We start from the raw sequence: 144179 nt of genomic DNA, 5'->3' as shown, positions 1-144179 counted from the left end.
ATTGCATTGTATTTATCCACACAGAAAAACAAAAGCTTTTATGAATAGCTAGTGATTATAAGAAATAGCACTCTACAGGTTTTGTTCTGTGTAATGCAAGGGATTTGCTTGTTTAAGCTTTTTTATCTACATCTAAACACTATTACTTAGTTGCTCTTAAAGTGACATAATTTCTTTCCTGGCAAGAAAGGGTAATAAATTTAGGAGTAACTTATGTAAGTGTTGAGGTGAGATAACTAGTCCTAGAAACTGGAAAATATTAGTTCTGCTTTATGCTGTACATGAGATAATTGTGTGTATGTGTTTGTGTGGCATACATGAAATTATACACCCATTATTTTTTAACTCAAACATTACAAGATAAAATAAAAACTATTGCTGTGTAGATCAGTGGGGTCCTCTGAGGAGAAGATGCTGAAACAGAATTAGCAGTTCAAGAGATTTAATTTGGGGTGGGTGTAGAGTGGGAGAATGTGAGAGATAAAGGGAGGAACCTGGTTTGAGACCTGCAAAAGCAAAGGGGAGTGGGGCAGGGGAGCCTCAGACTGTGATGCAGATGTGACGAAGTATTGGCCAAACCAACAGGAAGCTCTAGCTCTAAGACACCCGGTAGAGGAGTCTGAGGTTAGGTAGAAACCACCGGGCCCAGTTACCTGCACCATGTTCAACATTGGCTGTGGGCCACTGGGGAAGAGAGACCTCTGCTCAAAAGTCGTGGTGGATCCTGAAGGCACGAACAGCTGGGAGCCGCCAGTAACTGCGCTCCTTGCAGATGAATGGCAAGTTCTTTCTTGTAGATCCAAGTTGCGTGTCTCCATGGCTGCCACTGTGTGTGTGTGTGTGCACGCACACACACGCACGTGCACATGTGCATGTGTGTGTGCGTCTACACTACTATGGTAAGATTAGAGTGGACACAAAAAAGTCCTCTATCATTTAGAGTTTACTGCTTTGTAAGATGTTTTGATGTTACAACTCATATAAATTGGTTTTATAAGTTTACCTGTCTTTTCTTGGAAAAACTATATGTAGTTGGCTTGATTTGGGCCAATTTAAAGAGATTTACTTTACTGAAATGCCCCATACTTATGACTAATGGCCACAATTCTTACTGTGAGGACTATGTAGACTGGAAAACCAGGAGAGGGCTGGGAATAGCAGCCTGGAATCAAATGCCACTCCACACAGCAAGTACAGTCATGTTTCCACACTCATTTTCTTCCTTGTATTTGGGATAGATGATATGAATAAGGGAAAAGGAGACAGTTAGCAAAAGGTACTCTGGAGAAGATAGTTCATTTGTGTTCAGAGGAAAATTAAAAGTAAGTCTCTGAAATAAGAACTGGATTGTGATCTTTATTTCCCTGATCATTGACTTACACCAGGTGTTTCTAACACGTTAAAAACCCTAGATAATCAGCCCTAGAAAAAACATTGTTAGGATATATTACACCTTATTTATTAATTCTTAAATTATTTATTTTTATTATTTTATGAGAAATTTAATATATTAAAGACTCTGCTGTACTAAAAATAGTGTGAAAAATGGGTCAGTATAACAAAAAGGCAGAAATCTAGCTGGTGGTGAATTTTATAGGTAAGAAAATATTTTTAACTGATTTTCGCACACTTCTGCTGATTTGTTTTTTTCCCGTGGAAATAAACAGGAAAAACACGTAACACATTTTTATACAAGCCACATAAATATATTGGATTTATAGATATTTTTCCTTCAGAAAATTTTTCATCTGTACGTACTTGTTCTCAACAAAGCGATATTGGTGTCATTTCATGCATTATCTTTCAAATGCATAGTTAGTGAACAGTTAGATATTTCACATGATCCTAAATGCTTCATGGACCACTGACGTTCAGAACATCTCAATTAATTAACAGATATTTGTTTGGTACCTACTATATTACTCAAAATTTGGAATGGCATTGTGTAGCATACACAGGACAAACAAGGTACAGTCTTTAACCAGGCAGTTGCAAAGAGCACACTTAACAGGGCTCCTTATCATACAGGTGGATGGTAGTCTGGCCTGGCTCTCTCCACCTGACCCCTGTTGTTGGTGCCAGACCTTGCTTGGTAGGTTCCAGTTGTAACTTCACTCCTCTCCCTGGAGATTTCAGGTCTTATCTTGGCATCTCATTCCAGGTTCCATAGATGTCCTTCATGTTCCTATGCCATTGAATTCTCTTTCCTCCTGAGTCAGGTTTATTCTCATTTAGTCTTGCCTGAGTAGAAAAGTCAGACTCATCCTCTAGTATTTTTCAACCTATTTTTATTGCATGAACTTTGTGCTCTGCTTCTTTCTGGGCCTTCTTATCGGATTCTCAGGGGTCATTTCTTCCCGCGATAATCTTGGTTTCTAGATATCAAAAACATTGTTCTTTTTGTTTTTGTTTTTGATATGGGTTCAAGAGCTTATTTTGAGTTAAATAAATAATGAGAACAAAAATTAAACACTGGCAGTTTCTTTTAATATTTACTCCTTCACAATTCTAATGTCATTTAGGCAAAACAGATGCATCTGATTGGGGAATCACACATAAAGAAGTAAGACAAACAGAGTCATATTTCAAGCTATTATCTCACTACATAATAATGGTAGTTAACATTGACTGGGCACTTAGTCTGTGCCAGAACCTGGGACAATATTTTTGGATTATCTCATTTAGATTAAATGATGATTTGATTAATCAATCAGTACAGGTTTAAGGGCTGTGCACCATTACATATTTTACTAGTAAAGATGGTAGAACTCTGAGAGGTTAAATAGCTTGCCAAGCTTATAGAACTAGTGAAGCTCAGAATCAAACAAAGGAATTCTCTTCCAGAGCTTGTACTCTTACTTCTGTGTTCACAAAATGTTTTCTTTATTGAGAGTTAAACATAATTACAAAAGTGTTTTTGGAGGATTAGTCTGGCATCTGCGTAAGAGCTTAGAGAGAGGATTATTAGTTTGGAGGTTGTTTTAGTCTTTCCATATGTCAAATGCCACAGGTGTAAACTAAAATGGAGGTCCTAGACATTTAGCCTGGTGGACTAGCATAATGTGAGCAATTAAAAGAGGCAGAGGAATATGAGATAAGCAATTTAAGAAACTAATTAGAAAATATACAGTATACTCTAGAAGTGTTTTCCAAACTTCCTTCACCACAAAGTCACCTGGGACACACATAAAAAATATAAAATCCTGAGTCCCACCTAACCACTCTTTCAGAGGCAGATTTTCCAAGAGAATCTTCTTTTTAAAATGAGGATGTGAGATCATTTTTTTGATCAGATAAATTGGAGAGCACATTCTAGAATATGCCTTTTAAGAAGATTTATAGAAGATTTTCATTGTGTGCATATAGTGGCTTTTACTGATACGGTTTACTTTTTCACAACGAGTCTTAGTGTACAGAGCCATTAACTAGTTAGGCCAGGACTGTTGTTCAACTGGTAAATCATCCAGGTAATTTAAAGTCTTATTGTCATTGCATCATTGTTCATATCAATGCACTGTACTGATTTTGAACCATCAGACAGATAGCATGAAGCCATGTGCTATATAATTCAGCCCTTTAATACTGGCAAACAGGAAAATGAAATGTGAACTTTTGACACAGATGTGTTTCCATGATCCCGTTTGATCAGTCAAGTCAGCCAGTTTTAAAATAGGGTTGGGCATAATCTCCTTACCTCCTTATGTGGATGACCAACCAAAGTTCTCAACTTGATGGGCTAAAGTTTTAGAGTAAAGTTTTAGAAATTAATTTTTATGTTGTGTGCAGATTTGAAAAAATATACAAATTTTGGGCTGAAAATTATCTTCAGTGTTTTGTATGGCTTTAATAACAAGTTTGACAGTAAATAATAGCAGAATATGTAATTTTTTTTACATACGAATTACCTCATTGATTTTATGTATAAAAGTTACTAAGCCTTTGAGAGCAGAGATTTCTAGTTCAGAATTCATCAAGTGAAATATTAGGTGTACTCAGACAGCTACTGAAGATGAGAAGTCCTTTTTCCTTATACACATATAAACCGAGAGAGTTACTGTCCTTTGTTTACTTCTCGAGTATTTCTATTATTATTAAACATCTCTTAGAGGTCTAAAAGAATATAAATACTAAGTTCATCACCGAAAATAGCACACATTACCCCTTGAAAGACCAATAGTATATCTAGTGCAACTCTTATTTTGAACCAATAATATCTAATTTCATGAACTTTTCGGTTGAAGAATTTTCTGGCCTTACTGGAAGTGTCTATATTGCTTATTATTCTCTCAGAATTCCCATAGTATAGTTACCATTTCAGTTCCTAAACAGAGCCTAGTTTTCTCCTTCTTGAATTAAATTACTCACTGATCTTTTTTTCCCTACAAGACAAATTAATGTGCCAAAATGGACCCTGGATGATATCAGAGACAATCCTGAAACCAGACATTAGTTTGCTGAGGTAATGAGTGCCTTTTTAGTTTGTGGATAATAGCCATTAAGCTTTCATACTACAGACCCAAAACCAATCATTAGGGGACACCCAGTGATCTGTCTGTGACAAAATGTTCCTATACAATTGTCAAATGATACCCATACATTTTGACATTATTCATCCATAATGAATTGGGACCAGTTTGTGATTTTGTAGTATCAAGATCATTAGGTAGATCTAAAGCAAAAAAAAAAAAAAAAAAAGTAATATATCTTCTTTGTAGGATCTATCAAAGTGGGACAGTTTCCAAATATATGCTACCTATTTCCTGATCCCTTTCCAAGTCCTATTTCCATGAAAATTCCATTATAAACCTTGCTCTCAGAAAAAGTCTTCAAATACTGTTTCAGTGAAGGCAGGGACCTCCTTTTCTAGATATGAAATGGTAGGTTTTAGATTTCTGGCTTCCTGGACTGTTTTGGTGTTTTCCATGTAAAGAGTCACCCAATGGTTGCATTTAGATACCCAGAAGCCAATTTATTTATTACAAAGAATTGGAACCAAAGGAAGCTGGGTAAATTTCAAAGAGAAACATATACAAGCCCCGTGGTCAATCTTATGGTATACTGTATAGCTAGTTGGTGGCAAAGTTATAAACTGATTTTATCAACTGAAATAGAAGTTTTTAATGCTTATAATTGAATAATAATACCTATTAGAATGTATAAAATAAAAACCTGACCACCAGAGTATTGGCAAGGATATGGAGGAACTGGGTGCCTCATATATTTAAAATGATGCAACTACTTTGGAAAACAGCTTGGTACTTAAAAAGTTAAATGGTAGTACATACTTGAAAGAAAGTACATACTTTTGAGGACAGCAGTATCTAATAGACAATTTAATAATTTTTATTAAGTGAGACCTCCTGTTGACCCCTATATATTTATTGAAGTCTGTTTCATATACAGATGTGATTGTGCAAGGTTTTTTTTTTCCATCTTGTATGAATATATGTGTGTGCCTCTGTATACATAGTTGTGCATACTTCTTGGCGTGTGTGTGTGTGTGTGTGTGTGTGTGTGTGTGTGTGATTGAGAGAGAGAAAGAGAGGGAGGGAGGGGAAGAAAGGAGGAAAGGAGAGAGATCTTAGTAAAGATGAACATTCATAATTAGGTAGGCTCTTTGAGGACTAAAGATGTCAAAAACATAACCATGAGAGCTTGCATCCCAGAAATGTATATGTATTTTTTGGTGAGATATGACTTCCTTGGGATGTCCATCATATTTATTATAGATTTTATAAGGATAATCAGTCTCAGCTGACATCTAGGTTATTGCAACATCAGCATCTTTCAAGGAGACACAATTAGAAGTCTCTATTCATCATTTAAAAATATTTATTGATCTCTGTTTTCTAGCACTGCGATAACCATTGAAGATATAATAGGGAACAAAATGCATGTCTGTTATTTATTACTTTGTAACATAACATCCAACACTTAATGGTTTAACAAACAGCCATTTTGTTTGCTTGTGATCCTTGGGTCAGCAGTTTGGACTTGGGAGCTCAGCTTAACAGAGGGATTCTTCGGTTGGCTGTGTTATCCATGCAGCTGCAGTCAGCAGGTGGCTGACCTGGGAACTGGTCAATCTAAGGGGCCTCAGGTGAGATAACGTGTCTCTTTTCTACATGGTCTCACTGTCAAAGAGGCTAGTATGGCTTCTCATGGTACCAGAAGGAATCCAAACAAAGAGCAAGACAGGCCAAGCTTGAGAAGGCACAAGCTCTTTTAAGGCCTCTGCTTGTGTTACATTTGCCGATGTCTCATCCGTCAAAGCATATCACATTCAATGACCAAGCTCAGAGGTTATGTGGAGGAACCCACACAAGAATGGATACAGGGAGGTGTGACTCATCAAAGAATGTTACTGTAATAGTTTACCATAATGAACATGCTCTTTTCCCCTCATTAAATGTATAGACTTCAATCCTATTATTCAACTGTTTAACTTTTTTCCTTTAAAATTATTCTTTCCCTTTTTTCCATTCGCTATACCTCTGCCTTATTTCATATTACTAGTTCAGAGTTTTACTTTCCTGGACTCTTTCAAATACCTCCTGACAGGTCTCTTTACCTTTATAATTTTCTCTTTCTGAGCCCACCTTTGTACTACTACTGGCATTATTTACTTAAAACTATTCTAGCACATGGAAGGTGTGTGCTTTGGACTCTGAGCATAATAAGAATCCCTTCTTGGTCACTTCACTGCTTGACTTTGTACAAATCATTTAAACAAATTCCCTGTTTTTTTAAGATAGGTATATAATCAGTAATAATAAATAATAAAATAATGAAATAACATATGAAATATCTTGGTAGAGTAGCTTCTGTGTAACAGTTAAGATATTAATTTAGAAAAGTTATAGGGTCAGTCTAGTGAAATTATACTAGGGCTGAATTCTTCTTTCAATTCAACTAGTTCCTATCTCTGTCTCTTATTGAAAATGTAAGACATGTAGTATAGAATAGGAGGGTCAGGAGAGAAGGAACAATTGGTATTGGCATTGTATTGATTCAACATGCATTGAGTTAACAAACTGGTTTACAAGAATCATGAAATAATATAGTCATCTTATATATAGATGAATTTTCTGGCCTGACTTAACTATGTCTTATTTATGCATATTGACAGAAAAAACTTAAACAAATGTAATATAGGACCAACTCATAAATAAAATATGTCTACAATATACCTTATATTCATTAATTTGGTGTAACAAAAGTTTCAGCTTTTTAAAAGAACAAAACAAATGCAAAACAAACAAACCAAAATTCTCAGTCCTTTAAATGCAAGAACATTTTAAAATAGATAACCATCTTGTATGTGGTATTTCAGAATCCTGTTTCTGTTGGATTTATAAATAGAAATATGTTGATGTCAATCCTTTAAGACACTGAATATATCTTGGCAATGACCTTAGTTGCTCTTCAACTATGTATCTTACTAATGTCAGAAGAAATAGTGAATATATTCTTTTAGTCTATCCCTTTGTGGGGAGTTGGAGATGGAAGTCATTTTGTCATCTTATTTTATACTATCTCTGAACATTATTGCACAGTTACCTATTAAAAAATAGCCTTTAGCCTTGTCCTTAACATTTCCTTAGTGCATCAGCTAGAAATGTGCTCCAGGACTTCATAACCATTATACACTAATATAAGTTTAAATTGATGTGGTTTTTATTTCCTTAAGATTTAGCATTTAAGATATTAATTTATTATGGTTATGACTTCAAAATCTGTTAAATGGTAATCTACAAAGAGGTAATATATATTTATTGTATTAGACTGGGTACTGAGAGATGACTATATTCTAATCTCATCTGATTTGTAGTCTATGCTCAAATATTCCTGTTTGTCCCTAAAATGTATTTTATATTCACTTATTTGAGCCAGAACCCAATCAAAGATCACATATTGTATTGGATTGTTATAGACTTCAGATTTCTGTTCACTTAAAACATTTTTACAGTCTCCTTTTTTAAAAAAAAAAATAATAATGAATTTTTGAAGTGATCAAGCCAGTTTTCTTACATAATTTCTTGTATCTGAATTTGTCTGATTATCATCAAAATTACTTTTTAGTTAATGTTGTATGAACAATTTGTAAAGTTGTAAATTTATAATTGAAAAGAATTCAGTAAGTGTTGTTTGGACAATATGATATTAAAATTCTAGTTTGTACTACACATGAAATTATTTTAATGGAGAGCAATGATTTAAGTGAAAGGTAATGGGTGGATGCCAGTTGGAGAGAGAGGTTCTTTAAAGTGAGACACCGTGTGGAGAGGGAAGGACCGTAGAGAACTGAGGCACCATTGAATACAGTCAGCACCAAGGTCCTGTTGATTGATTGAGGCCACCTTGAATCTTCCAACCCAGCCTGGCTAGCAGCGACATGGATCAGACAGCTATCGCCTGAGAACCCTGCTAGAATTCCACACCCACAGCACCACAGGCAATAAACACGTATTTTAAAGTAAAAGGCAAAACTATAGAAGACAAAATAGAAAAATATTCTCATTGATACAGGAATTGAATAACAAGACACAAAAAGTGCAAATCATAAAGAAAAAGTTGGTGTGTTTAACTGTAATATAACTAAGAACATTTGTTCATAAAAACATACTGTAAAGAAAGTGACAAAACAAGCTGAAAATTGGAAGAAAGATTTGCATTTAGTATAACTGACAAGGTATTAGTGTTCTAGAATACATGAGGCACTCCTAAATGAAAAAAATTTTAAAGACAAAAAACCCTTAGAGGAAAAAAAAGGCTTAAAGAGGTAGTTCAAAAAAAGGAAAATAGCTAAGAAACATATTTTAGGATACTTAACTTCGGCAATAATCATAAAATGCAAATTAAAAATTAAAACCACAGTGAGATACTATTTCATGCTCACAATATTGGCAACAATTAGGCCTTCCTGTTCAAATGTTGTTAAGTATGAAAAGAACATTTATGCATTGCTGGTAGGAAGGTAAATTGATAGAATTTGAAAAATAATTTAGTGTTTTCTAGTAAAATTGAAGATTACATATAATGTAATCCAGAAATTCATTTTTTTACATGCATATCATAAGGAGACTCCCATTTGTACTAGTACAAAAGCGCACTGTTAAAAAACGAATACACACACAAAAAAGTGTACATAACTCAATGTCCATGACAGTAGAATAGGGGAATATGTTGAGGTATATTTGTACAATAAGATACAAAAAAAACCCCATTTAATATATTGCAGTTTTATTCAATAATATAGGGAGCATAAGAGCAAATTGCAGAAAATTATATACTATAATTTCATGGATGGATGGATGGATGGACAGATAAGGGGGATGCAAACATGTGATAAAGCCATGAGGATATGCAGGGGATTGGAAAACATACATTTTCAAGAAGAGAAAGTGTAGGAAATGGATTGAGAAGGGACATAGAGACTTTAAAAATGATAGTAATGTTTTTGATACTGAGTTGTGAATATGCTGGTAATCACTCTATCTTCTTTTAAAGACAGTACATATGTTTTACAAAAATTCTTTTGTAGTTACATAATATGTAATAAAAATATACTTTAAAATGAAAGAAAAAATAATGCTAGGGTATTTTTTGTTTTTGTATAAAGAATAAATTTGCTAGCTTGCTACAGATGTAAAGTGATAATTCCACTTTTAAATTGTAAAAATTCAAACGAAAACGTGTCAAAGCACCTTTAACATTTAATTGATGATAAAATGACTTTTCTATTTCCAACTGAGTACTTGTCTACCAAGAAACAATTAAGGGAGATTAGAAATATGTTTCAGAATTTATATATCTGTCTAACATACATCTATCTGTCTATCTATCTATATCTATCTATCTATCTATCTATCTATCTATCTATCTATCTATCATCTATCATCTATCTATTTGTCATATTTTGGAATACTTTCTTAAAAATAAGAAATATACATTAAATAATGTGCTCCTTATGTATCAAATCTGCAAATTGAATAGATACAAAATTATCTCACCTATGCTGTACATCTAACTTAATGATTTCAAAATACCAGTTTCAAACTGTTTCTTCTAATATCTAGGACTAATCTAATCGATTCTAAACAGGGATTACAAACTCAGCTGCCCTCAGGTGTCAGCAGGAAAGATTAGAGTCACTCTTGGACTGGGGACTGATTAGATTGAGTTCAGGCCCCATTTGTAGCAGCAAGTACTTGCTGTCTTCTGGGAATGACAATAAGTGAACATCTAATATTAAGTGGTCTGATTTTTTTAAAAAAGACAAAGTGTGGTTTCTTTATTTCTAATTATTAAGTTTCAACTATTTACAATTTATAAAAGTACCTTGTAAGTTAAATTAAACCAATGGGAAGGATAGAGTCAGCTGTCACTTTGCAACTACAGTAAAATGGGACAGCTATAATTATCTTTCTGGTTCAGTACATTCTCTTCTTCCCTTGTCCTGGATTCACTTATTTTTTCAACCACATTTATTGTTTAGGTTTGGGCTTCTGGACTGAGAAGCTCTCTGTGATTTGGCTTCTATATCAGAGTGGCTTCCTTGGCATGGTTTTGGCTCACAATTTTGCTCTGGAAGTTGTGTTTATGAATGCATCATATAGTGCCAAGAGACTGGATTTAGATTTATATAAACCTTTGTTTTTATCTTAGCTCAGTTAAATACCCTTCGTAAGCTTCTAGTGATGTCACTTCACTCCTCTGAATCTTAGAACCCTGACCTGTACAACAGGGTTAGCATCTTGAAGTCTCAATAAAGTACTGTGACAAAATAGCTGGTTTAGTGCTTGACACATAATATGTGTGCAATTAAGTATGCTCCTGCATGCGTAGATCTAAGCTTTCGTGGTTAATTTTCTCATTCACACCCTTTCTTCACCTTAATGTCTTCTCTCTCAAGCTATTCCCTCCTCTCTGAATTCCTGCAGAACTTATTTTCTCCATGGTATTTTTGCCCTCTTGAACAATTGTGTAACTTCTGTGTCAACTTTTCACATACCTGTCATCACTCTAAATACAATATAAGTTCTGAAGACAGAGACAACAATAAACAATTTTGAATTTCTTGAAACAACTCAATCTTGGAACAGAACAATCAATACACTCTCAATACCCAGATAGATGCCAGCCAATTTCTCTAAATCTTAGAACTTCAAATTGTAAGGTAGAGAGAAATTTTAGAGATTATTACCTTAATTCATCATTTCATAGATGAGGAAACTAAATTCTCCTTTAAGAGATTTACCATAGATGGTATAGGGCAGGAGGTAAGCATTAAACTATTTCAATTTGTTCACTCTTAGAATACTCTTAGTGTAATGATTCTTAGTGCTGGCTCTGGAGTGAAATATTCTTGTCTCGCTTCTCCCCTTACCACAGTATGTGAACTTAAGTAGGTTATATAATATTCATCAGCCTTAGTTTCTTAATCTCTCAAAAGGGGTTACTAAAACCAAAGTGTATTTTGAGCATAAATGAGATAAAATATGTAAGACTTTGAGCACAGCTGACATATACCACACATTCAGCATATTCTACAATGATGTGAAAACCGAATGCCAGTTCTGATGATATATTTATGCTTGCTGACTGTCATTTAAAGAATTAAATAATGATTATTTTCATCCTTTATTTGAAGACACTGAATACTTTAATGCTTAATAAATTATTTTTCAACCTTTGGTCCTTTAGGTTGTAAATTTTCAGCTCACATAATCTTTCCCAAGATATTGGATTTCCAAACCTGTAATATTTTTATAGCTCTCTTATAAACTTTCTGCACATTTTTTCAATCTTCTAGCTTTAAGTCTACAATTTTTTCATTGTTTAGTGTGAAGTTCATGATAATTTAAAATAAAGCAATTATTGTACTCATTGTTCATATGTCCTAATTCATTGTTTATAATGTTTTAACTATTTATGAATCTGAGTTGTTGATTTATAATTATTTTGTGATTGTATTATAACATCTTGATAAAGAGGGATTATGTAACCATTAGTCTATATTCCCATTTAAAGTGTTACTGGTCTAAACTTATCTCAGTGCTCTGGAATATTCTAGCTGCTTTCAGACAAACAAATAAGTTTTCAGAAAGCTAGAGTCTGACCTCTGCTAGAAAACACACTGGGTCATTCAGAATAGAGATTCACTTAGTTCAGAAGTATCTTTTATTGTCACATAAATATTATGAAGCAAACAATTCATGAATAGCCTCAAACATGTACTTTTGTGAAAAAGACAGACTCCTGGAGGTTCAGAGGAATAGGTTAGATTTCTCAACCTCTTCCTTTCCTGTATGGTTCCCATTAACTTTTTCCCCCTACTCTTCCCATTAATAATCCATTGTACCTAGCACTGGTTAGTAAAGTACTCAATAAATATTTTTTTGAATTAGTGAATCAATTAATCAATGGATATATGATATCTTCCTAACAAATTCTTTACTTCTCTCTAAACTCCGTCATTCCCATTGTAGACATAGAGGATATTTAACCACATTACTAAGTGCTATAGTTTTCTGTTAAATGAACACATGCTCTAATTCTTAGGTCTACTGAGATACTTGAAAAGTGTGCTCAGAGTGTACTTAGAGTGTGCTAAGAGTGAAGAAATGCTACAAATCCCTGAAGCACAACCGAAGTACTGCCACTAATTTGTAATTTGCTGGCAGAGGAAAGAAGAGGAGACAGCAGCATGGCATACAGAAAATAAACATGGAGTGGACTGCTCTGAGCAGAAAAATCTAGAAGAGTCTGGAAATCAAAGGACCAATTGGATAGACTTAGAGTGTAATGTAAAAGCACAAGCTTTGGAATTGGAATACCTGAATTTGTTCTTCCTTTATTATTTGTTAGCAATGCACAGGCTATGGGCAAACTTCCCTGGTTTAATTTCTTGATTAATATGGTAGAATTAACTGCATCTACCTCTTGGGTTGTTGTGAGGATTAAAAAGGCACTTTAAAAAGGACATAATAGAGTATCTGGCACATACTAAGTATAATATCGTTATTGTTACAGAAACTGAAATCAGAGGATTCTCATGTTGAATGAGATTTGTAAGTCTTTTCTGGTAAATTCACGTATATAGAGCAAGATCATTGGAAGAATCTTTGCATATAATTTTGTGAACTGAATATATTTTTGATTATAGTTTCTAAGATCATATAGCTATCAAACCTTAACTAAGTTATTTTTACATTCTTTCCTTTCTCTTCTTCTCCCTCTTTCTTTACTCCCTCCTCCTTTCTTCCTTCCTCCTTCCGGCCCTCTCTCCTGTCCTTTTCTTCCTTCCTTCTTTCCTTCCTTTCTCCTTGCTAGTATTCACTACTTAACAAATATGTTCCAGACTATCCTATCATCTATGTCTGTCTGTCTGTCTGTCTGTATGTATGTATGTATGTAACACCTATCATCATTTATCATCTATCTATATATCATCTATTTATTATTTATCTAAATATATTTATGAAAAGGGAGTGGTTAATTCTAACCGAGTCATTAAAAGGCTTCATAAAGGAAATAATGTTTAAACTAAAACTTGATTTTGTGTTCTCCAGTTGGTTAGGTAGAGTGGGGAGTCAAAATGGGGAAAGAGGAAAATGATAGAAGGTGTAGAAATACAAAAGGACATAAACAAGAAATAACTTGATGGTATAAGTAGTATCATTAGAAAAAAACAGCTTCCCTGAGGATTTTGGACATTATCATGATGATCATGGTGTCTTTAGTGGGGAGCGACATGATCAGGTTCACCTTTTGGCAACAGTTTAGAAGGTGGATCAGAAGTGGCAGGAAGATTTTAGGAGATTACTGTGACAGTTCCAATGAAATACTTTCTGGGCAGAAGTAATCTGGATGAAGAGAGTAAACAGGTACTAAAAAGGAGAATAGGAAGAATTCAATAACCAATTAAATCCACAATAATTATATATCATTTTAAAGACTAAGTTTGCCCATGGGAAGCCAAAGGCTGATGCCCAAGGGCATAGGCTCGACTTCCCCTGATTTGGGGGTGATTCTCTGGTTTTGTCTGCACCTGGTGCTGAATATCTTCCTCCCCATGCTGGGGTTCTAATTAGTATCACTAGCATTGCTGGGGCCTCATTTCTGGCTTCAGCTGCTCTTGTTCCTTCCACTAGTCTCATTTTTTTTTTTTTTTTGTGGCTATTTCTGTAGGTTCTAGTCCAACACTACTGCCAATGTTGCTGCTTTTGCTGGCTTCACTGCCACCATGGCCATAAACAGTCCCATGATTTTTTCCAGGGCTGCTGTCTTTTTCATATTTTAAGGAACTTGCTCATTTGCAATGGCTATTGTAGCTGGTCTTGATCTTGTTTTACAGTGATGATAGAATATAGGAAATATGATAGCCTTTTCAACCAATAAAATTGAGATTTCGTTAATTGCCATTTACATTAATTTTGTGACACTTTGAGTAAGTTACTCAAACTCTGAGTTTTAGCTTCTTTATCCTAAAATTAAGATACTATCACCTACCATATAAGGCTGTTCTGAGGATTGAATGACTTCATATAATTAAAATGTCTAACACAGTGTTTTCATACAGTGTGGCATATGGTAAATACCTTTTATTACTATCTTAATCTTTATCATGAGCCTCCTTGAGCTCCATTGGCTCTTTTACTCTGTTCGACCTACCAAAGCTGACTATAATCTTGCTTGCCCAAAGTTCTTCTTGTAGATACAGATTAAAGAGATCATTGACATAACTCCAGCTAGAACAATGTCTGTGACATATGGTTACTTGATACATATTAATTTCTCTCGCATCCCTGTTGCTACATAAGCTCATTGGGTTGTTTTTTCCTTAGGACCATTTTCCACAGATTTCATTCTTTGGTGCTGTAATTCATCTATTTGTGTTACCTTGTAGAAGTCTGAATTCTAATGTATAAATCTACTCTGTCATGTAATTCAAATGACCAAATAGGCCAGAGGGGAGTGGAGTAGCAGCTAGACTAAGTAGAACTGTGGTTGGAGAAATTAAATGGGCTATACCAGTGAACCTTGAGGCAGTTGAAGGGTTATAATACACTATACAAAGAATGGTGAGTCAACTGTAGTCTGGACATTTGTTCTAAGCAAGAGGGTTAATATGCTGATTCTAGATATAAGAAAAATGCAGTCATATCTGATGCCACAAATCAAGTAGACCATAGCAGTGAAGTTTTGAGCTAATATTGTATTTACAGGAGAACACTAACCTGTTATAGCTAGCATAATTCCTACTGCATACAGGATATCCCTCTCCATCATAGATGAGTGACAGCTGTCAAGAGGAAACATGGCCTCAGACACCAAATAAGTAAGAGTTCAAGCAAGAGGTCATTCCTAGTGAGGGATAGTGTAGTGGTTAGGAGAATGGTCCCTGGAGCCAGACGACTGGGGTCTACATCTCAGTTATACTACTTACTATGCCATTTCAGGCAACTTATTCAATCTCTCTGTGCCTTAATATCCTCATTTATGAGAAAGGGATGGCAATGATATCTACTTCATAGGGTTGTTTTGAGAATTTAAGAAGTTAATGAATGTTAAGTGCTATAAAAACTGCCCAGCATATAGGTGACATTCAACAAATATTAGCTAAATAATTACTTCTACTAGGTAAGAAAATTAACACAAAACAGAGACTCAAAGATGGATTCAATAGATTTCTAAGGTGGAGAGAGAAGAAAATTCAGGGGAAAATTGCAGCTGAAACAATTGGAGACTCATGTCTGGTATAATGACAATCCCATTAGGTTGGTGTGCTGAGGTTGTTATTGTACTTTTATTCCTGAGTCAACACTGGCTGAGGGATAGAGAAATCTGGTCCAGCTGTCATATTTTCAGTGATACTCCCCGGAAAGGCTGGAGAAGGCAGGACTTTATACCCTGCAGAATTCTTGCTGCCTTCCTGCAGGGGACTGAGGGAATATTTACATGCACATTCTGCTGTGGCTCCAAATCTTGAAGTTGATCTGGAGGATTAATCAGCTCTTTTGAATTATTTTCAGCTTAAATTTAAATGAAGAGTAACATTTCTCTCAGATGGATTCATAGTACTTTGCTGTTTAAGAGGATCTTCCGACTGAGCAACAAGTAAATTTTTTGTTCTACATAAAATGATAATGATAAATGATCTAAATTAGGTAATACTAAGTAAACAGCTTTAGTACAGTCTCAATACAGAGATAATAGTAAATTCCAATTTTTTTTTTATTGTTATGAATCCATTTGAGCTTTTAGTGTTTCTGAACTACCAATGATGATGTCATTAAGGTACAGAATTGCTTTCTTGGGTGATTTGACTATTAAAGTGTTTAAGTTAGATTGTAATTAGCAAATATTATCATACACATTGTTGAAAATGTTTAATATTTTTAAATATCAGAGAGGAAACTGGAACTGTAATATCAAGCATTACACATTTTGAATTTAATTTTGTAGTTCTTCGTAACATTTACCTTGCTAATCTTTGGCATTAATATCCATTTTTTAAAATTTGATTTGCTCTTGGTAAAACTTAAAAAAATCCTCCTTTTTTGAAATGTAAAATTTATATTTTGTCTTTGAAACACAGAAATTCTACCTGGGTTTCCCTACTGTATGTGTCAGAACACTGTGCCTTGCTATCCAGCTTTCCCTCGATCACTTTCTTTTACTGAGAAACATATGGGGGACCAGGAAGAGTCAGTTAGGGTCCAAAAGGGGATGTTAACTTTATAAACATGTCTAGTCATTTCCATCCCAAGGAAGAACATTTAATTAGAGAGAGAGTTGCAATTATGTCTTATCTTGGGGCTCAGGGATAGAAGAACAGAGGGGTGATTTTTCTCACTTTTTTTTTTTTTTTTTAAGAATGTACTGTACCTAATATGCCTAGCTTAAAGGGTATTGACTGGGTTTCACCATGCTGGTGGGCTAAGGGGAGTTAGGCAACTTAGTTTAGAAGTCATTTCAACAGGTACTTGTTTCATAAAGCATGTCCTAATGTGATATACCTTTATCTCAAACATATATTCCCAAACCTACTCATTATTTTCACCCCAACACTATTTCCTTTATTGTTGATTAATATTAGCATTATCCATCTTTCGAGGCCATGAATCTTTGTAATGTTCTTCGATCTCACTCTTTTCCTCACTCCCTACGTCAAAAATCATTAATTCAGTCTACTATGTACCAGACACTGTTCTGGGAACTAAGGGATGCATCAGTGAAAAGAAATCAACAACAGTAACAAAAAGAATATCTGTCTTCATAGCTATTACTTCTAGTGGGGGGAGAGAAATAAGAACATAATTTAATCTAATGGAATATTTTGGTCCGCTATTTTGTTAAATTATGCTTTGTCTCAGATTATTATTGTCATAAAAAATTCTTTAAAAATAAGAGTAAAAAAACTGGAATCAAATTGGTGTGAAAAGTGTCAAAGTACATAGTATTACCAGAATACTTTACAGTGGACTGAAAAGGACCAGAAAAAAAAAATGATTTCATTATTCATAGAAAAAAATACCTTGAGTCTAGGGAAATTTAATTAAACATTTATTAGGAGCCTATTATTAATGTGCTCACAAATATTTCATTTCACAAATATTTCTTGAGAATCTCCTAGGCAAAATTAGTAAACAAAAGTCCCTGTCGTAATGGAATTTATATGCTAGTGGAGGACACAGATAAACAAGCACGCACACTCACACACGCAGGTCTCCCTACCCATTTCCTATCTATGCCCTAGAATGGGGCCCTTTTCAACCATGTATTATTGTATATTAACTGTTCTCAACTCTATCATCCATATTACCACAGTTACCTTTCTGAAATATAGAATTAATCATTGCATTGCCGTGTCTATAAATCTTTTGATTCCCTGTCATCTACTTTATGATTTCATTCACATTCTGGCCCTTATCTAGTTTCCAACTCTATTTGCTACCTCGTAACCTATGTAACATCTTTTAGCTGCCATCTGGCTTTCATTGAGAAGAGAAATAACTACACAGGGATGTTTTCATTTCCTTATCTCCATAGCTGTGATCTTATCTCCATGAGAGAATATGTATCATATTCTTTATTTTCCTTTAAAGCCTATCAATAGCCAATAATTTTGCTTATGCTTCAGATCCTAGCTTCTCTCAATTTTCAAGACCTTTTAGTTAAGTAATTATGTCATAAATTTCTAGAGGATTATTTCTACTTGTATTCAATATGCTCTGATGTCATTCATTTTGAAGATCTAATCCTCGATCCCCCATTCCCCTAAAGATTTTTCATAAAAATGTTGTCTTAACTTTCTCTTTATTCTTCACCTACCATTTACTTACCAACCCATTCCAATCTGGCTTCCACCTCTTCCACTTCTTAGAAACCTCCTTCTTCCCCTTTCTTCCTCCCCCTTTCCTTTATTTACATTGCAGAATTTTTATTATTGTTCTACTTAAAAGTTAATTCAAAAACTCCTTAGTCATCTGTGCAATTATTGAGAACTTAGAACGACACCAGGTTTTTGAGGAAAGGAGCACTTATCATTCCCATTATTTAGAATTACTGGCATACTGCGATAATAAAAAACAGATTATTTTAAATCAGCTTTGTCAATGCTTTTAAATTCTCCAGAGACTGTCCTGCCCTTGTGAAAAGTCTCTGGTAATAATAATATTTAACATTTGTTGAGTACATTGGAGTTAGTGCATGTTTAATCATTGTGGTGAATAAATCAGCTAATAAAGTGGGAATACCCAAAATACTTTTTCTAACATGTTTTATGATGTTTTCTGTCCAAGATTTTCTTTCTGGTCTAAAGGACTTGGGGATGTATGTTCAATTCCTATAAAAATATTAACTCAACAGATTGAGTCGGGATTTTATATAATGGAGATGAAGAAATCAGGGTAAAGGGGGAGACTTTCTGGCTCATTTCTCTATTTAATCATTGCCGGAGCCCGCCGGCAGAGATCGAACAGCACCTAAAAGACCGGGGTGAAGCCTCAGAAAAAAGAAGACAAGAAAGCGCTTCGGAAGGGCATACAGTCACTGCTGCAGCCTAGAGTTTATTTAGCACAGCCTTTATATAAATTTTTGGATACAATAGCAGAGTATGATAGCAAAGCACAGAGTACAATGGCAAAGCACAAAGTACATTACCATAGGAATGCTGATATTTACATAAGTTTCTATATATCCTTCCCTCAGGGTACAACATCCTTTTCTGGGCTGTAAAACATTTCACTATCTTAAAAGGGTTTCTTTATGATTCAAGTTTCCCCACCAGGGTCAGTAATGTTTAAGTTAACATCTTGCTTCCTTGAACCATTGTTAAGCAGTCTCAGCAGCTGCTTCATGGCTATCAGCTATGTGACTTCTTCAGTGTCTCTTAATGGCTCCCGACAAATCATAAGGCCTGCGGCTCCATTTTCACTCTCTTAATAAATGGTTTCCCTCACTATTGGTTGATAACATCAAACTATATAACACTGGTAAAAGTAATTATAGTGTTCTCCTATATTCTGTAAGTTATTATTAAGGAAGTATACTTACAACATACCTTATTTTGTTTACATTAATCATTTGAGAGAATTTGCCTGCTGTGAATAGAATAATAGAATTATTTTGCTTTTCATACAGATTCTAAAAGGAAATTGTTTTAATTTTTCCTTTTCCAATGTTATTTATATTGTGAAAAGAGATGGTATTTAAACTTTTCCCTTTATTTTGTCATTTTATTTTTTGCATATATAACCCTGGTAACCATTTGGTAATCCAACTGTTCCCTGTATCATATTACTCAAAGAAACTCTGCAACAAGTATGCAAGGACACCAATATGAGCCTGTACTTTTCTAGCTTATTAACGTGTCCTCTCTACTCAGCTTTCTCTATCCTATAGGACCCCATCTGTAGTTTTAACAATATTGATAACTAATTCTACAGAGGAAGGTTTAAGCCACAAAGAAGAACCTGGAACTGAACCAGAGAGTGGCCATATGCTCTGAGACATCTCAATAGCACAGAAAGAAATGTTTTCTGAGAACATTTCTATTATCTTGCTGAAAGATAGTGGAGAAGCTCCTGCCCTAAGTGGTTCTGGTGGGCCATAGTAATAAGTTAGATGATTGCAAACTTACAGTAAAAATGACCTGGTTTAGGCCCTCAGAGTGCCTGCATGTTAGATATAAGGAAAGTGAAGTATTTCTCACACTCAAGACAAGAGAACACTCTGCCTTCTAAATAATTTGTTAAATTTTTCATCCAGAACTTTCCATTAAATTTTGCTATAACTATATCACTGTGCATGACAATATACATATGTGGAATGATATCTTAGTGATATACAACAGTACAAAATTTGAAATGGTTATTTCTACTGCTTATGAATCATGTGATCTGGGAAATAGCTTTTTTTTTTTTTTTTTTTTAGAAATTTTAGTTTATTCATTTGTAAAATCCTCATTCTCAGGATGGTTGTGAACAAGGCAATGTGTGTGAAAGTATCTGGCACAAAGTATCAAATCAATATGGAATCAGAAAGGCAATGTTGGGTTTCATGAATTCTCTAAGTATGTAGAACTTAAATATTTACAGCTGCCTGACATATTATCCTTGAATTATTTGGTATTTAGATGTCAAAGGGTGAAACTTACATGTTCGATAAAAAATGTATATTTTAAACTTAAAAAAAATTACTTAAATTAGCTAAGACAAGATAATTATATTTAGGTGTTTCTTAAACAAATATGGACAAAGTTATTTATTTAGTGTTACTTTTATTGAAGACATTTAGACATACTTTGTCTCAGTGACTATTTTTATTGCTAATGAATTTGTAAAAAAATAGGAGAAAAAGAGAGGCTTGATTTGATTATATAGACTAATTAAAAACGGGACATAGTATCAACATCAGTGATTATATTCTCAATTCTGCCCCCCCCCCACCAAAACCAGTCTCTTATTTAAAGAACATTTATTTTACTCTTGGTTTTATTTATGCTCTTTGTCATAGTTTATTAATTATGAAAATAGATAGTAAATATTATTAAAATCTCCCAATGAATTCATGAATATGATTTTCATGTTTTACTTTAAAATATTTGTAAAATTGTAATAGTTACTGGTATATGGTTATAAAATAATAAAATAATTTTAATTCAAAGGGATTAGAAAGTCATTTTATTAGTTTCATATTGAAAAATAAAGAAATTGTTAATACTTTCAAGTTCCTATCATTTAACCATGCTGTTTTGTTTATTGTGCCTTGTAGAGAGTTCTCAATCAATCCCATTGCCTCTGTCATTGTTTGGTCACCTCATTGGTCCTTTACCTTGATAACGTAAATTGTAACTTTACGATCTTCTTTTTATGTAATCTTTTCTGTTTCATTCCCTGCTCTATAGTATAATCAACCATTTTAAAAATGAGATCATAGCAATTCTTCCTTTAATACCATTATATGGCTTCTAATACCTAGAAGAAAAAGTTCAAGCTACCTAGTATGATGTAGAAAAAGCCAGTAGTAATGTCTCCAATTTCACTGCTAATGTGTCTCGAGCACCCAGTACCTAGTGTATTTAAGGTGCTCAGTATGTTTTTGATAAATGAATAATAAACCTCCCATTTTAGCCTCTTTCCACCACCTACCCTCTGTCTCAATCCTGCACTGAAATCTTGCTTTGCTTTGAACGTGCTATGCTTTCCTTCCCCTGTACCAACTGCATTTAAGTCTGCAGAAAAGGCTTAGGTAAAGTAAACTAAAGGGATTTTGTCTGTGAGACTCATAGGAATGAGTTCAGGCCATAATCAAATGCAGATGATGGTTGGCATAGATACGTGTTACAAAACAAGGCACACACATAGGCACTGATGAAAGCATCAGAGTGGTTTATAACTAAAGCTTTATTTTAATCCTGTCCTTATTGTTGATTAATTTTATGATTCTAGATAAGCATGCTCAGTAAATGAAATAATACTGCTTCATAATAATGAAATACAATTATTTCTCTCACAGGAGATATCCTCCAATGTTTTGGAAGAAATTATGTGGGCAGAAGAAAAATGCGAGTATATGGAACAGTTATGAGAGAAAAGAGAGTTTTGAGGGAGAGCTGCAAGAAGAACTGAGTCATTTCATTTTAATTTCTAGAATGAGCTAATCACAAATGAGAACTTGGGGAGAGCAGGTTAACAGGGCAGAGTATGGTTGAAGTGAAGGAGGAACCATCAAGAGTAAAACGGAAAAGGCTTACAACAGCAAGAGGAGAAGAAGGAACAATGAAGAGCATCTGGAACATACCTACTCAGGGCAGTCAACTGAGTGTGGTGCTTCAGTGAGACTTGTTTTATATTCTTGAACAGTATTTAGTCATAGGATTAGAGTAAGTAAATGGAATAAAAGTAAAGGAGAGCTGAAAACAATGATTCCTAAGGTTACTTTGGAATAATATGTTTATATTTACTGGGTGAATTCCTCTTAGAAGTTATTTAGGGAAATTCTAGTTTCCTATTTAATTAGAAAGAAACAGGACCATAAAATAAGTTATAATTTGAAGAAGAGAAACCATAGAAAGCAGAATACACCCATATGTCCATGGTACAAAAATAAAAACAAAAACAACTCTCAAATAGGAAGGAGCATTAAAAATAAAAGAAAGGTAACAAATTTTGTGAATGGAACTTGAAAAGGATAGGGTAAGACAATGGAGAAAGATATACTGGTTATGACTGGTTATGGAGTTGTAATTGCAGGCCAAAATCTTTGTGTAGAGAGAAAGAGGACATTCAAGAATATGCTATATTAAGGGCTTACCACACTAATAAATATCAATAAAGGGCAAAAACCAGGTGCATACATCACTTAGTAGAACAACCAAGGTCTAGTTATCTAAGGAATTTAGAGAAAGCTTAGCCAAAACATGGCAGAGGGATGGATCAGCAACATTCTCTTGGGTAGAGAGAGGTACAGGTGGTTCTAAACCTCACCTGGAGAAGCCTCGGTGCACATGGTATGGTCTGGGCGACTGAGGATACTGTCTGGAAGCATTCATTGCCTTTTTTCTAGGTCCATGAGATGGAATAGTCCTGCATATAACCTAGTCTGATACTTGCCAGAGACCTCCTCATGGTTTACCTTAATGATCATGAAGAATATAGGACACAGTGTATTTATGGAGTAGAGTATATTCAGAAATTAAAAATACCCTCATCTATGATAGACTTTGCAGGCTAGTACACCCTGGTTCCAGGTACATTCCTGAACTCAGTGCTGCAGTCATCTGTTTCCTCCATAAGTCTCTTGGGATCCAGTGCAAAGATCTTGGATCAGCCATGGGCTCTTCTACAATGTTTGATTTTAAAAAAGAACTTGAAGAAATGGCGAGAATTGCAGGCTTAACAGTAGCAGTTATAGAAGGTGTTTATGCAGCACTTATGATGTGCCAGGCACTGTTTGGTGTGATTTGCGTGTGCTTGTTTGCTTAATGCGCCCACAACCGTGTTCTATTACTTTTCTCATTTTCTAGATGGAGAACTGAAATACAGAGTGTTTGAGTTATTTGGACCAAGGTCACGCAGCAAACGAATGATGGAGCTAGGATTTGAACGCAGGCAGACCGGCTCCAGAGACCATCCCTAACCATTTTGCTACACCACTTCTCTATGGCAACTAACTCCTAGCGCTTTATTTTTACCTACTTACTTGTGTGTTTTTCTTTCTTCCTCCCTCCCTTCCTTCCATCTGTCCGTCCGTCCGTCCTTCCTTCCTTCTTTTCTTCCTTCCTTCCTTTCTTCCTTCCTCGTACATACAAAGAGAATAATAGATAAAGGCGTTAAATCCAAAGGCACCTAATAAATTAGGTGTTTTGAACCCAGGTTTTTCAGATTCTGTTGACTATGCTACCTTTCATTCTTATCTTTGAAGTGCAATACATTGCTGGATTTTTCTGCAAGTTGGTATATACCAGGATAGTCAAAGAAAAGGGCACTGTTAGCTTCCTTGTAGCTGACCCAGGCAATGCATATAACCGTATTTTTAAAAAATTGAATCCTTTTGAGGCAAAAACTTCATTTTCTGGAAAATAGTAAATTGTGACATATAAATGGTATATTAATTTTGCATTTGTAAAATTAATAATATAAAATAATGTATGAGTGAATGCTTGTTTTCAGATACCAGTAGTTTATATATGAAAAGTACATAAGGTAAAATGTTTTCTATTTTTTCCACTTCATATTGATATATACCTTTAAAAAGTTTGTCTTTTGTGATAAATACATTTAAATCTACTTTATTATTTATAAAATCTCAATATTATTCCATGTTATATGTACATTAAATTTATTTACTATTCTCTTATTTTTCTTAAATTTTTTAATTTGTAAGGATTAGTGAACACAATATCTACTGACCTTGTAGCATTTATCTTCTATGTGAATTCTCTTAGTAGTTCAAATAATGTTTCGGTTGATTCTTCTAGATTTTTTTAGTTAGAAAATTGTATCGACTGCTAAGAGCGATGGTAATATTGTCTTTTTTAAGCTATATATCCCTGATCTCTGCAGTACAGAAAGAGTAAAGAGCAAGACTCTAGAGGTAGTCTCCCTGGGTGGGACTCTCATTTCTGCCATTTAGTAGGTGTGTGACCTTAAACAAATTACTCAACTTATTCATGCCTCATACTCTTCATACATACAGTGGATATAGAAATAGAACACACAGTGTAGGGTTGTTATGAAATGCTAAGACTAGGTTTTTGCTCTAAAGGGGCTACGTATGGTGTATATGAAGGAAAGAAAGACCCATGATACTAGAAAGAATTGAACAAGAAGCAGAGCATAACACATGGGCAGGAGCCAGATTATGTACCTCGTTCCTAAAGACCCATGGTTCTTAGTGGGGTGATTATCACCTCACTACCATCTCCAGGACACTTAAGGCCCTTGTATAAGATGGGGTAGAACAATACAGACATACAGTTTGCACACTGTAGATTTAATTTAGGAAAGCAACTGTTCACATAACTAAATACTCCTCAAGATGTTGGTACTCAGGTCTTCAGTTTTGGCCTGGGAGGGCAGGTAGAAAATTTCTTCTGATGATCTTTTTGATAATCTGATATAATATCATTATGGGAAATTTAGGGTGGAATTTAATATTATCTTTTTTTTTTTTTTTTTTCCGGCTGGGAGAAAGCTAGATGTGCCAATAGCATTTACTGTCAATGGCAAAGAAAGTTGCAGAGTTATTTAATTTGTTGGCTTGCTAACCTAACCATTCTAGCACAGAACACAGCTCTGAACTCATAGTAGGTGCTCCATAAATCACTTCGAATGATTAATTTGATCTTCCTTTAAGGATTTTAACATTTTCCAAATAATTCTCAAATAATTCTAGATTACAAGATCTAAGGAAAGTGCTTTTTCTTATTAATTTATTACAGCATTGTGTATTTTAAACATATCAGACCATTAAAGTATTTATTAACTTAATTAATGAATATGCATTTGAAGACTAAATGACTACTTTTCATGACTTTCCTCACAATGATTCCCACACAATAGATAATTTCAGACTAGGTTAAGCTACTGAAAGGCTTTGATAGAGCTGAGGAGAAATGAATGGTGAAAGAAAACATATGATGTTGCCAAAGACTGGATAAAAAATGCCTGAGTTACCCGTATCTATTCTTCAATGACTCTATTATATATTGCCTTAAATTATCCGTATATCAGGATACCATTTTCTGTTTATTTTCTAAAAAAGAGTTGGACTAGTTGGTTTGGTTCTCTGAACTGCAATTTGACACTCACTTGTCTCCTGACTATGAAAGATTTGTATCTTCTTTTTTTGTCCCTGAGTTTAGTTTGATTTTATTCTGAAGAAAACTTTAAGTAAAGTAGCTGTACCTGTTTTTGTTTCTATCAGATGATGCACCTGTTCAAAAAACATTAGTGAGCGCTATAGAATTGATGGATGTTAAAAGTTATTCTCCAAGACTCATGGACATGGACAGTAGACTAAAGTTTACCAGAAGGGAGCAGGGAGGTAGATGAGTTAAAAAGGGTCAAATATGTGGTGACAGAAAGAAATCTAACTATGGGTAGTGAACACACAATGCAATATATATATGACTTATTGTTGAATCGTACACTTGAAATTTATTGGATTTCGTTAATCAATGTCACCATAATAAAAAAAAAGATACTCTCTATTCATGTCATATCCTCTATTGTTAGTTATGAAACTTGGGTGTGTCACTCAGTGATCCTAATTGACTTATTAAAGTACTTCTTCCATTCAGAAACATAGACTTTCTGAGAATTCTGGCTATTCTTTTCCCCATTTTATTTCAAATAATTAAATGTGAAAGCCTTATGTTAGGTATGAAGCAACAATAATTTTATAGGAGACAGACTATTGGATTGTCTAAAGCACCTAGAAAAGGTAAGAAAATCATTTCTCTCCCAGAGCCTTCAAGAAGGAATATCGCCTCACCAATGGTACATACATCTTGAGTTTAGCCTGTTGACTCCTATTTTTTAATTCTTATTTCTAGAAATCTAAGGTAATGAACCTGTGTTCTTTTAAGCCACTAAGTTTGTCCTAATTTATTATAACAACGATAAGAAACTAGTACACTTGCCTACAAGCCTGCTTGATTCCTGATTGAACATCATAAATTATTTATATCTGAAGCCCTGGTATAAATTTATATTTTCAGAGTCTATACACCTGGTATTTCTGCTTTCTGCACTAATATAAAACACTGCTTGTATTAGAGAAACTCTCACACTCTGCCCCATTAATATTTTTTTAGAAGTGTATTTTACTTTCTTTTCAATTCCTTTGTATTTTAATACCTAGTACTCAGGAGAGCTTATATTTTTTCTTTCAGCCCTGAACAGAAAGCCTCGTATTTGAATTGTTCTTTATTCCATCTCCCCTTCATGTCTCCATTTCTACTTAGCAAAGTTTTGGCCATAATAACAAAATCCAACTAATATATACTGCTTCCCTTTAAAAAATTTTTAATTGTGGTAAAGTATACAATACACAAAATTACCATTTTAGCTGTTTTAAGTGTGCAGTTTATAGTGCTAACTGTATTCATGTTGTGCAACCTCTCTCCAGAAGACTTTTCATCTTGCCAAACTGAAACCGTACCCATTAACCAATTCCTCTTTCCTTTCCCTTCAATGCCTAGCGACCACTGTTGGATAGAACTGCCTCCTGTTGAAAATATTTCTGATTACTCCAAATGGAAGAGCTTTTTCCCGCTGTGCAATTCTAGCAGTGTGCTTCATTTCACTGGGTTCCCATATACTGCCACATAACAGTGTTATGTTGACATACTTCGTGTTGGTTTTCATCTCTTCTCTGCAATCTCCCTTTGCCATCCTCTTGTGTGTCCTAGGCAGCTAGCTTGTATGGGCTGCTTCTGTGGACTCTCTGGCACTCTGGCCTAATGGAGGTATGAGAAGGAGATTAGAAGAAGAGGGGAGAGTGAGTGAGATCTTGGGTTGAACACCCCCTGTTTGACCACAGTGGGCTGGCTGCCTCTGTCCACCACGGAAGCTACCTATAGGCCTTCTGTGGGGCCACCTGCTACGTTGTTCTCTTCTCTGCTCTCTCCTTTGCCTCTTGGGACTGAGGGTGGTAATAGCTCTCTGCTGTTACCATTCCTGGAGGTACTGCACCACCTCTTCTGATTTCCCTACACACTGGACAAACCTTTGTACATGGTTCCTTATTACCCAGCTACAATAAGCAGTCTGCTTCCTGCTGGGACCATGACTTTTCAAGTTTTCAGATAATGTCTTTATCATATTTGTTTTGCTGTAGCTCTGCTCCTCTCCCTGGTCCAACTGGCCCTGTTTCTCATCAGGAAGACTTTCCAGAAAGGAAAAGAAAAGTTATTGAAAAAGGCCAGAAAATAGACATTTCTTGGGTAAAATACCAAATTCAAAAGATAAATAGCTCACAGACAGGATTAAGCTGTAGGTAAAGGACTTATATTTTACTCCTCAAGGTCTTTAGAAGAATTGAGAAAATTCTATAAGAAGATGTACAACTCTTTATGTTCTTATTTTTAAAACAACCTATCATATATAGCCCACATTTTTTAAAATAAAATATGATTTTTGTCTTCCAGCTATTTTTCTCAGACAGTTCTTCGTTCGTGTTTCAGAAAAGACATCAGTATGTAATTTTTTGTTTTCTTAGGAGTTACAGTTCTTAGAAAATGACATTGTTAAGGATAACACATTCACAAAATTTAATAAAATTTCATTTAGGTAAGAATTACTCCCTGACAACTTTTCTAAGAATGTTGTGACTCTTGCTTCAAACATTTCTTATTTTCTGAAAGATAGAAAATTTTTCAACAATCTGGTCTATTTTCCTACCTCAGTATTCCTCTTCTGCTCTCGGATTTGCTGATGTGGCTCAGAGGAGCTTCCATGGTGCTGCGAAGAACTTGAAGGCTCTGAGCCTAGAGATGCTGTTGTTACTTTAATCACTGGGACGTTCCTGAAACACTTAGGATATTGGACAGCTTGGTTCAGAATCTTCTGGTTTCTCATCACAACTTTCTTTGTAATTAATCTTTATCCTCTGGATGAACTTTCAGTTCCCTTTGTCCTTGAACTCTTCCTATGTTCTTCTACTTCTTCATTTGGTAATGGAGTCCACTGAGACTTACTTTTATGTTACCCACATGGCTGATAAGAGGACTGTAGGTGTATTTGTAAACTGCCATTGTCAGCTTTCACCCTAAGTAGCCACTTAATCAAACACATAGCATCTCTATTAAAAAATTTACACTCATTCTCATTTTTAGACAATATTGAAATGACAAGGTATAAAATGAACCCAGAAGAAAAAGGTCTTCTAAGGTGATATATAAAACAATACTTGCCTAGAGCAAAAAACTCATTTTATGAACCGCTTTTCAATTACTTTAACAAAAACATCTTCCATCCTAATTACTTAGAAAGAAAACCAGAAACCTGAAGCTTCTATTATAAGATATGGTAGGTTGGGAAAGTTGCTATGTCTCCCTGAAAGTACATGCAAATCCTCAGTCTTGTGAGATAAGCTTACATATTAGTTGTTAATTACATTTGCTAATTTGACATGACAACTCTTATTTTTTATTTGTCCTGGCACTACTATTTTTTAAATTTATTTTATTTTTAATAAAAGCTTAGATCAGTACATATTTGTCAGTACTAGTTGCAAAATTCCTTGGAGCCACTACTGGACTAATGATGAGTTGGTAATTTAGTGGGTTTAAAATTTTTAATTGAGATACAGATATGTAGAATAAAATGAACATATATTTGTGTAAAGTTCAGTTTTATTTCTTAAAAGATATAAAGTGTATATATCCTAAGAATACAGTTCAGTAAATTAAAAAAATATGTATATAAAATGTAGTCCCTAACCAGATAAGGATATGAGAGATTTCTGGCACCTCAAAGTCTTCCTCATGCCACTGTCGAATCAGACTACCATCTCAAGGAAACCACATTTTTTTTTTCACTTCATTACCAACCTTGAACTTTAAATATGTGGAATTATACCATATAAACTCTTTTGTCTGGCTTCATTCACTATACATTACGTCTATGAGATTTATTCATGTCATTGCATGTAGTGATACATCCATAACTTTTACTGCTGTGTATGTATAAATATACCATAATTTATAGTATATTCTTTTGGTGTCATGTCCAGGACATCATTGCCAAGGCCAGCGTGAAGAAGCTTTTCCTCTACGTTTTCTTCCAAAAGTTTTACAATCTCAGGACTTACATTTAAGCATTCCATTTTCGAGTTGATTTTTGTGTATGGTATTAGATGAGGGTCCAATTTCATTCTTTTGTATGTGGATATCCAGTTTCCTCAGTCTGATTTGTTGAAAAGGTTGTCTCCATTGTGTATTCTTAGTATCCTTGTTGAAGATCAGTTGAGCATATATGCATGGCTTGATTTCTGGGCTTTCTATTCTGTTCTATTGTTTTATATGTCTGTCTTTATGCCATTAACATTGTTTAAATTGCCTTAGCTTTCTAATATACTTGAAATCAGGAAGTGTGATGCCTCCAACTTTGTTCTTGCTCAAGATTTGATTTGGCTTTTTAGAGTCATTTTCTGCTTCATATAAATTTTAGTATTGATTTTTTTATTTCTGTATTTTATTGGGAATTTGATAGGAATTGCATTAATTCTGTAGATTATTTCGGGTAGTATGGACATTTTAACAACATTAAGTTTTCCAATCCATGAACATAGGATGTCCTTCCCTTTTTTTGTGCCTTCAATTTTGTTCATCAATATTTTGTAGGTTTTGGGATACAAGTCTTTCACTTTCTTAGTTAGGTTTATTCCTATGAGAAAATATACAACTTTTGGTGCCATTATAAATGGAATTGTTTTCTTAATTTTCTTTTCAGATAAGTCATTGTTAGTGTATAGAAATATAACTGATTTTTGGATGTTGATTTTGTGTTCTGTAAATTTACTATTTGTTTATTAGTTCTAACAGTTCTTATGCAATCTTTAGTGTATGCGTATACACACACACACACACATATACATACATACATATATATATACACATACATATATATACACACACACCCGCACACATAAATGTATATATAATCATGTCCTCCACAAACAGGGACAATTTTACTTTTTCCTTTTTTATTTATTTTTCTTTCCTAATTTCTCTGGCTAGAACTTTCAGTAAGATGTTGAATGGAGGTAATGAGAATGAGCATCCTTGCCTTGCTTTTATCTTGGAGGAACAGTTTTCAGTTTTTCATCATCAAAAATGATATTAGCTATAGGATGTTCATATATGTTACCTTAACATATTATGTTAAGGTAATTTCCTACTAAAAAGTTCTGCATAGCAAAGGCACTAACAGAGTGAAACGCAACTTACAGAATGGTGGAAAATATTAGCAACCTTTATTCTGATAAAGTTAATTTCAAAATATATAAAATTCTTACAACTCAACAGTGTAAAAAATTAATTACCCAGTTTAAAAAGTGAGCTAAAGACTAGAAAAGACATTTCTCCAAAGAAGACATACAAATGATCAATAGGTGCATGGAAAGATGTTCAATGTCAGTACTGCTGAGAGTTGAGTAAGAAGGGATTGATCATTAGATTTGGCAATGTAGATGTCTTTGAAGGGCAAGTCTGGGAAGCTCAAGAGGCTATAGAGAGTGAGGAGGTGGAGTTTTCAAGTTTGGACAACCCTTTCAAGAAGTGTTGTTATAAAGGGAATCAAAAATAGAGTAGTAGTTTGAACAACGTATGGAATCTAGAGACGAATGTTTTTTAATGGGAAATGTTACAGCATATTCGTATGATGATAGTAATAAACACAGAGTGTGAAAAAATGATGATGAGAGAGTATAATTTCAGAATAAGTTCTTTAAGCAGGTGAGAGGAGGTGGGATCCAGTGCTCAAGTGGAACAACTGGTCTTAGATAGGATCCCAGAGAGTTTGACTTTAAAGCTGGAGAGAAAGAATACAAATGACTGCAGATGAGAGTGGTTAGGTAGATGAGGTAATGGAAGTTTGTAGAAGTTACCTTCTGATTGCTTCTCTTTTCTTCGTGATATGAAAAGGAAGATCAGTAGTTCAGAAATGAATAAAAATTAACTAGGTAAAAAATTGAGGAATGGGCATTTCCGACAAAGGAAATAACATGAGCAAAAACCTGTGTTGGGAATGAACGTGACCGTTTGAGAAACAGAGAAGATCTCTTTGACTGAAACAGAGAGAATAGGGGCAAGTGGTAGGCGTTGAACTTGGACTTGTAGGCAGGAGATAGGCTACACAGGGCCCAGGTGTCTAAGTCGAAGGTATTGGCTTTAATTTTCACATGGGTGGAAGCCATCGAAGGGGATTAAGCATGACAGGAGTACATGTGACATGATCAGATTTGGTTAGATTACGGAGAACAGATTGAAGAGGGAGGAATGAATGAATGCAGTGGGAAACAGTGCTATGCCTTTGCATTAGTCTGGATGAGACATAATGATAATGAGAGTGGTCAGATTAGAGATGGTGAAAGATGAAATATTCCAAAGATATTTGGGAGGTAAAAATCAAGACTTGTCAGCGGATTGAATATGGAAAATGAGGGAGGAGGAGAATTCCTTCTTTGCTATATATTAAACCGCTTCTTACCTTTTAAGATTTAGTTTAAACATTACCCATTCGGGATCGCATTTCTCACTATCCCAGTAACATTAAAAAGAGGCTCATTTTTTCCAGGTTCTTTTGGCACAATATTCAGATCTCTTTATGGCTCTTAAAGTAACTTCTCTGCCAAAGTAACTGTCTCTACAGTAGATAATGAGCTTCTTGGAAGCAATGAATGACATTTCTTCATTCTTCTTTGTATTTCAACATGTGACATCATACCTTTCAAATAATAGATGTTCATTTAAATTGTTTATTGACAAAGTGGCAGAGTAAATTGAAATGTCATAGATAAATAGAGCCAAATTCACTAAGTGTAAATATTTTTAATAACTAATACAGATACATTTTTCAGTAGTCATATTTGCAGAAATAGGTTTGCTCCTCTCAAGGAATCAGGATATCATTAAATCTGAACTCTTTGGAAAAAATATTTTAGTCTTTTGATAATTATGAAGGACTCAGCAAATTTGCAATTTTCAGTTTTTATTTACTATCCTATCCCATATATTTTTCCAGTTGTCCTCAAAAAATTTTTGTCAAGAATAAAAAATATACTAAAACAATTTTTGTCGAAATGTGTAGACAGTAGTTATTGCATTGAAAAATAATATACAGTATTTCAAAATTTAGTAGAACTGTATTTTAAAAATGCTTTAGAAGTAATTAAAACTATGAAGATGAAATGAAATGAATGAATTATGTTGCAATGATGCTTATTTTTTTCAATATCCATATTCTACTTAATTGAGTTTTTCCATATAAATGAATCAAATTCTCCTTAAATACTATTTTTTATATTTAGAATTTTTGCGAAGAATTTACATGATCATCTAAAATATAGAACATTAAGTATATTATGTCAGATCTTGATTACTTGGTATTTATTATTATGAATTTTACTCTATAATTTATTGAGTGCCTTTAGTGTGTAAGGTGCTAAAGCTTCAAGAGCTTAGAATCTTCAGGGTTAGGAAAGAGACACTTCCCATTTAAAGGTCAGATAGTAGAGCAAGGCATGAAAAAAGTGCTGTGGAAACCGAGAGGAGGGCCTGGCTGACTAACTCTTTCTGGGAATATCAGTGAAGCTGTCACAAAGAGACAACTCTTTAAATGTCATGAAGGAGCAGAGGCATAGGAGGCAGAAGGACAAGCTTGGTGAAAGGTCTGGGTTGTGAACTATGTGTGCGCAAGTGATTAGGTAAAGCTAAGTATGACGAGAGCAAAATGTTCGTGTGGCTTAGTGTCAGAAGATGAGCTTGTATATCCTTTTGGTCTTCCCAGTAAAACTAGCAACAACAACAAAAATAATTCTTATTATTTGATGAAACAATAGTAATCCTTATCATTTAAAGAATTAACAATAAAAACAAAGATGGTCGCAACTCTAAACCATTGACCATCAGTTTAACGCTGTAAAAAGAATTAAGATATCATAGCTAGAATATGCCAAACATTCACTAAATATGCATTATTATTTTCACTGTTAGTGAAATATGGACTCATATGAAAGAAGCTAAGAGATGATTCATGTCTTCTTAGAAGGTGGGATGGTGATATCTCTAAAAGTAAGTGCTACACCTCTGAAAGATTTCTTTAACACTTAGCTTATGGCAATGACACATGCAGAGTAAAAGGAGTCTGTGTAGCAGTGGTGAAGGAGAGAGGATAAACCACACCGGGAGATTCCACGTAAGGGGAGTGCAGTTTAAGGACCTTCTCTGAGTGAGAGCTCTTAAATTCTGAAAAGGTGAGGCGTGCCCCTCGGCAGAGGCCAGCAGAGGTTTGGCAGGATGTTCCCAGCTCCAAAACTGGCACTGTAGTTGTGACCCTTTCCAGGCGGTTCACTCTTCTGCGCTAGTCCCACATGTGTCCAAATAGCCAAACAGACGCCCAGATGGAGCAGACCCTATTCAAAGACACAAAGAAAAAAAATAGACAGGAAAGAACGCACACAGGATCTGTAAATACAGACGGAAAAATGAAAGGAAGAAAGGAACGTAAGCAGAAGGCATATTGAAGTTCAAAAGCAGTGTTTTTATTGTCTAATTTTGAAAAGCGATAAACAGATCTTATAAGCAGATCTTATTAACGTTGCTTGGACATACATATTGAGATGAAACTTTAGGGTAGGGCGCATTGTTTGCTCGTTGTTCTTCAGGTGTTAACTAATAGTTTGAATTTTTATGTATTAACAAGACAAGTCATGTCTAAACTGAGACTTCAATCTCTCGTCCATTTCAAACCTCCACTGTTTTCTATCTCCAGTAGAGGCCAGACCTCCTTGTAGTTCAACGGAGAAAGAGGATGTGGTCTGTCCTTTCTCTCTTTTCTACCTGTTCTCCTCCCTCATCCTCACCTCACTGCATTCCTTCACCTCCAGCATCAGGGCAGGGAGAAGCCTAAGAGAAAATGGTGCCATTGTTATTCGGTTTTAGGCCCTCTGTCTGACAGATGCATTATTGTTACCTTTCTTTTGTGAGAACTTTTTGTACATTTTTTTTGGAGAACCCTACCCACCTGACACGGGGCCTTCGATGTTCTAGTTCTTGATGTATTGACCTCCACAGGCTTCTCATGGTTCTTGCTCAACAGCTGTTGCAGTGGCATATACCATGCTCTTTCTTTCATTTTTGGTTTTGTTACCATAGCATATTATTATCCTGGAGGGGATCCTTTAAAAATGGATCAAGCCTGGCTTACTTCCAGAGTGTCCATTTTTTTTTTCGGGGGGTGAGGGGAGAGGGAGGATTGTGCATATTCATGCTCCTCGGCCAAGTTTTTGAAATTCAAGCCTCTCTCTCCTTTTGCAGCTTTGTCTGTCTCTTGTTCAGCAACCAGGTGCAATTCTTGCCAACTTCTTACTTTTCATTCTTTCAGGCGAAAGACAAGCTCTAATCTTTGTATATCATCCCTAAACCCTCTTCAGGATTTTTCATACTGTCTTCTCAGTAGCAGCAGGACACAGGCCTATTAGCTTCTGCACTCAGCAAACATCCAGTCTGTGGATGAGCTTTTCCTCTCAGAGGCGCCTCGCTATCTCTCAGAGCTCTCTCACCCCCACCCTCTGGCTTGGAGAGCACCCCTTTATTCTTTGAAGATAGCACTTTATTTCTACTAGGCCTATAATTCTCTCATAAAAAGGCTCTAGTTCTCATATGTAAATAGTAGGGTCCACTTTTTAGCAATTCCAGCATTAATAGTCTATCTTTTAGTCTTAGAAGATATATTCACTTTCTACTGTAACTGCCACAAATTACCACAGACTTAGTGTCTTCAAAAAACACAATATTATTGCCTAATCATTCTTTAGGTCAGAAGTCTCACTGGGCTAAGATTGAAGTCTGGGCAGAACTGTGTTCTTTTCTGGAAGCTCAAGGAGAGAATCTACTTTCTTGCATATTCTAGCTTCTAGAAGAAAGCACATTTCTTGGCTCATACACTTTCTTCCATCTTCAAGGCCAGCAATATTGTATCTCTCTGACTCTTTTTCTGTAGTGTATTAGTCTGTTCAGTCTACTATAACAAAATACCACAGACTGGGCGGCTTAAACACTAGAAATTTATTTTCCCACAGTTTTAGAAGCTATGAGTTCAAGATCAAGGTGTCTTCAGATTTAGGGCCTCTTTTCCTTGCTTATAGACAGCTGCCTTTTTTCTGTTCTCCCATGGTCTTCTCTCTGTCCATGCATAGAGGAAGAAAGAGAGGGAAATAGAGGGGGTGGGGCAGAGAGAGAGACAGTGGGGGGCAGGGGGTCCGGGGGGGGGCCGGGAGAGAGAGAGAGAGAGAGAGAGAGAGTGAGAGAGAGAGAGAGAGAGAGAGAGAGAGAGAGAGAGAAATAGGTAGGTATATAGACAGACAGACAGATGATAGACATATATATAAGTATAGATATTTTTGATATCTCTTTTTAAAAGGACACCAGTCCTATCAGATTAGAATTCTACCCTTAAGACTTCATTAATCTTAATTACTTCTCTCAAGGCCACATCTACAAATATAGTCACATTGGGGATTCAACATAAATTTTGGGGAAGCATGATTTAGTCCATAACTTGTAGTCATATCTCTTTCTGTGACTATTGCAAAAAAAGATACTCTGTTTTTAAGGACTCCTGGGGTTGTTTTAGGCACACTCAGATCATCCAGGGTAATGTCTCCATCTCAATATCCTTAACATTAATTACACTTGCAAAGCCTCTTTTCCATGTAAAGTAACATATTCGCAGGTTTTAGGGATGAGGATGTGGACGTCTTTGGGGAGCCATTATTTTTCCTACTGCAGAGGAAATTTTCAGTTACGGGAAATGTCCAGTTGAACATTCTGTTACATGGGTTACCAATTTATAGTCCAATGACTATTATTTTGAGATTTGTTAATTTTATGATTTCTGAACATTGAATTTTATTTTATCCATTATATAAAGTAATACTTGTTAGAGGAGATGTTGTTAGGTTCGGGGCCTTAAAATTTGCAATGTATTAAGCTATATGTCTATTATATTTAATAGTTGTGCCTTTTTTATGATTCAGAAACATTTCTGAGATGTACAATCAATCCACTAAAAACACCCACTACAGAAAGCAAATAACTTCAAATGAGAGTTATCTCAAGGAACAAGGTCCGTCCTCTTTTGTACACACTGGAGAAGAGAATGCATTTTCAGAACAGATGTGAAAGTTTGCTATTCTTATTAAAGCTAAGTTCCAGGATGCACTAAACTATAGAGCAGAGAATACAAAAGGCAGAGTAGGAAAACATTTTCTGCCAATGTACTCAGCAGAACTTAAGGAGAAAGAATTTGGTAAAAAATAGAAGAAAACATCTCGATCTATAGGAGTGCTCGATGGGTTCAATATATAAATTATTAAACCAACACATATGAAGATAAGTGACAGTCCCAATTTATCGCCCACTTAAGAGTAATTAAGAGTAAAAGGTGAAAGTTAACTGAACTACATATTTTTATAATTACATGGCAGGCTTAATTCTCTGTTGTGTGTTTGGGAATATGTGCTTAAAGCTGGCTTTGCATTTTTTTAGAAGGAAATTGGAGGGTGCCAGAAAGACCTCCCAAAAATATCTTCATCACCTAGATCCTATAGTTCCTAAAATTCCACTATTATGTAGTTGTTCTTGTTAGGGTAAAGGCTTATTCTCTCCCGGGGCTCTTAAAAGAAACATACTGTTACCAATATCTTTACCTGAATTTTAGCAGATTGCTGACTTTTTTTATGTCAAAACAATATTATATATTTACAAGAGAAGGACATCTTCGAGGGTAAATGATATAAAAAGGAGAGCTGGAAATCACTTACGACTTGTCCTTTGTTCATCAAAAACCTTTGATGGAAAGATTTTTTTTTTGAAAAAGAGTTTGTTGAGCCGTACCTTAGCCAGAAAAAGGACCAGGTCTGGGACATACTGTCTAAACTACCAGCAGCAGGGTTAGATGGAAACGAGGGACCTGTCTACTGTCCTGGAACTGATGGGGCTCTTTCAAGGATGGAAGTTGTTTTTAAAGAATTTACTTTAGCTATAGATAAGGGAGGCAGGAAAAGGTGAAGTGCAGGAAGTTTTAGGGTGGGTGCATGGTCCAAGGAAGACAAACTTACTGCTTTTGATTAAGTGTGGTCAACGGTCCAGAGGGTTCATGCATTAGCAGGTTGAGGTGGTGTTTGGTGGTTGGCTGCTTCTTTTTAGATAGCCACCTGAAAGTTGATTCAAAGTTTCGACCTAACGTTCAGGAATATGTGCAGTCTTTTATTAGTTGGTGTGCAGCTATTAACTTGTTAATGATCCCTGTCTCTACTACTCCAAGGCTGATGCTCCAGGTGAACAAATATTCAGCTTCACTTTGGGGCTCAGGCTGATTAACACACCAGTTCCTAAAACTTGCCTTCAAAGTTGTCCTGGGTACTGCCTGACAATTATCGTGAAAGAGAAATAGGGAGCACAAAGACGGGTGCATGGTGTGTTTTTTGGGTAAGGCATTTGAAGTAGGACATATTTTCACTGTCACACCATTAGTCGCTTAGTGGCCATCTAGGTTATTGGATCAACTGTCGCGTATCGCAGTGCTTGTATTCAAGCAACTGTTATAGTATAGCTTAATGATGTATCACAATACCTATGTCATTTCCCTCATCTCACTTCATCTCATCATGTAGGCATTGCATCATCTCACATCATCACAAGAAGAATGGTGAATAAAGTACAAAAAAGATATTTCGAGAGAGATCACATTCACATAACTCACAGTATATCAAGATTGTTCTATTATTAGCTATTGTTATGCCTAATTTATAAATTCGAGTTTATCATAGATGTGCATGTGTAAGAAAAACAGTATATGTAGAATTTGGTATTATCGGCAGTTTCAGGCATCCTCTGGGGGTCTTGGAACATACCCCCTGCTGATAAGATGGGACTGCTGTACCATACTTTATTTCACGGGAGCCTGGGGAAATGCAATACAGTTGGGCCCTCACGGATCCAGTGACTACGAAAGAAATGGCGAGAGCTTGGTGACTCACCGGCAGTGCCAGCTCCATTTGTTGTTCTTTCCTTCTTCATTCTCTGCGATCCAGAGACATTGAGTTTTAGTTCCTTGACTGTTCTTTCTTCCTGAGAGTTTTACGCATGACATACTCTCTGCTTCATGTGCCTTTCATCCTTTCACTAGGTAAAAATTACTATTCAGAGCTAAGAGTATTTTATGTTCCTGAGAAAGTTGTCTCCTTTGTAACACTAGGAGAACTTGTAATAACTTACTCAATGACTGTCATGCTGGAGTGTGGGATTCAAGAGTAAGGAAATTCTCTGTCTTAATCTCCACTAAATCCCCAGTATCTGGCATTTGGCAGATTCTTAGTAAATATTTCTTGAATATATAGATGGATAGATGAATTGATGAATGGGTCAGTGCAAATATAGGTAAATTTAGAGATAAATGAAAAATAAACTGATATAGCCCCAATATGACACTTTTAGTTTTCTCTATGAATGATATCTACAAAAGCAGGGTAGAGGGTCGCAAAAAGAAAAATTGATAAGATTTGTACAATTTTTGGTAGCTACAAAGAAAAATGATAAAGGGAGATTACGGAAAAAGGGAAAAATAATTGTCCAACAATGTTGACTATTTAATTGTGGTTGAATAACTATAGCTCTGTAGTGGTGAATAACCATTGTGATTTTCTCCAGCATTATTTACTTTTAGAGAAAACGCATTTTGGAGATGATAATGGTTAATGATGGCTACAATATATCGATTCAAGTGTGAGCTTAGCACTTCACACGCAATTTTTCATGTAATGCTTTTAACCACTTCCCTATTTTATAGATGAGGAAACTGAAGATCAGAAATTTAAGTAAACAACTTAAGGACATACAACTGTCCTCAGAAGAGTTTTGATTTGTACTTGTCTATCAGGCTTCCAGGATAGAGGTTTACAAGTGGACTGACAGAGATGTGAATGTGACAAGAAGTTAATGGTCCTGTGAGAGCGTACTTGAAGCGCTGGTGCCTGGGGTCAGTTTGAGTAAAGAAGGTATAAGGTCTCAGTGATGTTTAGTGGTAAGAGATGTAAAAATAGGTGTGTGAATTATATTTTCAAATCTGAGATCAGAAAATAAATTTGGGAAGATGACGCCATCCAGAATATAGAACTTAAGAGTGTTTTGTCGGAGAGGAATGGGAGTGAAGTTTGTTAGATGGCTGTCCACATGGACATTGTCATTCAGAATAATGACAGGAATCAATAAAAAGAAAGATTATAATCCATATATCAAAGTTCCCAATAAATGTGGCATAAAAAAGCGGGAAGTCAATTGTTGACAGTGATGAAGATGAGGAGCAAAATTAAATTTTTAGAGGTTCAAATGAGGAGTCATTTTGGATGAGTATCAGATGTAATGAATAAAACAATGAGAATAGATAATGAGGAGAAATATAAACATATCTCATTACTATAAAATACAAGGAAATTAAGAGCCTATTTTGAGGACTTTTTGAGGAAAAATACTTCATTAGAGGAGAGCCAGATTATAGTCAGGGCCAAGAGGTGGAGGGAATAGTCAAGATGTTGTGTATCACAGAGAAGTTTCTTTGAAATAGGATGAGATTCTGCATAGTTCCAGTAAAAAGAGGTAGAAGTAGAACCAGCAAGAGATTGACAGTTCTGGGAAGGAGAAGATATAAATTACATGAACGGTTTACAATGTAGATTACAGATCAAGGGCACTAGAAAGGCAAGCAATCCAGAGGAAGATGGATGTACTTGAAAGTAACTAGGCTCAGAGTTCCGGCTGGGGCTTGATAGCAAGTTCTTTTGTTGCTGCAAATTCAGATCCAAGCATTTTAGGGGAGCTGAAAAAAAGAGGTGAATTGCAAAATAATATTAAGGGCTACTGAGTGAGGAGAAACTTAGATAAAATTACAAATTGAAGTTTATCAAAGTGGAATAGATTTTAAAAGGGCATGATAATTTTGAGGGAAAAATAAGAAAACTAATTTGACCTCTTTGTCTTAAATTTATCTTTTGTGCTACCGACTTTGTAGTGATGAAGACGCCTTAATATTCTTAGCTTGACTAAACTCTAGATAAGCTTCTTCCAGTCTCTAGGTCCCTCCCTCTTACCCTTGGCCCTCACAAAATCCACAGGGCCTAACCCCAGAGGTCCTTCCCCACCCTTTTCTTAGAGCATTTAATTTAGAACACTTCTAATTGTAAATTCTTTCTCTGCTCTTTTGAGTTGTAAATATTTTTAAATGCCTCTTGCAATTTTTGACAGTTTTCAGAGCTATCTTTTTCTGAGGACTTGGATGCCATCTCTTTGAAATGTGATAATCACAGAAGATAGATTTCCTATCTCCCAGTCTCTGTGAGAGGGCAGGAACCTAATTTCAGTGGGTGCTTTGCTCCAAGTTGTAAAACTATCTCCTGTTATAAAGATAAGAGAAAGTTTGTTTTTTCTTTGGTGAGGCCAGTTAACAGATATGGTTAGTGTACTCCCTCTCAACTCAATGTTGAAAATTGTCTCATCCTTTTTTTTTTCAGTAAGTTGAGCCCAGACTGATTTCTTGCCTCTCACCCTTATTAAAATAGACTTGAATGAAGTCTTCCTTACCTATTTAACTTTGCTGTAATTTTGCCTTCACAGGAGTTTATGTCTTTTCTGTCATTTCCCTAAAGACTGACTTTTCAAAAGTGGACTGTTGTCTAACCAAGGGCAGGAGAAAAATGATTTGAAATAGCTGTGGAGATTTGGTCATTCAGAGAATAGTTTCCAAACCTGTTAAAATTTCTGGAAGCTATTTTCACAGAAAAACAGAGAAAGTAGATATTCAAGCATATTTTTCCCCCTCCAGGGCATATTAGAGTATTTCTTGACACCTACCTCACACTATACACAGAAATAATTTTATCCAGATTGCAGATCTAAATGCCAAAAGTAAAATAATAAAGATTTTAAAAGAAATAAGAAGAGAGTATCTTCATGAATTTGGGGTAGACACCCTTTTCTTTAAAAGACTCAGAGATCATTAACCATAAAGGAAAATATTGGTAAATGGTAGCATATTAAAATTAAGAACTATTATTCATCAAAAGATAGTCAGATGTTAGAAAAGTCAAGCTACATAGTGAATGAATATATTTAAATGCATATAACAGGTAAGGTACTCATATTTAAATACACCAAAAGATATTTCACAAATCAATTAGAAGAAACAAGTAGTCCAATAAAAAAATGAGCAAAAAATTCAAGCAAGCACTTCATAAAAGTTAAATCCATATGACCAATCTGTGTTTTAAAAGGTGCTCAGCTTCACTGGTTATCAGCAAAATACAAATTAAAACAGTAATGTATCTTATTATACTCTTGACAGGAGCTACTGTGGAAAAGATAGACAATTCAAAAGTCGCTGAGGATGTGGAGTAACTGGAACTTTCATACACTGCTCATGGGGGTATAAATAATTGCAACCACTCTCTGGACCCACTAAAGCTGAACACACACATGCCCTACAACTCTACGATCAGTTTACCTAAAGATAAATATAAAAATATTTTATAGAATCACTCTTTGTATTGACCCAACTCAGGGAATACCCCAGTATTCAACTATAGAATAGAGAATGGTAAATGCACAGCGTGGAGTATTATATGGCATTAACCTAACATGATTTTCACATCTCACACAGAAAGAAATGTTTATAGTGGCTGTTGTTTAAAGTCTTGAGTCAAATGTTGGACTTTTAAATTTTCTTTTGGTGGTAAGCTATTGAACTAGTCATATTCTATGTCCTAAAACAGAGTGCTTTCTATCATATAATACCATAAGTTATGTGTTGGAGATGGTCTAAAAGAGAATAATTTGGGGGAAAATGCTCAACATCTGTTTCTGATAAATGTTTGGTTTAGGTGTTATATACAAATCCATAGATAACATCACATTTCATGATAAAATTAATTTTTTTAACAAAAATTTTTAGATACATATTATGATCATTTCTCAGTAATGTAAAATGTATAACATTTGTAGCTCAAAAGGGTGAGGCAAGTTAAACTGTATTTCAGCTTTTTAAAATGGCATATATATTTGTTTCACATGTGATACCAAGCATCTATACACATTTTTAATGTAGCACTACAGCACTAAGATTTTTGTACAATTCTACACAATTGTATCTCGTCTTTAGCATAGTTTGAGAGATGATTTAAAATAAACAGAAAGATTACAACTCAGCCAAATAAATTGTAAAAGGAAGACTTTATTAAACGCTTCTTAACTATATCTTATTTATCTTATACAATCTGAAGAATGAATTTTGACTGGAAGCTGACAAGGAAGTTATACAATTTCTGTTGTTTTTTTTTTTTTAAACTGTCCAGCAGTTGAGTAATCTGAGCAGATTCAAGTCTAATTTTACTTCTATCTTCTGTATATTGTCCCACTATTTATTAGAAGCAACTAGAGCAGGTACACCATGTCGTTTAATAATAGCTTTTATTGTTATGTAGGTACTACATTGTAGAAATTATTTAGCAATTAAAACTCCTAATTTCATATTTAATTTCCACAAGAAGTTAAACTAAGATTCAGAGAGATCACAGCTAATATTGGCCTGTATGAATCCAAACTTTATATTTTACCAATTGCTTTCTTTTGTTTCATTCATTTGTTATTTTAACCATTATATTGTTAATTTCCCATTATGTGTCAGACATGGCCCTCGATACTGAGATTGCATTGGTGAATAAAGCAATAAAGGTACTTTCTCTCAACAGCCTTCTAATCTGATAGGGGAGAAAGATACCAAGTAAATAAGCAAATAAATAAACAAAAATGATATCAGATGGTAATAAGTCTCTGAGGAAATTAAAAGAAGGCGATATGATAGAAATGGAAAGATCAGGGAATATATTTAAGAAAGGATATAATTTTAACTGAGATTTGATTGACAGTAAGTAGCCAGTCAGACAAGATCAGAAGGAAGCTCTTTCCAGGCAGAAAGAAGTAATATAAAGGCCAAAGGAAGGATCTAGTTCTAGGGATGGAGGAAGGTTAATGTGGTTGAAATAGAGTGGGTGATATGAAGTATAAGGCAAGATAAATTAAGGAGGTAGGCAGAATTAAATCAGGAAAAGAATTTTTGTAAGCCATAAAAGAATTTATATTTTAAGTATGATGGAAAACTATGGAGTTTTTAAAAACTGGCTATTGTGTGAATAATAAAATGTTCACAGTAAGAGTAAAGGCTGGGAGTCCAGCTAGGGGTTCACTGTGATGATATAGGTGAGAGATAATGTTAGCGAGAAAATTGAGATGAAAAGAAGAAGATAGTTTGGGGTTATATTTTGAGGAAGAGTTGACAGAACTTTCAAACTGATTAGAAGAAGTTAAGAAGGAGAAAATAATCAAAGATTGATTATTGGTTTATCAACTTGTTGGATGGTAGCACTATGAATTGAGATATAGATTAGAGGAAAAGTTAGTTTTGGGGATGTTATGACCACTTCCTACTCACCCCATTGGTGAAGGAGGAATCCTGTGCCCTAAATCATAGACACTAGACAGCCGAAGGGGAGTACATACAGATGTTGCACTCAGGAGAAAGTAAACCCAAAGGAGCTGTGGAAAGCAGGCTTTGTAATAGCAAGAAGATGGAGTGCCCTTGGTTTCTGCAGGAGGATATGATTAGTTTGTTTGAATAATTTCATGGGTTGACGGGGAGGTGAATCTGTTCAGTTGAGGGTCAGGTAGGGTCCTGATAGAGGAATTGGTAAGAGAACTAGTCAGATTGGGAACTCTTCCCACTGGGTAGGAGCATTTCTGGCAAGAGCAGAGAAACTCACAACTAGAGCTTTGGGACCCTGTGATGCTCAAAGAGGTCAAGGCAATGCTTGAAATTTTAGATCTTATACACAGGGTGAGGGAGGGAAAGAAAATCCTTGTATTATGTCAAGCATCATGTATATTCTACCAGGTTCCTTTTGGCCATACTATATTTGAGATGCCTCTGTGAAGATTTCATCTAAGTGGTCATGCCACCTTGGATATACACATCTAGAACTGTTAGAGGTCAGAATCAAAGGCAATGATTTAAGAGACATGGAGATTTAAAACCATGGGCCTAAATGGGAGAGTGTATAGATAGAGAAGAGCAAGAGGCCCAGGACACAGCTTTGGATACATTTCCACATTCAGAGAAAGAGCACTGAGGACACTAGGAAGAGCTGCTGGTGAAAGTAGAAAGAAAACCAGGAGGGTGAAGCGTCATGAGCCAAGAGAAGAATTTTGAGAAGGAAGTGATCATCTGTGACAAATGCTCCTGAGTTGCCATGTAAGATAGATGATCATTAGGTTTACAATATGATGACCTCAACGAGAGAGTCTATGTGGAGTCATGGGAAATGGAGAAGATTGGACATTTTTTGTTGGAGTTCAATGAAACCAGTGGTGTTTACTGGTCTCCAGCTTCTAGCTATTGTTTAATGACAACAAAAACAAGCATTCTCTATAGAATCTAAGGCACATAGTAAATAAGCAGATTCTTCTTCCTTAGGAAATTAGCCTCATACTTCTTTCAGAGGCCAGTGTAGGAATCTGTAGGGTATTTCTTGCCTAACAAGATAAGTATTTATCACCTGAGAAGTCACTGCTGGCCAAGATACAGCAACCACCACACAGCCTTGCCTTCCTCTTACGCCACACTCCCCCAATGCCTGTGTTGGAGCCTTGCTAACCTTTTAGTTGCACCAGACAATTTCCTGCTTCAGAGTATTTGCTTTCATTTTTATCTCTGCCTGAAAAATCATCTTCTATTTCTCTGGATAATCTCAATCAGGATCACTTTCGGTTTCTGTTTAAATGTCTTTCTCAGGAAATCTCTTTTGGTCTCTCAAATTAGGTTATATTTCCCTGCCTTGCATTCTTACTGTGAATTTTTCCTTCACAACTCTTTCATGGAAATAGTCAAATTCATATTTATGTAATTATTTGAGTGCTATCTTCTTGACTTGACTATAAATTCTATGGAGTCTTGATTTCTATTTTGTTCTTAATATTTCAAGTGCTTGGCACAAGTCCTGGTATAATGTGTGTGAATAATAAATATTTTAATTGTTCTTATCTCAGTCATAAGTGGAAATAGAAGGAATTTATTCAACAATAAAGATAAGGACAAAACCCATTCCAACTGTTTTTTTTTTCATTTTACTTTGTGCCTAGGATAGCTTATTAGAATAATTTTGTTTAAATTACTGATATTGCTGACCTTATCATTGGCTTCTGTGTTCAACTTTACCCTTTAAAAAATGTATTCGAAGTTTGAACTGTAATTTTGACTTAAAAATAATAATTCCAAGGAGTTGTATCCTAGTTAATACACAGTTATTTTATTATCTATCATCTATCATCTATCTATCTGTCTATTACCTATCTATCATCTACCTATCCATCCATGCATCCATCTATCATCTGTCATTCTCTATTTTTATTTTTGTATTGCATATACTTTTTAAATGTTAATAAATGAGAAATATGAAAAGATTTTGACTGAGATAAGAACAATTTTTTTCCAGATAGACAGAGGTACTCTCCCCAGTCTCTTCCCATGGCACCTGGAACATATATTCTTTAATCATTGTTTTAATATCGTAGTAAAATTATTTATTCACAAATATAACTGGGACTTAGAATTTTGAGGATTCAAGGATAGATGCTATATGAGTCAAAAGTGTCTTAGCTACAGATAAAAATTGTTGAACAAGAGAAAACAGATAAAGAAAACCAATAAAAGAAAATAACTATATAGCAACCCTTGTTCTGATTCCATGTTTATCAATTCCATGAGTAATTGTTTTTCCACATAGGAAGCTAATATGCTAGTTTGACAATATTCTGAAATTTTCTCCAGTTTCTATGAGCTTCGCTAAGGTTACTTAACTGTCCTGATTTAGAATCAACCCTGGGATAGCCTCAGGCTTAGAATAAGAACCAGGATTTATTTTAATAATCATAAGAATTCATCAGGATAACTAGACCTCACAAAATTGTCTTAGTATCTAACTGGTCAGGATTTTCTCTGAAAACACTACATATTTTGAAATGTATAGAGTGTGGCGGTTCATCGACCTCAAAACTACACACGAAATGTATAATATCAACACTTTAATGATTAAAATATCAGAATGTGTCAGAATTGTTTGTTTTCTAAGGTTATTATCAGAGTCAGAGACAGACAGATATATATATATATATATATATATATATATATATATATAGCCTTTATTTTACAAGTTCACCTGGGTCAGTTTTACAAATTCTAGTCAAAAGCATAGGTAGCTTCTAGCATTAAACTACCTGGGTTCAAAAACTAATTTCACAAGCAGCAAACTGTGTGATTTGGGCAAGACGCTTAAAATCTCTGTTTTAATTTCTTTATTACATTAACTTCTTTATGAAATTAATAAATAAATATATGGACAATACTTCATAGGGTTGTATAAAAAATTAATAAGCCATATATGACTTAAAAAATATAAGCTAAGTGCTTATATTGGCAATAAGGAGGGTGAGGCTAATTGAAAATGGTGACAAATTTTATTGTTGAAATAAATGTGTTAACTTTAAAAAATCTCTTACTAAATTGGATATGATTTTCTCTTGCCCTCACACAAATGTTTTCTGTTGAAAACTGAAAAAAGTAGAAATAAACTGAGCAATCTCTAAGTCTACATGGAAAGGAATTCCTTGTGTCTTCATTATAATACTATGAACTATTGTGAATGTTCTATGCCATAAGAATCTATATATTTTCTGAGGATAATTATAGTGATAAAATGAAACAATTATTTCAACTCTATTCTGAAAAATTAAATTTCATGTTATACTGAAGAGTATTAGTATCAGTGCAATTATATAATGTTTAGATATTTTTAGTTGTTTATACCTTTGTCCAAAAAGCATCCTTAATTATGTGTTTTTCTGTTATTATATGAGGTAAGTGAGCTACATTTTATACTTGACTGTGATACCTATGGACTCTGACAGGCATAGAAGAGAAATGGCCGATTCATATTTGCAGAAGTTCCTTTGATTCCTGAGAGAAATCAGGATGTGAAATCTAAGAGAAGTTAAGTCATAGAGAGGAAGTAGCCCTATCTTTGAACTTAAGATGAGATAGGTTTTTCAATATAAGAACAGCTAGTACATGTACTTTAGTTGTTATAGTCAGGGTCAAAAGGACTTTCAAAGCTCTTGCTTGATTTCAGTTCACTACAAATTTGGAGGTCCAAATCTGCAAAAAGGCTTACCATAATTCAAAGACAAGGGAGAATACTTCCTATAAAATCTTTCCTATATGCATATTTACAAATCTGGCAACCAATTTTTCTAAAATATTTGTCTATATTTAAAGTTTAATTCTTAAACATTTACATAAGACATTACAATATTTGTTAAACTCCTAAGAAAATACAGCACCTTTCAGTGTGTAAGAGTAAGTGATTGAATTATAGACCAGGATATTAAAAAAAAAACTTCTGCATAATTGGAAAAAAATATATGTAATGATTATTATGTATACTTATACTCAAAAGGAGTTTTTTTTTACTTATTTTGTTTTAATATCCATAGTCAACAGTAAAAGAAGCTAATGATATCACATTTTTTTTATTTGAGCCTGTGTGTATGTTTGTGATACATGTCTTTTCAGATATGACAATCATTATAATCGAGTATTGATATACTCCACTGCCAGGAGAGGAGGAATAGGCACTACTTTCCTCTAGAATTTTATCACTGCTAAAGTCCAGTGCCTGCTGCGTGATTTCCATTCTTCATTTTTCTAAATTTGAGTCTGTAATTATATTTTTTCTGTCCCTGTTCTAGCATTGTATATTGAACATGGGATGGGAAAAATGACTTGTCATTTTAGATAGTAGATTGCAGATCCATGAACAACCTTTTTCAGGTCAGACAGAGAGGGCTGAAACACCATGTGGATATTGTGATATTTGAGTCAGATATAGTAACTGGATGCCATACTGGGTGCCTTTTTGTGATGTCTATGATGAAGTGTGTGAGGATATGTACTGACCCCCCACAGCGCAAAGTTGTCGCATGAGAAATTGCTGCTCACCTGAGGTCTCTATTTCTATGGCTCTTTTCCATTTAGGTTGTGTTATGTGTCTAGTTCTTGTCAATGAAATATAATTAGGTGTACCCAAGCTTTTCTCTTCACACTTTGATTCAAGAAAACACACTCACATTGGAAGCTAGGTTTTGAAGATACTGAACCTATAGAGAGAAAGAGCTCAGTTCATTGCATGGAGAATTACAGCCTCTAAAAGCAGGAATTTGATCTTTGGACCATGTGTGAAAAGTAAACTTTAAGATATTATATATTTTTGGCATCATACATTTAATCGATCATTACTTAAACTAAGGCAAATATGTATTAGGTATTGAAAAGTCGAATTCTCAAAAAAATTACTCAACCTTTATTATTTGATGACTTTGAATTGACCACATATATTTGTGAGGACTACTTTCGGTTTTCATCTTTAAATGAATGATGCATCTGATTTTTAAAACTATTGTTCAACTTTTTATTGAGATACTCAAGCTGTTCACTTTAGTAAGTTTATCATGGACCTATGTTTTCCAGACTATTACCTTGTTTTTTAAATTGTAGGACTAAGGAATCATTTGTCCCTCATGTTCTTAAACCTTTTGAGTTTTCCAGCAACTATCTTTGCCATTCCCACAGTTAGTATTGCAGACCCACCTTGAGATAATGTAAAGGTAGGATATAGAAGATACTGAGTTGGCCAGGGGTAGTGCGGGGTGGATGAGATGGATGAGACGCAACACGAAAGGATGAGGTGGGATGAGATGGAATTCCTGGGTAGTCGCAGGGTCCCCTTCAGTGAGTATGGAGGCAAATTCCATGTTTTGGGACCACATTAGCCTGGATGACTATTCTTAAGTGAAGTAACAACATTATTCTTACCTGCACTTGCAAGGCTTTGAAATAAAAGGGTAAAGAGTGTGGCTAGGGGATTTATACTTTTCTTTTTTGCCTTTATTGTATAAGCAAAAAAAGTTTAATTTTCACCAAATCTCTTCATTCTTTAGTGATTAGCCATCCTTGTCAAGATTTTCATTTTAGCATCAATTTAGTATGCAAAATTGTCTTTAAGATGCCTGGGTTCTTTTCCTTGTACTCAACATTTCTGAGTCAGTTTATCTTGCTTAAAACCCTCATACTACTCTTTACTGATCCTAGGTCCCCACTAGACTTCACTGTTCCATTTGGTTTCTCCTTGCCTTGTTGAGGTTTTCAGTGGCTTCTTGGGTGCTCCGAATTTGTTGTTATCATAACTGCCTATTTTGAAATCAGTTCATTTAACTGTGCATCCTGCAAACTATCCACACTCACTACACTTGTATATCTAAGTCTTAATGGTGCTCTGCTGAATAAAGAGTCATATAATTTTGGGGTCTGCCTTTTAGGAACACAAAGTTAAAGCTTTCGATGTTTTAATGCTTTTCTTAGCCTGGCTCATTAACCCATGAGAGGTTAAATTAAGTAAAATGCACTTGTCCTTTTAGGCCACCTAGGACTGCCCACACGGATCCACTTTTAGGATGTTTGGGAGGTTAAGAGCCAGCAATTAAGACTTATGCTACAGAGGAAAATTCTGATTTAGAATGTGGAACAATATTCTGATGCCTTTTCATTCATATGCTAGGATCATTTTCTACAGTCTTTCCAATACATTTTAGAATGAACTGTGGGCATCTTATACACTGAAAAAAAAAATTCATTGGTAATAAAATATAAAGTTAATTAAAAGAGGTCTTCACCTTGTCCTCCTGAAATCTTAGACCAGGCAGAGGTTCAAGTTCTTTAGGAGGAGACTGGGCTATTTGTCATTGCTTATTTGGCTTGTCTGTCACAGGAGTGCCATTTTAATTTATACAGTGCCTTTATGAATGTGACATTATATCTAGACAGTAATTATGTTAATTTCTCCTAATTGTGATATCATCTGACTATTAAAAGCCAAATATATGAACCTTTAAAAACCCATAGCTATTGTTTTCATGTTTTCAAGGCATGGTAAAAATAATCTTGGAAAAATGACATTTCCTGTGAATAAGTTAAAACAGAAAGCTTTGCTCTTTTTCTCAGAATAATGCTCTTTAAAATTTTTATTATCTATACAGTACATGTTTATTAAGGAAAATGTGGTTAATACACACAAAAAAGGAAAATTGTAAATTGTACTTCTATTAACTAAAGACATCTTCGTAACATTTAGATGTTTTCTTTACTCAAGGCACCTGAAACAGACATCTGCCATTCTTACTCAATACCCGGCACCTGTCTGGTCAATTTGTACTTTGTAAGGCAGATCCTGCATCCCATTTTAGAAGCATAAAATTCAGTACTTATTTTCAGCCAGCCTTGGAGCTGAGGTCAAGCACACAGCCTAGACTGCACCAATCTGATGCAGCCGTCCTGGGCTTTAGATTGAAAGCTAGTGAAGCAAAGCAGCAGAGATGCAGGAGAAGCTCTTCCAATAAGGGTGGTGCAGCGGTGGCCCCAACATCCAGTTTCCAGAGGCTGAAGCAGCAGCGGTACCAGCAGCAGCACTGGGTGCCTAGTTTTGGTGATGAAAGTTTTGCAAGTGAGAGTGATTATGTCCAGCATTTCTAGTGACAGTATGGTTACTTCAATGGCTCTGGGATGTTATTTTATGTATTTCCCTTCATAGCTCTTAATATATTTTATAAAATTCCTTTGACTGAGATTACTTAAGTTAGTTTCTATTGCTTGCAACTAAAAACACTAAATCAGTGAATTATTTTTTATTTTATGATTGGAATCATACTTTAACTTGCTTTTGATTCTGAGGTAATTCTACCTATAGGTTAGAATTTTTCTGAAGGAAATTCTTATGTTCAATTTCAGGGTCTTTTGGGTTCCTGGGCTCAATTCCAACATGTGTGTGTCAGGGACTTTCCCACACACCAGGCAATTCTTGGACATCATCAGGGTGCCTGAGAATTCAACTCAATTCAACTCACTTCTGAATTACCTACCCAGAGAAAACATCAGATTCCACGGGTAAGGATAATCAGTCCTACAAGACTGCCACCCCTAACCCCCACTTCAGGCACCAGTTGAAAGTCCAGTTTGTAACCTGTGCTTCTGACCCACCGGTTACAGACTGGAGATTCCAATGATTCCTCCAACTCAGAATGCCAATGGCAAGTCCAGGTTATTATCTGTATGTTTGAACAACCGGTTATAAATCAGAGATTCCCATGACCTCTTCCTTAGGTTCAGTTAGCTTGCTAGAGTTGCTCTCAGAACTCAGAGAAATATTTAACTTACTAGATCATCAGTTTATTATAAAGGGATATAACTCAGGAACAGCCAGATGGAAGAGATACATAGAGCAAGGTGTGGGGAAAGGTCGTGGAGCTTCCGTGTCTTCTCCAGGTGTGCTACTCTCCCCATACCTCCACGTCTTCACCAACCTAGAAGCTCTCCGAACCCAATCCTGTTAAGTTTTTATAGAGGTTTCGTTACACAGTCATAATTGATTAAGTCATTTGTCTTTGGCAACTGACTGAACCTCAGCCCCATTCCTGTCCCAGGAGGTCAGGGGTTGCGACTGAAAGTTTCAGCCTTCTAATCACATGGTTGGCAGATGGGGCCCCAAGGTCACATCATTAACATAACAAAACACATCTTTATTTCTCTCTTCACTAGGAAATTCCAAAGGCTTAAGGAGCTCTGTTCTCCTAAACAGGGATGAAGACCGAACATATATTTCTTACAAATTACAATACTACATGGTTATTTCCATAATAAGGACAAACATTATAAAGAAATTCAGTTGCATTTGTAGAAGAGAAATCAATCCTTTCACAATTTGGAAATTCCTTACAAAGGTTTTTTTTTTTTTACCAACTGTTTTACTTGCTGATTTAATGGTTCCCCTCCCCCCGCCCCCCTTAGGTCTTGTCCTTTCTCTATAAATTTATTTATTTTGTTTGTTTCGTATGATCGAACTCATAATATGTGGTCTTTCGTGACTGGTTTCTTTCACTTAGCATAGTGGTTTTGAGGTTCATCCATGTTTGTAGCATAATTCAGTGTTTCATTTAATTTTACAGATTGCTAAATAGTATTTTATTTTATTAAAATACCGTGTTTTGTGTATTCATTTATCACTCAATAGGTATTTGGGTCGTTTTACTTTTTGGCTATTATGAATAATACTGTTCTGAATAACTGTGTATAAGTTTCATGTGGGCATATCATTTCTTTTGGGTAGATACCTAGTTGTGGGATGGCTGGGTTTTATGGTATGTTTAGCATTTTGAAGAATTGCCAAACCTTTCCATTGCGGCTGCACTATTTACACTCAATTCAATTTTAATTTATCCACATTCAGTTCATTCAATTTCTTGTCAAAATGTGCCATTGTCTGTTTTTTGATTATTGCCATCCTAGTGGATGTAAAGTAGTACCTCAATGTGGTTTTGATTTGCATTTCCCTAATGACTAATGATGAACACCTTTTCATATGCTTATTGGTCATTTTCATATCTTCAGAGAAATGTCTATTCAAACCCACTGTCCATTTTAAAACTGGGTTGTTGCTCCATTGTAAAATTTCTTTATATATTCCGGATATTAAACTCTTATCAGACATATGATTTGCAAATATTTTCTCCCATTCTGTACGTTATCGTTTCACTTTCTTGGTATGTCCTTTGATGTAGAAAAGTTTTTAATTTTGTTGTTTATTTTATCTATTTTTTTCTTTGTTGCTCATGTTTTTGGTGTCATAGCTAAGAAACCATTCTTAATTCCAGTGTCACGAAGATTTAGCTTTATGTATTCTTCTAAGAATTTTATGCTTTTAATGCTTATATTTCAATTATTGATGTGTTTTGAGTTAATTTTTGTATATGGTATTTCTTTTGAATGTGGGAATCCCATTCTCTCTGCTCCATTTTTTAAAAATTCTCCTTTTCTCCTTATTGCATGATCTTAGCACTCTTGTCAAAAATCAGTTGGCCATATATGTATGAGTTTATTTCTAGACTCTTAATTCTATTTTGTTGGTCCAAGAATATGTCTATTCTTATACCAGTACAATACTGTTTTAATTACTATAGATTTGTACTAAGTTTTGAAATTATGACATGTGTGTAGAGCCCTTCAATTTCATTCTCCTTTTTCAAGATTGTTTTAATGATGCGAGTCTCTTGCAATTCCACATGGATTTGAGGATTGGCGTTTCCATTTGTGCAAAAAAAGACTATCATTTTGATAGGGATTGTATTGACTCTTTAGATTGCTTCGTACAGTATCGACATCTTAACTATATTAACTTTTCCAATCCATTAACGTAAGATGTCTTTTCATTTATTTGTTTTCTTTTAACTTCTTTTAGCATTGTTTTGTAGTTTTCAGTGTATGAGGTTTTCACTTTGTTAATGTGCTGTTGGATTCAGTTTCCTAGAAATCTATTGCAAACTTTTATATTTATATTCATAAGGGACATTGGTCAGTAATTTTCTTATCTTGTGATGTCTTTATTTGGCTTTACCATTTGCATGCTCATTTTATAGGTTGAGCCAGGAAGTATTTACAGCGAAGCCGAATTCTTTTTGGTGGGTATTTTTGTTTGTTTGTTTTGCTGATTTCATCTTTTAACTTGCTATATGTATGTTGTGATTTCTATTTCTTCTTGAATAAGTTTAGGTAATTTGTGTATTTTTAGGAATTTGTCATTTTAACAAAATTTTTCAATTCGTTAGTTTGTAGTTCTTTGTGGTATTCCATTATAATCTTTTTAATTTCTGTAAAGTTGAGGTTAAAGTCCCCATTTTAACTTCTGATTTTAGTTATTAGTATATTTTCCCTTTTTTTCCTTTGACAGTCTGCCCTAAAATTGTCAAATTTGTTAATCATTTCAAAGAACAAACTTTTGGTTTTATTGATTCTCTTTGTTGTTTTTCTATTCTCTATTTCATTTATCTCTAATCTTTATTATTTCCTTCTTGGTAGTTTTGGGTTTAGTTTGTTCTTCTTTTTCTAGATCCTCAGTGTGTAAAGTTGGGTAATTCATTAAAAGTATATATTTTGACACCTATGAATTTTCCTCTGAGTACTGCATTCCTTGCATCACATAAGTTTTGAAAGGTATTTTTCTTTTTTATCTCAATTATTTTCTAATTTCCCTTGATTCTCTAATTTCTTCTTTGATCTTTTGGTTGTTTAATTTCCACATATTTGTGGATTTTCTAGTTTTCCTTCTGTTATTGATTCTTAGCTTCATTATATCATTGTTGAAAAATATATTTGTATGATTTCAATCTCTTTAAATTTAGACACTTATTTTGTGGTATAACATATAGCCTTTGCTGGAAAGTATTCAATGTACACTTAAGAACGTGTACTCCGTTGTTGTCAAACGGAGGGTTTTATATACATATGTTAGGTCTAGTTGGTTTTTCAAGTTTTCTATTTCTGTATTGATTATCTGTCTAGATGTTCTGTCCATTATTGAAACTAGGGTATTGAAACCTCCAACTTTCATTGAACAGCTCTTTATTTTCCCCTTAATTTCTGTCAATTTTTAATTCATATATTTTGAGGCTCTGCTTTTAGATTCTCATACATTTATAGTTGTTATGTCTTCTTGATGAGTGAGCCTTTATCAAAACATAAAGCCCTTGTCTCTTATAATAATTTTGATTTAAAGAGTATTTTGGTTAGCATAAGTATGAAATATACTTTTTCATATTGAGTCATTTATGATTATATTTAGGATTTATTTTTCTTTTTCTTAGGCTTTCAATATTTTGATTTTGAAGTTTCTGTGTGTGTATTTCCTTTTGTTTATACTACTTGGAGTTCATTAATCCGTAGTTAACTTTTTTTGTGTTTAAATTCGGGAAGTTTTTAGTCATTATTTCTTCAAAAATATTTTGGGGCCTATCTTTCTCTCTTCTCTCTTTCTGGTACTCCCGTTATGTGTATGCTAGTTTTCTTCGTGGTATCTTACCTTTCTCTGAGACCGATAATTCTTTTTTGTCTCTATGTTCTTTAGATTTAAATTTAGTTCAATTTCTATTCTGTAAGGTTTTCAGTGTAGATACTAGTAGGAATACCACTACATGTCCTTCTCCAGTCACTGTAGTAATTAATAATGCCACAATGAATAAATGCAGCCGCCAGACCAGGAAAAAAGGCAATGTCGATGGATCCATGGATCTCAGTGAGTGTGTGAGAGAACAGCAGAAAAAGTAAGGAGGGCCACATCATGAAGCCATGAGAGGGTTTGGAGCAGAAGAGTGAGATAATGTGATGCTGTTTTAAAATGAACACTCTGCTTGCTTTTTTTGAGAATCTACTTTAGGGAGATCATGGGAAGACACTATTGCAAAAATCCAGGCAGGGAGATGATGGTAGCTTGGACCAGATTTCTAGCAGTAGTTATAGTATGAATTGATAGAATGTTAGATACCTTTTAAGAACCTAGGAATTTCCTAATATTCTGAATGTGTGGTGGGCCTGTGAAACATCCTGCTTCTTTCTCTCTCCTTTCATGATGAATTGGTGGAACAGGGTAGGGAATGTTTGGCCTATATCTAAGTAGAGTTGAGGGCCCGGATCAGGGAGAATATCCTTGTAACTGGTGGAAATGGATAGGCAATGTGGGTCATTGTCGTGACATGAAATGGAATTGTCCCTGGGCATTCTTCCTCAGAGCACGGGAGAGAAGGCACTGAGAGAGCAGTCAAAGGAGCTGCTGAGAAAACCTGAAAATTTTGTGTTTTTCCTCTCTTATCTATTATCTTTTGAAGTTTAACATTCTATTCTTCAACCTTAAAAGGCTGTATCTTTTCTAAGAAGTGAGTTTAGTTTCACATGTCCAAAGCCACTCCTTCTATTAGTTGGCTATTGCTAACCCTTCACCTGCACAGTTCTCCCTACTCAGAGCCCAGGGCCAGAAAGCAAATTCCCAGAACACTCAAACACAATCCATGAGACTTTGTGGGGACTCTGAAAACAGCCCAGGGCTATGTGATAAGAGGCTATAAGGCTACTTATGGGCCTCAAAGATCTTAGGATGGGAGAAGAATGATATGGCTAAAAAAAAAAAAAAAAAAAAAAAAGTTTCTCTAATGTTCTCCCTATGCACACAATGATTCTAATGATGGTTTTGAACATTTATTTAATGTTTGGTGCTGTGGCATTCATGCATTAGAGCATTCAGCACATCAGCACTTTAAAGTAATTACAAGTTTCTTTTTTTTAATTGATGAGTTAAACGAGGCTCAGAGCAGAAAATCCCTTGCTTCAGGTCCCTCAGTTGGCAGTTGGTGGAGCTCAGATATAAACTCAGGTTTGTTGGTGGATGTAGCCCTGACGCCATAGCTCTGAAATGCTACATTATTTACTCAACTACATGCACTTTTGGGATTATATTCCAATTCACCTGCTCCCGTTCTCTAAATAGAATATTTTTCTACATTTTGATAACTTTACTCCCCATAGATGCTTTATTTTTTTGAATCAAGGTAACAGGAAAACTAGATCTGTTTTGTTTTGTTTTGTTTTGTTTTGTTTTGTTTTGTTTTGTTTTGAGGAAAAATAAGGAAGGAAGTACAATTGTTTTGAGGGATGATGGGGTGAGTGTGTTAGATAAGCTAGGATCCTATGTAACATGTTATGCTAGCCAGTAGGAAAGTATTAGGAATGCTTTTATTTTTAATATTGTTTTTAATGTTTTTACAGAAAAAAGAGAAATCAAATCTGTCACATATTACCACAAATACAAAGGATACGAATGTATTAAATCTATTCAGAATAATTACCACAACTTGAAAATGCTTTATTCACTAGCTATAAACTTTATATACATTTATTTGTTATATACACTGAATTTTTGCCAAGCTACTTTACAACACATAATTACTGACCTTGTACAGAACTACTGGACTTTATTCTCGATTTTTGCTTGGCCCTCAGGGAAATTTTTGTAACCTTATTATTCTACATGACTAGAGTCATGCTTGAATTCCTAAACTTTTGGCACACTATCAACAATGAGTGGGAACTCAAATCGTTACTGTAAAAAGTGTGAGAAATTGTTATAATTCTCGTGCTTCTGTATTTGATAGAATAATTTACCAGACATTAATCAGAAATTTTCTGATGAAATTCTTCATTAACAAAAATCAAATTCAAATTCTGAGCTGGCCAACATCGCTTTTTCACATTTATTTTGTGCTTCTGAGGTGTGATACTAAGGTTTTTAGCATTCTTCTGTGTGCTTTGTAAGGGTGGAGTTTACTTGAAATTCATAGGATTTCTTTATAAGAGATTGGCAGGATCCGGAAAAAAATATGAAATTGGCTTCTGGGTCAAAAATGTCACTGTCATGAGGTTGGGAGATGGAATAATGTAGTATCATAATGAGCTAGCTAAAAAAAATAGATGTTAGATTGGATTCCATAAAAATTATGGAATTGGATTCCATAAAAATTATGTTTCCATGCAAGTAATTTTAGAATCACTTTGTCCAGATGCAAAATAATGAAAATACAGTGTTTGTCATTATTTTTGTCTTCCAAGAATAGAATGTTTAAAAGGATGTAAGTCTTTTTAACTCTTTCAGATTTCTGTCAAAATAGTTGTATTTTTTTTCTGCTGATCTAAATGTATCCCCCAAAGCCCTAGAACATTCGAACAAATCTGCCTACTATTTTTAGCCACTGTTTGCCTTCAAACAATGAAAAAGATTCAGTGAGTTTTTACATCAGAGGGTAGAGTGAATTTTGAACACAAATTTTTCTAAACCCTGACAAATATGACAACATTGGCATAGCTGTATTTAAAGTGACTCCTACTAAAGCTGATTTCCAAGTTTAGTATTATATAATTCTCAGTGACAAAATTCATAAAAAGGGATAAAATCTTATCTCTTTCATATTGTATTCTTTGATTTTATTGTTATTATTTTTCAAATTTTGAATTTATAAAATTCTTATTTTTTAGTCTTGATTTAAGAGTCATGAGTATTGAGTGAATGATGTCGGTTTTTCCCAAAGAGTATTAAAAAGATACCTTCTGGACCTCAGGTATTTCTGTCATTTAGAAGGATGATATTAAGTAAGCAAAACAACAACAAATCTACTAAAAAAGAAAAAAAGAGAGAAAAGAACACAAACAAAACAGCTGATTGGCTCAATTTTTTCCTTAAATGTCTTAGCAAATGATACTAAATTTCTCTAACATCTGCGAAGGCCAGGGGTTGTTTTTCAAATGTATTCTGTCAGTGGCTGACTATGTTGAATCTGAGGGCCAGACTTCACATTTGCAATCTACAGTCGAATATGGTTCCATAGAACTAGAACACTCATTAATGCTAGTCCCATATTCATTCATAAATTTGAGAAGATAATCTTTGCTTTAAAATATTAGGTTTTTTTCTTGACACCTTAATGAACATTTAAGAACATTATATTCAATGATTAGATACTTACTAATATAATAATACATTAACTTATCTAAAGCATGCACACTAACTTGATAGATGTTATTAAGCTATTTGTACCAACTCTGTAATGACCACTTAATATTTCAGCATTCTATTTTGATTTTAACTCTTTGAATTTATTACATACGTTAAAATGATTGTGTCTGCACAATTGAATGTGTTTGTCTGTATGTGTCTGTTCATTGTTGAAATCAGAAGAAATTCAGCTTAAAGATGTGGTAGTGTTGTTTAGACTTGTAACATTGTATAACAATTAAATATTTCTGGCTTTGGGTCCAAATAAAGAGGAGAATTGGAAAATTTAATGTCTTGTCAATAATAGACCATAATTTGCTCTTGAATAATTGCTTTTATATCTTGTTCTTCAAAAAATAACAGTCAGTTCTATATTGATGAAGTCATAACAATCTGGTAAAGTGTTACAGGTAATTATTTTAGCTGGATAGCTTTAAAAAGCCAATGAAATATTTTAAAGGAGAAGTTTGTGCTGTACATCCACATTCTCAGAAGGATTCTGCTCTGTTGAGCAGGACTGACAGTATCTCTAATTCAAGGAAAGATGATTTATAAGCACTGAAATCTGGGAGATAAATTCTAACTTAATGATATATCTTATTTTGTTATGGCTCTCAGAAATGTGTCAGTATACTTTTTCTTGTAGTAAAATACGTGCTTCTGTAGGACCATTAGCTCATTCCTTTCTGGGGGTACTTCTGAAATAGCTAAGCAGACAAGAGGAAAGCTATCTCCATGGGAAGGTGTGTTTTATACTCTTGTTTGCTTAGTTATCAAAGAATAAGTTTAAAGCCCATTTTATTTTTTGAGGGAGGCAAATATCCTAATAGTATTTTGTTATATTTATGTGCTACCTTTCTCAATTAAAGCATAACTGCCAAAACATTGCCCTTTTGTTTCTGGAGCATATGTAGGACAGGACTGACACACGTCAGGAGAATTGGGGCCCGTGCCGGCACCATGGTGGCCTCACACTACTCTTTTCACTTCAAGAAACAGGTTTAGGAACACTCATCCACGGAAGTGAAGGGTGAGCTTATGAAACTTGAAGTTGTGGAGGCAGATTTGGAATTCCTGCGAGAGCAGTCATTGAAGCTTGGGTCTCTTGGAGTCGCTCTCTTCTTTCGACTGGATTTTGTGTTGTCGGAGTCACTGGGCTCAAACACCACTGTCATGGACTCCATTCTGGTCACAGTGTACAGGCTGCTCTGCCGAGTTGGGCGAAACCTGGTGGTCTTGAGCTCCAGCTCATCATAGCTAGAAACTTCAATGAAAGGACACCAGCGAAATGCTCTCTTGAAGCCAGCTCGAAATCTGAGGAGAGGCAGGCCACAGGAAGAAAAACTCAAGTTTACAAGAGGAAATTTCTTTCAAGTGCTACGGAAAACCCTATTTACTTAAGGCACTAAAACCAACTCGGTTTTGGAATTTGATTTTCTAATCTAACTCTTAGAATTTAGGTCACAGTATTATTACTGGTCTTTTAAGTTCTTGTTTGAATTGAATCTTAATTTCCCATCAAATAGTAAAAGCACAGTGTACATTTCTCCAATAATTTCACAAATTTGTATAAGCGTAATTGAATTAGGCTTGCTGCTTAAAATACTTAAAAATTACATATTTGAAATCAGCTTATTTCAGATATACTTACATATTTATAAATTAAAGTCTTATTTAATGTTAGAATTAATTGTTAATCTTGATGGTTTTTATGTAATCATATATGAAAATGCAAAATTCTTGGCTTTGTAAATCATTAAATGAAATTGATTTAAAAACAGATGTACAGCTTGTGGGGCGGCTGAATTGACACATGGCTTATGTAATTAATGAAAAAAAGTAAGAACTAAGTATTAATCAAACTTAAGGTACAATGTGGTGGAGGCTGGACTGGGAAGAGTTTACAATTCAGCTCCTGCAGTTATTTACATGAAGTTCCATTTCTATGTGTACTCCAAATAGCTCAAAACATATTCATTTATCAACCCTATGAAATCTAACCCTACCTTTCCATGAGCCAATCTTACAACTAGGATGTTTTCAATCTGGAAACCATATTTTAGATTTTTTTTTATTAGTCTTAAAATTAAACGTAACGAGTCCTTTAAAAACAAACAAACAAACTTTACAAATACCTTTTCCCGACCACTTTGATTTCTTCACATCCAGTTGCCAGGGAGGCTGTGCCCTTTCTTACTAACCTCGTTATGCAGGAAGGCAGCTTATAATTCCTCTTGTCCTTACATTGCTTCTGCCACCCTCACAGCGACAACTTCTATTTTGAAATCTACTTACAAAACATCTTTTTTAATGGAGCCCACTCCCATATGCCATCATCTGTGCATTTCTGTGAAGTGTCTTCATTTCTTTGAGTACGTGAGCACATTTTTAACTCACTTCCTTCAATCATGAGGACATTTCTTTTTCTTTGACAGATAAAATTATGAAGGGTTTGGAGGGAGAATTTGACGCATTAAAAAAATTGCCCAGTAAGAAACTCTTAAGAGCATTGCCTAAAGGATGTAATTGTTAAAATGGGGTATTTCATAATGTACGGGGGAATCTAGAAAAATAGACAACTGTGCTTTTCTCAGTGAATTTTTCAATTCTCCCTTCCGTTTGCATTTTAAATTTGCGCCAGAAAACTGGAACAACATTATATGCTTCCAGCGAAGCCGGGAGTGACAAGAAGCTAATTTTGTTTTTACCTCTTATTCAGACAGCAGTAGATGATGGGGTTGTACATAGTCGAGCTCATTGCCAGCCAAAAGCTAGCCAGGTAGACCTGCTGGATGTATTTCCACCTATTTAGTTGTTGATAGATTGCAGTGAGAATGAAGTAAATATGATAGGGGAGCCAGCAGATGGCAAATGTCACCACAACAATAATCATCATTTTTACGACCTAGAAGAAAAGAAGGAAAAGGTCATTTTTGGAAAGTTTAAAAGTCATTAAATATATTAGTTGCAATAGCTAACTGCAAATCATATTTTCCTGCTTACAGTTAAATATATGACATGCTTAAAGAACAGTCAATATATTGTTTTTAAATGATGAGGTAATAAAGTGACAGTTGCCTAAGGTAAATCTCAAGAAAGCATACCTGTGTCACCATTCCATCTTTATCTAACCCATGTTAATGTGTGGCACTGACTCAAATAGAAACAAGTATATTTTAATTGGCCTGAAGAAAATAAGTGTTTGTAAAAATCCAAAGAGCCTGGGGGAGAAAGAAGCAGGAGCTAATATTTGGCTGTGCTCACCTGCAGTGTTAAACATCAGAGACATTGTATCTAGTGAAACTGTTGAGTCACTTTGAGGGTGTAAGGGCTGGCTGGTTCCTCATCATTTATTATAACCTGACTATAGCATAAGACTATTCAGATTTTTTGAATACCATGCTCACTGGGCAATCTTCTGAATATTTACTTGGTTTCTCTTGTAAACTCATATTGAGAAAAGTTTCTCTGGATGGTGATTATGATGTTCACATTAGTCTGAGCAAAGATCACTAACTTTAAATTTATAAAAAAGCAATCAGTTTACATAGCTGGTTTTTACATTAGCTCCTATGAGTTTGGTGAGCACTTTTGAACCAAAATATTCTAGAAACCTTAGCCAAAGTAGAATGTCAACCTCTATTTCTTCTCCACTAGGACTTGAATTCTGAAAAGGCAGAAAGAAAGTCATAAATATGTTCATATTCCCAGCAGCTAGCATAGTCGTTATATAGCTGGAGGTAAATAATTAGATATAGAATAAATGAATACTGAATGACAGTATACAATTTATAACAGGAAGTTGAATGGGAGAATGCTTTTTGTGTCTCTAAATGAATTAAAATATATTCCATTGTCCGTCTATGAGAAAGATAGACTTGAAGTTATTGAGCACTAAGCAGCTCGGCTTTGTGTGTGAAAGGAAATAATAATATCCTATGATTACTTCATTTAATATTTCTCATTATCAATCTGTCTACTAAATTTGTTCATATATATTTTGGGGAGTTTAGAAATAGTAGAACACTTAAAATAACATATCAGAACACAAATCAGAGAGTCTCTACATAAATGGCCTGTGCGGCACCTTTGACTTCTGAAAACACATTATTTATGTGTTTACTTGACTTGTCATTTGACTGTAAGCTGGGGACTCAGATGAAAGTTAGCAAGGTTAAAGGTCATAGAGATATGATTCTAGAAATAGACAAAGCATGAAATGGATTAAAGTGGAAGGTGAAGTTATCCCCAGGGCCTAATCACTGAACAATCCAGGTGACTAATACTGAACTGATAGAAACTGGCCACCAGAGCTGAAAATCCAGGTCATAGCTCATAGAATGTCATCATTGGCCACACTATGGAAAGTTTTTTGATTTTCTCAGGAGCCTTTAAATTGCGTCTTTTTCTGAAGAACTGTATTTAGATTTCTACATTTTACCTCTATTTTTTATTCACATATATTGATGGAATATAAGCCATATTTTATTATAATTTGTATGTATGTGGTGCTTTACACATTTAACAACTTAATTAGTTTTCAATTGCATTTTAGGAAACTGAGGCAAAGACCAAAAGATTTGACCACTATGATTCATGGAACAAAGTTAGAGCCTTTAAACCTCAGATTCTTACGTCTGTTTTTCTACTTACAGTTAATAGCATTCATTGAATATCTATGGCATCTAGAAAACAGTATAGAGAACAGTAATGAATAGAGGATCAATTCCTTATTCTGAATAAGTTTAAAATATAATAAAAAATGTTTTACAAAAAGTACATAGAAATGTGAATATAAATATGTATAAACACAATTGAAAATAAAAGTTATGAGAGCTTACTAGTTTCTTACAATGAAGAATGACTCAATGCATAATAACTGTAGGACCAGCCAGATGGACTGAATGAAATGAATTCTGTTCACTTTTTTCTTCTTGAATATGTGAACATCATTCTCTCCCTTGAACACCAAAGGCAAGCTCCTGTCCCCCTTGCTCTTACTGGCTCCTCCCTCTAGAACACTCTTCCAACAGTTATTCCCACTGGCTAACACCTTCATCTCCTTCAAGCCTTTGCACAATTCTCACTTTTTCTATGAATCCTGTTCTGATCAACCTATTTAAAATTACAATCTGTCCTTCTAGCCCTCCCCAAACCCCTTTGCTTGCTTTTTAGTTTCAGTTTATTTATGTTTGTTCTTTACTTTGTGTCTCCTTATGCTCAAATATAAAAGAGCAAGAATTTTCTGCTTATTTTGTTTACTGATATACTTCAGCCTATAGACTGGACTTCATACACCATAGGTGCTCACAATTTCTTTAAATAAATAAAAGTGAATACAAAAAGAAAGAAATGAAAAGATATCCTTGGTTTTACTCTGTCATTATTTGCTGGTCTCATTTGTCCTCCAAGTTTAAAATAGGCACAGAGATATAAAATGAGCCTGAGATTTACTGCAATTTCCATTTTTTAGGCAAACAAACTCAGGTAAAGAGTACAAGTACACAAACAATATAACTAGTATGTTATTTGGGGTGCATGAAAGCATAAGCATTAAATTTCATTATCAAATTGCTCTTGTTAAGGAAACAAAAAAAGTATCTGTAACAATGTAAACAGGGTGCAGGCTACTATGTTAAATACAATATCAGCAAATGTACCTAAAAGCTTATTTGAATATTTTTATACAGACTGACCACAAACTCTCTGTGCATGAACTTGTTTTCCAATGATAGCTGAAGAGCTGCAACAGCTCTCTGAGTCTTTTAAAGTAATTTACAACTATCAATGTGAGAAAATGCCCAGAATGTGGGGAAAATAAAATGAAAGTACAGAAGTCATTAAATTAAAATACATGGAAACAGAGGTATTAGATAACTCATTATTCACATATATACAGGCTTATGAACTTTGTTGCAAAACATTTAGTAGCTTACTTGCAGACTTTTAGAAAAAATCTAAAAGACCCTGAAAGAAAGATCTTTTATAGATATGTGTTGTAGTCAAGCATGTTTGTTTCCTTTAGTCCAGATATGGGCACATGAATTTTTCATCTTGTGTCTCCAGAACTTAGTACGGTTCTCTACAAATTTAATAAATACTGATTGACTGTAGATATCTGATTTTCTCATCCATTTTACAAACAGATTAAATGCAAGAATCATTATTTATCTTTTTCTTACCATTGTTTTATCCTATCATGCACATAATAAAAATTCAAAAATATTATTTAAGTGAATAAAAAATGCTTTAGAATATTTTATACATAAAATCATTATTATTGCCCTTGGCTTTTTATTTAGCAGGATGTTTGGAAAGAATAGCTATTCGAGCCGTTTGATGGTACAGCTTTGGGAAAAAAGTACAATTGACTTAGTCTATAATACATTTAGATTAAAATTATTCTATAATAATGGATTTTTCCCTAAAGAAATCAAAGCTTTAGAGTCTAGAGATACAGTGCTGAATTAAAAAAGAATGTTATCTGTTTTTACATCACGTCCTATTATAGAGACAGTATTAAATAATAAATACACAAATATATAAGTAATTACAAATATGATAAATTTTATAGAGAAAAAATCACATCTAGATATTTAGAATACAATGAAAAGTCTCTTTGAGGAAGCAACATTAAAGCCGAAACATGGAGAATGTACAGGCAGAAGAACAGAAGACACATCAATTGTAGGACCTGATAATAGTGTGAGTGAAGGCTAAGAAGTGGGAGAAAGTTCAATGTGTTCAAGCAACTGAGTGCAAGTGTCGCTGGAACACAGAGTTAGAACGCCAAAGTTGCCCAGTTATACTGGCAGAGTAGTTGGTAGCATGGTTCTATAGGACCTTGTAGTTTATTTTTGGAGCTTGCAATTTCATTTATTTATTTTCTTAAATATATTGGGAAACCACTAAGAAATTATAAGCAGATTGCATGAGTTGTTTCACATGTTGGATTTTGAGTGGATAATGAATTCGAGAACAAGTATAGATCTGGGGAAATCAGTGGAGAGGTTTGTTTCAGTGAGCCTGTTAATCAGTGATAGCATTTTAGAGTATGTCAATGGAGACGGAAAGAATTAGAAAGAAGAGAGATATATTTAAGGAGGAGAATCATTAGGATTTAGTGATGGATCAAACAAGGATGAGAGAGAAAGGGAGATTTTAAAAATGACTTTTCAGAATTCGGCATCCGGGTGAATGGAAGTACCCTTTGCTGATATTTGGATGACTGTAGGAAGAATATGCTCTTGTGGATATGAAGACCTACGCTCAGAGTCTGGTTTTATATATTATAACTTTAAAATACCTGAGAAATACCAAAGCAAGTATGCAGCTGACTATAAAAACTTAGAGCTCATAGAGGAAGTATTGATTTGGAATATACATTTCAGAGTCAATGATCTATAGATATAATTAAATGTCATGGGAAAAATGAAAGTATTTAGAGAATAAAGAGTGAGAAGTGCCCCAAAACAAGCCCGGGTAACTCAGACGTTTTGAAGTTAGATAGAGGCAAAGAATTGGAAAGGATATGAGGGAAAAGCAATCAAAGATTTGGCAAGAAAATAACAAGAATGTGGTCAGAAAAGTCAAGAGAAGCATTTTTGTTTTGTTTATTTTTTCTCCTTCTTTAAGAGCAAGGATTGCCTATCCCATAGAATGATGCTGCAAGTTTTAGCAACATAAAAAATTATAGTTTCCTTAAAGATAAGCGATGAACTGAGTAAGAGTAGTCCCAGTGGAGTTGTGAAGGCAATATACAAATGAACAGGGTTAAAGGTGACTGGGATGTGGGGAAAGCATTATAAACAACTCTTTTGGTTGTTTCTGTTGGCTATTGTGCAGGGATATGGCTTAGAAGCTGGGGAGGTGGGGTAGGGATGGGAGATCAAAAGATGATTTTTCTAAAATTAGACATACTAGAAGATGAATGAATTCATTGGAATAGACCTATAGGTCATCAAGCGCAACTAAATGTTCAAGTTCTCTGAGAGTGCACGAGCAACTAGAACCCACAAACTTTTGAGATATGGGACTCTTCCTTATTGTAACAGAAGGGAAAAATGTGGATGGTACATATAGGTGGGTTTGTGGGCTACTTGGTAGGAAATCTAGAGTAATTTCATTTGGTGGCTCCTATTTTCTTAATGACCAGTGTTTAGTGTGCCTAGGAAAGGAGCTAGCACATAGTAAATGCTCAATAAAGATGTATGAAGCAATGTCATAAGCTGAATTGATGAGGAATGAGTTGAATGGTCATAAAACAATGTATATCCTATAGCTATACACACACATATAGATCTCTATCTATATAATCATATACATATATCTACATATATAAAAATATACATAAGTATAAATATATGTATATAAAATTCACGCAATTAATAAAAGCTAAGATGTCCTATGATCTGCCATCTACAAGTTGGAGACCAAGGAAAGATGGAGAAAATAGATGTCCCAATTTAAGCAGTCAGGGAACAAGTACAACCTTCATCTGCTTTTTTTTCTATTAAGGTTCAGATCGAATGATGCTCACCTACACTGGGGAGGGTCATCTGCTTTACTTGGTCCACCAATATCAATGTTAATATCTTCCAGAAACCCCCTCACAGACACATATAGAAATAATGTGTAATCAGCTATCTGGGCATCCCATGGCCAGGTCAAGTTGACACATACAATTAACTATTACAATTGCATAGTCTTCATTATGCTATTGAATTTTTTTTTTTTTGATATGCTACTAACAGAGAAAGATAGGTATACTTTTGTATAATTTATTGCATCCTATCTCCATGGTGGCTACAGAACTATTTCCATACACAAACTTATTTTTGAAAAGTGGGATATTATGTCAATGTAGATTTACTTATACCCTAAGGCAAGTATAAGTCTAAATATAAAGTCTAGAAGCATGTGTTTTCTTCCCTTAATAACTGCTATGGTAAAAAGAAAGAAATTGCTTTTTATTGTAAGAAATAACTCAGAAAGTGATAACAACATTTAGGTATATTGAGTTTTATAAGACTGTTTGGAAAAGAGAATAGTAAATAAGTAACACCTCAAAAAGTAAAAGTAAGGGGCAAAAGTAAGTTGCCTCCTAAGGCAGTAGGGAAACTAAAACTTGTTTGGGACCTGTTATGCACAAGGTACTGTGCCAAATGCATTGTCACTTTAATGAATGCGATTTGTACACTTTAATTTATGTACAATTATTATAAGTTAATTAATGCAATTTATATAAATTAATGCAATATGGTGGTGCTGAGAGAAGTCCGTTTCAATTACAACTAGAAGCCTAGTAGGTACGTATTTCTTTTCTACTAGAGAGTGATGTCAAGATGTAGAAGAGGCTGATTCTGGAGATTAAGATAAATAAAACATTCTATACAAGTAAATTCTTGATTATTCAAGTATCTCTAACCTAGACCACTCCTCTAACTTTCACTACTTTTTCATTCATGATCGTTAGGTGTTTTGTATATTTGTTTGTGTTTTGATATATTCCTTTATTTCTTAATGGTGATATCTATTTTGACAATTAAGTGATCTTACATTTTGTATTTTAGTTTACAAAGTACAGCTCTAGGTGCTCTGCTTCTTTGTCTTGTTTCTAGCATTTGGTTTCCCTAAGGTCTGTTTCATTTTATTTTTTTTTTCAACTCCAGTCTCTGTTCATTCTTGCCCATAAAGATAAACTGAAAGTGTTCTTTTCAGTGCTGCAAAGCTGCACATTGTAAAGGAAAAGCAGTCTCCTCTCCTGTTAGCCAACAATGTTTCCCAGAGGGTGGCAGAAGGCGGCCTGCCCGATATGTACTTGGTAAGAGTATTAATACCTTAATAGTCTCAGGAATAAGGAGAGGAGTAAAACCTTGAACCTTTCTTTCCTGACTACAACACCCTCTGGGCTTCACACACCCCTCTGAGCTCTGCCCACTCTCTTACCACAGCTGCTGCTTTACTCTGGAGAATTAGCCAAGTGGCAGACAAGAAAGAGAAACTTAAGAAGAACCCTTTCAGGCCACCATCTTCCCAAAGATAGATGATCTATCCAAATGTTTCAAATACATCTCAAAATTTTATGTTTAAAAAAGGTTCCTTCCCTTCTCCATCCTCTACTCCCTAAAGCTATTATTTCTGTGAAAAATCTACCTTGCTAAGTGGCACCACCACCACTCCAGTATCTTAAGCTAGACATTTATTTCTTCCCATTCCCTCATTCTCATTGCTCCATTTAATCCCTGGGCAAATCTTATTGGCTAAGTCACCAAAATATGTCTTAAGTCTTTTCATGGCTTGTCATCTCTATTGCTGTAACCCCTGAGAAGGCATCGTTATCTTTCTCCTGGACTACTGCGATAACCATGTAATTGAACTTTGTTTCCAAATAGCAGCTGGAATGGCTTTTTTAAAATATGCCAAATACATTAACTTTCTATTTAAAACAATTTCCTCATTATATCTGGAATAAAACCAAATCTTCTTATTGTGGCTCAGAACTTCTGCTGTATTTTGTTTCTCCTGCTCTATTCTCCAGTCTCATCATCCATATTCCCTTTAGTTCTTTATGCTCCAGCACTTTTACTTTTTTTCTGATTCTTCAACATATCACTTTCCTGTCCCATACTTTGCTCATGCTATCTTTCCTGCCTGGGTTACTCATCCCAGCTCTTTGTGTGCCTTAATTGTTCTCACCAATAAGAGCTCAGCTAGAATGACACCTTCTCCAACAGATATTTTCTACTACCCTGTTTAAAGGTGACTCTCATTGCAGTTATTCTTTTTCATATTACTCTATTTCCTTCAGCATCCCCAGAACAATTTGTCCTTATTTTGTTAAGCTAGAGGTCTCTCTGCACTGCTTGAATACAAATTCTATGAGGGCCTTGGATATTTCAGTTTTATTTATCATTATATCTCCAGAGTTTAGAAGAATACATACATCAAATGATGGCCCTCCTTTTAATAAACGAATAAATAAATACCTGAATGAGATAGCTAGGGGTAATTCATAATGGAATCATTGACTTTCTCATACATGATATGGGCTATGATATCTTGGATAAAATACACCTTCAACTTCATACAGGCTACTGAGAGAGTGTTATCAAGTTTCTCTTAAGATTCTCTCTATATTGCAAAGCTAATTAATAATATATTGATAATTCTGCACTGTGTAAAAGTGGTCTATAACATCATTTATATTTTTAATATAATATCATAGGTAGTGCTGGTGATAACAGTCTTCATATAGGCAAAGCGCTTATTAGTATCATAATATAGATGTTGTGATAGGTGAATGGATGAAGAGCCAAGAGGTAGGAATTCTAGTCACACCTTTGTTAGCAAACTATCTGTGTGACCTTGCACAAGTTATTCAATCTCTCTAAGTCTTAGCTTTCTCATATGTAAAGTGAGATTAATCTCATAGCATTGTGATGAAGCTTCTTTAAAGTAATGCTTTTACGCATCTGGGGAAAACTGTCAAAACCATAATTATATTTTAATAGCTAATAATAAAATAATAATGGCCTTAACTTAGACTGCTGTAACAATGTGCCATAGACTGGCTTAAATAATAGACATTTATTTTCTCACAATTCTGGAAGTTGGAAGTCTGAGATCAAGGTGTCAGTATGGTCAGTTTCTGGTGAGGTTCTGCTTCCTGGTTTGTAGGCAGCCACCATCTTGCTGTGTGCTCACATGACCTCCTCTTTATGTGCTCGTGGAGAGAAGGAGTGAGTGAGCTCTCTGGTGTCTCTTTTATCAAAGACAATAATCCTATTGAATCAGGGACCCATTCTTAGGACCACATTTAACCTTAATTATTTCCTTATAGGCTCTATTTTCAAATATAGTCATATTATTAGAGGTTAGAGCATCAACATATGAATTTTGGGGGAACACAATTCAGTCTCCAGCAATGATAAATGTAAGATTATAATTTCAAATCTTTGTTTATGGATGTTTTTAGTTTTATTATTTTCTAGACTTTCCCTTTGAATTAATTACTTGATATTTTCCTGAAAGTAAATATTTTCCTTTTGATATTAGTTTTAATATTTACATTAATATATTATAATTCTCTCCCAAATTGAGAGAGATAGAAAAATCACAACTTATTTAGAGAATTTCTGAGAGGAATTCTTTCTATGATGTTTTAAAGTATAGACTTTATTAACTTGATTCTATTTAGTGTTGAGGCAAAGAATTTAAATGGCTTATCAGATAGCTGATCAGTGATGTATTAAGCACATAACTTGATGGAATACTATAAGCAAACCTTGAAGTCTTCATTGCACAGCAGTGTCTTGCAGTGTCCAGAGCACTAAATTCAGAGAATTTTGTTTAAATCTAGGCCTTTTTTTGTAAATAGCTATGTAACCTTGGGAAAATTACTTAAATTTTCTGAACATTGATAGTCCAAGGAGTAAAGAAGCCATGAGAGCACTCATCATGCAGGAGATTATGAGATTAAACAGGAATGTGAATGCCAGTCTCATACATACTCAGGGTAGACTGAGATATTCATTTTTAATTCTTTCCAAAGATCTGACTAACTTGTAAGCATATTTTAAATTATTGGTATCATGACCTAGAGTGATTATAAATATGCCTTTATAAAGGAAACAGAAGGCTATGGTGATTGCTGGGGACAATGAATACAATGAAGATTGTGTGTGGGAAAACCAAAAATTTCTGTCAGATTTTGTGACAGAGGGTGTAAAAAAACATTTCTTTTATTGTAGTCCCTGCTATCTGTGTGTGTGTGTGTGTGTGTGTGTGTGAGAGAGAGAGAGAGAATGATAGAGAAAGAGATAAAAAGATAGAAAGTGGAAGGTGGAGTCAAACCCATGTTTCCCATTACACCTTAAAAAATAACAAGTCTAATTATTTTATAGTCACAATAGCTTTGTCACTTCCCCAACATAGCATATTTCTATGTAAGTATTCCTTGAAAAATTTTCTCATGGAAAAAACTATTAAGATGATTACCAGAGGAAGAAAAAATAATAAATGTTCTGTTCTTGATATTTATTTTAGTTTTGCAACTAGAAAATTAACTATGTGAAACTTATTTAATAAAAAATTAATTAATTGAACAACAGAAAGACCACAAATATTTTTTAAAATTACAAAATACTTAGACTCTAATGGCCATTTGTTCGATGTAATATGTATTAATCCAAGGCATATAATCTCAGTATTTTTTTTTATTAGTATTTAAGATCTCAATTTGTTTGTGAAGTTCATCTGAGAAATAAATAAAATAACCTGTCTATGTATTTACTCCTTTAGATACATGAGTAAGTTCTGAGAAATTCCAGAAATATATTTTAAAACATCAGAATTAGTCCTCCCATAATATGTCAAGAGATTTAGAGATGTTCCAGAAAATTAAATTTTATGGATTCACTTCAATCAATAATACCAGAAATTAATGACTTATGCTTGAAGAAACTGCTAGACAAGGTATCGGAAAATATTAAATTATAAATGAAATGATAGTATATATTTCTGGGTCACTATGCAGCACAAAAAAAATACAACCAAAGAAAAATGACAGGGCATATTATAAAGATCTTTCTAATATCAGAAACATCAGTGTATTATATAGTTTGTATATAAATATACAAGTATATATACAGAGCATATTTTTTGTACATAGTATATACTAAGTAGTTTGCATATGTATACACATATATAGAGAAACATACATATGTGTATATATAGGTATTTGTAGGTATATATGTTTTATATACGTAAAAAAGCACTGGAATTAGAGCTCACTGTACAGTCTTTCCTAGTAAAAATATACAGTCGGGCAGTGAAATGTTCCAGGAGATGCCTCGTGAAATCTTATGACTAGAAGATAGACTGATGTGATTTTGATAGAGACCTGGCTTGTACTCTCAGTCAAGTGAATGAAACAGAGTCTTCTAGTTCTTCATGAAAACTTGTTTTAAAATAAAACTGTCTTGTTCAAGCTGGATTAACTGTGGCATATAAACTTTCAGCCACCAATAATCAGTTTTCAGTTTTCAGTGAAGCACTGTGTATGAAGGGAATTGTTATCTCTTACTTGATCTGCTTTTTAATCAGTATGGATAGCGTTTGAAAGACCTGTTGTTTTTTCTAATTAATATTAAAGTTCTTATTTCCTTTAGTGTGCAACTACTATTCCGTTCATTATTTTCAGTTCTTTTTTTTAATGTTTATTTATTTTTCAATTAGAGTTAACATTCATATTATTTTATATTAGTGTTAGGTGTATAGCATAGTGGTTAGACATTTATATAATTTGCGAAGTGATCTCACTGATAAGTTTAGCATGCACCTGGCACCACACATAGTTTATTTTCAGTTCTTTTAGGATATTCTTTTTCTTTACAGATTTAATATGTGAAGCATGTTTGTGTTTCTTTAAGGTATCAGTGACAATCATTCTCATCTGGGCTTAGGTAGCTGTGGCAAAAGGATTTAGAAATTCCTATTTCAAAGATTTGTAAAGTGCTGCCAGAACATGTTGACAAATGATGAAATAATGAAGCAGAAATAATCTGAGGATAAGACCGGAGAATCAAAAGGTAAGACGTATTCACAATGTATTATTTCTCCAGTCTAAATATTTTCAAATAAAAACAGATTAAAGAGAGTTTGGTGAGGAATATGAATGATTTGAAAAATCCGTAAATTTGGAAATACACTGGATAAAACATATGGAAGTACAGACACACATAGTCTTTTTGTGACTGACTACCTAAGCAAAGTAATAGAGGAAAATCTCCCTGAAAAATTTTCAGAAATGAAATAAAAATGAAAACAGGGGCAGAAAGACATCTGAAAAGACTTAGACTAGTCGTTAGAATCGTGCACACAAAAGGTTTCTGACAGAAAACAACATTATTTTTCCATTTATAAGCTCTCCTGATTTATAAGAGAGTGAAATTGCTCATACGAAACATATTTTGTTCACTGAGATGAGTAATAGATGTAGATGGGGATTTGCAAGTTTAGAATTACTTAAATGATAAAAACAGTGCTACAGTTTGAATTCTATGAACAGTGCTAAATTTGTCTTGAAAAATTGTGGGTGAATGGTCTTTCTGGAGCAGAACAATGAATCTGGGAGGTGGTGTAAGAAGGAAAAGTAGAGGAGATGAAGAGGAACACACACACGCGCGCGCGCGCGCGCGCGCACACACACACACACACACACACACACACACACACACAATTGCCTGAGAGCTGATGTGATATGAAATGCCAAAGGGGTTTTATGCTCTGAGAGGTGAATTCTCCCTTTGGACCAATCTACGAAATCCTCATTAAAACTTGTATTTTCCATTCAGGACACATGAAAAATGAAAGACTGTGGGTCCCAGGCCTGGCAGATTGTCGGTCTGGCTGTGATCCAGGCTCACAGCTTGGAATAGGACCCCAGATTTAGAATGTTACATTAGTGCAGTACGGCGCCTGAGCCCAAAATATGTAAACATATTTCAGCTTATTGTATCACACATGTGTGGCTGGATCCCACTATTGTACTCTGATATATATGGAGCCGTGTGGTCCCCTGGGGAGCATAAGGGGAGCAGAAGAAGAGCAGAAGCAGAAGCCTGCTCCTCGCAATAGACTGCACTTTCCCCAGCTGGGTCACATAAATAATGGTAAATGAAAATAGTAGATTACTGGGGACTGGCTATCTTAAAAAACAGAGGAGTAAGAATGAACCACTTATAGGGACTATGCTGGGGGAGGTAGATGTCATGCTAGGCACTTAAAAGGCTGTGCATTGTCCCTTGTTGCAAAGATTATATATAAAGAAATGGAAAGGAAATCTATGGCCGTGCTATCCTGAACAAGCCCGATCCTGGCTGATCTCAGAAGCTGAGCAGGGTCGGGCCTAGTTAGTATTTGGATATTTGGATAGGAGTTAACCTAGGAAGACCAAGTGTTGTAGGTTAAAAAAAAAAAAAAATGGAAAGGCGAAATAACTTTAAAAGGAACTGTTTCCTCTAAGATGGGAATAAAGAAAGAGGAGTAGGAGAGAAAGTGGAAATGAAAAGGGCTCAAAAGCAAACTGCCATCTAGGGAGGAGAAAAAGGAGTGAAATGTTCTAGTCAAACAAACAGAAATAGTTTCTTCAGTTTTCTTTCAGCTGAAGGATACGCCTGTTAAAATCAAGTGTAGGGGAGCGCTATCCTAGTTCCTCACTTAGTAGCACTCACACTTGCTGAGGAAGGTGTATCTTCCTAACAGAGCAAAAATCCTCCTTGGTGGCAGGGCACTACCAGAATCCATGAAATGATTTAATAGAAGTATCCATTTCTAAAAATCTTAAATAATGTCTTTGATATAGACTGAATTGTGTCCCCCTAAATTTCATTTGTTAAAGTCCGAACTCCCAAGTACCGCAGAATGTAACTGTATCTGGAAGTAGCTCCTATAAGAGCTGATTAAGTTACAATGAGGTCACATGGGTGGGCCTTAATTTAATGATTGGTGGCCTAATAAGAAGAGATTAGGCAGCAGCAAAACACAGAGAAGACCACAGGAAGACACTGGAAGAAGAAAGCCGTCTACAATATAAATGAGAGAGAGAGACCTTGTAGAAACTCTGCCACTACCTTGATATAGCCTCCAGAACCGCGGGAAGATAAATTTCTGTTTTGAAGCCACTTAGTCTGTGGTACTTTGTTATGGCATCTCTAACAAACTAATAGACTCTTCTTTCGTCCTTCCCTCCACCCCCCTAACCTCATCCACTTCTTAATCATATACGGTGGATATCATGAAACATAACTGACATTTCTCTTCTGTTACTGAACCTTGGTCAGTCCATGGAGAGCCATATTCTTACACATGTGCAATTTACATAGCTGCTCCTGTGGCTGAAATGGCTAATTTATTCTGGTATCTTTTACTGGTTATTTCGAGCACAGAGAACCTTGACTATGTCAATCCCTGTGTCCAAGCTGTCAACCAAAAAGACACCAAGAAAGAAAAGTCTGTGCTTCATGTATTCTCTGGGTTTTAGGAAAGGACTTTTGTTTTTAGGGGAAAGATTTACAGCAGATGTTACCAGTGAGGAGCGGGGGCAAAATGGGAGGCTTGTGGAAACATGTTAGGCCAGTAAATATGCTATGGAGATTTGCAACACTTAATCCTAAGAGCATACTATGTAGTATATCAGATGCTATCCATTATTCAGTTATCAGAACTTCTGTATTATTTTATTTGGCCAGGCATTTTATATTTGATGTTTAAAAAGTTAGTCTTGCAAAATGTTAAAGTTGTCTCCTCTGTAAAAGAAAGAAAGCATTTTTTTCCCAGTACAATTTAATGTTAAGGGAATTTGGAAATTTATAATGAGTAATATATACATGATATAAACTCTTTTTACTTACTACAATTTTTTACTGGGATACTATAGCAAGAATTTATGTAATGGGGAGAGTCATATATTTTTCTTGTGGCAAGATAGAGAAATATTTTTACTTAATGAAATAGGAAATTTTCAAGGACAGTTTAATTCATTCAGCGATAGATAAATAGACCTCATTTTTAGTCCTGAGAATATTAATATACTCCTGAAGATATTCCCTTTGTCCTGAAGATTCAGTTTCTCATGTGTGTTGGGACTATGGACAGAGTACCAGGTTGGAGTTCAGGAAGACAATTCCATAACTAGCTCTCCCTTTTAATGATTTTTGACCTTTAGCAAGTCACATTGTATAACTGCACATTTTCTCATGTATAAAATGAGAAGGTAGCTGATTCACAAAACCATATTCTTTCATTCATTTATCCATTTACTATTCATCCATCCATTCATCCTTCTGTCCATCCACCCAGAAGGCATTATGTCAGGCACTGAGGACACAATGGTAAATAAAGCACATCTCTTGCTCAGTATTCTACTACAGATCTGAGAATTTTCCTGCGATAAAATGCCCCACATTTCTTATGGACATTACCAAGCATCATTTTAATTTAACGTAATTTAAACTGCTTTATTTTTTTCCTCAACTACTATACTTTAATAGTAGTTGAATTTATTTTTAAATGAGGTTTAATTGTAAACAAGATTATTAAGCAATCTATCAGTGTGGGCATAAGTGAATATTTTATGTATTCACACACAGCCTTAGTTAAAACTGTTTAAGTTTACATTAAATACTACTCAAGCAAGGTGAAATAAGAGAATGTGGATAACATTTACAAATGGGCAATAGTTTTAGAATAGGGAAGAGACAAATTGTTTGTGGCAACTTACTTTTCATCAAATAAGAAGTGGAAAACATTGAAATAAATCCTAACGAGGCTCTTGTCACCCTGAAAGTTACACTGAAAGCTGGATGAAAGTTCATGAACAAAGAAAATAACATATTGCAGAACAAAGACCAGTTTATTTCCAGATAAGAGAGTCCATATAGAAAGATAAGAGATCTTTATAGCATTAAATAAAAAAATATAACAGTGGATTATTCCATTATGAATGGATTATTCATAGATAATTGAAAGCGGTGAGCTATATCATGAGTTACATGGACAATAGAATTTTCTTAAAGTTTATATATTCAATATACATTGGAGAAAAAATAGAAAAGTGTTAGAATGCTGATATTATAAATTATTCCCTTTTTTAAAACTTTTTTACTGACATTATCTATAACGTACTTTAACTGTATAAAAGGATATAGAAAGGCAATGGATTATTTTTTTTTTTAATAATCAAAAGGAAAGTTTATTAGAAAAGAAATAACACTTTACAGAGTGTGGTCTCCTCTCAGAGGCAAAGAGTCAGCAATAGATTATTTCTTTGACTTTAATGTTAACTTGGGATCCAAATCAGATTCTTCTATTTACTTGACACACAATTTAAAGCAAGTTAAATTCTTTAATCCTTGGTTGCATCATTAGTTAGATAAGTGCATTGTACTTCAGAGTGTTAATGAGGCTACTAAATGAGATAACATATGCGTCTAACAATGCTTAGGCATATGGTCTTATTATAATTAAGCATTGAGCATCTGAAGGATTTTATAATCCTAATGATCACTCACTTCTAAGTGAATAAAGTAACAGAGGTCCATGGTAGCTTATTTACTATGAATTTAAATGAAAAGATTTTATTTTTAGTTGAATCATTTAAAAAATAGCCAAGTGGGTTTTTTTTAAGCTCATTTTCTTAGGGTTCTGGTTAATTGTGTTTACTCTATTTTTTGACCACAGATTTCCCAAAGTGGCTCATTTTGAACAAATGGGGCCTTTCAAAATAGAAACGAGAAAGTATGTAAATATGAGTCAGCACTAATCAATTGCGAGGCTGAATAAATAGCTACAAATGCATCTCCTTTTGACAAACGGTCAGAAGCTAAAAGACTACCCATTATTATTAACGGGCCATATAAATATGATGCAAAATGAAACAGGAATAGAAGACAAGTGGTATGTACTCTCTTTGAGAGCATAAAAAGAGCTGCATGAATTGTCAGCAATTCATCTTCAAAGGATATTTTATTAACCTATTATGAACTGGTAACCTCTAGAAGAGAGGAACAATGCTATCAATAAATTTTCTGCATTGTTAGAAAATGTTATTAAAGAATTAGAAATAGTAGAAATAATGAAAGAAAGAAAAACTATCAGTCTGGCAAAATCATTTTTCTTTGCTCCTCTATCTTAGGCTCCAATTGGGAGTAAGGAGATTAGGAAGAAGGAACATTGAGAGGTGAGCAGAGGGATTTGTTCTAATAATACCCAGTAGGTGGTGTGCCTATATTCACTATTATATCATGCAGACAGTGTGATAGAATGTTCTTATAAAATTTCTAATCAGAGTACAGAATGGATTGGTATAAATCTGTGGTCATAGATTACGTAAGTGCGAAAGATTTCCTGCAGTAATAATATCAGTAGTCATCTTCATCAGCTTCATAAGTAAGTGTTCCCTTCCTTGGAATATGTCTCTAGATGGATGAAGACCATTTTAACCTTGCTGTACTCTCCTAAAGTAAGTTCGTCTTCAACAAAATTGCTTTACTTTTTCATAGGCTCCTTATTCCCTGTCAATAGTGTCCTAATTTTCTCAGCAATTGAGTCTTTAAATAGTTTTTCATTTTCTTTCCTTTAGTGTTCACATTTAATATATGAACTCTGATGATAATTTTGTTTTTCACGTTGATCCATTGTTTTCTTCTTTACCTTCTCTAGCTTCAACTTTCTTGCTTTTGTATCTCTAAAGTAAGATAATACCTTTGTTATTTATCCCAGAGCATTCTTGTGAGTGTAAGATAAAATAATATATAGACTATGTGCTATAAAAGGTTATAGAATTAGGAAACCTTTCACCATAGATTTTGAGCTACTTTCAAACTCCATTGTTGCTTCCTCACCTCACCATCTAGTGTACTGCTGCTGTGTGGTATAAATGCATTATGGACTCAGAACAACTACATATAAAAAACATGACATTGCACTATAAGTTGATATTCAAAATATTAATGATTCCTGTGAGTTTTCTTTATTTACTATTCCACGAGTAGTCTTATGAAACACTTGCCTAAGCATATGTTAAAGAACATATTTTTTCTTTCCCTTATTGGGGTCCAGGTTAGACCACTCCAAAATATACCATACTGACAATTTTGAATTAAAGTTGCTTGAGAAGCAGCCTGTACAAAAGTACTGTATTAACAGTCCTTTGTCTCCCTGAATATAGTAAATAAGTCTCTCCTGTGAAAGGTGCCCTCCCTGCTCCTAGAGACTGAAAGAGACATCCTTATCATCAAAGTTAGAGAATTCGGGGCCAAGAAGTTTGTATAAACACACCTTGTTGTTGTTGTTGTTGTTGTTGTTGTTGTTATTACTAATTTATTACCCAAGCCCAAACTTTTCTTAGATCTTCAGTAATAATCACCCAAACCTAGGTTTCTTTGTGCCATCAAATCCTCATAAATTATTGTTTCTTTGTATAAAAGATATAAAATCTGCTTGCTTTTCGGTCATTCTCTTGGGTATCAATTATATCATCTCTCATATGCATGAAACTAATTGGTTTTCCTCCTGTTAATCTGTCTTGTGTCAATTTTATTGTTAGTCCAGCCATAAGAACTCAAGAGGGGAAAGGGGAAAATTTCTCCCTCCCAACGTCCCCAGCTAGATAGGGCTAAGGGGAGGAGAAGAAGGGAGTGGAAGGGTGTCTGAGACTAGATAGAAAGAAGTGTAGGAAGTCAAGTTTTACAAATTAGAGAAAGAATAAATGTTATTGTTGAGTGGAAGAAGCTTCATGCTGAATCGACCTTAAGTGTGGGTCTTCCCATGCCTATACTTGCACAATCACTTACAGACAACATAATATGGGTGACTGGTTACTTGTGTGGGGTCAAAGGTATGAGGGAAAACTTTTGCTCTAACCAAAATCAGCTACATAGAACCCACTAGAGTTTTTTTTTTTTTTTTTTAATGAGATTGGCCCACTAATATTTCTTACCTGAAATGTATCCTCTTTTACAGGGTTTTATAAGGTTTAAATATAATCACTGCTGCACAATGCCTGGTACACATTAGATGATGAATAATTATTTGATGAATTTCTATCATGGAAATGTATAGGTGGAAGACCATTTAGAGGTAATCTAGTTCAATCTTCTCATTTTACGGATAAGACTGAACCCAGGGAAAAGTCGTGATTCAAACAATATACTACTCTCTCTCTCTATCTCTCAGGCACACGAAAAGTGTTGTGCTCATTTGGCTTTACAAATCTAAATTTTTTTTAAATACAAGAAACAATTTCATTGATATTTGGCAATGGCAACGTAATTATTGTAGAATTGTTTTAGTTGTGGCAGAACAATTAACCATATTAACTAAGGAGAATTTGTTAAGGGGGTTTGTGTATTGTTTTATTCAGTGTGTATTAAAGGGAGATTTAGAATGTTAAAACAAGTCATTTGAATTAAAGCAAGATAAATTATATATTAAGATGATTTATAATTTTTAACAATCAAAAACATTTTATATGAAGGCACATTTTTACAGATCTAGAATAGATGTCTCCTCACTTTGGTAATCTCATGTGGTCCCAGTTTACTGTTAATCATTTTTTAAGAATTAATTTTTAAGTTGATTGCTGATATTGAAAACAAATTTTAAGCTATCATTGGTATTTTTAAGGAAATAAGTTTTCTTTAAAAATATTGTCAGTTTTAGTTAGTTTAATATACAAAAGCCTTTAAACTCATAATACGACAAATAATACAAGAATATAATTCAACTGTAGCACTGGTAATTAAACAAATAGAAAATTAAGTAAGACAATTTTTTTGTCTTATTTACTTCCCCAATCCCATCCTTGAGCTAAGTGCAGAAATGATCAATATAATATAGAGATTAAGAACACATTCTCTAAAATCAGACTTTTTGGATTCAAATTCTATCATTTAATAGATTAAGCAGCTACTTAACCTGTTTAATGACTCTTTCTTTATCTGTAAAATGAAAATAACAAGAGTGCCTTTCTCTTGTGCTTGTCAGAATTCAACTGGCTAATCTACATAAAGCACTTAAATCAAGTATCTGACATATTAATAAGCACAATCAGTGTTAGTTGTTTTATAGAGCTATCACAGCATTATTCTTTTGGTTAGTGATTATAATTAGGCTTATTTTTGTCTCATGAATAAAGAAAAGTAAGTAACTGTATATTTATGAGCTTTAGGTACCAGAAACTTCAGCATATATATTATCTTGATTAACCCTCATCAAAAATTTTCAAGGAAATAAATAGTATTTTAATATTTAGCTACAAGTGGCTAATAGCTACCACACTGGACAATCCAGCTATGGACCATTTCCATTATTGCAGAGATTTCCATTGGATAATACTATTCTAGAGTAAGTCAAGATGTATAATGGAATAATAAACAAAAAAATATAATGGGTAAGAGAATGGCTAAGAGTAGCTGCCAGTTCTTTGCAGTTCAGTGTAATGGAAAGAATAGTTGTCTTGCATGCCACAGGACTACATGGATTCCTCTTGCACAATTACCAGCTGAATGAGTTTCGGCAACTTTCACTTTCCCAGAGCTTTTTTCCCCTAATTTGTTAAATGGAAGAGAACAATTTTCTCCAGGCCTACTTTCACAGGATATTGTGAAGATCATTACAGAGAATATATGTGAAAGCACCTTGTATAATACAAATAATACTCTGACATAAAATATTATTCTGAAACCTGGTCCTTTGAATTCGTTCTCTGAAAGAACACAACCCTAAAATCTTTCATCCAGGATTCACATACAACTTCTGCCACTTACTGTTTTGTAAGTTTGAGATTTAGTTTCCTTTTCTGTAAGACAAGAAAAATTCACAAAAATATTGTGAAAATTACATAATATATATGTGAAAGTTATTTGCAAAGTATTACACTATAAAATGTAAGTTTATATCATGTTTCAAAAGATAAATGGCCAGTTTTAATAACTCTTTACTTTCTACCACACAATGTTTTCTGATCTTCACAATACTGGCATATATATTCACAATAAATTGCCTGAAGTAGTAGGTACCATTTACTGAGACCAGTTCTATGTGCTGGGCACTTTTTGAAGTACTTGACATGTATTGCCTCATTTGATCTCTATACAATCATTTGAGTATGTATTATTATCTTAATTTCATTTTATATGAATCGTAACCTTTCTGAGGCTCAGCTAGGTTTTATTGTCCAAGGTATGTGCCAGAGCCAGCACTTGAACTTGGCATACCTACTAACACTTATTTCTAGTCACTACATTCAATTGTCTGAATAATACAAAAGAATGCCATTCATTTATTCATTTATCAACACATTTCACATTTCCCTTACTGAAAATTTATTGTCCAGTACCTTGAAAATTAATAAATGTAATCTAATTCTACAAATAATTTTTCCTAGATAAAATTATTTTTATAAATTTTAGATGTAAAAATAAACAGATAAGAAATATCTAAGAAAATTCTGGAAAAATAAGAGTAAACAGTGTGGTGATAATGCATAAACAGCCAGATAAATTATAAACACAGAATAGAAAGTACAGAGTCTCGAAAATATTTTGAGAATTTAGAAGAATGTGACAATAGTGAGATTTTAGGTGTCGGAAGATGTGTTGGTTACTCAATGAATGGTGGAAGGTGAAACAATAATTGGTGGTAGGAAATACTGAGAAATGTAGCACTTGTTGTAGATTTCATATGCCAAGCTTAATTTTCCTGCCAGAAATCTGCCATGATGCCTGAACCTGGCTCCAATATTCCCTGCACCTGTAATTGTGGAATGAGAAATATTAAGGGGTAATCCATATCGAAAACATTTCAAGTGATTCCCAAGCACTCAAGGACTGCAGATATTTTCTCCTAAATTGCCACCCTTTATCTATTAAAAAAGGAATAAACACTTGCACTTTTTAAGTACTACCGGCAAGCCATTAAGAAACATAGAAACTTTTTTTCTAGGCTTTTCAAAATGTTTCCCATCCACTGTCACACACACGGAGCAGGGAAAAGATGTAAGCAAAAGGTTTAAAGCAGGTGGGAATTGCAGTCAATGAAAAACTCAAGTGTAGGAGCCACTGTTGATGGCAGGTTTTGTTTGGGGTTAAAAGTTAGTGAGAGGAAACAAACATCTGTTAGATTTCTTTAAACTTCAGTGTTTTAATTAGAAATATTATTCATATTTATCATAAATCTCAGGTGTTTTTTGACTTCATTTTGTTTTAGTTCTTTTCTTTAGGACAATGAGGCTTTTAAAGACCCAACTGGATAAATTTTCATTTTATCCTGATGGGTTAAAATATTTGCATAATTTCAGAAATATGAAAAACAGATATGCACTAACAGTGTTCACTGATTCATCTGCTAACATACACACTTTTCTCAAAATATGTGAATGAAAATAGTTGGTAAATAATCATGAACTTATATATAAAAGTCCTTTCAATATGTGTTGTTCTTTATTGAGGAGACAGTTTGTGACACATGACGGAAGCCTACAAAGATATTTTATGGTTCTTGACTTTTGTTTCCCTATAAAATTTACTACTTTTTAAAATGTTGGTTTTATACCTGAATGATAATATACATTTTTAAAAGAAAGTAAATATATCGGACATGTATTTTTTTTAAATGTGAAGGTACTTTAAAAGGGATATATGGTCTTATGATTAATAATATAATAACAATGTTATTATGCAAATTATTGAGGAAAGATGTCTGGAAATAGTGGTCATGTGTCATGGAGGCATGAAAGTGAGGGAATGACATGGAGACAGGTAACTGCGCTAATTTAAACTTATACATTTACATAATGTATTAATATTTAAAGTCTAAGTCATATGGATAATATCAAGGTTTTGTTAAATGTAACGAAGTAAGTGAAGTATATAAAGATAAAGAAATAGGTAACGGGGAAAGTGTCAGAAAGAAAATTCTAGTTCTTTCACAAAGCTAGCATCTCAGCAGATTCTCAGTTACTCTGAACTTTTACCACTGCTCTTATTGCACAATGAGCTCTCAGAAAAAAAATGTATATATACTGTGTTACTTTATTTGCAATACCTGGGTAGCTAAAGGAAGGTAACTTAATCAAAAATTCAGATTAATAGCATAAAATGTGATGTAAACATTAAAACAGAGAAGAAAATATGTTATCAAATTCTTGATTAACCTTGTTTTCATGAATATTTTCTAAGAGTATGAGGTTTTTAGGCTAAATCTGAAAAAATGAAAATAATTTTTTCTTTTTCCCACTTGTGGTTTAGCTGTTGTTACTTTGATTAAATATAGTCACAGAAAAGTTGCTATTTAAATTTCTTGTTAAACTAATACAAAGAAAAAACAACCAACTTTAGGTCTCTTGGAAATTAATTTTATCTTAATGTAATTTATCTTGACTATAAATCTTGATAAAATCTATAGTTGTCTTAAATACAAATGCTTGATTAACTAAAGGGAATAAAATGAGAGTCATATATAAATGTGTGGACATGAGTTCTGCATTCACTTTTTTAGGTTCTTCATATTGGAAAAGGTAGAAAATGACAGGAGAAAGAGAGAATATCAACCTGAATTAAGTGTCTGCTGTGTAAAGGGCAGGGTGCTAGGCATTAGAACCACAGAATTTCAATTCCAAAGGTCCTTCCTTAAATCTCCACAATATTCAGTAAACAAGACTAATAAAGTTAAAGAGATGTGTCTAAGATCACACCTAGATAGGGCAAGAACTAGAATACAAATCAATGATGTCTAAGACCCCACATTTTCCAGTCAGCCACGGGACCTGGACCGCATAGCACGTGCATGTGACACTGTGCTCTTGGTCTTCCTAGTTCCTAATTCAGTCATCAAATATTCTGTCTGTATCTATAGATTTATTATTCATGATCACAGAATTGACATTCCTGTTATTGATCTATTTGAACAACTTAGTACTAAAGTAAGAGCTCTGTGGCATGCCCCTCAAACCTTCCATGTAGATGGACATCATTCTCCATCAGCATGTGTTCAACCAATATTAATACAATTTATAACTGGCTCATTTTTCTTTACTCGATTTACAAGGATATCACAAGACTACAATTTTTTTATTTCTGATATCAGGCAAACTTTGTCTATGTTATTTCCACAACAGAAACTTTTAATAAATAACCTTTGATGAATGAATTAAAATTGACCCGATCTGATATAAGTATTCTCTTTATTTTTGTTCTCTATCTAGCCCCAATTTATTTTTCTTATAGATGAATTTGATAATTATAATCATTTAAAACATTAACTATATTTTATGTTCAACTCATACATCTATTAATTAATGTAATTTATTTTCTATCTTGCTAATCACTGGACTTCTAGAGTTTATGTTCTAAGTAGTTATTCCAAGATGCCAGTAGACTCACACAAATATTTGGGGATATAGTTTGTCATTGCCAAGAATTTTAATATCGTTTATAAAAGAATGTCACTACTTTTTTTTTCCACTCAAATTGCTGAGAAATTTGTCTTAATTTATGAGAATACTTGAAGAGATGGATAGCAAATTTTCTGTTTCCAAAGTGAATGAGTTCTAAATTATAGCTCTATGAATATAGTTATAGATAATATTCTAACTTAAGTAATCATTACAAGGGCTTACGAGCTAATATCTGTGGTTTTCTTGCTTCTAGATCCTTAGGGAAACAGGATGATTTTGGAATGACTGAAAAAAATCAAAGTGTACATTTAATTTAGTTTACCAAAACATTGTACTTATGTGATCTTTTAGTACTATCTACTTATTTCCTCCTTATACTGTATTGGATTTTAATCCAATACAGTATAATAGCAGTAAGGCAAGGGATTCATGACATTTTAGGTTCTGATCATATCTATCATTCTAGAATACATTTTAAAACTGCAAGTGTACTTTAAATCAATCCTACAGTAGTATATACAAATTACCTGAAGATCTTTGACAAGGATATTAACCAATTACCACACATGCAAGGCTTCGAGGATGGTGTGATATTAATTGATATTTTATATTGTGCTACTATCTGAAGATATTCTTATTTAAAAAGCAGGATTTTTTTAAGTTAACCGCTTTATTATATCACATTGTTACATTATTATTTCAATATTTGTATTTAAGTAGACATATTTAAAATCAATGAGTATGTAACAAACAGAATTTTAAAACCCAGAACATTTATTATAAATTAAGGAATATCTTTGCTTTGTTATAAAACACCAAAATGCTTTGAAATTATAAAATACATTATATAAGAATTAATTAATATGCTTACTAACATTTTTTTGAAAGACTAGTTCTATATATGTGACTCAAATGTTGGACAATCCTATAGATTTTCTCCTAGAGTTTAGTAAACTGTTTAGAGCTACAGAGTTTTAATACTGATTTTTAGGTCAAATACTCTAATTTTAATAATAAAATATTTCTTGAGGTATTAACTTATTTCTCAAAACTAATATTTAGTCTTTTTAACTGGTGCTGGCTAGAACCACTGGTATTAATTTCAAATGGCATATATACTTATGCAGGACATATGTAAAGATCAAGTGTGGGTGTTAAGTCCTAATTTATCTGAAAGTTTAATATTAGTTTAATTTTTAGACATGCTGCATTCTATATAACTTAGACATGTAATTTACTTCTACCAGCTGTTTTTCAAAAAAATTTACTCTACAAATTTTGAAATTAAGCACAATTCCTAAAGATGATAGGAAAAAGAAATGAAAGTGATGTTTCTCAATAGCTGTAAAGATCTCAGTGACTTGACTGAAATTTCTTAAGTTCTTATTTACTCTTATTCGTGTGTATTTGGGGGCTCAATCAACATTCACTATTCTTTTATTATTAGGAGGCTGTCTGAGAATGATTTATGAAATTTTTTTTTCCCAACAGTCAATGAATTTGTATTATTTTAACCAATACTCTGTTATTCACCTCTGAAGTCCAATTTGTAATATCAAAGATGAATTCTCTAGGAGATAGAATTTAATTAAATGGCCCATCTAGGATAGGATTTATATCTGACTTAAGTAGTCATATTCAAATATGAATGTAGCGTGATTACTAGAAATAACTAATTCCAAACCATATCAGACAATATTTTAATCTAGATAAGAAAAATAAATTAAGAGAAGAGCTAGCTATATTTTGAAGTTAAAATTTTGGACCAATAAGTGTTACTTCCAAGATACTTATGGTCAATCCAATAAGTGACTATGGAAGAAATTCAAAGACAAGGTGGTTTATTGTAAGTCCATGATGTGAATGTCATTTTCTATTATTTCAGCCCAGAATACAATCTGAGAAAAAGACATACAGACTGGAAATTTTAAATGTCATGCTTTTAAAATTATTCTAGCAGGGTTACACTCTTGGTTTGAATTAATATTTATACATTGAAATTGTAGAGTAGTAAAATCAAAGGGAAATATTTATGTCTAATTCTCATCAGCTATATGGGGCAAAGGCAGAAATAGTCCCTCTTGCTTTTGATCCCTCTGGGACTTACAAACAAAACAAAACAAAAATAAAAACAAAACAAATCAAAAAACACTCAGATTAAATTTTTATTTGTTGCCAGAAAAAAATATTACATATAGATGAAGAAAAAAGAACCATAATCTACAATTACTGAACTGAATTTGTCTGGGAGTGAACAGGAAAAAAAATGTTAAGAAAAAGATGCCTTAACTGATAAAAAAGAGACAAAAGGCAGGAAACTAAGTGGGTAATATAAAGACAGAAATTATTCTGAAGTCAATAGAACATTAGTCATTTAATGTGATCATGCCTAAAATATAACTATAATATCCCCCCCCCCAAAGAGTATCCTGCAATATAAGCAAGGTGTTTCAAAATGAGGGTTGAAATTACAAAAGAGAAAGAGAAACTGTTTATTTAAGATGACCATGTTATTGAAGTTCTCTTAGTTTTAGGATTCTTTTTTTAGATGCTAAAGGCATAGTTTGGTTGTTTGTGCATGTCATTTTTAAGTTTTTTTTTTTTAAGAGAAATAAAATTATTCATATTACAGGCAGAAATAAGTAAATTGACATGAAAGAGATCATGCTCATTTTTTGTTTTCAAATACTAGACATCGTAATAAATTGTTAACCAAACATAAGTCTTGTCTACCACTATTTGTCAATAACAGAGGAAACATTAATATTAAAAGAAGGCCTTTTTCTACATTAGATTTTTAAAACCTGGTTGATTATTGTTAAGTGAGTGTTTGTAGGTAAGTGGTTTTAAAATTGTTGAATGTTTTAAGGGAATTGTCCATGTGGTTGGTAGTAGTTCTACATAAATAAATGAACCATAGATGGAATAAATGATTGGCATAATTAGGATGACTCTCTTATCCTTGGATAAACCTCTCCAATTTTAAGTACACATCAACTGGAGAGAGGAAGATGGAATAGATGAATAAAATTTCTTTTAACCCCACAAATTTATCAAAAATCTCTCACTAAGTCACATAATGGTAGTCAGAAAAAATCTTAATAAAAAATTTTTTAGTAAGATGTTAATAAAATAATTTTAGAGGTTTTCTCAATGTAAATGTTCGGAAACAGGCTTTAAGATGTCCCCCAATAAGTAGTGGAAGAATATTAACGAAACTCTCATCTTTTAATCAGACACATATGATGGCTGTGCAGAAACTAGATTGGGGATGGGAGGAAGGAGGCATAAATAAATGGATTTTAGGAAGTTAAAACACATACCATTCTTGGAATAAAGGAAGCTTCTGGAAGGTTATAGAGTACATCAGAGGAATTCTGTTCAATAAAGGGCAAAGATAGCTAAAACTGCAGAAATATAACTGGGACTCCATTTAACATGAAATTTCAGCAGTTTCTGGTAGAGTAATTGAGAATACTCCACAAACAGTAATGAAAAGGCTTTCTGTAAGGGACCATTCTATCACAGGCTGATATTGCATATGGTCAATGCCATATAGAAGACAAAAAGGAAGTAAAAGATAAAATCGATGGAAAGAAAAAAACAAGACCAAAAATAGAGCAAAACATCAAATCACATCATATTAAAATGACATAAGTAGTTTTTTTCCTTCGGATGTGCCATAATTTACACAAATATTAGGTAAATTATATGAAAGAGTACCTTTCTTTTAGACTTTAGCTGCTCATGATACTTGTCACAGGTATCTCCCGGGATCTCTCCTCCCCAAAGAGTGATTCCAACGATGGTGTATGTGATGCCCATGATGAGCAATGGAAAACAGTATACAAGTATAATGACGATAATATGGTAACTGCAAGAAATAAGAAAAACACATGCTGAAGAGCATATTGGAATGAAATAGTGGGACTTTGAATTCATTCCACTTTAAATCATAATTGAAAATGTGAAATTTCCACATCTCCTTTAAGCCTCATTTCACAAATCCATCAGAATATCATACTCTTGTTACCTACAGTTGTCCAAATGTTACCAGCTAATCTCTGTCAATTTTTATACACAAACACCATAGCTGAGCTGCAGTGCTCATTTAAATTTCACATGTCCCCTTGTCTAGAGGTTCAAGCTGAATGCCTTTCCCCTACCTGGTAATTGTTGAGCTAAGCTAATTAAATGTATCATCAGAGGAAAAGAGATATGACAGAAAACTAATCAACTAACATATTTCTCCTGTGTAAAACTGTTCTATATATCTCTGCAACATCAGACACATTTAAAATAAACTGTTTTTCATTCAAATGAAAAAAATGTTACCAGATACTGTGAGCTACATTGGATCCACGAGCTATTTGACTATGATTTTAAGAATCAGATAGACATTTACATACAATTTTCAAAGTCATAATACATTTGATTCCATTATTTGGTAAATAACATACAGACTAAGTTATAGGATTTCATAGCTCTCAATCAAAATTATAAGGATACACTTAAGGAGGAATAAGAGGGCAAGTGGTAACAGAATAGCCCAATTAGAATTTGTATAAACTTTTGTGTGGCTTCCACTGTCTTAGGAAGACTTTAAAGTAATTAAAGAGTTTGATATGCTAGTCTTCTTAATACTCATGTCTTTTTTTATAGAGTGAACTTTAAGCCTTCTCGTTTTCCCGTTTCTTGATAGCTTATTAAATATTGACTTAAAATCAATGGTAAAGTGATTTAGTCAACAAATAGTTTAATTTTATTACTTTGATTAATTTTATTTTGCTATACAATTAATACTTATTAATAATAATAGAATACAGTATTCAGTTTAATAACTGCTGCCAGCTTTTCCTTCAATAAGTACTTCTGAATGTTTTTCTTTAAAAATCTGAACTCTACATAGAGCAGAGTTTGATAAAATGGCTGCTTAATAGATGACCATTATATTTGTTATTTTTAAAGGGAAATTTGGTCACTAAATAATAATTATATTGAAATAAAATGTAAATGATCAGACTAAAAAGCAAAATGAAAATATTTGCATAATTTTTTTCCATTTGCTTTTCTTAAAGTAGGTCCAAAATACGAAATGCTAAATTCTATCATACAGCATTCCTATTTCCTTTCCAATCTAGTGCTTAAGACTTATAATAACTTATTGACCATATACTATATTACAATATTTTTATGTGTTTCTTTTCCCAAGTAAAATGTGAGCCCTTGAGAACAATTTGCTTAATTGTTGCTCCCAGCCTATAGTTCCTTAAGTATTTAATAAATTGAATTGAAAATCATAATTGAGAATTAACTTACGTGAAATGTTGCTTGGGACCTTCTGGCCATTGTACATAGCAAAGAGTACGGCCTGGCATGACTTTGGTTTTGGAGTAAAGACACTGAGGGAAAGCAAGTAGAAATGCTAGAATCCAAATACTTCCAATGACAATCTTAGTGGCTGTGGCAGACAGTCTGGGTTTCAGGGGATCAATAATGGCCATATACCTATATAAAAACAAACAAAACCATTTTGTCCATCTCGTGCCAGAGAAATTTAACAAGGAGTTTCAAAGGTGTTTCAATGGCCAGGGTTATCCCTCTTCTGGTAAACAAGTTAAGGATTTTGCCTACATAGAGGTAGCACAGAATGATAATTTATGGTATAATCTTAGGAATCAAGTAAGTTGAGATTCAAATCCTATTCTGTCACTTATTTAACCTCAGCTTCATTACTTTAAAAATAGAAATAAGAACACCAACTTATTAGGGATGAAGTTAAGAGCAATTGAAATAATGCAAATGAAAGATATTGATTACTTGGTGCCATGCCTCACACATTATCAGAATTTATAAATGTCTGTTGAATGCAATTGGAAAGGCGAGTAATAAATGCTTAAAATATGAATTCCATACTTCAAGACTTCAATTTTTTTTCTTCTGTATGTTTAACTTAAAAAAATATTAGAGATAATATGGATAATGTCTAGATGATTAACAATGATGAGAAAACCATATAAAGAATATCATCAATATTTTCATCTCAAAGCATCAAGAGACAAGTTCAAGATTCAAATAAGGGTGAAGAAATCAAGTGTGATTGAGGCTATGCCTTTCTGTTACCTCCAAAATTCAATTCATTCTGCATCATGAAAATCTTCATAATTTACATATTTATATGTAATATAATTGTAATAAAAATATATTTGAGGCTATAAAATACACAGTTACATATGATTTCTAGAGTGCAACCTTTGGGGAATTTTAAACTCTCTCAATATGGTAACAAAAGTCAAGCTTTATTCCCCTGGTATGATAATAACAATATATCTGAGAAAATCAAATTTTAGTTTTAATTGTGCTAATAAGACTAATTGCCAAATTCTGGCAAATAAAATAAAACAATTATGTTTTTACATTTCTATTAATAAAACACATTATTTAAATTGTTTTGTTTTTACTGTTGGTCATTTTGTATTTCTCAAATTTATTTTCAGTTACGCAAAATTTTCAAAGGCAACATTTCATCAATGAATGTTACCTAAGCCATAAACATTTTAAACTTAAGAATAAATATTTCAAATTAATGATAATTCATTAATTTGTTATTTCTTTGTGTTTTTGTAATTAAGCAGAATTCGACCTTCAGTAGATATATTGAATTTATCTATATACTATTCTTAATATTAAATTTATTTGTAATTTACTTAAAGAAAATATTCCTAATTTATTATGTATGACAGTTAATAGGTAAAAGTGAATGTTGCAAATAAAACTAATTATAAAAACTGTACCTTGGTTTAAGAAAATAAAGTGAGCCATAGAAGACTGTAAAAGACATATGTTCGAAATTGAAAAGTATTTAAAATTCACCTCTCATGTTTATGTTGTTGAAGATAACAGTAGTAACATATGTTAATTGCTAACTATGACCTGGCAATTTATTGCATACATTATGTACATTTAATATCCAGAATAATCCAATCAATCAAATAATATTATCTTTATTTTGCAGAAAAGAAAACTGAGGCTTAAAGAAATTAAGTAAATTGTTCGAAATGACCCAGATGGTAGGAGCTGGAGTTCTAACCCAGTTCTGCCAGTCTTCAAAGTCCATATAGATAGAGATTTGGCTTTGCGTATAAGGAATTCATGTAAGGAATTATGGAAGAGAAGAAAATCATATAACATAAATGCTTTTCAAAGAAGCAGAAGTTGAATTTTGCCTTACGAATCCAAAAGCATCTATGTGCAATATAAAAGATAAACATGTAACGGCAATAATTGTAGTTGGTCATTTCTTTTTCCACTGCTGCTGGTTATAACTCACCATAGTATTTCTTATTGTATTGAATTGTTTTTTGGGTGTTTCCAGAGTTCAGCTATAGCACTTATCAATAGATTTTGTTTCACCGAACTGAATCTTTCTCAAATATTCAGTTATAATATTTCTATTATAACCTTTTGCTTTTTTTTTTTTGCTTGCCCTGGAACTTATGAATGCAATTTGGATATTTAGAGAGTTGATTTTTTTTTAGACTAAAAAGATAAGTTGAGTGACATGAGCAGGGTTATAGTCCTATACAGCTACTGTAGCACTGATAATTCAAAATAAACTGCAAATTTCTTATTAACTTTTTTTTAAGCCATGATATCTAATGATAGAGAAATTATTTCCTGACAGGTAGAATATTATATGGAAACAGTTTATGTTATAGCTAACACTTTAGTAAAGGTAAAAGTTTTGAAACTGCAAGTTGATATTTTTGTCATTTCTGATCTGATCTACTACTTATTCATTCAGCCAAACCGTTTTTTGAATGCCTACCATGATATTTCAGATGTTAGTGGCACAACGATGATGAAAGATGGCCTTCACAGAGCTTGCAGTCTAGTGAAGTAGATAGATATTAATCAAATAATCTCACCAATAAATGTAAAATTACAATATGATAAATGTTACAAAGGCAAGATATATGGTCCTACAAATGCATTTACTGGGAAAACGTGTTTAGGTTGTGAGTCAGTCTTCCCTAATAAAAGCCATTCTGGGTGAAAGTTGGAAGGGTCACTAGGCAAGGTGGCAGAGCGCTGAGGGTTGCAAAGGTTTCTGGGAGAACAAACAACATGTGGAAAACTCCTGTATTAATTGTGGGTTTTATGGGTTGAGTTGTGTCTCCCTAAAAAAGATTTATTGAAGTCCTAACTCCCAATATCATGAAATGTGAGCTTCTTTGGAAATACAGATAATCAAGTCAAAACGAGGTCTTAGGGTGATCCCTAATCAAATTATTGGTACAAAGAGAAATTTGAAAACAGAGAGAAACACGTGGGGAATGCCATGCAGACATGGAGGATTAAATGATATATCTACAAACCAAGGAATGACAAAGACTGCCAACAAATAACCAGAAGCTTGGAAGTAGAAAACAAGGATTTTCCTATAGGTTTCAGAGACAGCGTGGCTCTTCCTAACATTTTGATCTCAGACTTCTAGCTTCCAGAACTGTGAGACAGATTTCTGTTGTTTTAAGTCACCATGGTGGTTTGTTACAGCAGCCCTAGGAAAGCAATATGATGGGTAAGGGTGGGAGAAGCATGGCACATGTGAGCAATTAAAGATTCTATAACTGAAACACAGAAAGTAAAGGGAAAGTGATTTGAGACAAAGTTGTAGTACAGGTTTCAGAGTTTTGGTTTATGAAAAGTAATTGAAGTGATTCAATCAGGGAAAGAAAATAATGAGATTTTAGTCTGGGGAACAGGACTGGAAGAAGGAAAGAATGGAAGTAGGGAAGTAAGTCACCTGGCTTTGTTTTGGTCACCACTGGAAATTGAATTATGGTGATGGTTTGAGGAAAATAAAAAAAACTACATATAGAAATATTGTGGAAAGGGAGAGCCAGTTGGCCAAAGAAGTAGATAGAATTGCCAAGCACTACTGCAGACCATTTTGGAATTGGTAATTAGGAATTTATTGCAGCATTAACATTTACTTTTCTGAGGTTCTCTCCAGCAGTAATAATTTGCTCAACAGCAGACACAAAGAAAATTGACCCTAAGACTCACCCAGAGAAACATCCCCTGGACCTGGAGAAGAAATGATCAAATCTGAGATACAAAATATTGACTCAAATGATTGTCAATATTTTATTTTCCCTTTAAAGAAATATGTATCTTTGATGTGATCACATTTGTTTTTTTAAAGTTTTTGTCTGAGCTTTTAACTACTATTCTTTCCTCACCAGACAAGTTATCAAATATATTAGTCTCCTGAGTATGATAATTTCATAAGTAACAGTTAAGGCTTGATCCTTTAAGTACAAATTAACCTATCACCTAAACAAGTTTTAAAGTCACTTTTTGTTATCTTTTATAGAGACTAAAATTCTTAGAAAAATCCATTGAAAATGCATATTTCTAATATTTTTACAAGTTTTTCTTTCCACTTTAATATTAGATCATTTTACCACTTACTTTTTTTTCTGATATAATGAAGGGTATCTTTTCTCTGTATTTTGATGTCTTTAGCACAGTAGAATTTTTGATGTAAGTAAGCCTTTCTTATTTTGTAATTATTTTTGATATCTGGTGTAATTATTTCTTTTGATAGCATGTTTATTAAGCTTTTTCATAAACATTTTAAATGAACTTAATAATGAGTCCATTAATTAATTATAAATATTATCTCAGTGAATTTTGAAATGAATGAGCATTTATGAAAAGAAACCTACATTCAAATGCAGTACACATATAATAGGAATTTCTAAATAAACCTACATTTATATGCATATACACATATAATAAGAACTTATTCATTTGTTCGATTTTTTCGATCTATGTAAATAAAATTTATACACTGGAATTTAAGGAAAACTATATTAAAAATAAAGTATCAGAATAGTGTACGTGTTTGACTTTCATTGTATATTAATTTAAGGTTAGCAATTAGGAAATGGAAACAAAAAAATGGTAGAATAGCAATATTCATATTAGACAAAATAGACTTTAAGGTAAAGGCTGTAACAAGAGACAAAGACCCAGCAATCCCACTTCTGGGTATTTAGTTGAAGAATCCTAAAATACTAATTTGAAAAGACATATACATCCCCATGTTTATTGCAGCATTCTTTTCTTTCCTTTTTTTTTTCAAAGTGTTATTTTCAATAATGAGATACCTAAGTGAGCTAAGTGTCCATCAATAGATGAATGGATAAAGAATATGTGGTACATATGTACAGTGGGATATTACTCAGCCATAAAAATGAAATCTTGACATTTAGAATAACATAGATGAAACTAGATGGTATAGTGCTAAGTGAAATAAATCAGATGGAAAAAGATAAATACCATATGATTTTACTTATTTGTGGAGTCTAAAAACAAAAAACAAGTAATAATAAAGTCATAGATACAGAGAACATTTTGATGATTGCCTAATGGGTGAAAAAGGGGAAAGGATTAAGATGTGCAAATTGCCAGTTGTAAAAACAGCCATGAGTATGTAGAGTACAACAGATGGAATATAATCAATAATTTTATAATAACTATGTTTTGTGTCAGTCAGATAGGTACTAGACTTATTGGGATGATCTCTTTGTAAGTTATATAAAGGTCTAATCATTATGTTATAGACCAGGAGCTAATATAATAATATATGTCAACTATAATTGAAAAATAAAAATATATTTAAAGAAATACATTTAGCAATTAGATTTATCTATTCATTTATTTATTTATTGAATATTGACTTTATTTTCAACTATTTCTTGACTGCCAACTATTTTCCAGGATTATGTACATTCTTTGGCTATATCGATGAAAAAAAATAGATATGGTTCCTATTCTTGTGGAGTTCAAAATCTAATGCAGAGAAAATATATTATTAAAACAGTCAGAAAACATGTAAGAACTTATTACCTAAATGGCTCTTGGGACAACATTGCCTCTTGGATATTAGGTTAAACTTTCCTTGGAGCTGTAGTGTAATGGCCTGTGTGAGTTCAGCACCCTTTCTCATGATTTCTAAAAATTCCTATCTGACTTGTGTGGTGCACTCTGTTTCCTTTCTTGAATCTGTATAAAATGTTTTCATCTCACCCAGTGTGAATCTGGATGCAAAATTATACTGTCATTTCCACAAGAAATCCAATTACAAAAAGCATTTTAGATTTCAAAATTTATTGAATTTGCAAATTTAAGGGAGAGGAGACTGCACCACTATTCTTCAACCTGACGTTTTCAGTCTTGACTTTCTTCTCTTCTCACTTTATATTCTGCCATTTTTTTAAAACTCTAATGTACCATAGGTGATCCTTTCACAATCCCTTGAGATATTTAACCTGTTCCTCATTTCCTCATCAGGCTAATCTGTCCAGTCCAATCATTTGAGAATTCTGCTGAATAAAATTGTCCACTGTGATGTTATGAAGACATGTACTAGTAATTATAAGCATGAAATAGAAAATTTTACCTAATCTGAGGTATAGGTTGAAATAATGATAGAGATGTTAGGTGTGGCCTCCCCCAAGGAAACAACATCAGATTAGAAGGATAAATGGGAGTGAATTAGAATGAAGATAAGATTAGAAGAGAAAGTGGAAAAGCAAGTCCTGATGTTGGAGAAAGCATGAAGTATTTGAATCACCAAAGAAGGTCAGCTTTTCTACAGCACAGAGGAGAGGGAAAAGCAGAGGTATCAGATGAGTTGGAAATTTGGTATTAAGCATGACTTCACATATATAATATATTCAATATAAATTTAGATTCTTTAACAATAAACATAATTGCTAATACTTGTTAAAGGTTTACTATATACCAGACATTATTTTAAGAGCTTCATGTATAAATTATTTAATCTTAAATTCTAATTATTTATAGTAATTATAAAATGATTTATATAAAAATGCTACCTCATTAGTGAACATTGCATAAAACAGTTTTTCCTTAAAATTTCAAACACAGATTTAAGTGGTTTTGTATATGGACAACATAAAGTTTATTATTAAAAAATTAGTTTCTGCTACTTATACTATCTTTGATTAATAATTTACAAATCAGAACATAATAGATTATCTTATTCTAAAGTTCTACAACTGGAAAACTTCTACCTGTCCTTTAACTTCCACTCATTATAGAATGTTTGTTGTGGATTCTTTCTCTTCTCTTAGTCCAAAGCTAGTTTTTATCTCTTACATGCTCTAATAGCATTATGTTCTTACTTTGATTTTAGCTCATGGAGATACTAATTTATTTTTCTCTGTGATTTGTAACACCTAACAATGTATAGTAGTCACCATGACTGTTCGATAGTGACTGCAAATGGTTGTTGAATATTTGGAAAGATGGATGAGTAAATAATTACAAACGAGAACTTCAGCATCTATGCAATTTTTAAAGAAATAGTTTTCTTAACTTTACTAAATAACAATAATGAACAATGTAGAGTATGATTACGAGATTAAATGACATTAAATAACACAACATATACAAAGACTTTTAAAATGTAATCTTAAACCATGTTGAGTAAAAAGAAATTAACACTTGAGACCGAAACAAACAGACAAACAGAACAAAACAGCTATAGGGCAAGCTTTAGACAAAAACAAACAAAAATGTAACTTAGTTCTTAGGTACTTGTTTGTGATTGGTATGGAAAAAAAAAAAGTTCATTCCAGAAATCGAATGTGAGGATTAAAAAAATTTCTTTTGATATAGTCCCTACCTCTTTAACAGAAACCTATTCCACCAAGGTAGTATAGTATAATTATTTCTCTAAATCTCTCCTTTTAAAATAATTTCTTTTGTGGAAAGTAATGAGATATTCTATGCAATTGCTATAAGAGCAACTAGTTCTTAGTGATTCAGTGATTAAATGGAAACATTCAATGTTATACTTGGAATCTCTGTAAATTTTGGGGGTGCAGTAGGAATAAATTCCCTTCAACTTTGTCTAATATGGACCTACACCATATCAAACTCCTTTTGAAGTAAACAGAGGCATGTGGTAGTTCCACTATATTATCCCTAAACTCACAGAGGTGTTGGTACCCATCAAGCAGTAAGATTTCCAAATCTTTGGGTATTTAAGTCATTAGGATGTAAATGTTCATTTAACTGTGCAAAGGGAAGAAAACAGACAATAGATAACCTCTAAACTTGGAAAATAAAGATGGGAAATACAGGCTTTTTCATATCTGATTTTTCTTTTTAATTACATATTCATGATATCTTAATAACATATTTTTAATTTAAGTACAAATTATTCAATGATAAGAAAACAATTTAAAAATTGCCTCCAGTTATTCTTTCAGTCATACAATGAATATGTATATATGCAGCCATTATCCTAGATATTAAGAATATAGTAGTAAACAAAACAGTAGTAAATCTTATGAAGAAAAATAAAACAGCAGATAAAAAAATGATATGTGTCTATTTTAGACAGTAATCAGTTCATACATGAGATACATTGAGAAATGAAAAGGTAGCTATTCATTTCCTTGTAAGAGTTGCCTCTCGGTCTTTTTACAACACACCAACAAAAGTAAGATAATTTTATTTTAATAGTCTTCCTTCTTTGTGAGCCATAACTTCCAAGTCTTTCTGAACAACTATATGTCAACAAATTAGAAAATTTAAAATTGAAGAATTCATAAAAAGAATCAAACAACTGAAATGACTCAAGAATAAAAGAAAATCCAAATATATATAACAAGATATAAAATTAATAATTAAAAAGTCAGGTCGAGATTGTTTTACTGAAGAATTTGTCTAAATAATTTACTAATCCTTCACAAATTCTCCCAGTAGAAGAGGGAACATTTCTCATTTCACTATATAAGTTTAGTATTACTATGATATCAAAGCCAAAGGGGGTCAAATGGTACAAATCTCTAATTATAAAATAAATAAGTCCTGGGGCTATAATGCACAACCTGGTGACTATAGCTAATAAAACTGTATTCAGTTTTGAAAGTTGCTAAGAGAGTAGATTTTAACAGTTTTTGTCACAAGAAAAAAATTTTGTAACTGCGTGTGGTGACAAATATTAACTAGACATATTGTGGTGATCATTTTACAATATATACAAATATCAAATCATTATGTTGTAAACCTGACACTAATGTAATACTGCATGTCATTATAACTCACTTTAAAAAAAGCCAAAGATACCATAAGGAAAGAAAATCATAGACAAATATCATTCACAAGTATAGATATAAAAATCCTAAACAAATTCTTATCAAACAAAAATTTCAGAAACATACCAAAAATATTATCTTTCATGAAAAAGTGGGATTTATTTCAGAAATTCAAAGTTAATTTAAAATTAGTAAATGTTATATATCATAGTAACAGAATAAAGAACAAAGACCACATGACCATACCAACAGAGGCAGAAAAGCATTTGATAAAATTCAACATCGTTTCATAATAAAAACTCTCCATGCACTAGGAATAGAAACTTCCTCAACTTAGTGAAGTATATTTTTAAAAAACTCTACAATTAACCTCATAATTAATTGTTAAAGTTGTATTTCTTCCCCCTATAATCTGGAACAAGGCAAAGATACCCAATTTCATCACTTTCATTCAAAACTGTACTGAAGATTCTAGACAGGGTAATCAATCAGGCAAAAAAAAAAAAAAAAAAGAAAGAAAGAAAAAGAAAAAGATAAAAAAGATAAAAAAAGTAAAGGCATCAGATTGAAAAGGAGTAATATTGTCTTTACCAGCAGAAGAGATGGCCTTCATATTGAAAATTCTAGGGAACATACAAAACCTAAAACCTACTAGAATAAATAAATAAGGTCATCAAGGTCACAGGATACAATTTCAATCAATTGCATTTGTATATGCTAGTTATTAACAATTTGAAAATGAACTTTAAAAAGTCCATCCAATAGTACCAAAAAGAATAAAATACTTAAATAAATTTAATAAAGAGTGAGACTTGCACATTGAAAATTATAAAGCATTACTGAGAGAAATTACAGATCTCAATTAATGGAGAGATGACCCATGTCTATGGGTTGGAAAACTCAATATTGTTAAGCTGACAATAATTTTCAAATTGATTGAAAGAGTTAACACGATTCTTGTAAAAGTTCCTATCCTAATGCCAGAATTTAAAAACAAATCCTAAAAGTAATTTGGAAATACAATTATCCTAGAACAGTCAAAACAATTTTTAAAAATAAGAACAAAGAGGAAGGACTTATACTCTACATTTCAGAACTTATTACCACACTACAGTGATAAAGATAGTATAGTAATGAGCATAATATTGTAATAACTATGTATGGCATAGATGGTACTAAACTCATCAGGATGATCACTTCTTAAGTTGTATAAATGTCAAATCACAACATTGTACACCTGAAGCTAATATAATATTGTATGCCAACTGTAATTTAAAAACAAAAATGAAAAGATAGTGTAGTACTGGCATAAAAATAGACATACAGATCAATGAAACAGAAATATCAAGGGTCTGGAAATAAACACAGTTATGTTCAATTGATTTTTGACAAAGGTGCCAAGGCAATTCAATGGGGGGAAAAATACAGTCTTTTCAACAAATGGCACTGTGCAATTGGATATCTACATGATCTTTAATGTCTATTTTTATTCCAGTACTCTACTATCTTTTTATTTTTTATTTTGATTATAGATGACATCAATATTATAAATGAATTATACTGTTATCTTGTAACATACACAAAAATCATCTCCAAATAGATCGCATATTAATGTCAGGTCTAAAAGTATAAAACTATCAGAAAAAAAAATGTAGAACTAAATTTTTACAACCTTGGGGTAGCTAATGATTTTTTAATAATTGACCACAAAAGCACAAACACTAAGGGAAAAAAATGATATATATTACTTCATCAATATTTAAAATCTTACTCTGAAAATACACAATGAAAAAAATGAAGACAATCACAGGGACAAAATACTTGCAAATATGTCTAATAAAGGACTTATGTTCAAAACATACGAAGTCTTGAAATTTGATAAGACATATAATCCAATTTAAAAACAGAAAACAATTGATGTCTATACAGAAGACTACACACTGCATGATTTCATTTATATCAAATTTCAGAAAACTTAAATCTATAATGGGAGAAAATAGTGTACTGATTGTCTAGGGTTGAGTGTGAAAAAGGAGTGACTACAACTGAAAGTGGGATTTGGCGAGGGGGAGACGGTAATGGATATGTTTTAAAATTAGACTATGTTGATGGTTACATAACTAAAAACTTCCTAAATTCACTGACTCATATACACTTCACGAAGGAAGAAATATTAATGACAAGCACATGAAAGATGTCCAACATAATTATCTGCTAGTGAAATGTGAATTAAAACCACAATGAGATACAATGACACATACATTAGAATAGCTAAAATAAAAACAAAAATACTGACAATATCAATTGCTGGTGAGGATCTAAAATGAGTGGAAGTCTCATACACTGTTAACTGCTCAAAAATAAAAATGCCTGGAAAAGGTAGATGAACAAACTTTAATACATCCATACAATGGAATACCCCAGCAATAAAAGAGAACAAACTTTTGATACACTCAACTTTGATAAATTTCAGAGAAGTTATGGTAAATGAAAGCAGCCAGTCTCAAAGTTTACATATAGTATGATTGCATGATTATATTAATATGATATTTTTCCAAAATACCAGACTACAATGGTGGAAGATAAATTAGTGGTTCCCAGGTTTTAGGTCAGGGAGAGGGTGTGCATACAAAGGTATAGTCTGAAGGAGTTTCTTTGTGATGATAAAACTGTTTTGTATCCTGATTGTGTTGGTGGTCATATAAGTCCATCCATGATTTAAAAATCCTAGATCTGTACATCAATTAAAATCAGTTTTACTGTATGTTAATTTAAAAATAAAATGAAGTTATATAATTAGAATTTACATTTTCACAAATCACAAAATGAAATTATATAGAAAATCTGAAAGACTTTACAAAATGACTCTTGAAACTAATAAGCCATTACAGCAAGGTCGCAGGATATAAGGTTAATGTACAAAAGTCAGTCACTTTCCTATATGCCATCAAGAAACATGTGGAATTTGGAATTAACTAGGAAAACTCAACAGTGTTGAGATGCCAGTTCTCAATTTGATATATAGATTCAAGGCGATCCCACTCAAAATTTAGCAGATTGTTTTGTGGATATCAATAAGCTGATTTTATGATGAGAGGCAAAATTTATAATGAAGAAGCAAAAGATCCACAATAGCCAACACAGTTTTGAAGAAAAATAAATTTGAAGGACTGACACTACCCAACAACAAGATTTTCTATGAAGCTATTGTAATACAGACAGTGGTATTGGTGAAAGAATCTACAAATAGATCAACAAAATAAAATAGAAAGGCTGGACATAGACCCATATAATAGAGTCAACTGATCTTCAATAAAGGAGCAAAAGCAGTAAAATGGGGTAAAAATAGTATTTTCAATAAATGGTGGTAGAACAATAGGACATCCACATGCAAACAACAACAACAACAAAAAAACCCAAAAATCTAGATACGGATTTACTTTTCACAAAAATATTAACTCAAATAGATTGAAAACCTAAATGTAAAAAACAAAACTATAAAACTTCTAGAATATAACATATAAGAAAACCTACATGATCCTGGGTATGGTGATACTTTTCTAGTTATAATATCAAAGATGCAATCCATGAAAAAAAAAGTTGATAAGCTGGAATTAATTCTATCTAAAAACTTCTGCTGTGTAAAAGGCAATATCAGGAGAATGAGAAGGCAAGTCACAGACTGGGAGAAAATATTTGCAAAAGAACATGTCTGATAAAGGATCATATTCAAAATATAGAAAAACTCTTAAAACTCTACAATAAGAAAACAAGCAATTCAATTAAAAAGTGAGGCAACAACCTTAACAGCCAACTCACCAAAGAAGGTATACGAATGGCAAATAAGCATATAAAAAGATGCTCCACATGATGTATCATCAGACAAATGCAAATTAAAACAACAAGGAGATACCACTACACACTTATTAGAATAGCCAAATCCACAGTACTGGCAACACCAAATGCTGGAGAGAAACGTGAAACAAGAGCTCTCATATATTCCTAGTGGAAATGAAAAATGGTATGCAAACTTTGGAAGACAATTTAACAACTTCTTACAAAAGTAAACATATTCATACTGTATGATCCAACAATTGTGCTCTGTGGTATTTACCCAATGGCATTAAAAACTTATATTCCCTTTTTATTTCTTCACTACACTTCCATCTTTGCTGACAAGTTCCTCTTTTTAATTAGCCCTTCTGTCATTTGAGTTCATCATCGAAAGTCAATGAGGCAATGCAACTATGTGCTTTACTGTCTGAGCATGAACAGATGATCAATGATTAATCAGTAATAGATTTTGAAAAAGAGAATATGATTAATCAATGATTATGAAGTACGTCTGTTATTTGTTTAGTGAATCGTGGACTCAAGATTTGACAGCTAGTTTTCTATTCATGTTACTATGACATGGTTACAAAAATTTTAGCCATGCTGTTGAGGGGACTGGTATTATATAAGTCTTAGTAACAAAAATTTGTGCAAAGTGAGAACTGCGCATATAGAATTGGTAATCTGTTTATGCAAATATATGACATACAGTTAACCTTTGAACAACTTGGGGGTCACGGCACTGACTACTCTCACAGTAAAAACTGGTAGATCTGTTTATAACTTAATGTGGCCCTCCACATAAGTAGATTCCCAACCGTGGATCAAAAATACAGTTAAACCTTGAAAAATATGGGTTTGGACTGTGTGGATCCACTTAAAAGTAGATTTTTTAAAAAATTATTAAATTATAGTTGGTATGCAAATGTTGAATCATTATGTTGTACACCATATAAGTTTCTAGTGTACAACATAATGATTCAACATTTATATACCTTATGATGTGATAATCACAATGAGTCTATTAACCATCTACAACCGTGCAAAATTATTACGATATTGACTATGTTCCCTATGTTGTACACATATCTTGTGGCTTATTTGTTTTATAACTAGAAGTTTGTTTCCCTTGACCTTTTCACCCATCCCTCCAACCTCCTTCCCTCAGGCAACTATCAGTTTATTCTCTGTATCTATGAATCTGGTTTTATTTTGTTTCTTATTCATTTATTTTTTTTTAGATTCCACATATAAATGAAATCACTCAGTATTTGCCTTTTTCTGTTTGGCTTATTTCACTTAGCATAAAAACAGATTTTAAAAATTTGTATATATAAATGGAACTGCACAATTTAAACCTGTGTTGTTCAAAGGTCAACTGTGTGTGTCTGTGTCTGTGTGTGTATAATCTTTAGCATATACATTCTATTTGTGAGCTGCTAAAACTTTAAAACTGGTATTCTTTTATATGTTTCTAAGGAGATCTGTTTCTTTCTTGTTCCTTACATCTGCAATGGTTCTATAATTGAATGGAGGTTGCCGGTAATTTTTTATACAGAAAAACATCTTAATCTATTATTTTTAAAAAGTAATATTGGATCACACTATTTTTTCTTTGATTCTGAAATACTACAGCCCTCCACATGAAATTTAGATTATGTACATCCTTGTTGAAGAAATATTGGAAAACAATTTGATATAAGGAGTAAAACATTTTAACTTGATGAAGACATGATGTATAGTAGAAAAGTTTTGATTTATTTTACATCATATAGTTAGCTTTTGGGGAAAAACTACCTCCATATATCTATTCAACTTGAAGGTAAAAAAATCAACACACATGGTACCGTGACATCTTATAAATTCAGTAAGTTACGTACCAAAATTGTGATTAATAATACTTTTTCAAAATAAACACTCAATTTTGTGAGCGTTTTGATTTCTTCAAAATTGTTTCTTATGCTAATTTGAAAATGTTCAAACTTTTTCTTTATAGATTTAGCTTAATATGCTAATAATGTATTACCATGGGTACTATCTGTTATTCATTCATTCAGCTGAGACATAGGTCTAGGCTTGTTCTCATGGAACTAACAACCTAGTAAGACAGACAGACAAAAACACAAACAAATGATAAACATTACAGATGAGCTCATTATATGGTATTTTAGAAGGTGATATATGTGAAAAAGAAAAAATAAAGCAATTTAAAATAGAAGAGTCCGGGTCTAGAAGTAATGCAGGCCTCCTGGAGGAAGAATGTTTCACACAGAGTGTAAGATCCTGAGGCGGAAACATGCCTAGGATACTGATGAAATAGAGGAGACCAGTGATAGTGGAGCAGAGTGGTGGAGTGGAGAGTAGGGGAAAATAAAGTCAGAGAGTAATAAATGACTAGTTACTATAAATTTTTGTAGACCATTGTAAGGACTTTGATTTTTATCCTGAAAAACACTGAGGAGCCATTGGAGGATTCGTAGAAGGGATATATGCTCTGACTCATTATTAACAGGATTACTGAGGTTGTTGCATTGAGAATGAACTGAAGGGGTACAAGAGTAGAAGCAGGGGAACCATTGGGTGAGGAAGGATGCTGACTTGGAAGAGGGAGAGAGCGGTAGGCATCTTAAGAAGTCATTAGATTCTACATATATGTTCAAAGTGGAGGTGATTAGACCTGATGAAGGATTGCATATGAGATATGAAAGAAGAGGAGTCAAGAATACTTCCACGAGTTTTGACCTGAGGCTCAGATTTTGACCTCAGAAGACTGCAGGAGGAGTAAGTTTTGGAGGAATGTCAGGAACTCAGTGTGCGATGTATAAAGTCGGAGATGTGTAACAGATTTCCAAAGGGTGAAGTTATGTAGGTTGTTGGATTAAGGAATCGAATACAACTGAAGGGTTTAAGCTAGAGATATTAATTACAGTATCATTAGGGTATGGGAGGGAGGGGTATGGGCCAATCTACTTTGTTTATACCATTGTTCTCCTTATCTATACAATGTTTAATACTTAAAAAGAACTCAATAATATCTGTTAAGTGAGAGACTACAAAAATAGGGAGCCATTTGCTGGTAAATGTTTAACCGCAAACACTCAGGGAAAAAAATGAAACGAATTTTTAGTGTTTGTAGATTGCTAGATGTAACTACTCCTATCATAATTTCAAGCTACCAAAGTAACATCACTGTATGCAAAGCTGGCAAGAAATGTGCACAATTGATTCCCTCTAGCCAGTAATAAATCAGCTTTAGAATATAATTTAGCTCACTATTGCTTAGTTATATAGTCATATAAATATTTTACTTATATGCATAAGAGAATTTTAAGTAACCTTGATACTTGGGAAGATGTGAAGTAAAAAAAAACAAACAAACTCATAGATGATAATATAAGCTTAAAATAGGGGATTTAAGTGAATATTTAAAGACATGTTACATACTAAACTAAACAGTAGAAACACTGAGCTATTTCCCTGTACTTTTAGGCAGGTTTCTAAATTTCTCCACATGGGCGAAATATCTTTAAACAATTCCTGGAAAAGATTTTACAGCCTACAAAATAACCTATTATAATGTTAATAGTACTCTTGTCAGAGTTGTCTTCATGACTTCTAATGCAGTCCACAAAATGTGTTTAAAATGTTGCCATTAAACATCTACTATAAAAATATCTATATAAATTTTAATCTAGTTTTCTCTTTTGGTGTCCAAACTGACATGTACCTCAGAGTCATTATTGGTTCTTTAAAAGGTATTTACTTAACTAATCAACATTTAAAAAAATTATCATAGTAGAATATACATACGATTTACCATTTTAAATATTTTAAGTGTACAGTTTAATGGTATTAAGTAAATTCACATTGTGTGCAACCATCACCATCATCTACCTCCAGAACTTTAATCAATCAATTATTGTTTCATGTAAAAGGAGTGCATTTTGTTGTAGGCAGTTATAAAAAGAAAAGTACATAAAAAATAAAATTACCCAAAGTCTAACCATTCAGAGCACATCAAATCCATATCTACCTTATTCTACATATAGATATATATCTGTATATCTATATGTTAAATCCATGGTCTAAACATTCCTCTGGTGGTAGAGATCCTGAATCTAAAATGGGATTCAGACTGACTGTGTCTAGTGAAGTGGTGGGGCTGCACACTCTAGTTCTCTATTTTGCAACATTTATTTAATTTACCAGTGAGCAAGTTTCAATAAAAATTATTATGCTCAGAGCCATGAGGCATAGGGAAGAAGTGCTATGGACAATTCATCATTCTAGACAGATGGTTTAGAGCTGAGCCCTGGGGAGAGAGAGTTTCAAGTAGAAGATAAAAGAAAACTAGTCATTAAGAAATTTTTAAAGGAGCAAAGATCATAGACAAGATCATTCTTCCAAATCTATTTGGAAAAAATAAACATCACAAAAACTTCAAGCAGAAGGCAAAGTTTATAACTTATGAGTTTTGCAGATTTGGATGTAACATGCTCAAAACAACCTGAACAAGCAGGTAGCTTCTTCCTCCAGAGGAAACATCATGCTCTGTACCAAGTATTGACATTGTTTTTCCTTCCTTCCTTCCTTCCTTCCTTCCTTCCTTCCTTCCTTCCTTCCTTCCTTCCTTCCTTCCTTCCTTCTTTCCCTCCTTCCATTCCTTCCTCCCTTCTTCCTTTCTTTTCCTTCCTTCCTTCCTTCCTTCCTTCCTTCCTTCCTTCCTTCCTTCCTTCCTTCCTTCCTTCCTTCCGTTTGTTCGTTTATTTATTCAGCAATCTAGACAGTGTGCTTACTATGGGCAAGCCAGTATGATAGGCATAGGATACAAAGAATACTAAGAACGAAATTGAGCCTATCTATCTTCATGGTATTTACAAGTCCATTAGAGAAAATTATTCATCAAATATTCTTAAATATAAATATAAAATTTAATGTAAGAAAAATGGCATGTCAAACATGTGCTTAGAGAATCTATGAAGGAACATCTAATTTAAATCAGGAGACTCAAGTAAAGTTTCCCTGTGAAAGTGACATTTGAGTTGCTATCTGAACTAGTACTACATTTGTCTAATGAATAATTGGCATAAGGGAATTTGAGACAGAAGGGAAACTGTATGTTCAAAAGCTTTGCAGCAAAAAGATAGCATCATATATTCAGGGCTTGAGAGAGAATTGGAGTGGTTGGAACAAAGTTTAAGTCAGTTGAGTTAAGGCATTAGATGAAGCTGAGCAGAGATCAGGATAAAAAAGGCATTATTGTCTGAATTAAGAATAATCTTCTCATAAGAATGAGAAAATATTGTAGGATTCTAAGTGGGGGTGCAGAATCATGTTCCTATATATGTTATGAAGGCATCATTCTTAGTATCAACATATTAGGGTGGGTTAAGACTGAATGTGGAGAAACCAATTGGAAGGCTATTGTAATAGGCCAGGAAAGATATAAGGGGAGCTTGGACAAGGAAAGTGGGATAGACACAGAAAGTCGGTAATAGATTTTGGAGCTGTTTGAACAACTGGATGGATGTTTGTACTGTTTAATGATAAGGGGAACTCTGAAAGAGGAGAAGATTTGGAAGTAAAATAATGACTTTGGTGGTGTTTAAGGAGATTTTCAGATATCTAAGTGGAAATGTCAAATAGGTAATTGAACATATGTGGCCAGAGTAAAATAAAGTTTAAATATAGGATTTTAAATTGGTGAGCCCTTTACGTTTTGAGTTTTAATTCAAATATATGTATTACCTGATAAAAAATTAAAATAAAAATGATTTAGGGTAGGATGAATTTCTATATTCTCATGTCAAATAATGTCCAAGATTTATAAGTTTTCAATAAATGTTTAATAATCTAGTGTGTGGAATTAAACATAACATAATATAAACATTACTTTAGTAATTAAAAGAAATATGTCTGTCTTTATGCTTGTGTATAATATAGTGTGCATAAATATGATATATCATACATATACATGATATGTCACAAAAACAAGAAGAGAGTTGAAATGTGAACATGAAAATCATAGATTTGCAAAATTTGAGGAGTAGAATAATTATGAATAAATGTAACTTTATAATATTTATGGTTTTGGATTTTTTTTGCACTGTGCCTGTGTGTCCCTTACAATAAATGAGAGAGAAAAAATACATTCAAATGAAAGACTGGTATAGAGTATGGTTCAGGATCAGAGATTGGAGACTAGAATGAGAATAATTTAGAGAGTTTTTGCCCTATGTTACAATTTTGAGTTATCTGCTTCTCAAGCTATATCCAAAGTTCAAATGAGAAAAGTGTTTCTAGGGGAAATACATTTTATCCTTTCTTGAAGTATACTCTTCATCAAATCAGACATTTGGAAACTGTGCCCAGATAAAGGTTTAGTACTCTGAGACCTTCATTCAGAACTTTGCTTTGTCACATGCCTTTGGATGACTCAGAGGAACGCTAAACAAACATCTATAGAAAACTTGATTTTGCATTTATGACAGTGTGGTTGAGGGCGCTGTCTTCTTTATTACCTGCAAAAAGTATTTCTTGAAACTTGAAAACCAGAAATGCTTTAGTTCTTAAGAAATATGTATTTTCTTATGAATAATGTAAACCTTTTTTCTAATTATATTTCCTTTTTTTGTAAGTTTATCAAGAATCTCAGAAGAATTTGAAATTCAACTTTTGTAACTGATCAGGAGTCTTTGGCTTGAATGTTTATGTTAAAACTTTACCCTGGTCTCCTTCTTCTTATTTTTTTTTTTTTACATATACAATATTTTCTCTAGTCTTAATTTTTGATTCATTTATATTTGTCTATTTTGTTGTATGGATTATTATGTATCTTTACAATTCAGAAGTAAACCAGCTAGATAATAGACAAAAAAATGGGAACTCTTTATTTAAAAGTAAAAAACAAAGCTAGGGATTTGGATGAGATAACTTGAGGAGAGAGATTTAGCATTACAGAACCAATGCATTTAATCACTACACAGAAGCAAAGATTCAGAAATACAGTCAGCAGATAGGCCAAAGATGAAGAAAGGAATTAGAAACCTGGAAGCCAAGAGGCAATAGCCACCTGTGAGGAATACTACTGAAAGGTCAAGAAAGTTGAGAACTCAAATGCCCAACACATTTTATAATAATACTCTTTAGACAGAGTGTTGTGAAAGGAAGTCAGATTTGAGTGGCTTGAGGAGCACATAGCAGATAAGAAAATGAAGAATATAAGCCATTCTTACTTTTATACTTGTTAGACATATTTGGTTCTTTTGTGAACAAACTCTCTGTTTATATCTCTTTATATTAGTTATCTTTTTTATGTGTGTAAGAATATGTTACATAATTAAGGTTTTTAAAAACATTATGCCAGCTAAACATGCTGCAAACTTTTTTTTTTTGACATATTTTTTCCCATTGTGGTTAATGTAACCTCGATATCAACTGTAGTTCTGCTAGTTATATAAGAACCACTTTGGATTATATTTTACTCTGTGATGACCTTGCATTTCACCCATTCAAATAAAATATAATTATTGCTTTTACAAGAATTCACTATTATTTTAACAGAACCTTCACAGCTTACTACAGCAATTTGCATATGGATGCAAATGGTATATTTTAAAACCCTCGAATAAGAACTACAAATTGTAGAAAGAGCCAAAGATAATAAATTTGCTAAAAAGTAATCTTTTCCAAATCAAAGGTTTAAGTTACTATTTGCAAAGAATGTAAAGATAAAGTAATAGATATTGGGCTAAACTCATTCTGTTTATCATGTGGGCGATAAAATAACTTAAGTCTTACTGTAACACAAATAAAAGCTATTAACTACATGGCCAGTAACATTCTCTAAAGTATAGAGAAGTGAGAAGATTGGCTTTGGGCAATAGAATTAAAGAGTGGTGTAAAAAAATTGACCAAAGTGTTTATATCCATACTATTTATAGCAATGATGTAAAAGTTACCACAGTACTTTTAGATAATTTGTTACCAGATTGAGGCCTCACAGTTTTTATGACTGTATATTTTTATTTGCCCATAATAAGTTTCAAAAGAAATAGAGGTTCAATGAATACTTTGCATAATAGTTAGCTTTATAGAAAAGAATTTTCTTTAAAGAAATTAAAAAATTAAAAGTAGTATATAAGATCAATTTTTATCCATTTGGTTAAAAATATAACTTAGTTCAGTTAGATTAAATATTTCTTTTAATAATTAGAGTTTCTAACTTAATCTCAAAAATTTGCTTAGAAAATAGAAAAACATATTTTCTATTTACTAATATCTCCAAATACTAAGTAGTACATGTCATAAATGAATAAAAATGGCAATATTTATATTATATTAACTGTTCTATTAACAATTTTCTAACATTTGCATTCTCAGTTAAAATATAGGTAATATATGTGTCGAAAATGCTATATATAAAAGTAAAATATACAGCATAAATAAGTGCTAAATTCTAATTTAATTAAAAGAATAACCATCTAATTAAACATTGTAATCCTCACTACTTCTTAGGGGCCATAATAGTGTAGAGGTAAGAAGAGTATGGGCCTGGGAATGGAATGCAGTGATTTGAATTTGGCTCTACTGCATGATCCAGGGAAAGTTTAGCATCTTTTAGATAAATGTTATATTTAGTGTTACATTTTAACATGGCAAATTTAGGGAAGATGATGAAGAGAAAAAGTGACTCTTCATTGACAAATACTTCTATCGTGTGTGTTTTGGGGTGTTGGAGGGTTGTGAGGTAACCCTCCAGGCAAGAAGAAACTGTAGAAATAAAAGATGGCTTCTTGGCCAACAAAAACACAGCTTCGCAGGAGTTATCAACAAAACAAAAGATAATATGTTTCAGTATAAGACCAAAATCTGTGACTTCACATTTAAATCTTTAGTAGAGTTATCAATATTATATGTATATACAAGTGGACATAAAAAGCAAGCAATTCTATCAATGCAGAATGGAGCACCAAACATTTCAAGGGAAACTCAATGCCTTTTACTTGACAAAATGTGTGACCCTTGGCTTGAGGTTCTCCATTTGTAAAATACAGGTGTTCATGAAGGGAGTATTTACAATTCTTTTCAGGTCTAAAATTTCTAAGGTCATAGGTGGTTGAAAGCATTTCAGTGCAGCTGAAGGGAAGACAGATGTGGCTGAGTTGAAGTGAAAGTAGTTTTCAAGCTCAGGATCTTTTGATTCTAGGCAGAGCGACAGAGTGAGTTGAATTCAGTTGTTATTAAATGGGAATAGAAAACACTCACACTTCAATAAGCCAAGTGTTCACAAGGCAGTTTAAATGATGCATTTTTTGTCAGTAAGAACAAATTAGGGGTTAAGTAACTTTTATAGTTATTTCAATAACTCATTAATTACATAAGAAAATATAATTTCTGTGAGCATATACTGTTAACTATGTTCCATATGTGGCAGGGAGTCCATGCAACCATAAACCAAGCCACCATGACTCACGTGAACTTCCTTAGAAAGGTCTACCTTGTAAACTTAAATCTATAATATAACTGCAAATACAAGTTTTTCCAGTTCATGTTTCATAAGACACAAATGCAGAAGGTTTTCGTATACTGGTGAACTACTGAGAGTTCTAATAACTGTTATATTTGCATAGTATTTGATTCTAAAAATTATCTTAAACAGGCTTTTCTATTATTTCTGTATTTCTTTTTATCACTTGTCTGCTCAAATAAGAGTATTCCTTTAAGTAACAGATTTTAAAAAGATCTGAACTGAGTAGACTTCAGATTTTGTTGCAAATTGTATGCTCCATAAATTTTGTGTCATTTTAGTAATTGAATATTTTCCAGAAAAGAGGTAATAAGGTATTCATTAATTTCAAATCAGTGAGTATAATGAAATGGTGTTATATTAGCCATTAAAATAACTCAAAAGCCATTTCAGATATTGTGTAAATTTTAGCAGAAAGTAATTGGAAAAATAACCATCTTCCTCTTACTTGAACTACGAATTTCACACATACTAAACTTTCATCAAATTTCACAATGCGTCATTAACATTTCAAGATTGTGAGAATTTTATACCATGATATGGTAATGTCTCTCTTCCTGATCACAACATTAAAAACTATGTGCTTACGAGAAATAAAAAAGGCAAAAAAGAAACCAAGGCGAAACAAAAAATAAGATGCTCAAACCAAAGGAACATTCAATTCTACCTTGGTATAGAAAGCTTAGAAGCAATTTCACCTGTTCCCCAATTTGGGGTTGATTTTGTTGCTTCTTTTTATTTATTTTTGTCCCTACAAAAATGAAGGGGTGATACACATGAGAAAGATCAGAGATAAAGGGGAAAGGGATAAATGTCAGTTTCAGAGGCTGTAAAAAAATGTGATTTTGTGCTTATTTGTCCTAGTTAGTGGCAAGTAACCACTGTTCCTTCGGTTTAATCCTCTGGGTCTGATATTCAAAAAAGCTTCCAAAGATTTATTGATAAATACCTCCGTGCTCATTATTTTAAAACAGGAAGTGTTAAACACAGAGGAATGACTTACAAAAAAATTATTTTCTTATTTTTTCTTATAATAGTAGCTTAATGTAGTAAGAATTAATATTAAGCCTCATTTGATTTTGAAACAGACTCGTTAATGTTGAAAAAATGCTCTTTTCTTACACAAGTGAGAATATTGAGATTTGACGTTAAAGCAAAATCACCCCATGTATTCCACATGCAGTTGCCAATCACAAAACCCATACTGGAATCAATTGGTATGGTCATTTTTAGCATAATGTTGAATTAAAGTGTAACCAGCTTTTAATAACAGGTGGAGATTTACCATTGTCTTGACACAGCATGCATATTTCATAATGTCAATATGAGAAAGAAAATGCACACAGAAATTTTTAAATCTTAAATATGAGAACAAATGTTAGAGGTCAATTGAGCTTCTTTTAATTGCTTAAGCCTTTCAGAATCCCCACTATAGATGAGAAAAGAATCTAAAAAGTTATCTTAAACAGCTATAAAGTAGTGTGTCTCATTTTTTAAAACAATTATCCCCTGGGCTTTTTGTTGCACATTATCTGAAAGATTTGGATGCAGTCTTCGAGGCACAGGGTCTACCCAACTCATAGCCTCCACAGAATACCAGAAGTGAAGTCTAACCTGAGACACTGTGGAAACTGCTAGCCAATGGCAATCTTTGGGAGGAAACCTGTTGTCCCTGATGGATGGATGCTCCGTGACTGAGATGTCAAACCAGTATTGGCCATGGGGTAAGGATAGGGAATGCGATGTGTGGGGATGAGTTCCAGAAGACTGGAGAGAAAGGGGAAGTGTGAAGGGTAGACTCATTGCCCATTTCTCTTGAGAGAATAGTGACCGACAGAGACAGAAGGCCAAAAAGTACATTTTTGCAGAAAACGTAAGCTTTGCCACAGTTGTTTTGAAGCCAATGAGAATTAAGTGTTTCTAGCTGACTTTCTCCTACTTGAAATGACAGATTTCCCCATATCCTTCCTTCCTTTTCTTCAGTCCCTGTAGATGTCCTTAAACGGGACCAGGGCTTAGCGTGGGAATGCGGGAGGCCGTAGCAGCAAAAACTAGTTCAGCCACTGGAGGACTACGAGTGGATCAGTGACCTCCGTTCCCCAAGAACTCTTTCCTAGTCCCCTTCCCTTTACCAAACGCACCTTGTCACCATTTCCTTTGTAATCTTATTCCTCGCCCAGCTCTCCCTCCTCCCTCTCGCCTCTCCTCCTCACCTGTCCACAGCAATGGCCGTCATAGAGTAGATGCTGGCAAACACGGCTGTGATAGGGAAGAAATTCTGGAAGCGACAGTAGTTGGCGCCGAAGTACCACTCGCTGTGAAGCGCGTAGATGAAGTTGACCAAGGTGTTGAAGGCTGCCATGGAGGCGTCGGAGAAAGCCAGGTTCACGAGGAAGTAGTTGGTGACAGTCCTCATGCGCTTGTGGGCCAGGATAATCCAGATGACTATGAGATTCCCTAAGACCGCCACGGCCACCACCATGCCGTACGCGAGGGACCAGAGCGCGATGCGCCAGGACGGTTGCACGAACTGGTTGGTGAGGTTGGCGCGCGGCTGCGAAGGCGCTGGGGAAGTCTCGGGCAGTCCCAGCGTGGGGGAAGTGGTGGAGAGATCGCCGGCTTGGAGGAGCTGTCGCAGCCACTCGGCCTCAGCCGCTCCTACCGCTGCTCCAGACGCGAGCGCCTCACTCAGGCTCGCGGTGTCAGCGCCCTCTCCTCCCGCGCCCGTCGTCCAGTTTGTCACCGAGGGCAGAGAGGCCATCGCCGCTAGTCTGCAGCCCCGGATCTGCCCACTCAGCGGCCGGTAGCCCCTGCCAACTCCCCCGAAGTTCTTATGTGCCTCCTGGTCCCTTGGTTGCTGGGGGGTCCTCACCCCCCGCCCCCTGGAATCGCTGCAGAGAAGGTACCGCTCCTCTTGCCCCTGAAGAGATGCTTTGAACCAGCAGGTGATGGAGACCCAGGGCGCCACTTTATCCGAGGAGTTTGCGACTTTGGCAGGCAGGAGGGATGAGACGATCCTGAAGAGAGATATTAGGAACAGTCCCCGCCGGGGATCTCCGGGTTGGCCTGGCAGCGGCTGCGGAGCGCTGAAACTCGCGTGCTGCGGCGCGCTTTCTAGTCTCTTATAGCCTCCTGCTTTGGTGACGTCGTGGGGGCCGCGGAGCTGACCAACCCCTTCGCAGACAAAGATTGCGCTCCTTTCCTCCACCCCACCCTTCAGATTTCATTCATTCTCTACCTGCTGCGGAGCAGCTGGAGCTTGAAGGTGGACGTCTCAAAGAAAGGGCTGCACTTTCTCACACGTAATTAAAATCCTGCCGAGACTGGTTTTCCTCTTTAACTTCAGGATCTGTTGCTGAGGTCCTTGCTCTCGGACATTTACTGTGGGCTGTTCATTTCTAAACCAATGAAACCATTCACGGTTAAACCGAAGGCACGATCCCAGGAGCTTTTCCTGAGAGAGTGTGTGGGCGCAGCTTGCTGCGGGCTACGGTCCTTTTGTTAGGTGTTACTGGCTTTTGGAATTTCAGTCAACTTTCTGCTTCCGTGTTCATGTTGTCACTCCTCAGACCCTTTTTCCTCTCGCTCTCACTTCCAAAGTCCCCTGTTCCCCCTCTTTCTCTAATTTCTATCACCATGAGAGACTACTTGGCTTAGGTTGGAATGCCATAACGCACAGAGGGTAAATTAGAAATCCCAAGATGAGTGTTTTTGTTTTATTTGTTTTGTTTTGTTTTGTTTTTAACACAACGAGACTTGGATTTCTTTATTATTCTCGGATAAACGTATCCTGTAAGCAATCTGAATACATACACTCGGTTATACAGTTTTGGACATTTGGCACTTTAGTTTTCAGGGCCTGACCATGAGGACACACTGATGAGGATGAGCAACAATAGCCTTAGTTTCCTGGGTAAGTGGGCAAGTCTGACGTCTGAGCTTTGGCTGGAGCATGTGAGCTGGAGCGCTCTGTGCAGTGCCAGCTGGAGGAAATGGTCTGTGCTTAGACTGTAGAGAGGCAATTTATCAGGATGTTCCAGAAGCCAAGCTCTCTTTTATTAGTTTCTCGGGGATAGATATGCAGGAATTTGGTGTTACACATAATCTAGCAATCTCCTGAAAACACGTGAAAATTTTGAACCTCAGTTTTCACATTTCGAAATGAAAAATTTTTTAGAAGTTTAATTTACAAGGTAATTATGGGGGTGAGTAGTTTCAACAGAATTCCTTCAACAACACTAGGCAAGAGGGAGACCTTAGTAAATGTTAGCTACTTCAATCTTATCATGGTGCATTTCATCTAAATGTTTTCAGGTAAAATGAATCAAAATGTAACTGGAGGGCAACTGAGTCAGGGTCTTATGCTGCTTGTGCTCCTCAGCCAATAGACCAACACAGAAGTTGGGTATTAGCACAAGTGTTTATTGTCAGAGCACCTGTGATCTGAGAAGGCAGCAGGTTAACACCTTCGAAAACTGCTTTACTTTCTCAGTTCAGCTTAGGGTATTTAAAGAGAAATCTGGGCATTATTCCAGAGGCTACATGATAGTTCCAGGAGTCTATTGTGCTTCCTGGAGCCTTCCTTCTGGCGACGTGGTCCTCCAGTGGTGTTAGCAACCAGGAACAAAGATGGAAGTAATCTAGAAAGGAAGCTAGACCAGGATTGTGATCAGTAAGCCTAAGGGCATTAAACATAAGTTTCATGTCAACTTTCTATGGCAGAAGATGTTCCAAGCTCTGGGTCAAGCTTCAGGGGTCTATCTATTGTTAAGCTATAGGATAAAGAAAGGTGAGGCTGGGGACACTGTGAGGCCTCTAGTACAGGGGTCCCAACCAGACCTTTCTTCAAAAGCAAGTTTTACTTGCTTCAAAAGAAGTTAGCTTGTAATTTGTGAATATTTTGAATTCTTTAGAACATATTCTTTAAAAACTTGCAGTGATTATTTCACAAATGGATGTGCAGGGTGGCTTGTGATGAATAGTGTTTTCCTTTTTATAGTTTCTATGATGAAAACTATAGTGTATAGAACTAAGTGTGAGGCAACCTGATAATTACATTGACAAAACCCTTCTGCAAAATAAATGCATGCTGAAAGTCATAATTATCAAGGGCAATTGTTTCCTATTTCTTCCTAGAGAGGCCTGTGAAAACATATGATAAATTATAAGTAAAGTTAATAGAGATTCCTCACTCTCTGCTTGCTAATTCTAAATTAAACCATTTTCTTTTGAAAGCCAAATTATTTCTTTCTGCAAGTTTACCTTCACGAAATTACTTGAGTTACAAATGAAAGCCTCTCTCTTTCCTAATGAAATCAAGGAAGAATTTAAAAAAAATACTTCATATAATACACACCACAAGATTATAATATGGATCATTCTGGTGGTTGATAATTGAGCATATTTTGATCAAATATTTTAAGTTGTAAAATTGCTTAGTTGTGTAGAAATCTATTAAACCTATTACACTCTTGCCTTACTTATCCATACAGAGTATCATAAGTTGTGATTCTATTTTCCTTGGACTTATATATGGGTAAAGGTGATATGACAAAACAATAAGTGATAAGGATAAAATTAGAACTAGTTAGAGTGTAAGGCCTTTAAAGAGGTCTTTCTTTTCAGAGGAAGAAAGGAATCCAGGTCAAAGCTTTCCTTTTAGATCTGCCTTACATAGAGAGAATCGCCCTGTATCCCTAAGCAGTAGTACTGAGTAGCTGTTATTCATTTATTGCTTCAGTCATCCTCAGATATGAATGAGTATATTTCATCCAGGAGCTATGCCAAGTACTTGGGATGTGGCAATGAAACAACTAGATATAAACCCTGTCCTCCTGGATCCTGTGATCTAGCAGTATTTTTGACACTAAGGCAAGTATTATAAGTAGTAAGATAGGAAGTTATAGGAAAAAAAAATGGGAGTGTGTAACTGAGTAGAGGGATGCTGTACTCTCTGGAGTCTAGATTATGTCAGTTTCTCTTAGAGATTTCTTTGTGAGAATGAAATGACGTGCCAAAAAAGACAGGGTTACCAGGAGCTTACACCTTAAAAAGTGGAAAAGTTTAGGAGATAAGGGAAGATTAAGGAAGAGGGATCCTGGTTAAGAGAATGTGGGGAATAATCTGGCCATCGTAGCTCCAGAATCTGAATTTGCTCTTGTCTGAGTGCACCCTGATGGTTTCCTCATTCTTCCTTGTCCTCTTTCTCTTACCATTAGAATCTAAAAGCCTTAAGCACGGACATTGAGGTCAGGAGCAGAGGGGCAGAGGAAATGGTAGCAGACCAGGTGACTCTTAGAGAAGGATCCTATAATTTTGTATTTAAAAACTGCTGCTATTATTTTATTTTTTTGGATTGCAGACTAAAATTCTGATTATCCTTTCAATATATTTTTTTATAATTTAAACCGAGGGCCTGTTCTTTCACTATGAGATCATCCAGAGTGAATTTTTGCCTTTTAATGATTCACTTTTATTTAAGCTATAGTAATGTAGCCCAAGATTATCAGGACAAGAAATCACATGTTGAGATATAGGTAATGGAATAGAGATGAAGAGAAGAGAGAAGGTTATCCACGTACTTCGTGATTATATTTAATAGATAATGTAGGTTTATTGCCAAAACATAAGCTTATTGACCCTGTTGTAATGAAACAATAAAGAAAACACCATTATCAACAACAAAATATTTTTGTAGTAAGAAGGCAGAGAGAGGAAAAACAAAACAAAACAGGGAGTGTGTGTGAGCTTGCACCTACACAAATGTCTAAGGATGCTGGAAAGTAAGCTAAGCATGGTAAGTAGTTTAGGAGATGTTAATAGGCTTTAGGTAATAGTGACTAGATCTTGGTCTGACTGCATGAGTGTAATATAAATTATAATCATTTATGTGAGGCTAAGAAGTGTTTAGCCATTTTATTATGCATCATAGATTACATTTCTTCTCAATTTTATTTGTGCTCAATGTTTTTCCTTAGAATACATGTTAGTAATGTATCCAGTAATTTGTTAACAACTTATAATAATAAAATAGAGACTGGTCATTACTTAATTATTTTTTTTCCTCTCTGACAACCTAAGGAAATAGTATGGCATATTTTATACTTGTATTTTTATTTTAACAAGAGTCTCCAAAATAAGCATAATAGCACAGAATTTCAGGTAGTGTTGGGGAAATTATTTTTGAGGAAAAAAGCTTGTCAAAAGTCCAGATTTCTGTCTCTAAAATAACCTTCTATTTGACGGTTCTCCCACAATTTTAGTTTTAGTATGTTTATTGTTTCTCACTACGTTGACATTTTTTTCTTTCTTACTGATTTCAGATCCTGACAGTCTACACTATGACACTTGCTCTGTGTGTTTTCCCTTTGTTATTTTGTCATACTTGGTGTGCAGTTTCCTTGGATCAGTTACACCTTCAGAGTTTTGGGTTTCTATAATGAGGCTACTGAGAATTGCTGGCAATGAATGAATGAATGAATCAATCGATCAATCAGTAGATCAATCAACAATCAATACATCTCCCCTTGATTGTGTAGACAGGTGCTCCTTAAAAATTCTTGTTCTCTACCAGACACCCTATCCATGTGGATCTGTGATTTGTTGCCATTTCCAAAAATTTCAACTGTTTTTGTTTTCTTCCTTCTTAATCTTGCCTCTCATGATCAGCAAATTATGTTATCTCTGATTTATATGACAAAATTAAGACCATCAGCCAGGAATTTCACATTTCTCTGAATTTCATCCATCTTTTCATCATTTGTTATTGTCTCTGTGAAATTGGTTTATCTTTTCCTAAAAGCTTTTTTTTTTTACTACTTGTTCTTTCAATCATTACTCATTTTCTCTCTCTTCAACACCTCATTCTTTTTTCCTTAGAATTTAAACATATCTAAGAATCTATGTTCCTTTTTAGTTACCAGTTTTATCTCTCTTCTTCTATTCCTAGATGAGCTTTTTAAATAAAATATCTAGTCAAAATTTCCATTTTCTCCTTCACAACATCCCTTGTTATTAAGTACTCAATTTTATTCTCAATTAACTGCGTGTTAAACCACATAGTTACTGTCCTTGACCTCTCTGTAGCATTAGCATTTGACATCTGTGTTCGTTTCCTATGGTTGTCATAACACATTACCACAAACTGAGTGGCTTAAAACAACAGAAATTAATATTCTCATAGTTTGGGAGGCTAAAAGTTTGGAATCAGGGTATGAGCAAGTTTTGATCCTTCTAGAGGCTCTGAAGGAGACTCTGTTTCATGCCTGTCTTATAGTTTCTATTGGTTGCTGCCAATCTTCGATGTTCATTTGCTTATAGATGCATCACTCCAGTCTCTCCCTCTGTCATCACATAATGTTTTCCCTGTGTGTCTTCATGTCACCTTTCCTGTGTATTTTTCTGTGTCCAAATTATCTTCTTTCTATAAAGACAGATAAGTCATTGGATTAGATCCAACCTCTAACCAGCATATCTCATCTTCACTTGCTACATCTGCAAAAATTCCATTTCCAAATAAGATGCCGGGGATTAAGACTTGAACGTATATTTTTTTGGGGGGGTGGGGGGACACGAAATTTCACTTACAAGAGTCTGCCTTCTGGCACTCTGAAATTCATGTCCTTCTTACATGCAAAATATATTCAGTTTGTTACAATGTGCCCAACTCTTACCCATTCTAGCATCAACTCTTAGTCCAAAATTTTATTTAAATATCAACTCAAAAAACCCCAGATCTTATCATCTAAATCACATAAATCAGATATGTGTGAGATTCTTGGTATAGTCCATCCTTCCTCAAAATTCCTCTCCATCCATGGAACTTCGAAATTAGAAAACATATTATCCGTTTCCAAAATAAAATGGTGGGACAGGCAAAGGATACACATTCACATTCAGAAAGGGAGCTAATAGAAGGAAGGAAGGAATTACTGGCTTAAAATAAGTTTACCACTCAGCAGAACAAAATTCATTAGATTTAAGTGTCTGAGAATTATCCTGTGCAGTTTGATACTCTGACCTCTGGTTCTGTGGAGAGCCCACTCATCTGTGCCTCTGGCCCTTTTTGGTGGTCCCTTCATCTTAGCTTGAATTGGTCTCACCCTGTTGGCCCAAAGAAGTGAAGTCTTATCCTCTAGAACCAAGCAGATGGCATCCTGCTGACCTCTCAACCATTCTCAGGGTTATTCTCCCCTTTCCTTGAAAGGATACCCATCTATATCTTATTATCTCTAGTAGCTATTTCCTTTTTCCTGCCTATAGAATTCCAGAAGTCCAACAACCTTTCTTCATTTCATCCCACCTTTGTTCTCCTTAGGCAAGAATAATGGTTTCTGCTAAAATGGTTAATTGGATCAATGCATTACATGCTTAACCTTTCCAATAATAGTTTATTCAGCCATACTCTTGGCATTGTCTCCAGAACACAGCATTCTCATCTTTTGAAATTCAGACAGGCCGAGATTTTACAAATATTTCCTCCTCCTCCTCCTCCTCCTCCTCCTCCTCCTCCTCCTCCTCCTCCTCCTCCTCCTCCTTCTTCTTCTTCTTCTTCTTCTTCTTTTTGCTTAACGGTTCCTTCCTCAAGTTATCTCTTTTCTCTTGCATTTTACCACAGGCAGCAAGGAGAAACCAAGCCTCACCTTGCACACTTTGCTTAGAAATTTCCTCAGTTAAATATCCAAGTTCATCAGTTACAAGTTTTACTTTCCACCCAAAAGCAAAATACAATTCAGCCAATTCTATAACAAAGATAATCTTTCTTCCAATTTTCAATAACCGATTCTTTATTTCCTCCTCATATCTCACCTGAATCTCCTTATGTCTAAGAGTCTCTTAAAGCAATCTAGGTATTTTCTATTATGTGTCTCACAATTCTTCTGGCTTCTATTACCCAATTTCAAAACCAATCCCACATTTAGTTTGTTATAGCAACACCCTACTTCCCCACAGTTTAATGTACAACATTATTATTTATTCTCTCATTCTTAACTTTCTCCCCCTCTGTGAGGCTGTATAACAACTCTCTGCTGCTTCCTTCTTTCTTCCTACATCCAAATGATGTATTTTGAGACTTTCTTTCTCTGACTACCATTTATATTTGGGGTTTCTGGAGATCCCTGTCTTGATCCTTTTCTTTTGTTACTCTGTGTACTCTCCCTAAGAGCTCTACTTCATGCAAATTCAAATCTTCACTACCTTTAGTCATGATGTGTACCAAATCTACCTTTCCATATTCATGTACTCAACTATCTATGGGACATCTTTCTTTAGATGCCATACAGTCACTTCAGACTCTACAAGACCCAAATTGAATTCATCTTTAAGATCTTAAACCTTTTTTCCCCCCATGTAAATAAGAAAATAAATCTGGCTGAATAATTACTCAAACTAGAAACAGGAATTATTCTAGATTTCTTTGCATTCCTCTCTCTCTCCTTCACAAATCCAATCATTTACCGATTCTAGTAGAATAGATTCAGCATTCTTAGAAGCTCTTATATCAATTTTCTTATTTCTTTTCCTAGTGCAAATCTCTATTACTTCTGCTGTGGATTCTGTGACAGACTCTAATAGAGCTCACTGATGAATAGATCACTGTTGATTTTAGGCAGCACTGTAGTTTACTATTCTTTACAATAGTTTACCATAGACATTTCTAAATATAAGATCAATCATTCCCTTGCTAAAAAATTTTCAGTGGAAAGCCTCAAGGTCCTTCAATATCAGTCCCTGCTTTCCTCTTTAATTTTATCTTTTACTTCTCCTTGTACCGTCTCTTCTCTTTAACTATCTGAAACTACTGGCAATTCTTCCAACATATCCTATTCTTTCATATACCATGTCTTCCTGATTCTGGCCTCTCTTCCTGGAATACCATTTCCCTTCCTAGTTCTTTACAATTCACCTTAATTATTATTATTATTATTATTATTATTATTATTATTATTTTGAAGAAGCTTTTTATGATGGGGCAGTCCATTATAGTACCTTGCTTATGTCATTAGCTTGGTTCATTTCATACCATCCTATAATTATTGACTTACCTTTATGTCTCCTCCATTAAATTATATGATGAATATGAGCTTTATTCAGTTGGCTAGCATAGAATCTATAACAAATACATGTTAGCAGAATTACTAAATTCTTAGCAGATCAGCTTTTCTTTCTATATGTAATATGAAATTAACAACCTTAAATTAGACACAGAATTTTTTAAGAGCACATTTAATTTTTCAAGTATGACTTTTTAGAAATAAAGTTTATTTTATTGGGATTGTTATTTGTGGGTGAAATTTATATTGTATTGCAAATGATAATTTTAGAAGTTAATTTGCATTTTGAATCATGTTAGGAAAAAATATTTTTATGTTTCATGTAGTAAAACACACTAGTATGTTTTATGTCAGAAATAATATACTGGTCTTTCTCCCTTACCAAAAGACCTTGAGGTTAATACTATCTCTAGATTCAGATTATATTACATTTTATTTTTATAGTAGGTTTGTAATAACTTCAAGATGCTTACATATTCTTGTGTACTTAACAGAATGGCAGAATTTTTATCTGTTTATTAGATTTATACACACACACAGAGAGTATTTGAAAAACACATTTCTTATAACAAAATGCCATATTAAATATTTTTTAGATAAAGTATATAATTGGGAATGACTATTTCTTTTGATTACTGGGTAACTTCACTAGAGCTGTTTCTCTTACTCCTTCTAGTGACATACTAATAGAAAATAATATGTGTCCAAAATTGTTGGTTTATTTACTAGTTTTACTAGTACCATCATCTATTCTTGTGTATATTTTCTCTAACAAATTTTAGGCAAAGAAATCCAATTCAGGTGTTTATAGTTTTTATTTCAAGCAGAGACTTTGAAAAAGCTTTTCATATTCACTTAACTGGGAAGGTTTTGCAAAATCTCTCTAAATAAAAAGTATAAAATTCCATTATACTAATTGGAAATGTAAGAAATCAAATCATTTGGAAGTATAGTTGGTTTCCCAGAATCTTCAAATGAATCACGTGTGGAAGAGAGACTATAAGTTCTTCAGAGGTTTCTGATACAGGATACAGAGAAATATATTAATTTTAAATTATAATTATCTTTTCTTAAAATGTACTAATTTCATTAAAAAAGAACTTAAATTTTATCTTTCTTGTTTTGTTCATGATTTTCATTTTGTTTTGTAATCTAGTAATTACGTTCATATCATGTGCAATGAGTTGTTATGCATATAGTTACTGCTTTCTCTACTACTTCTATTTGGGTTACAATGACCCATACAGCTTTGGTAAAAAGAATAGTGAGATTTTTGGAAAATAGAAAAAGTATTTTGAATACATAACTCATTTCTTTGGTGTAATTTTCTTTTCTTTCTTTCTTTCTTTCTTTCTTTCTTTCTTTCTTTCTTTCTTTCTTTCTTTCTTGTAAGAAAGCAAGACAGAACAAATATTCAAAAGTTTGGATATTTATGAACAGATCTTTTTTATGGGCTTTAGTAGAAAAAAAGTTTGTTTGTTTGTTTGTTTGTTACTGAGTCTTTTAAAAACTGGAGACCTCCAGTGGTATAAAGAGAAGCTACTCACATTCACTCAGTCAGAAAATATTTATTGAGTATCTATTATATGCTGATGCTGTTCTAGGATTAGGAATTATAAAGGATTTATACTTTGATGCAGCCTGGTTATAGAGTTTTTCTAAATATATTATACCTTTGCCTTGGGGACAGATATTACAAAAATATTTCATTAGCTACCCTTTAAAAATTTATTTTACATTTAATTTAATTAAAAATTAATGGAGCTTTTATTCTGCCATCCTTAAACAACACTGAAGAACCTGAGGTACCTATTTTAAAGATGAGAAAACAGAGGCTATAAGAGGTTAAGTTGTCCAAGAGCACAGAGTTGACAAGTGAAGGAATAAACTTCGCAGTATCAAGAAATGAAACTCCTTGCTATGTTTGAACAATGTCAATGATGAAAGTAGTATTGAAAGAGGTTTTTCAATAGGAGAATGACAGCTCATCCATTGTATGTAGCTATTACAAATCAAGCACTGGGTGGAAAGCAATGAGTGAAGAGACTATTAGTAAATATACCATGAATTCCTCCCCACTTTAAAACAGTAAGCATTCTTAAAATAATAGTGTGGAAATTATTAAAGTAATAGAAATTAGTATAATATAAAGCAATATATATTAATAATTTTAATAATGATCTCACTCTTTGAGTCCAATAATTTCAATCCTAATGATTCAATCTAAGGAAGTAATCAGTAATTCAGACAAAAATTTCTGTACAAGAATGTATACTGTAACTGTATTTAAGTGGTCAAAAATGTAAAAGGCAAAAAGTAAATAATTTTATCATGTCTAAAAAAGAATTCTGCCATCTTCAAAGGTAGTCTTTTATCCTATCCTTTGAAGAACATATTTTAAATGTTCTGAAATTAGAAGTAATTGCACAACACTGTGAACTGTACACTTTAAAATGATTAAAAAGGTAGATTTTATGTTATGTGAATTTTATCTAAAAATTTAAAACAAAATTTTGTTATATGAATTTTACTTAAAAAAGGAAATTATTTCTAAAAAAAGTTCAGAAAAATTCATCATGTCACAATCAAAATTAATACAAAAAAATTGAGTCAAGATATATTCAAATGAAGTTATTAGACCACTGGACTCTTGCATATGAAAATAATATTATATGTAACAGGTAAAAAACAAATCACTTTAAAATTAATAAAATAATATGATCTCAATATTTCACACATTATCTGCTGGAAGAAAGTTGAGGAATTCTTAAAAATTCTTAGGGAAAGAAAAGTTGTTTTAATAAATTCATCCCATTGGTTAAATTCATTTTCAAGTATAAAGATAACAGAAAGACATTTTCTAACATGCAAGGACTCAGATATGTAGCACCAATGACTGTTTTATAAAAGACAAACAATACTTCAACAAACCAACAAAAAAGCAAGCAAGCAACCAAATAAAAACAGATAATCTCTTTGGAATTAAAACTCAGCCAGCAAAGGCAGACTGGAGTAACTATCGTTAAAAATTGGGACTATGGCCTAGAGCTGAATGTGAGCCACACTGATGACTCAGAGGTGATTGATATCTTCACTAACAATATTTCTAAACATACACATGCCAACATGCTAAACATACACAGATTATACGGAGGTTAGCTACTACACTCTGTATGCAAGAGAAATATCACCTAAGTTGCCTTTGAGAATCCTTTTTATATCACACATAAAGTATAATACGTACACACACTATATTTCCTTCCTAAGCACTAAATAGCTAGTCCTTAAATTAGAATACATTGCTGGGGCTACAATTTAGCATAAGATAAAGTATTAGATTGTCGAGTACAGATTGTATGAGATGCACATTTTAAACACTAGAATTATACTTATTTGTGCAAAGCATTTTCACAATGAGAGTTCAGAATGACTATTGAAGATTCGTGTCTCTCATCTCTTCTTCCTGGGGCTATGTTAAAACAGGAAAATGAGGAGCGTGTTATCCAAACCACATAAATTATTTCTTTCTCTCCTTTTTCCCTTTTCTCTCTACCTCCCTTTCTTTCCTTCTTTATTTCCCTAGTATATTTACTAAACTTTTAGAAAATTAAATTCATGTATGATGTAAGAAATGAAAATATATTCATTAAAAAATAATTTTAGTAACATTAGGATTTGTTTACTTTTTTATGTAAGAGGAGAAAGAGTTCTATTTAAGTAAATATGGGGTGGTAGGTCAGACATCTGTTGATTATCTGCAAACACCAGGTTTTCCTATGTTGATTTAAGAGATACAGGTGATATAATTAAGAGAAAAATTAATCTTTCAAAAGTCATTAAAGCATCTATTACTCTAAACTTAAGAACTGCTGATTAGGGGAAGGGGACAATAATTGGATAGTTCAGCTTCCTTTTAGTCCTCAAGATAAGAGCTCCTTGGAGAGCTCCTATCTCTTAATTGAATCAAAGTTAATCAGTACAATTATAGGATTCCATGATTGGTATATAATTTCTGTGCTACACATTCATTTGCTGTCATTTAAAGGAAGAATTAGATGTTAGTATGGCGAAGAGGTGCCAATATCTTTATTTACATATGCTTCATTTGCGGTTGGTATAATTTTTCATTGAATGATCACTCTGCATAAGTGCTATAATAATGGAAGTAAAGAAAAAATACATAAAATTTGCTCATAATTGTGCATATACACTTATTTCCAAATGTTCTTGGTGATCTAAGACGATATCTATAATCAAATTAGTATTTGATGTGGTTAAATCTAAACACGGTTTAAGTTAAAAATTCGAATATATCTAACTCTCTGAGGAACAAACTACATTCTAATCTTTATACTATAATATGTCATCTAGTGTAGGATTCTACAAAGTTACTAATGAAGAGCTGAAAAGAAAGCATACACCGTTAATAAATGCATTTTTCTTTATTTACAAATAATACATATTGCATGGTAACACTAGTAAATTATGTACATGTAAAAAATATTCAAAAAATAAAAGAAAAGATGGGACCATTGACAATAGTTTTAAGAATATACATGTAGGATCTCAGTATATATCTCTATTTTACACAAGTAGCTTTAGTCATGGGTATAAAAATTCTCCTTCCATCAATAATTCTTTAAAAGTGATATTAATGATATTTCATAAACATTTCCCTCACACAATCTCTACAAACAAATTTGCAATGCTGCTACTTCTATGGTTGCTTACACAGCTGAGAATCAGCAAGTGTGTGCAGAAATGTCTGTCTTAGCTTTTATGGTATTGATATACTCCCCCATTATTGAAATATAGATATATTCCTTTTTTCTTCCCATGAAGTCCTATTCCTTTGTCTGGGGATCTTTGGAGTTCTTCAATATCCCATCAACTAAAGAGATAACAATTTATATGACAGTAACTGCAAGTGCTAGTTTGCATGTGATTGACCCTATACTATGATTGCGAAGATGATGCATTTTAAATTTTTACTTTTATTTTATTCCAATTAAAATTCTTTCTTAAAATTATTTAATGTATTTTATTTGTCATTTTACTCTAACAGCCTATCAGTTTCTTCAGATTTATCAAAGAAAATCATATCTACAAATCCTTTGTCTCCACTTTACCAATCTCACCATTAGTGGGATAAAATTGTTTACAGCTTTCTGTAAATAATTACAAAAATATATTCACTTATAAAATGTGTGGCTTCCCCAAACATTTTAATTTTTACAAAAAATGGCATATTACATACTTCATTGCAATTTTTTTTTTTTCATTAAAATGCATGGGACACTTTCTTTTAGTTTCATATACAAACATAATCAGTTATTTTATTTAGCAGGTACAGAAAATTTCAATCATATATAAGTACAGATATATACCTGGTGAGTGATATAATTACCTACCTACTTTTTTAATTTGGTATTTCTGGTATTTATATTATTTTGTGTTAGAAATTTTAGCTTTGAAGGAAATAGTCCTAAAATTAAGCCCCAGATGGAAAATTGTTTAAGTAAATACAAATTGCCAAGAAGTAGTCTGTTTATTGTCCCAAAATAGAGTAAATATTTCAAATATTGTTTCATTTATGCTGTGCCAAAGGGAAAAAATAGAGACAAATTTGATACTTTCTAAAAGATAGTTTCATTGTCATTACTATTTCATACATAGACCCTTATGATATAAAGGAAAAATGAGCATGCATTTGATTCTAAAAACACTAAAATGAATTTGACTTCATAAAAAAATAGTGTATCATAACTACTAATTCTTTTGTAATTTTAGATGTTTTTTATACATATGACAAGTAAGAAAAAAAATTTTCAGGAGAATTTTTGTTATTATTGTGGAGAATGAAAAACTGAGTTTGACACCAAAAGTCACCAGTATTTAAAGAATGAGATACTGATTGTGACTATCATAACTAAAAATTTGTGATTAATAATAGCTATTTTGACAGAAGTCTTTAAATATATAAGGCTATTTCACAATTCGACAGACCACATCTTCTTACATATGAGAAATGTGTATCTATTTTACAATTCCCAATGATAGCATTTATGGAATGACAAGTAGGTATAAAGTGGCTTAATTTAATTAGGCTTTCATATTCATGCTATGTCTATTCAGACACAGAAATCCATTAATATTATTATATTTTTGCTTTATTTAAGCATATTATGATAGAACAAATTATTTGCTCTCCCATGAGATAATTCCCTGTGTACAAATATAAAACTATAATATGTACATTTCAAATATATATGTTAAATGGTTATATAATTATATATGAAATAAATTACATGCAATATAGTACAGCATTTATATTGTATTTATCATGTTTCATAATATATATTTTAATATTGCTTATTCATGCATTTGTGGTTATTTGTTCATCATCTAGGATGCTATGGAGGAGCTGACTGGCTGTCAAATGGGGGCAATAGATGCTCTCAGTCTCTCTTCACTTTTTCTATTCTCTCCCCTTTTCAGCATTGTTCCAACTTCTTCGTTTGACGAGATGGTTTAGAAATTTTAGCATCCCTGAGGTATAGCTCTCTGTTTTAAGAAAACGAATTATCACATTATTTTCATGTTTGAATATTTATATAGTTTTAGATATGCTGCAAAATTCATTTCTCACCACTATTTTTTTTTAATCTTCCTCCATCTTCAAGTCTTATGGGTTGCATTCAACTTTCATAGTAGGGTGTAGATATTATTCTGTGTGTGTGTGTTTTTTTAAGCTGACAGTATCATAAATAAAGAATTCCATTATAAATTTGTTTTGGTTAATTTTTTGCTAATAAGCTTTTTATTTCAGTTTGTAAATTTGTATGATTATTATTAAATGCAAATATAGAGAATATGCCTATATTCTTCTTGAAGACAGAGAATGAATTTATACAATTTTAAAATTTCTTCAGTAAGGAATGTAGAAGATACACAATGCACAATTAATAGCTAAAAAATATTCAGAGGATTGTAAAGGCCAGAATTTCAAAACAGGACCCATAAAAACTATTATGTTTTATTATTCGAAATTGTTTATTAAGCCTTTGGTACCTCATAAAATTTTCTTTCTCATATAATGTGAGCAATATCCCTTTAATTTTGCTTTTCTTTTTTTTAACTAAGAGATTAACAATTTCACAGAAGCTTGAACATATCAACAACTGTTTATGCATGAGGTATTTGTATTCTGATTTTCTTGCTTCAAATTATGACAAAAATACATGAAAAAATGTATTTTAAATGTATTTTGTGTTTTTAAATTTACACCATGATGTGAATAATGTGAATAAAAAGAAATAGTCCTTAAGATTTTCTTAGAAAAATGAACTGAACATATAAAAGTCTTTTACTACTTCGAATGATTTTTTTAAATCTGATAATATTTCTGTAAAAATATTTTTGATCCATGGAATTGGAACTAAATAATATTTTGAAAAAAATCATATTTCCACTAACTTACTAGACTGGCTATACTGAAGGGAGTCATCTGTCAAACAGTGAAAAAAAGAAATAGTAATATGTTCTCGAAGCTGGAGTTCATCATCTCAGAATGCATGTGCTCCTTGGCAGTAGTCATAGCCAACTTTATCTCCCCATATTGTACAATATTTTAAAAACTATTTGTGTGTGATAGCTTCTATTGTAGTTATTATCCACCAAAGAGTCTGAATATAGCTTACTTATAGTCGAGAGATATTTTCTTATTAGTTTTCAGAAGTACACCACAGAAAAGCAATATAATAAGAACTATACCACAAAAAGCAAGATAGCAAGAAGAAAGAAATTCCGGTAATGACATCTGAACTTCCTCTATTTCTGCAAACTTAGGATTTTCAGTACGATTTTTGTGGATACATTGCATAATAAAACCTAACTATAGCTCTACAGATTATATTTATATTTAATTGGTTTGGATCTGATAGTGGACACTGTATGTAGTTATAATCACTATTGGGGGATTTAGGATAAAAAAATATTATTTTTATGTAAATGAATTTCTACAGTTGATAAAGTAAAAGAAAAACCTAACTCAGAATTTGAGTGTAATTTATATTCTTAATTGCTCTAAACTATTTGCTTTTTCTATTTGTATTTTTTAGCCACCATAACGATGCCAGAGAGAATTTCTCTGAAGCATCAACAGGAAAAAGTAGGAGAAAGTGAATTGAGGTTTTGTTTTCTCTCTCCAATAAAATTAGATTTTATATTCAGACTTTTTATTTTAAAAAAGAATCTATCATTGGAAAGTTTGAAAACAACTGCTCAGGAGTGCAGGGTAGTCTCAAATGAGAGGGGTCATAGTGACCAATTCCAGTGACAAGGTTTCTTGTTCAGGACAAGTAAGTAACAAAACCCGTGGGTCAGAAGTACACATTAATTGGTCTGAATATACTAGAAAAACTAAAATATTAATTTGCATTTTGGAGAGTTATATAAGCTCAAGTTGGATCAAACTTATTTTTCCTGGGAAGTTATTACAAGATGATGCTAATTAACTCTTTCTTCTAAGAAGATATTTAATAGTGTTATTTAGAAGTCCATCATAGGATCATTTTAAGATTGGGCCATTATTTTTTTCCACTAAAATTTATTTGTCATTTTTTTCTCAAAGCACGTAGATAAAAAAACAAATTACATGGAATACTACATCCACTGAAGAGTACTACAGATGTAAAACAGAACTCTCAGGTAGGCAGAGAACTTCCGCTAAACAAAAATAATGTTGTTAACTGCCAAGCAGTTGACATCTTGAATTGGAGAGTTTCTTAAACTAGAGAAAAACTTTGATAGATAGCAATAGGCAGAACAAGCAAACAAAGAAAAAAACAATACTTAAAGGCTTATTTTAAGCCAAATTTTAGGCAAACATTAAGACCCCAAGTCTGCAACGTCCAGCACAGCAGCCACTATTCACACATGGCTAGTGAGACCTTGAAATGTGGTCACTACAAACTGAGATGTGCATTAAGTGTAAAATACACACTAGATCCTTAACACCTACTATAAAAAAGTAAATAAAAATATCTCACTCGTAATTTCACATTGATTGCACATAAAAATGATAAGGACATATTGGTAATAGGTGATCTGTTTGTGAGATTATAAAAAGGATAAAAAAGCCCACTCATAATTAATTTTATATGCGCACATAAGAAACTTTATAACTCAAACACTAAAATTTGGTTCAGTCATTTTCAACAAATATTATGCTATTTTTAATCCTCTTCGTAAAAGGAGTTGTTTAGATATTGAACTGACTGAAACTTACCTGATTATTAGAGCTAAAATTTTCAGGCCTAGAATAACGTGAAAGATGTGAGCAATTTATTCTCAGATTTTAGTCAAAGTGAGACCCTTTTCTGTTTACAAGTTATCAAAATTTTAATGGCTAACAAAAGAGCACCATAAAGCACTTTTGTGTCTTTAGTTATTAATTATATTTAACAAGTATTATTAAAAATAATTATGCATATTGCACAGAATTTGTCTTTAAGGGAAGTATGTGATTTATTTTTTGAAGGCAGTACATGCTGTATTGGGTAAGAGGAAATAAAGCAAATCAGCTTTAATGTGAGGATTTATGTTCATGTCTTAGAGTTGGAATGTGTTTAATGTTTGTTGTGGTTATAGGTACTAGAGGCTTCAAATTCCTTTAATGTCCTTGTTTATGTCTTCTTTTTGTCCTAGAGGCTTTTCCAGGTATTGTTCCTAGACACTGCGTTTTGCAGCTCTTTGGGTCATAATTATTATTATTGTACTGGAGCCTCTTTGCTGTGGTGGGGGAGGGAAAACCTCCTATAATCTTTTGATTAAATTTCAGTCTTTTAGTGGGACTTTGCCTCAGGCTGTGACTTTCACAAGTGTTCTTCACTTTCCTTCAGTTTACAGCTTTTTTAAAATCTTATTTCCTACTCCCTTCCCTGTCTGCAACATTCCTAATTTGTATCCTTAAAGCTCTCTCCCATGTAGTTTTCCGCTGTGAGACAGGAAAGCAGGAGAAGATGAAGTGGGCAGGGATTTCCTTCACCCAGCTGAGTCAGCGTTTCGGAGATGTTCAGGCAAAGCTCTTTCCCCTGGAGAAGGATGATCTGGTAGTGTTTCAACACTTCCTCTCCCCTGACAGGGCCACAAGGGTATCTTTCTTGGATCCTTATGATGAATACCTGGTAGGATTCTCTAAAACTGTATCCTTACTCTCATGCTTGTCCATCTTCAGTTTCCAAAGAGTCATCAAAATTACCAAACGTTCCTTCAGTATTATGGTTCTACGTGCTTCTGCTCCAGGGAGACAAATCTTGTTTGCTGTATCTCTCTGGATATACCTCTCTCTCCAGATTTTGGGGTGGCATTTACTGTACCACCCCAATTGTCTGATGAGTCTAAACAAAGTCTTCAATTTTCAGTTTGTCCAACTATTTCTCATTGTGAAGATGGGAGTAAAGACTTCCAACATGCTTATATGTCAGGGCTGAAACTAGAAGTCTAAAAGTCTTTTTAGAATGTATATTTCATATATTTCTGCCATGTTTTTGTCTGCTAAGTAATGAATCTTGCTATTCTTTTTGAAGGAATATATATCAATATTGTATTTCATAGCTTATTCAATAAAACATTGTCATGTATTAAAATGATTAAGTGAAATTAGAATAGATTACATTTCATATAGGATTTTTTAAAAAAGAATGGTCTTCCAGAAACTTCTGGAATTTTGTACAAAGAAGCAAGAAGGTTAAGAACAAAGCAGGACTGATCACATAAACAAAGATTGTAATGGTCAAGAGAAAATTATATCAAACCTTGGTGGATGAAGCCCAGCCTGTGGAAGAACCAGTGTTTACTACTTATTCAATACAGAAATATCAATTTATGATGTCAGGCATTTTGATTTTTTAAAAATTGATATAATTTCAATTTTAATATTATAAATTTACATTACTTCTAATCTACTAGTTAATAATATATTTAGCCACTGGACTTAGTATATTCAGAATTTTTCATACAATAATTTACTTTAATATAAACAGGTTTTTGAAGGTAAATTAGTCTTTTCTTGAGAAGTTTTCAGAGAAAGAATGCTATTTTTAGCAATTGACATCTAGAAAATATCTTTTGTGAAGTGAGATATTTGTTTTGAATCAGGCCAAGCTGGCAAGATTTTTTTCTCTTACCTGTAAAATTGTTTAAAGAGACACAAAAAGTATTACTTAAAAGGTATTTAACGTAAAAATGGAAAAATTCATTCACTGATATTCTTTCATTGAAGAGTCATTATCATTTTTACATTTCTTTCTTTAATCTGGGATTTTGTAATTACTTATAATTTGGTTTCTTTTCATAATTAAATAAAATTTTGTACTTGCTATATTAGGAAAAATGGCTAATATATCAATAGCTATGTTCTAGCCTATATTAGAAGTTCTTACTCTTATATTTGTTATTGTCAGTTTTCTTCCTTCTCTAAATACTAACTCTTATAAGAAATTGGCAGACCATAATTGGTTCTAAAGGGGAAATTGAGATCAGCTGGGCATCTGTATGTTCTTTTCTGAAGTATATAGGGATTATTAAAGCATATTACATATTTTTCAAAACCCAATTGAGGTCCAGTCTCTTCCATAAGGTTATTTTTTGCTGGAGTAGGTTTCACTGATTTCTATAACTCCTGATATTCATTTATGCTCATAGTTATATTCTTCAAAATTTGACATTTGTTTGCTTTTTAATATGGTTTCTATCATTTTTACATTGTAATGCTATATCTTTGTGGTAGATTATATTTTCCAAGACAGCTACAGCAATATCTGTGAATATGTTCTATGACCTTGACACTCTGTTCAATTCTTTCCCCTGAATTCTGAGTAGGCTTGTGAGTCAATGACAACCAATACAATGCAGCGGAAGTAATGCAGTGTGACTATAAAGGCTACGTTAGAGAAGGGGATGAACTTGTCACCAGGACATTTGCTTTTGGAGCACTGAAATGCTACTTAAGTTTGATTACTCTGAGGTAGCCATGTTGTGAGGAAGTTAAGCTGAGGTTTCATTAGACAGTCAGAATCAATTGTTAGACACAGGAATCAAGAAACCTTCAGCTGATTCCAACTCCAGGCTATTGAGTCAAGGTCAGTTATCTAGTCTTCCCAGAAGACGCAAGCTGTAATTGTGTCCTGTCCAAATTTCTCATTAACAGAATCCATGAGAATAAAAACAATTATTGTTTTAGAAAACCAATTTTTGAAGTTTTTGTTATGCAGTAATAGTAGTTTGATCACTTTTAAATTACATAATAAGTTTTAGTGGGAAGGATGAATGTATTACAATTCTTTTATTCCTACGTAGTCCTCTGTAGTTGATAAAGGAGGAAATTTGTTCTACACATCTCACACGATTAATAATATACTTAGCCACTGTACGTAGTATATTCAAAATTTTTCATACAATGGTTGTCTTTAATATAAACCGGGTTTTGAAAGTAAATTAATCTTTTCTAGGTTTGTCCAGATTTGAAGTCTCTGATTGGCCCATAATTGTACATTGGTGAGGTTGCTGAATTAGAAGCCTATGCACAAAGGTACATGGTGAAGGGCCCAGGTTGCTGCCTCATACCTAGCCATCTTACTTACCTTCTACTCTCTTCTTCAAAATTACTAACGAGATCCTGGTAAGTTTCAAAGATTCGGGTCAAGGCCTTGAAGGGAAATAATTTCCTTTAATCCTCTGTTTAGGCCAAAACTCTAGCCCATCTCTACATTATTCTTTAGATTAGGGTTTGATGCCCAAATCCAACTAAGCTAGATTGTGCTTTGTTTTCTTTTGTCTTTCATTATCCTGTACTTTCAACTCTCTTGACAGATGTATAAGTGCCAGAGTCTGAGGAATATTGGTCAAATACTACTTATCAATTCTAATTTCCAAGAGGTGGCAAAGATGATCTATTAATTTCTAATTGGAGAATTCGCAAAATACTACTTAATTAGTTGATTATCAACATCAAAGTTTATTACTTGGGAAAAATTGGTAATAATAACAAAAATGACAAAAATAATAATAACTAGAATTTACTGAGAACTCATGCCAACTTCTTTCTAAACACTTTGCATGTGTTCCATCTTTTAATAGTTCTATCAGACTTGTGAGATAAATATTAGATTATATTTTAAAGGGCATATTTCTATTTTGGACATGAGAAAACTAAAAAAAAAACCCAATAATTTGTTTTAGGTTGTACAACCAGTGAGCAGCAGCACCAGAATAAACCCAGGGTATTTGACCAAAAAAAAAAAATTACTTCCTCAACCTATAGTTTGCTGAGCCTGTCAGTGATTGTTTGGGAAGATTTGATTTTTTTTTTTTTATTTACATCTTCAAGCACATTCATGGTCTTATCCTTTTAGAAGACTAAATCTGGGAGTAAGAACATTTTCATGTTTGCAGTACTTTTATTACTGAAAGTTCACATTTAAAATTTTCATTACAAAACATATAGAGAATTTTACCATATAAATGAGTTTACCCAGACTAGGCTAAACATAAAACCAATATGTTTACTATAAGTTCAATTTTTAGACTCTTTAGTTGATTGTATCTTATAGTATGTGAACTGATGTTTCAATTCACTGGCATTAGTACCTTTGATCGACCTAGCAAAAAGATTTGATGTCAATCTAACCTCATCATAAAGATTATATTTATTCACATATGCCAAGCATAGAGTTGAAGGAATTTACACATAGAATATAGAAATGAAGTGAGTTACTTGGAGACAGGTGATAACTGTATCAAATACATAGTTATACACTTCAATAATGCAGTTAGCCATGATTAAATTTAAGTAATACCATGTCAGAGACTATGAGAGACTTTAGTGTTATTTCTCTGCAACATAAAAATGTTTACATGTTTTCTGTATATTTTTTTTGACTGTGTGTATTCATAATAGACTCATTTGTTAAAGCATAACATAGTTTCTAGGAAAATTTGAGAAATTTTGCATGCACAATTAAAAGAACTATTATTAGTGGAATACTTTGATTATAAATAACATCATTAAGAGAACTTACTAGATATCTAAAGAAAAAAGTAAAGTTACATATATAAATATTTTGAAGCAAAGTTTCAAAACTAGAATGCACAATTATATATTTTTGATAGAGTGATAAATCGACATACATTTGCTTCATTTTAAAGGCTCCACATATGTAAGAGATTTTAAAAGTCCATAAACTGAAGGGTATTATTAAATTTAAATAACAGAGATGCAATAAATGAAGATACTGGTTAACAATACCTATGAAGTTTCAACAAGAACATTTGCCTGAATAATCAATTTTATATTGGTTTTTCTGCTCTCATTTTCTCTAAAATTGATAATAAGGATATCATTTGGATTTTAAGTTCAAGGTAGTGGGTGAGAAAGAAATGAGTGTACCCCTTGATAGGCATGTGAGAATTGTCTTACTTTTAAAGTTGGAAGCTTTATTCCAGCTATGTTTGGACAATTAAAACAGACAACTCTTTCCTATCAGTCTTCTCCAGTCTCTTCCCACTTCGATGCCCCTTTATTTCCTTGATGCTCTGTAAACTATAATTTTCTCTCCAGTTACATTATTCTGTGCATTATTCTCTTCTTTCTGTTTACTCACTCCACTTGTTCTCATCATACACACCTTTATTTACCTTTTCATGTAATTCATTATAATAAAACAATCCAAGTGCTATTTTATACATACTACTACAACAGGGAGGAACATAATTATTTTTTAGTATCGAATATGAAATAACAGCATGAACACAAAGGATTAGTATTAATCATTAGAGATAGTCGGTGAAAGAAAAAGAAGCTTAGGGCAGTGAAAGCATTCTGAATTGTAAACGGAGTAATATGCCTTTGGCCCTCTGATGTATTATCAATAATAATTTAGTATAATAATTATAATAAATCATAATTTAAAGAACTTAAAAATTTAATGAAGCTCTAGTTAATGCTCTACTAGGCATTGCTAAATTAGGAACTTTATCATTATCTCCAATATGAAGTTATTGATATAATTACTCTTTTTTTTACAGACATTGAATACAATTAATACCTACAACGTTCTGACAGTGGAAATTCTCCAGATCTCAGATTTTGACAGCAAGTTTTTATTGCCCCAAGAATAATCAAAAGGTAATAATAAAGAAGTCAGTATTGCTCAATTGTGTCAATCAAGTGTGAGGCCCACAATGCATTCATTAATTAAAACATTATGTTCATTCAGCTGGTATTCATTAAATGTTTCTTGTGTGATGTGGTAGAGATACAGTGGTGAGCAAGGCATAGCAATGGCTAGTGAAACAAGGAAGACAAGCATCCAGCAGGTAGTCAAATTGGGAGGATTATCACAGTGAGTATGTAAGGTTGAGTGGGGGAGGATAGTCTCCCCACAGCAGGTAAAATAAATTCCATGATATCATGACTCTTGGCAAAGATTCTAAGAAAAATTTTTTTCTAAAATTTTTAAACAGAAAACAAGGTATTTTAAACTTAAGGTTATTTAAATGCTACAATACAGTGTCAAAATACCCTATATTTAACATTATAATGCACGAAGGCAGAAATTGTTTCTAAAAAACATTTCATAAGATTTATAAACTATTTTGAATTGATACTATAATTATTTTATTCCTTTTTTTACAAGGAAAATTTTGATTTTATTTTACTCTAAGTTTTACTTTGATTTAATATGATAAAATTCATAAACCATGCTTTATAATGTTTTATATTTTATAATTTGAGAGAGGGTTTGTGGGAGAAGATAGTTACATAGATTTAGTTACTAATTTGTTTTTAAAGCTACCAATAAATATTCTAAGAATTACTTCATAGTTATTAATATCCCTTGACATTTATTTAAAAAAGATGATTTTATGATAATAAAAGTCATTGACAGTTATATCTCCAATATCCAACATGACTACTCTTTTTACTAACAGAGTCCAATTTTGATTGCAACAATGACAATTGTCTCCTTTAAGTTAGGATAAGTTGTCGGTTTTGATCAATACAGCTATAGTCAAAATCTTCTGGTGACTTCCAAAAGAGTTTGGGCATTTCATTCTTCCTGCTAGAAATGAAGATGAGAAGCTAAGGGTTGACAGGCCATCTTGGTAATATAAAGTGATTATGAGACTGTTAGAGCAGAAGTTAGAATAAATCTAGGACGTTGATGCATTACGGACCTACCAAAGCCACTATAGATGGGGTTTCCGGTTTGTAAAAAATAGTGGTTAAAGGCAGTCTACTTGAGTCTCTTTTAAATGCAGCTGAACTCATGCAATGACTAAATGGTTTTGTCTACAGTCTATGTGTTACGTTCCAATAGTTCTCAAGGAAATTTTTTTTTGGCAAAAAATCCATTTATATACAGAATAATTATTAATACATAAGTAGATAACAGTAAAACCAATTTGTAAAGTTATGACATTATCATAATTTCTTTATTCAAATTCCCATTTTTTTCCCTACCATACTGTATTGCCTTCAGGAAAATCATTATGTAATAATATATAGCACTTTCATTACTGTTTTGCTATGCTAGGCTTAAAATATGTGACTCAAGGTTAACTAAGTGAAAATTCTAACTTCAAATAGGATGGGTTAGAAAAATAAGCTGTCAAAAGTAAGCAGTTTAAGGATAGTTCTCAAAAAAGAACTTACTGCTATTAAATTAAGAAAGAATTAGACAAAAGGGAACTTTTTTCTTTTTTCTTTTTTTGCCCATAAGAAGTGGTGGTTGAGTAATTATTTTAATATATATTACCTACTAGTTACTATATTAAAAAACCAGAAAACTGCGTGTTGTACCTAGCATATAGAGACTAAAATTCTTATTTTAGATATTGACAAGAGAAAATTTCTAAGATGTTCTAAATTAAATTGCACTAGCTGGAGAGGAAATAAGCTAAAAATAAGCTGTTCATTGATTTATGAATTATTATCACAAATGACATTTATTTTGATTATTTTAAATGTACCCATATTCTCAGCAGGTCAAATGACTACACACAGAGAGCTTTATGACGTTTTTCAAAGGATCATAGATAAATAAAAAAAAACTTTTTTAAAATGTAGAAACGACATAGGTCATCATGAATCACATATTAGGATACAATTTCCACAGTTCTCTCAGTCATGACTCATCGTTGAAGCTGGAAATATTCCTATCTATTAAGAGCAAACTGAATCATATAAAGGCTGAAATAAAAAACACATACATAAATAGATTTTAATGGATAGTTATGAGAGTATTCTAATACTGGGTAATAACTAAAACAAGGGAAACTGGAACAAATATTTTGAGTGTCTACTATTTGACAGGCAGTATCCTAGGTAGACTGAATAAAATATTTAGCAGTGTAGATATAATCTCTGCTTTCCTATAGCTTATTGTTCAGTGGAACAAATAGGGTAGTAGCTCTGTTTTTAGTAATTGACATGCATAATATATAATCAAGGCGAAATTTTAATATAGGCATAATTAATTCCTACTTTTTTTTAAGAAAAAAAATAGCTCAGGAGCAAAAATGATTTAGACAATGACATAGAGTTTGGAAAGGATCAAATATTAGTCAAAAAAGCCTGGAAATTAAGCCTACAAATCTACTACATACTCTACATTACCATTTGGTATACTGAACTTATGCTACACTGAAATTTAATTATTCATATTTTACTTCATTTCAGTGTTTTCAGTTTCTAACAGAGTACTGTATGTATTAACCAAATGATCTAAGTCTTACTTTTGGGCTCTCTGGATTCTGATTTTGACATTTTTAAAGAAGGCAATAATAAAATTACTATAAGGTTTTAATAAGAAATACATATAAAAGACTTCGTTATAGTACCTAGAAGTGGTTAGCCATTAAATGATAGCTAGTTTGTGATTCATAGCGAGATTATAAACCTTATGAAGATAGGAACTTGTTAGTTTTTTTTTTTCAACATGCACACAGATACATCATGAATGTAACAAGGGCTCCATAAACATGTGTGACTGATCATTCGGTGTTTAGAAAGATCAAGCAAACTTTTAAATAAATTTAAACAAATCACAATGTTCTTTCAATATTAAGATTCTATCACTGATAATCTGACAAATGTAGAGTAAAACAGTGATGACCAATTATTTACTACTTACACCATCGAGGGGGAAAAAAGTAAATAGGTATTGTCATAAAGAGTACGTGAGTACTGCCCCTCTCATTCTGATTGTGGTACTGTTAATGTAGGCATCATATGAAAAACCTTAAATGATGCATTTTTTTGATCCAAAAATGACAGTTTTAGGAGTTTATATTAAGGGGATTATCAGAAATTCCATAAAAAAATTAACATGTAAGAATATTCATTACAACAGCATATATAATAGTAATATTCTGGACATAACTATTAAACAGCTTATGGTCCTTCTATACAAGATATTAATATGTAGTCATTAAAAGAAATTATCTTAACAAATACTTAAAACCATGGGAATTTTTCAAATTTATTATTAAATTAAAAAGAATTACTGATTCAACTGCCTAGGCACTATAGCAATCATGGCTATATTTGTGTAAGCCAAGAACTTCAACAAAAACATGTAACAATGAAAACCTATATTAGTTTCCTGTTGCTGTCGCAATAAATTCCTACAAACACAACTGCTTAAAGCAATACGAATTTAATCATAATATAGCTCTGGAGATCAAACGTTAAACTAACCTTATTTCTGGGAAAAATCTCATTAGTTATGGTTTATAATCCTTTGTATATGTTGGTGGATTTGTGTGCTGGTATTTTGTTGAAGATTTGTGTGTCAATATTTATGAGATATTGTTTTATAGTTTGTTATATTTTTGTCTAGTTTTGGTTTCAGGGTAATACTGGCCTCATCAAGTGAGTTGTCAAATGCATCTTATTTCTGTTTTTTTTCTGGAAGAGTTTCTCAGTAATTGACATTAATTCTTAATTAAATATTTGGTAGAATTCATCCGTTAAACTGGGTTCGGACTCAACTTTATGGGATAGTTTTTAAATTAGTAATCCAATCTTTATTTGTGTAGTTTTTTTTTCAGATTTTCTAGTTCTTTTTTAGTCAGTTTTCAGTAGTTCATCTCTTCTTCGTAAACTGCCCATTTCATTTTGATTATCTGACTATACTATTACATAGTCATTCAGTGTTCCCTTATAATCTTTCTGTTTCTGTACAGTGTTAATGATATCTGCTCTTTAATTTTTTGATTTT

At 33.4% G+C, this 144179-nt stretch overlaps 1 protein-coding gene across 1 annotated transcript; it reads right to left on the bottom strand.

Moving 5' to 3' along the window:
- Nucleotides 1–59033: 59033 nt before the first annotated feature.
- On the bottom strand, nucleotides 59034–116905 carry TACR3 (tachykinin receptor 3). The gene is made up of 5 exons (XM_016159122.2): nucleotides 116053–116905; nucleotides 91652–91840; nucleotides 90056–90206; nucleotides 62082–62278; nucleotides 59034–60687 (listed from the first exon to the last, which is right to left on the bottom strand). The coding sequence occupies exons 1-5, from the start codon at nucleotides 116598–116600 to the stop codon at nucleotides 60375–60377; spliced, it is 1398 nt and encodes a 465-aa protein (XP_016014608.1). The 5' UTR covers nucleotides 116601–116905; the 3' UTR covers nucleotides 59034–60374.
- Between the last annotated feature and the right edge of the window lie 27274 nt (nucleotides 116906–144179).

The sequence above is a fragment of the Rousettus aegyptiacus genome, unplaced genomic scaffold (genome assembly GCF_014176215.1).
Source record: "Rousettus aegyptiacus isolate mRouAeg1 unplaced genomic scaffold, mRouAeg1.p scaffold_m13_p_10, whole genome shotgun sequence".
In the NCBI taxonomy this organism is placed as follows: Eukaryota; Metazoa; Chordata; class Mammalia; order Chiroptera; family Pteropodidae; genus Rousettus; species Rousettus aegyptiacus.
Note: the sequence above shows the minus strand (reverse complement) of the source record. Positions and strands in the feature narration are given on the sequence as shown.

Bases quoted from the DNA above. Each gene is read 5' to 3' on its own strand.
- TACR3 (XM_016159122.2), bottom strand. From the start codon at position 116,600: ATGGCCTCTCTGCCCTCGGTGACAAACTGGACGACGGGCGCGGGAGGA. The intron at 90,207-91,651 runs GTAAGTTAATTC...TATTTCTTGCAG, and splicing joins GGTCCCAAGCAACATTTCAC to TTACCATATTATCGTCATTA. The intron at 62,279-90,055 runs GTACTCTTTCAT...CTTTTCTTCTAG, and splicing joins AGCTAAAGTCTAAAAGAAAG to GTCGTAAAAATGATGATTAT.